Source organism: Drosophila gunungcola (genome assembly GCF_025200985.1).
Source record: "Drosophila gunungcola strain Sukarami chromosome 3L unlocalized genomic scaffold, Dgunungcola_SK_2 000031F, whole genome shotgun sequence".
Classification (NCBI taxonomy): Eukaryota; Metazoa; Arthropoda; class Insecta; order Diptera; family Drosophilidae; genus Drosophila; species Drosophila gunungcola.
The window spans coordinates 975,267-1,096,713 of NW_026453183.1; the positions used below are offsets into that span (position 1 = coordinate 975,267).

Below are 121,447 nucleotides of genomic sequence, written 5' to 3' on the forward strand. Positions count from 1 at the left end.
AAATCAATTCAGATTGATTGCAATATACTTGAAAAATTTTCTATTTGTAAAAATTTGGGTTTATATGCGTATGTTTAAAAACATTGAATCCATGATGATTTTTAGCTCAATTGACCACCCAGAGAAAAAAATGATCTAAAAAGTGAGAAAATTACAAAAACTTTTAGGAAACATGACATAAAAAGGGCGCTAAGAAACATTTCAACCAGATATGACCATAAGCTAAAGAAAAAAAGCCTATATTTTAAGTTATTGACAGTCTAAAACTTATTTCGATTCCAGGAAACTTTATTGTAATGGGATTTTGACCTAACTTCTTATTTGTCATATATCTTACAGTATAACATTTAAGCGAAATTAAACTTAATATAATTCCCTAACTTATTAACTGTATAACAATAAGCAACTAATTCATACATTGTATTTATCACCAATAATATTTTATCAAAATGCTTTACAGAAATGGTTTAAAAGCAGCTAGAAATTTTAAGAAAAAACAGACTTCTTTTAATAAGGCTATTGTCCATAAAAAATAGTCCACCCTTAAAAGTAGATAAATAGTCCATATTTTGAGAGTCGTAGGTAATGCGATACCTAAAGCTGATATTGTAGTCCATATTTAATTTTTGAGGCAATGCTAGCCTAAAAAAAGTCTACTATTTCTCTGGGTGTTTGATTGTTCCTATGGCAGCTATATGATATCGTTATTATTAAACCATTCCTATATCCAAGAAATTTATAAACAAAATTGGTAATTAGAGAAGTGTGGTATTAATGTAACCCACTTTGATCAGCTTTCAATTGTAAATTATTCAAAACGTCCGACTGTACTCTTCACATTTTTTATTACGAATGCCCGAACATGGGCATTTTATGTTTATTGCCCTTGAGATTTCTTAACTTTTAATTTTTTTTGCCTAAATGTTTTCGAAAGTTATTAAGGAACGAAAACGGCTACTTTTCTCAGTTTGGAGATGTTAACGCCAACACCAATTTGGTGGGGAAAATGTTATGTATTAAAAATGGTTTCAGGTCAAAGGAAGAAACCTTTGTAAAACCGAACATGGGCATTTTATGTTTATTGCCCTTGAGATTTCTTAACTTTTAATTTTTTTGCCTTAATGTTTTCGAAAGTTATTAAGGAACGAAAACGGCTACTTTTCTCAGTTTGGAGAAGTTAACGCCAAAACCAATTTGGTGGGGAAAATGTTATGTATTAAAAATGGTTTCAGGTCAAAGGAAGAAACCTTTGTAAACCCTTGCAGAGGGTATTATTATTTCAGTCAGATGTTTGCAACGCATAGAAGGAGACGTTTCCGACCCTTCAAAGTATATATATTCTTGATCAGCATCCCTAGGAGAGTCGATCTAGCCATGTCCGTCTGTCCGTCTGTCCTTCTGTCCGTCTGTTCGTCCGTCTGTCCGTCAGTTTGTACTTATACTAGTCTCTCAGTTTTAAAGCTATCTGCATGAAACTTTCCCAAAAGTTGTCTTTCGTTGCAGGTAGTATATAAGTCGAAACGAGCCGGATCGGACGACTATAGCATATAGCTTCCATAGGAACAGTCAGTAAAAAAATGAAAAAAAATTGATAGCTTTGCTGTTTTTAAAAATTTTTTTTTTTTAATTCTTCGACATATAGAAATGAATTTAAATTTGCAACATAATCGGACGACTATAACATAAAGCTCCCATAGGACAACAAAAATACTAAAAAAAACTTTTTTTTAATTTCACTTTTTTTATAATTTTTTTAGAAATTCTTTTTGACTAATTAATAATTTGACAGTTCAGAATTGCGCTTTTTATTATTACTATTTATTAAAATCGGATAGCGATATAATATAATTGATATTGAGATGCAAATCATCATAGCTTCAATGTTTTTAAACATATGTATACCCAAGCCAATCATAATTTTAATGTTTTCAAGAATATCTAATTTTTGCAATAGCTGCAAGGATATATGAACTTCAGGTTACCGAAGTTTGCTTCCTTTCTCGTTTTTAAATTTTTTTGGTTACTATGTTTTAATAATTTAGAACGATAATTGAGCTGAGAATCATCATAAACACAGAAAACAAAATACCTTTAGGCATTTTCAATGTTTTCAATGTTTTTAGATATATGATTTAATCGTATTGTGATGATGAGCACCGGATAATGTGCGCTAGGAGACTGCTATACAGCCGCAATAGTGAGAATCAGCAAAGAACAGTCCGATCTTGAAAAAAAATAAAGCGATCAAAAGGTATCGCTTTTACTTGAGTTTGTGCAAACTAAGATTTTTAGAAAGTCAATTGGTTCAGGAGAAATGGGGTTAAAGTACGAAACAAAATTGTTTGAATATTGGAGTTATTGAGGGCGGTGCACCGGTGGAGCAAAAAGTCCCACTTTTTTGGGTGGTTATATTCTGGTCTAAATACGCTTCCAACGACACCTCAGTCATCTTATTCGAATCCGTTAAAAGGATATTCAATAATCAAGATATAGACTACATTTTTAATATGAAAACTCTTGTCTTTGTTTGTTTGAATAGATGGTTTAGGTCCCAAAATCAATTTCCAATTTTTCTTGACTGTAGCAATAATGGATAAACTTGTATTTTGTTTTCTCTTTTTATATATAATTTTCCATTTCGTTGTTTTGTTAATATTTTTGCACATTCTCATTAAAAATATTCGATATTATAGTTCTGCATTAAATAAATATTGTTAAAACTTAACCAAAGGCGTTTTTTGCATGAAAAGTAAAAAATATGTTTTGTTTTCAAGCTTCTTGACATACTATATTCATTATAAGGTCGAAAACGCTTCCTTCTACCTGATATATACTTCTTAACGAAAACAACATACTAGTAACGGGTAAAAAAGCATGTATGAACATGCGATTAATTTGCGCCTGGCCATGGCTAGTATTACCATGATGCTTGCCTGAAGTTGCAAGAACTATGATGACGTAATAAAGGTACAGATCCTTGTCAACAGGCGACACTGCTGTTAAGCTTCCTTCAGTTCCTATGGCAAGGGTGCTGCAGCAACTGGAGGTGCCTACGGCTCGTTCACCTTCACTCCTGACGAGCCTTTTGATGCCGGTGGACTGCTCTCTTAATAAATGAAAATGTTTTTAATTAACATGCTTCAATATGTCGAGTGGCACACACAGCCAGTCACACCACACTCCGAAAAAACAACCCCTGGTCGATCTGTGTCCCAATCCTACACGCCTCCGCTTTCACCCTCTCTTCTTTTCTTGAGTTCCATTGAAATTTGCATAGCAAGTGGGCGAGGAGGCGCTCCAACTGTATTGTTATTTTCGTTTTCGAGCACGGGCTAAATTTCAATATAATATTTAAAGTACATTTATATGCTATAAAGCCTGCGATCACATCATCTGCCTTTCTCACCTGCAGCTTAGCAAGTTTATGCTTTCCTTTTAAATTTTGTTGCAGTGTTTTGCTGTAAGTTCTGTCTTTTGTTCAATTTGTATAGAATCACTCAAAAACACATTGGCGATAATGAACAGCAAGTGCCCGAGTCACCCAGTGGCTGAATTTCTATTTATAGCACAGAGCATGTGCTTTGTGTTGCTAGTTTAGCCACCATAAAATATCCATCCCATATTGTCTAGTGGTTAGGATACCCGGCTCTCACCCGGGAGGCCCGGGTTCAATTCCCGGTATGGGAAATCGATAAAATTTTTTTTTTTTTAGAGCTACTGGATTGGGGAAGGCTTTTTAAGAGTATCAGGAGAAAAACATCTCTCAGCGGTGGTGGCATCCTCATTGTAGCTGCATAATTAAGTTTTCGGCCCATTTCCGACCAGCGTCGACCATTGCTTTGATATCATATATATGATATATATATCATACATGCATCAATGTCCGTCTCGTCTATTATCCGAGTTTCCATATTCATCTGCCGCTTGACGATTTGTCCGTACAAAAGCCCGGTTTCCTGTCTGGGAGCTTTTGCCGGTTTTTGTCATCTGATGAATGATTTCCCGATTGAGCTTCATCAAGAACTCTAGGTGGCCAACGGCAATGGGAATCGCAGATGATATAAGCAGGGAGAACTGTTGTTGTTGACAGGCTCTGCCGCTGCCATCGATCGCTTTGGATGCATTACAGAGCGCCCGCCCTGAAGTGCACTCGGAGTGCATTCATTAATCAATGTTAATTGTGAGCCTGGAGAAAAGTTTTCGGATGCCTTGTCGACGCAGCTACGTCTATTTCCCCATTAGGCCTCAGTTCTCCGACTGGACCACCCTTTGTGCACAGACCGCAAACTGCAGCACCGAAATGGCCATTCATTTGCAATTTTAATCGAGGGGGGACGTGGCAGGCAATATTATTTAAAAATGCACAACTCTCTTGTTGCGGATATTGCACCTGACTGTGCACGCAGGATGTATGCATGCTGCATGCATGTCCAGGACGTGCATCCCAAATTGGAAATCGTCTGTGTGCGGTTGAATTGCTGAAAACACATCGAACAACGGCCATCCACCAGCCACCAGTCACCAGCCATCCCAAAGCCACCACATCCACATCCACATCCACATCCGCTTGAAGATGGCTAGTCGGGGGCAGCTGACAAGGGGCTTCCAACTTCATTAGACGTTTTCCCGAACCCAGGCCTTGTCCAGGGGTCCAGGAAAGGGAGAAGTGTCCGTTCCTCCGGGGAGCATATGCCTGGCCTCGGGAGGAGTGCTCGTCGGCAGATCACTTGGGTGCATTCAAGGCTGAGACTTTGGTCCTGGACCAGGCCTCGGTCTGTTACACCCGCTTGTTTCGGCAATCCAAAGGGCTGCGGAGCATGATGATTGGGTGGGTTTTTATGTCCATGCACATTTGCATTTTTTATATTTACTCTATATATGCAGAAGTGGGGATGTGTGTGCACACCGACATGCATTGCGTCTCTCTCTCTCACTCGCTTTAGACGCAGCCATCTTGCTGCCTTTGTCCCGCCGAGAAAATCGATAGCAACAACATTTTAAATGCACTTTACTGTTTCCATTGTTTTTGTTTGTTTTCTCTCCTGCATCCAGCCTGCTGTAATATGTAAACCCAACTACGAATGCATGCATGAGGGGCAGAGACGTTTAACGCCCTCCAAGCAGCAGCACCGAGACACATGTTTTTGAAGTAGTCTAATTCACAAGCGCTGTTTTTTATTTTTTTTAATCTAATAGAAATCTGAGTAAATACGGTTTTAGTTTTATTAAAATCGCACGACTATATCGTATAGCTCGAATAGGAATAATCAAAAAATATATGACAAAAATTATAATTTCGATGTTGTTCAAGTGATTTGAAAGTACTTTTATTGAAATGGTATGTTATTTCATGCGCGCAGTGGTTTATAATTGCAAACTGGTTGTATGCTTTCGTATTTTAAACTAAATTTTAATGATTTAATTACTATCTTCTTGAAAAAAATTACATTTTGTTTAGCGAGAGTTGGGTAGCGTAACATTAGGCTACGCTCGTAATTGTCAAATGTCAAACTTAAACAAACATACACATGTTTGCCTTGCCATCTTTTTATATTTCTGCCTGATTCTAAGAAATCGTTTAGACTTATACAACAAATAAAATAAAAAAAAAAATTAATAAAGTTTAGCGGCGTGGGATTTGAATTCACGATTCCAGATTACTAGTTAAGCACTCTACGCCCTGGGCTATTTGGTTAAAGTCTATCTCGTTGTCAAATTGTGAGTTTACCAGTTTTGTAGAATGGGATACGTTGGGGGAGTCCTACGGATAAAAGCTACTAATATGAGACCAATCACAATGACCTCAATGGTCGAATAGTATCCTCTTAAAGGTGGACCAAAGCTATAGGACTCAGTTCAAAACGGAATCAAGTGAAGTGCGACTTGGCTGACCTTGAATATGATCTGCACCCAGAAAAAAGTAGAACGAATAATTTTAGCACGAACGTTCTTGAAAATCGGCCGAATAATTCTTAAAATTTTTAGGACGAACGTGTACAGAATAAGTACGGGTCATACTTGATAATAATATTTTAAAATGTTTTTTTAACACATAGAGAAAACGATATTGTTCCCTTTATCCCTGCTTATAGTGTTTGTAAATAATATCAGAATTATTAAAAACAGTAAACTCTTTTAAAAACTATTAATTTAACAAAAAAACAAGAACTATTAATTTAAAACAATAACATTTCGTTCTTAAAATGATTGACCTAGGGGGTAAGTGTCTTGGAACATCAAACATTGGGTAAGAACCCGAGCTCAAATCCCAGACAAAGTTATAAAATTTTTTTTTTTTTGGTTTTTATGTTTTTTTTTGACCTCAAAAGTATAGCTTATAAAAGCTATTTGATTGCAAACAATTTCTTCGAATTCTTATGCGGGCGTAGTACACAGTAAATTGTGATGTCAGTGTGGAGAAAGACATTTTTTAAAAAAATTAAGTTAAGAAACTTTCATACTTGCATTAAGAATTTTTCGTACTCAAACCAATATCTTTCGCACTTTATTCAAGCACTTTTGAGTACTAGGACTGATGACGTTCAATCTCAAATGTAGAACTTCGGGATTGAATAATTCGTACTTGAATATAGCCTTTCGTTCTTGAATCAAAAAATTCAAATTTACCCTACTTTTGGCATCGTTTGTTCTTGATTTGACATCAAAATTCTGGATTTTTTCTATGAGTGTGGGCGTTGGCAATTACTACAGCGACGCTTTCACTGTGTACCAGCCTCCTCCCACTGAGCTTTATTTCAAATGTGACAGCCAGCGACACCATGTGCCCGATCTGCAAATTATGGGATGTTTCCTTATACTACCGGAGATCAGTCTTTTGCATTTTGGTAAAACATAGCTGCAACCTCATGAAGTATACAACGCGCTGAACGGACGTTGTTGGTCATCTCTCTAAAACTACATCAGACAGGCGCTCAAGTACCGAAATAACATTTTGATTGGTACTTTTTAAATATTTTAATGTCATTTCATGCACGTAACTCAGCTCACCTAGGGTCGAACTTTTCGGAGGAACGATTTGGTATCTGGGAAAGACCCGGGAAGACAGGTGTATTACACTGTCTAGATTTGACTTTGGGAAAGCGGAGACCGAAAGCGGTCGATATATATTAAATATTTTCTTTTTTGATAAAAATAAATTTTTTAAACTTTTTATACCCTTTTAAAGAATATTATAATCTCAGTCAGAAGTTTGCAACGCAATGAAGGAGGCATCTTCGACCCCATAATGTGTATATATTATTGATCTGCAATACTAGGAGAGTCGATTAAGCCAAGTCAACTTTTATAAAAGTAGTCTTCCATGTAATTGTACATAAGCCGGAACGAGCCGGATCGTACGACTATAGCATATAGTTCCCATGTCGTGTCGTCGAATGGCACCCATTGTGCTTGAGATGCTCCGTTCACAAGATACTCAAAAAATTCTTTTTTTTATACCCTTGCAGAGGGTATTATAATTTCAGTCAGAAGTTTGCTTCGCAGTGAAGGAGACATCTCCGACCCTATAAAGTATATATATTCTTGATCAGCATCACTAGGCGAGTCGATCTAGCCATGTCCGTCTGTCCGTCCGTTTCTACGCAAACTAGTCTCTCAGTTTTAAAGCTATCTGCATGAAACTTTCCCAAAAGTTGTCTTTCTATTGCAGGTAGTATATAAGTCGGAACGAGCCGGATCGGACGACTATAGCATAAAGCTCCCATAGGAACAATCGAAAAAATAATTTAAAAAAAATTATAACTTTGCTGTTTTTTTTTAGTTCTTCGACATATAGTAATGGTTAAATATTTCAGAATTACGGTTTAAATTTCATTAAAATCGGACGACTATATCATATAGCTCCCATAGGAACAATCGGAAAAATAAATGAAAAAAATAATAACTTTTCTGTTTTTTAATTTTTTGTTTAGTTCTTCGACATATAGCAATGTTTAATTATTTCAGAATTATGGTATAAATTTTATCAAAATCGGACGTCTATAGCATATAGCTCCCATAGAAATAATAAAAATATATAAAATAACTACCTAATAATTGAGCTGCAAATCATCATAGTTTCAATGTTTTTCAGCACATACTCAAGTAAATCATAATTTAAATTCGGCAAGAATTAAATATTTTTGAAAACATTAAAATTATGATTTACTTGCGTATATTTTGAAAAACATTTATTATTAGATAGTTATTTATATATTTTTATTATTTCTATGTGAGCTATATGATATGGTCGTCCGATTTTGATGAAATTTAAACCGTAATTCTGAAATTAGTAACCATTACTATACATATGTCGAAGAACTAATAGAAAAATTTAAAAACACCAAGGTTGTAATTTTTTTTTTTATTTATTTTTATGATTGTTCCTATGGGAGCTATATGCTATAGTCGTCCGATTTTGATGAAATTTAAACCGTAATTCTGAAATATTTACCCATTACTATATTTCGAAGAACTAAAAAAAAGTTTAAAAAAACAGAAAAGTTATAAAGTTATTTATATGCTATAGCCGTCCGATCCGGCTCGTTCCGACTTAAATACTACCTGCAAAAGAAAGACAACTTTTGGGAAAGTTTCATGCAGATAGCCTTAAAACTGAGAGACTAGTTTGCGTAGAAACGGACGGACAGACGGACATGGCTAGATCGACTCGCCTAGTGATGCTGATCAAGAATATATATTCTTTATAGGGTCAGAGATGTCTCCTTCACTGCGTTGCAAACTTCTGACTGAAATTATAATACCCTCTGCAAGGGTATAATTATAAGCTTAATTCTGAGTTCTAAACAATGCCTTAGAGAACAAAAAAAAAATTAAATTAGAAAAGTTACGATTTTTATCACTTGTTGTTTAATATACCGATTTTTTTTCAGTTTCAGATTTTACTTTGAAAAGATTGACACGGATTTGAATTTCCCAGACCTGTTCCAATTTTCACTTCCGAATTATTTGCCCGGAGTCTAAGTTCCCTCCGTAAATTCTATATTAACTTCCGCAAAAAACGCACGGAAACTTTTCGGCAAGCATTTGTCTGACGGATTCAGATCCTCAAGAACAGAAATTAATAATTTTAAAATACTTTGCGATAACTTAAAGTGCAAATGAAATGTTTACCTTATTCTTTGATGTCTTAAGAACATAACAGATTTGGTTAATAGAAACATATTTGACTTTTTAAAAATTATTTTGTGATGGCACAAAACCTATTGGAGTTTTGCAAATCCGCCGCCCCTGTTCTAGTTTCCGAACGAATTTGATAGAAACAAAGCAAAGATTGTCATGGTACGAAAAAAATTTATTATTATTATTTTTAGCAAGCGATTTTCGGTTTGTTTTTATTTGGTTAGAAGTGTAAACTATCTAAGTTTAGTTTAAAAGTGTATTTGTTCTTATTACCCTTTCATTTAATGTATTTAATGTGCAAAGCGTGTTGTGATGGGACCTTTTTTCATCGTCTTTGGCAACTTTGGTCCCGAACACTACTTGTGATAAGTTTGCAACACAGGTGCCAAGCAGCTGATTCACGAACATAATTTTAAATGCAAAATGTACGACCCGGTTGCCAGGAAACGAAGGACTGCCGCAAGCTGGGTAACCTGGGCAATTCAGGGATGCCCAAAGTAGGGTTCAATTTTCCCAATAAGGAAAAGAAATAGATCTTTGTCAATCCGGTAAGATTGCTAGAATCTGCAAAACTCTCACTTATTAAAGTAATTTCGAAATAATAGTTACTTACTGGCGATCTGGCAAAAAAAAAATGTTAACATTGCATCTTTAATTTCGTTTATTGCTTTTAATGTCCAACAGTTGTCTTCTCAACTCGTTATTTGCAAAAGTTGCAAATACATTGTTAAAATCAAATCAACAATCTTTAATTTCCACACAAGTTGTTAAACACTTTTGTTGGTCAGTTTCCATCACTGCCTTTAAAATAAGTAGAATTTGCTGTTTTTGGCTACCAATGATTTTACTGATTTTTTAAAATTAAATGTGATGTGAATGCACAAAGATTAGAGAAGCAGCGGGCCAAATTGTAATCAGAGATATGCCTGGAAAACTTAGGAAAATCAGAGGCTTTTGCTTAGAGCAGAAGGGGCAGTCAGCTGTTTTATTTCCCCCTAAATAGTAATTTCCCTAGGAAATTTGCTAGCAAGCAAGGGAACTTTGATTATGTTAAAGGAAAATTCACTTCCGAGTGAAAGCTAGAACTGGCCTGATAGACAATTTTAAACATTATTTTTAAGAATCTATATATCTAAACTATATATCAGTTTTGACCCTCACCATTTGCAAAAGAAAAACAAGAATAGAAGCAAACTTCGGCAAGCCGAAGATTATATACCCTTGCAGCTATTGCAAAAATTAAATATTCTTGAGAACATTTAAATTATCATTTACTTGCGTATATGTTTAAAAACATTGAAGATATGATGATTTGCAGCTTAATTATTAGATAGTTCCTATGGCAGCTATATGATATTGTTTTTCGATTTAAATAAAATTAAAATCGTTATTCTGAACTGTCAAATTATTAATAAGTCAAAAATAATTTAAACAAGAAGGAAAGCAAACTTCGGCAAGCCGAAGTTCATATACCCTTGCAGCTATTGCATTAATTAAATACTTTTGAAAACATTTAAATTATGATTTACTTGAGTATGTGCAAAAAAAAAAACATTGAAACTATGATGATTTGCAGCTCAATTATTAGATAGTTATTTTTATATATTTTTATTATTTCTATGGGAGCTATATGCTATAGACGTCCGATTTTGATAAAATTTATACCATAATTCTGAAATAATTAAACATTGCTATATGTCGAAGAACTAAACAAAAAATTAAAAAACAGAAAAGTTATAATTTTTTTTCATTTATTTTTCCGATTGTTCCTATGGGAGCTATATGCTATAGTCGTCCGATCCGGCTCGTTCCGACTTATATACTACCTGCAATAGAAAGACAACTTTTGGGAAAGTTTCATGCAGATAGCTTTAAAACTGAGAGACTAGTTTGCATATAAACGGACGGACAGACGGACAGACGGACGGACAGACGGAAGGACAGACGGACATGGCTAGATCGACTCTACTAGTGATGCTGATCAAGAATATATATACTTTATAGGGTCGGAAACGTCTCCTTCACTGCGTTGCAAACTTCTGACTGAAATTATAATACCCTCTGCAAGGGTATAATAACGTTTTTTTTTTGGGGAAAAAAAATGTGAAGTAGCCGTTTTAAATATTTCAAGTTCAATTTATACAAATTACTAATTTTTGTTAATTTGATTTTGGTTTATTTTTAAAACGGCTGCTATAATAACATTCATAGCGTGATTTTAGATACCTAGATTCATTGACAATATTTCTTAGAATTGTCTTTCAGTTTATCTTTTAATAAATCTAAAGATATTGAATAATAATAACAATAATAATTACGACCAATTTTAAGGGCTTGTAGCCCTATATTTCACAACAAAAACCAATATTTTTTCTATTGCAAATGGAGAGGGTCAAACGTTATTTTAGACACATAGTTTTTGGTGATATTGATAGGAAATGACTTAAGATTACGTTCTGCCCATACGATTTTTGGCCGTCGAACCGATCTACTCTAATGTAGAATTTATAGTATTTATTTGTTTATTATATTTCAGAAAATCATTATTTTTAAACGCAAAAAAGTATCGTTTAGATATATGATTATTTCGTGAGTAATATTATTTTGCTAAATATATTACTCAAAGCCCGATTGCAGCCGTTTTGTCCGAATTATGACAAGATTGTAATATGTACTTGTGAGATGAACCTCGTAGCACCTATGTATGATAAAACAAGATACATCGCTATAGTCGAGTTCTTATACTATTAGATACCCGTTACTCAGCTAACAAATTTCATTCTAAATCCCAGCGGCGAAATGGTGAATAGGGACTGGTGAAAAAATGCATTACTTTTAGCTCAAAAGTTGTAATCGATGCGACTTCGTTGTTTCGTTATAGTTTAAGGAGCTGAAAAATAAATAGGTTGTAGTAGAAATATTATTTTTATTTTTTTTCTTAGCCTACATCATTACAACTCAGTATATGTTTTTTGAAAAAATTATTTTCTAAAAAAAATTATTTTCTTGTGACTTATTTTAAGCAAGGGCGTTTCGGTGTGTTTTTACATGGCTAGAAGTGTAAACTATCTAAACTTAGTTTAAAAGTATTTTTTTGTTCTTATTACCCTTTAATTTAATGAACTTATTGTGCAAAACATGTTGTGTTGGGACCTTTTCCATCGTCTTTGGAAACTGTGGTCCCGAAAACTACATGTGAAAAGTTTGCAGCACTGATGCCAAGCAGCTGATTCACACGAGTTGTTCACCACTTTTGCTGGTCAGTTTCCATCACTGCCTTTAAAATAAGTAGAATTTGTTATTTTTGTCTACCAATGAATTTTGACTGATTTTAGACAACAAATGTGTGCACTAATAATGCACAAAGATTAGGAACAGCAGCGGGCCAAATGTTGATAAAAGATGTGCCTGGAAAACTTAGGCAAATCATAGGCTTTTGTTAAGAGCATTAGCAACAGTCAGCTCTTTATTTCCCCCCAAAAAGTAATTTCCCTAGGAAATTTGCTAGCAAGCAAGGGAACTTTGATTATATTAAAGGGAAATTCACTTCCGAGTGAAAACTGGAACGGGCCTGTTATATATTCATTATCATGATCAATAGCCCAGTCGATCTAGCCATATCCGACTATATGTCCGTCTGTATGAACGTCGAGATAAGGGAAACTATAAAAGCTAGAGATTAAAGTATTTCATAAGCAGAGGCAAATTTATTTTAAAACGGATTCACGCCCACTCTAACGCCCACAACTTTCGAAATCAGACTAAGACATGCTAGACAGTGGTTTTTAGGCTCTCTGTGTGTGTTTCGGCCATTACTATCGGTAGACATGGAAGACAATTTTCAAAATCGAGCTGTTATTTTCGAAGTTATCATATTGTTTTGTTTTGTTATAATGGTGCCAGCTATAACCCGATTGTTATCTGAGCGAGCTTTTTTTGTTAGCCTGACTATAGTGTTTGTTTTTTACTGTGTTTGAATGCCTTATGACAATTATAAAATGTATAGAATATAACAAAAGTAGTTTTGCTTTCTTGGCAACACAATAACTTCCCATAACTGAACACTCCTAGGCATAATTTCCTGTCATCAGCACTTTTAATGCATGTGATGTTTCTTAACTATAGTTCAGCCAGACAGAAGAACAGTAAATTTGGCGGGTTATTCAGTCGTCGATAATCCAATTATGGGGTCACATTATCCATTAGCTATCAGGCCCTGTTCATCGAAAGGCAGTGCAATTGCAGCCAATTTGTTTCGCTGCAAGGCTCCAGATACAGCGATGGGCATGACATAGGTGCTGCCGACTAACGGACAATTAATTGAATATAACATTCAATTATTTTTTGAAAAAGGATTAAAACGACAAACAAAGATCTGGTCCGGTCGAGCTAAGGGTGCGGGTCTGCTGGTGGCAGTAAACCGCACTGGATAAACACCGGAGTCCATGTACTACATAGCTGAGTGCATGTACCTATGTATGTACGGGTCCTGCATATGCTCCATGCTCCGCCATGTCCACGACTGTACCTTCCACTCTGGCGCTGCCCTGTCCTGTACATGACGCACTTTAAGCCTACAGCCATGACCCCAACCGCTTCTAGACCGCCGCCCCAGTGGATGACTCTGTCGCTTTCGCTCTTGCACTACCGCTCAATGAGGGGAGGTCGCATGGAGCATTAATGAAAATTTCGTACGTCGAATTCGCATCATTAAAAAACGAAGACCCAAAATTCACATATGTGAAACTCGTGGGCATTTTTTAAGGGTTGCAAGTGGTTTGTTAAATAAAAACATTTGGAATTGCTGTATAAAAATCAATTTGGTTGTCTGTTTTTTTTTCGCTGGGAGTAGCAACAATGCGTGTACATAAAGGGCAGCAAATAGCAGGGAGTGTGTAAAATGTGATGCATGCCATGTAAAATGTATTTTTGTTGCGTTATTTCGGGTGGAGAAGCGACGAAAAAACAGGCAGAAACAAAAAAATTAATGTCAGAAGTGGGATTCGAACCCACGCCTACAGAGTAGACTGCGACCTGAACGCAGCGCCTTAGACCACTCGGCCATCCTGACTCTCCTGACTCGATCATTTATCTTTTTGTGAGGGAACTTGTTATGTTATAAATGTACCTGCGCTAACAAAGATTAGATATCTTGTTTAAGATACCGGATATTCAGTTTGTTTTTGAAAAATATTAAATACACGCTGCAATCTCAATAATATCAGTTGAAAATAGAAAAAATTTTCAAAAATTTTTTTTTATATTGCAGTTAAACATGGAAGGGATTCTAGTCAGAAACAATGAACAATGGACGGTACTCGAGTGCAGCCAATCAGCCAATCTCTTTTCGCATTTAGTCAATAACACTGATTTACAAATTTAAATCGACAAAATCATCCATAGATCAAACCTTGATTTTGCGGTTCAAATGGACTCCCCTGATTCAGAAAATGGCACTCAATATATTTTCTATTGCACCATTTGTTTTTAAAGTGTAAATAACGTTTTTCATCTGTATTTATGCCTATTTTATTTGTTATCTCCAATTCTGCCTAACCAATTTTGTCCATCGATAGCTTGCTTTACTAGAAATATAACATTCTTTAACTTTCCCAAGCTTGTAAAACGGTTCATTATATTCTTGATCAGCTTCACTAGGCGAGTCGATCTAGCCATGTCCGTCTGTCCTTCTGTCCGTCTGTCCGTCCTTCTGTCCGTCCTTTTGTACAGAAACTAGTCTCTCAGTTTTAAAGCTATCTGCATGAAACTTTCCCAAAAGTTGTCTTTCTATTGCTATGATGATTTGCAGCTCAATTATTATATAGTTATTTTATATATTTTTTATTATTTCTATGGGGGCTATATGATATAGTCGTCCGATTTTGATGAAATTTAAACCGTAATTCAGAAATATTTAACCATTAGTATTTGTCGAAGAACTAAAAAGAAAATTTAAAAACAGCAAAGTTATAATTTTTTTTAATTTATTTTTCGATTGTTCCTTTGGGAGCTATATGCTATAGTCGTCCGATTTGGCTCGTTCCGACTTATGTACCACCTGCAATAGAAAGACAGCTTTTAAGAAAGTTTCGTGCTAATAGCATTAAAACTGAGAGTTTGCGTAGAAACGGACGGACAGATGGACATGGCTAGATCGACTCTCCTGTTTATGCTGATCAAGAATATATATATATATATAGGGTCGGAAATGTCTCCTTCACTGTATTGCAAACTGCTGACTGAAATTAAAATGCCCTCCGCATGGGTATAAAAACAGACATGAAAACAGAAGGAAAACGGTATTTACACTTTTAAAAAAATTAAAAAATTTTGAGTGCCATTTTCTGAATCAAGCAGTCCATCTGCACCGGAAAATCAAGGTTTGACTTCTGGAGGATTTTATCGATTTATATTTGTAAACCAATGTAAGACGATAGTGTGGAACCTTGAGGTCTCTGAATTGCAAATATTATTAAGGACATTTAATTAATTATTGTGCTCGCCCTGATTGGATGAAGATTAAATTATGTATTGTGGCATAAAATGGCTGGAAATGGTAAAACTGCAACACTTTAGCAACAGCAACAGCAACATTCAATTATTGCGTAGACACGTAGCCCAATCCATAAGCACTGGCGATTTATGTACTACCAGATTGTGGGCAATGTGTGAATTTATGGTCATGGTCCATCGGGTATTGCGTGGATCTTTGTTCCTTTCTAGGATCCCGTAGATGAGGTCACTACTAATTTCCCTTTTCAACGAGAGTACATAAGTATGTACATGTGCATACGCACTAGCAGCTCATTTCCAGCCATTTATTCAACTCCCAATTTGGACAGGCTGTGGAGTGGTTTTAAGCTACGCAAAATGACAATAAAATCGCATAAAAGGCTACAAAAAATAAAAGTGTTGAACACGCAGAATACAACAAGCTCGAAAATAATGCGTTGCTGCCAATGGGCGGTTGTAGATGGTCCGCCCCTTGGGAGGAGGGGGTTGCATTTTGGTTGGTCGGCGGGTCTGAATGAAAGCAGCTGAAAAAACAGGTAAAAATAATAGTAAATTGTATTATAATTTCTTTTTTACGATAGACTGGACGGGATGCACCTGCATGTCACCTACATGTATTCTGTGAATCAAGATCGTTCGATTAAAAACGGAGAGGTACGTAGATCATATTAAGCAAAGCTTCATCCAATCCAATTTTCAGTTCTGTAAAAAGTTCTTACAAACATTTTTAGCTTTTTGACATACATTAAATTATTTTTTCTTAACCAATTATAGTAAACTTAGATAAATGGTGGACTAGTTCCTAGGCTATGCATGCCGTAATACATTCAGAATGGAATAAAATTTATTTTTGAGGTATTTCAGGTAAGTTCATATACCCTTGCAGCTATTGTAAAAATAAAATATTCTTGAATATAATAAAATTATGATTTACTTGCGTACATGTTTAAAAACATTGAATTTATGATGATTTGCGGCTCAATTATTCGATAGTTCTTATGGCAGCTTGTGAAATCGATTTTGAATTTTAATAAAATTAAAAGCGAAATTCTGAACTGCCAAATTATTAATAAGTCAAACAGAATTTAATAAAAAAAAAATGACGTTAAAAAAAATAAATTAATATTTTTATTGTTCCCATGGCTGACTATTTTTCTACTTTCTAGGCCATTTTTATACCCTTGCAGAGGGTATTTTAATTTCAGTCAAAAGTTTGCAACGCAGTGAAGAAGACATAAAGTACCCTATAAAGTATATTTATTCTTGATCAGCATCACTAGCAGAGTCGATCTAGCCATGTCCGTCCGTCTGTCCATCCGTTCCTACGCAAACTAGTCTCTCAGTTATAAAGCTATCCGCATGAAACTTTCTTAAAAGTTGTCTTTCTATTGCAGGTAGTATATGAGTCGGATCGAGCCGGATCGGACGACTATAGCATACCATAGGAACAATCGAACAATTCGGCAAGCCGAAGTTCATATACCCTTGCAGCTATTGCATTAATTAAATACTTTTGAAAACATTTAAATTATGATTTACTTGAGTATGTGCTGAAAAACATTGAAACTATGATGATTTGCAGCTCAATTATTAGATAGTTATTTTATATATTTTTATTATTTCTATGGGAGCTATATGCTATAGATGTCCGATTTTGATAAAATTATACCATAATTCTGAAATAATTAAACATTGCTATATGTCGAAGAACTAAACAAAAAATTAAAAAACAGAAAAGTTAACATTTTTTTTATTTATTTTTATGATTGTTCCTATGGGAGCTATAAGCTATAGTCGTCCGATTTAGATGAAATTAAAACCGTAATTCTGAAATATTTAACCAATTCTATATCTCGAAGAACTAAAAAAAAATTAAAAAACACCAAAGTTATAATTTTTTTTTTTGTTTATTTTTCCGATTGTTCCTATGGAGCTATATGCTATAGTCGTCCGATCCGGCTCGATCCGACTTATATACTACCTGCAATAGAAAGACAACTTTTGGGAAAGTTTCATGCAGATAGCTTTAAAACTGAGAGACTAGTTTGCGTAGAAACGGACGGACAGACGGCAGACAGACGGACAGACGGACATGGCGATTGTCCTATGGGAGCTATATGCTATAGTCGTCCGATCCGGCTCGATCCGACTTATATACTACCTGCAATAGAAAGACAACTTTGGGAAAGTTTCATGCAGATAGCTTTAAAACTGAGAGACTAGTTTGCGTAGAAACGGACGGACAGACGGCAGACAGACGGACAGACGGACATGGCTAGATCGACTCTCCTAGTGATGCTGATGAAGAATCTATATACTTTATAGGGTCGGAGATGTCTCCTTCACTGCGTTGCAAACTTCTGACTGAAATTATAATACCCTCTGCAAGGGTATAAAATAAATAACTTTGGTGTTTTTTAATTTTTTTGTTAGTTCTTCGAGACTGTAGTAATGGTTAAGTATTCCAGAATTTTGGTTTAAATTTCATCAAAATCGGACGACTATAGCATATAGCTCCCATAGGAACAATCGAAAAAAAAATAAAAAATTATAACTTTGCTGTTTTAAAATTTTTTTTTTAGTTCTTCGACATATAGTAATTCTGAACTGTCAAATTATTAATTAATCAAAAAGAATTTCTAAAAAAAATTACAAAATGACAAAAAAGTTTATACTATTGGAGAGGTTTTTTAAATTCAGCCAGAAGTTTGCAACGCAGTGAAGGAGACATTTCCAAACATTTCATGTATATTTGTTCTTGATCAGTATCACGAGAGACAATGTGTCCATGTCCGTCTGTCCGCCTGTCCGCCTGTCCGCTTGTCCGTCCGTTTCTACGCAACTAGTCTCTCAGTTATAAAGCTATTTGTATGAAACTTAAAAAAAAATGTTGTTGTAGTCTATAATTTGGAACGAACCGGATCGGACAACAATATAATATAGCTCTCATAGGAACAATCGGTTAATAATTTATAACTTTGCTGTTTTTTTAATTTTTTGTAGTTCTTATTATTATTTAAGAATTACGGTTTAAATTTGACTAAATATACTTCAGCGCCAATACTCACATTAGTACACCAAGGCCGCAGTCGATGAGTAAAGTTCTGGCCCAGCAAAAACTGTGAATGATTGTCGGGTAGAGAAAAAATATTAAATGCACTTTTTGTGTGTGAACGCATCAAAAAACATTAAAAAAAAAAAAAAAAACCGTGTGGCGAATGAAACGGCAGGCGGAGCCGCAGTGGGAGATCCGCATCCCGAATGCCATGGACAATGGACAATGGACAATGGACAATGGACGGGCCACTTTGTGGGCTGGAGGCAGGCACAGGGTCTGGGGATGCAATAATAATAATGCGCTGCTGCTGCTGCCTGCTGCTGCTGTCGCAGTCGACGCAGGCTGCTGTTGCTGCTGATTATGTTGATGGCGATGCGCAAACATCAAATAATCGAATAAATTAAAATGTGAAGGGAGAGAGAGAGAGAGAGAGAGAAATACACCAAACCCAATAGACACCCACTGGGCGATGGCAAAAGTGCAGCGAGGTGGTCGAAATTCGCAATAATAGGACTGCTAATTAGTGACGTGCGTGGCGTGGCCCAATCCCCAGCCCCGACCCACATTTGTGGCTGGGCGCTGACTGCGTCGGCAGTGAGCGGCACTTGTAATGAGTTTTTTCTGGCTGCAGTGCGTCGGGCCGGGGCAAAATCAGTTTCGAAAATGCTTTGTCAACAGCAACACACATTCAAAATTTTCGGTTTAGTCGCATAAGTTTTATTTTGCCTGATTTAGTACAACATTACAACTTTGGCACGCCACTTGATTCTGTGTTGGAAAATTCTCCTGATTTTCTATTGAAAGGGAAAGTCCCCTTAACATGAGTGAGTGCACCGACTCCCGTGAGAGTGTGTTTCTATCTGCGCGCCAGTGCTTTTCCAGTCTAAATCTAAGCGCATCCTGTGTCCAGCCCCAAAAAGGCCAAGTAAATGCCTCGGCCCCTGCCAAACGGGGGTGTGTGTTTTGATTTAAATTATGCAAATACTACCCCTATTACGGCCCTAAGCCGCAGAGAGTTTCCTTTCACCGCCCACCGCCCACCGCCCTCCCTATTGCTCTATTACGCTGGCGTCGGCGTTTTCGCTGTTGTTGTTGCGGCTGGTGCTTGCGGTTTTGTTTTTGACGCTAGTTAGCTGCGCTGGCCGATGCATCTGATTAACAAAATTAGTTTAGAAAACTCCGCTCTCGCGTTCGAAACAAACAAAAATTGGTTCGCTTTTTTCGACAAAATAAATAAAATGATTGCAAATTCTTCTGAATCGTAATGCTCTACAGAGGTGTGGTTTGCCTTTTCTTCGGATTACTAAACGTGAAATAGGATAACTAACAGTCATGGTATGCCAAAAAAAAAAATCTTTAAACGAAAGACATTTAAATTATTTTCGAAAATAATATTTTACGCTGTGTTGGTAAGGAACCCTCTTCATTGCTCATGTGAAGAAATAACTAGCTCACAATCCAGTCAATATCAAAAATATCCTTGATAGGCAGTTGAAATGGTGAAATTATCTTTAAACAGCGGCTCGATGAAATTCCTTGCAGCATCGCCTGAAAGTCTTCGGTTCTCTTTAATTTTCATTAGAGATGTGTGCGTGGTCGCCTGTGTTTCCCGACCTCGACGATGCTTTTTTTTTTTAACACTTTTGTGATCTATTTTCTAGCTGTGGCATCGGGCATCGTTTCTGTGTCGCGAAGAGGCGACTCCCGACGCGACGAAGATTGTTGAATGAAAGTCAAAGTAAAAACGGCCAAACGGCAAAACGGCAAAACAACAAAAATCTAAACAAAATACAGAACGCCGCACGAAGCAAAATGAATGGAGGGGGGAGGGCGAAGGGCGAAGGGGAGACGGGGAGACGGCGACTAGAAAGCGCGCCAGAGAGCGCCAAACTTTGATAAGGCCAAAGCACAACAGAACGGATGGCGAGTGGGTGCAACCGGGGGCTTGTCGCCGGGAAAAACAAACAAGAAGCGCGTTCAGTTCGGCTTTCCGCTGCAAAAGGGGCCAAAGGGGCAAAGGGAACACACGTCGAAGAGGAATGCAGTGCGGGGGTGGGCTGATTGCAATGGGTGGCAGTGGGCAGTGGGCGGTGGGCGGTGGGCGGTGGGCCATTGACGGCGGTAGGTAGGGGTGTGTGTGCAGGGCCTGCTCAGGTGCGTTGCCGGGTTGAATGCACGCCGTGCCAGAGCGAGACAGCGAGATTGCTGCTGCATTCTTACGCCGGCTCTCACTGCGCATGCGGGAAAATTTCTCATGGGAAGTACGCGTGATGGGGACTGGAAAGGGGCTGGTGGGGGATCGTATGTAGTGCAAGAGGGTGTGGTGTGGGTGGCCGAGTGGTCGGTAGCCTGGGACAGGTGCCATTTATTTATTTATTTCGATTCATTTCCGCTTTTGTGTGAGACTAAATGAAAACTCATTTCCCTTTGATGTGCGCTCTTGCTCCTCTCACACTTCTTTCGGACTCGAGCAGAGCGAGATAGCCATAGCCAGCCGACACGGAGAGAGCGGGATGGAGCTGTGGTCGCAATTCCTTTCGCTCTCTCTGTTTTTGGGTGCTGCTGCGCGATAATGAAAAAGTGTAATGCACCAAAAAGTGACATAAGGCTGTAAATTAAGCAACAACAACAACGACAACAACGGGATTTAAACTCTGCCCTGTACATATGTGCCGCGAAATACTTGCATACATAAAAATGTGTACGGTACATAGGTGCGGAAATATATGTGCATATAATCGGTTATTTACAGTTATCTGCATATCCTGAACGAGAGCCAGCACTGCCACTTCCACTTCCACTGCCACTGCCACTCCCCCAACCCAGGGATGATGGAAGGGTGGTATTGGTATTGGTAAGCTGCTGCTGCTGGTGCTGTTGATGGCATTGTGGCGCTGGAATTTGTCCTGGGGCAACCAACGTACATATGTATGTGTGTACATATGAAGGCCCCGCGAGGCCTTTTTGGGTCCTGGTCAACTTCTTTATGTTTCCCATCAAATTAAAAGCCTTTTTACTAAAATTACGAAAATGGTAATCACCTGTCTATATGGCTCGTGTGGGGTATGCATCTGGATTCTGTTCAATTTCGCTTCTGGCTAATCGATGCTCTCTGCCAGGAGACATGGGATGTATCATCTGTAGGTAAAATATTTTGAAATTTCATTAGGCTTTCTTGTCGAACCTGAAAAGGTTATTATAGTTACTTATAACGAGATTTGACGATCGCCACTTCAACCTCCACAATAACCGAAATTACATTTTTGGATTTCTGGAGACTAATGGTTTAGCTTTACATGTTTTTCAACTAAAAGAAACTGACAAAAAAATGTCAAACCTCTTAAAATATTATACATTTTAAAAACCATCATGTATAAAAACGATCTGTACGATTTTATAGGTTTAAATTAAATTCGACTTTTCAAAAGACTTGCAAATAAAAAATTATAGCAATATTAGTCGATCGTATCATATTGTCAATTTTGCAGCTTTATAAGTATTGCAATCGCTCGGTACGTTTTGTCACAATGTGAACTGCCGTTTACAGTGATAGCTTTGTTGTTTTTTAATATAATCGATATCCTCAAAGTAAAACTTTATTTTACCAAAGTAGCCTTCCTCTATCGTTCAAAATAACTTAAAACTAACTATAAAACTTTCTTCCTCAGATAAATGTCTTATATTTTAAATTGAATTAATTAATTTAGATAAATTATATTTTAAATTTGTAAATCATTTTCTATACACTTTTTGTTATTGATTAAGACTAGAAATCCTCTAAAAGCAGTTGTAAGTATCTTGTTTGTGTTTTCACTGCAAAAATATTTCAGGAAACGAAAAAAATGTATTTATTTTGGTATACATTAAAGTACCCTCCATTGAGTCTCATCGTTTCAGCAAGTTCTAGATATAAACATATGTGTACAAATTTAGCACATTTTCCTATTATTTTGCCTTTCGGTGTGTATTGCTCTTTTAAGAGTTAAAACATTTAGTTCGCCACCTTAGTTATGTGTCGATCATGAATGTTACAAATTTGTTTACTTTAAACATATAAAAACAAGTAGTTGAAATACCCACTAAATGTAAAATTGGAAAAGAACAACACATTTAGTTGACTAGTGCTAAAAAAAACTTTACTTGCGTTTAATTTAATTTAGAAAAAGTCAAGACAAGGAAGCACCCCCTTCGTGAACTTAAAGTTGTTGCCAATTTAAGTTTGTATGTACATAGTTCCTAATTCAGATGAAGGCCATCAGGGAAACCCCACAGTTTGTTCTGCCTGCCAAATTCATCTTTACTACGTTCCATTTATCTTGTTGCTCTTTTTGTTGACTTGGAGCATATGCTTCATCGGAGCGGACCGGCTGAAATTTACATAGCCAAAGTCGACAAAGTCGACAAAGTCGCAAAAAGCAACAACGTCCGAAACCGGCTTGCCAGCTCACACACGAGCCAAACTCACCCACATATGCAAGCTACACACAAATAACAGCGCCAACAACAAGAACAGCCGAATACAACAGAAACCGGCTTTTTGTGTGACCTAATATTTGAGTTAACTACTTTGGCAAAAAGGCGAACAGAATTCGCACTGGGGAGTCAAAAAGACCGCTTTTCGCTCGCGATAAGATTAGAGCATATCAGAGCGGAGTAGAGCGGAGTAGAGCGGAAAGGGCCCTTATCAGCAGGTACGGTCCCAGAAACAGAGAGCATTCTCCGTGGCAGTACGTGCACCATTGGTTTTGGCCATTTCCACGAGAAAGCAAACAAAAACAAAGTGGTTTAGAAGGGCGCCCTTACATTGCCCCTGTCCCGATGCCAAACCCTGGGGGAGACATGCTTAGGCTAAAAAACAAAATGTCACTTGAGGGAGCAACAACTATTTGAAGATTGTTCTTTATTTGGATTATGTATACGCCGTGTGTGACTGGACGGCGGTGAGTGGTGAGAGGTGGGGGGTAGGTCGAAATCGGTATGTGAATGTGAATGTGAATGTGAATGTGAATGTGAATGTGAATGTGAATGCGAATGCGAATCTCAACTAAATCGGAGGGAGAGTGGAAGCTTTTGGCGTTCTCTCGCAGTCGACTTTTTGCACCGGCAAAAAAACTAAGCAGCCGGCAAATGTTTTTGTGCTCACCCTCACCTCCACCGCCCCGCCCCCATTCCAGCCCCATTGCCGATTCGGGTTCGGATTCTCACTCTCTCCGCACTTGACGGGCCCTCTCAGCGGAGTGCTCTAGTGTTTTACATTGTTGTCGTTCGTATTGGCGCCAAACGAGAGTGTCTTTGTCTATTGTTGGTTGTGCCGTGCGGCGTTGCCACTCTTCACGCTTAGACGGCGCCGTTGCCTCGATTGGCGAAGGAGACTCTAGGCCCAGAATCAAGACGAAGGCGATGGCATATCCAGGCCCAACAGCGCTTACCTGCCCCCGATCCTACTTAACTTGCTACTGCAATCGATCAACCCCCACCCCCTCTCGTGTACCCCGCACCTTACACCACGAACTGCACGTATCCATTGCAACCCAGCCAGTCCTCGTGGTCGTCGAACTTCCCGTCTTTCTCTGAGTCCACTACCAACTGCACTCCCGCCCTTAGAGCCAACTCAAAGTTGCCCTGCTGTTGTAGGTGCTGCAGGTCCAAAAGGATCTTCCCAGTCGCTTACTTTATCGAGATCGTCCTCCCTTAACACATCTTAACGCTCAAACCCACCCAACAAAGTATTTTGGGATGTGCGGCTGGAAGAGGTTTTGTCGCTGGCTGGGAGATCAACCCTATCTTGGCTTACATGGTCATCTTTCTGGGTCGGATTCCTTACTGGGAAGCGGTCTGAAGATGGGAGTTCCGCTTAATCAGGAAGGTGAGGTCCCTTTGTTTGACCATTAGCAGCAGCTGCCCCATCCTGATCAGAAAATAGTCTCAGCAGTGCTTGCGTTTATTCGGTAAAATTTGACTTTCAAGCACGTCAAGTTGTCAAGCAAATGTCTAATTCAAATAGTTTACTTGCGTCAAACAAATAGTTTAGAACACATCACAATGAGTAAATCGCAATCCGAAATTTCTGGCCTCAAGCTAAAGGGCTGCCAGCAGAAAGGTCGACTGCCCAAGAAACCAGCAGACGGCGACAATCAGAATGGGGATGCTGATTTAAGCCTTTGTGGGAAGCCCAGCTTCCTTGTCTGCAATGGAAAGAAGTCTCCCGATCTGACCGAGGTCGACAGCTCGACCGGCCTCGGACACGCCCACAGCTCAGCCCTTCAGCAGACCGCTTTGAAAGTGCAAGAAATTGTGAAGCACCAACAGCACATCATCAAAATAGTGGACAGCGTGAACGAGAGTTTTGCAGGGCAGAAGGATTCCCGCGGGAAGGACGATGTCGAAAGCTAGTAGACGACCAAACGTCCTGTTCTTGTCGAAAATTCGAAGTTAGCTTAAATTGATCAGAGTAACATACTAGTAGACATTTGCCATTGCAAATGCTGTTGCTGCATTTGTTGTTTTGCTGCTATTCAATTTGCTTTATCATTTTGTTTTTAATAAATATTTATAAGTGAGCACTTTTGTTTTTCTACTGATAGTAGCGGATAGGACGGAGCCCCCCGTAGTCCAAACGCAACAACAACGGCGGCTGATTAAGCCCACGAAGCCGTAGGAGATAAGTTTATATATAGAATTTGGCATATGTTTTCAATGAGTAGTAGAATCAGCCGCGGGAAAACAGTCTAGCTTCCATAATATATTCGGTTTATATATGAATGTAAAATTGTCAAAGAAACTAAACTATTTTTACATGAATTTTAAACTATCAAGTACTACAAATTTATTAATAAGATAAGTATTAAATAACAGCACGAAAGTATAAAAATAAAACATGTGGTTTAAATACAAAGTCTTAGACCACAGCATAGACTCTTTGGTATAGAAATGAAACTAAAACGTATAGTTGTTTTTTTTAGAATTGACATAATACTTATACTTTATACTGATTTTTAAGACACACTTATTAAAACGAAACTTTCAGCTTTTTTTTTGGGAGCACCAGTGTCCTAAATATGTTCTGTGAAGAGTCAAACATTTCGCAAACTCAGTTTTCCAACCTTTGCGTAATTTAAAGTAGGTTTATAATTTTATATTTCTATCGAAATTAAACGGAAAATTTTCAAAAATGTTGTTTGGCATAAACAAAAAAAGTCTTACTCTCCATAGCTCAAATTTTATACTGGTTTATGGTATTTGGATTTATGGATGTTTGAGTGCAGTTGATTAGTTCAAATGTTTGCTAGTATCGCTTTAAATGCAGGACTTAAATTTTGGCGCGTCAAAACCCTGCCTCTGCTCCCGACCCACGGCGAATACGACTGATTTACCCACTTCTAAGCTCGGCCAGTTTCAAAATCGTAACACTTTCACGCGCTGCCGCCAAAAGTAACCACAACGCCAGACGGCAAGCCGCGGGGAAGGCGTAGAACTAACCCCTTTTGGTGACCAGACACAGCCCCTCCCCCTCAACCTCCCCCGCCCATGGCCGGCTTAGCCCTTAGCACGGGCAACGAAAACGGCCAGCGAAATTTCAGCTGCAACGGCACGCGACGCAAGGCCGCAGTAGCAGCGACGCGTGCGTCGACCGCGGGAATCATGCGAGTCGCGCGACACGCACACATTGCGTCCAGATGCACACGGACGAGAGTATCTGTGTGCACAGATGTAGATACAGCAGAAGCACATCCATATCCACACACGCCTCCACCGTCAAGTTGCTTTTTGCGAACTTTTTGCCGACGCTTTTTGTTGCTTTGCTTTTGATTTTCTGGTGCTGTGCCCTGTCCCCCTCACGCTGACTCGCTCTCAGTGCCATTGCTCTCTGTCCATCTCGCACACACACACGGGCAGAGTCTTGTGCTTGAGCAGCGCTCTTCTCTCGCAGCACTTGTCTCTCTCGCGTAGCGACTCTCTGGCGGCGGGACGGGGCGTGGGGCCAAATTCTCGTCGTCTTTTTGGGGCTCTATTCGTTAAATTTTCGCTTCGTTTTTGTTGTCTGAGCGCGAGTGTCCGTAAAAAGCTTTGTCCGCCAACTGCCACACACCCCCCACTACCCCGCCCACGCCCACTTAAGAAGGTTTATTTCGTTTCTTTTCGGCTCTCTCAACTCTCACGGCTCCTGCTGCGGTCGACGTCGACGCTGGCAGCGACCGCGACTGCGACTTCGGCTAGGCCGTCGACGCTTTCATGGGTTCTTGAGCGTATGCAAAAGATTTTTGCACATATTCATCTTTTTGGCCGTTTTCGGTGCGTTTCGCGGAGCTCGCTGGCTCTTGGAGTGTTCGCGCGATTTTCCAGCCATTTCGCGCGCCCAAAGAAAACGTAGTTCCGGGTTTCTGTTCTGGTTCGGAGGCTACGACCTAATCTTTTGGGTTCTGGAATTATACGTCAGCTTTTCAAAGTGTTTTTTCCTATTTTTTGGACCTGAATTGGACTTAGTTTGGCAGCTTTTATTACTCGAATTAACTGTTTCATTAGCAATAGAGTTTTGAAATAAAATATTGTGCTCATGGTTCGAGTTGGGGAAGTATGACTGTACATTCTTTTCGGGAGAAAAAGTGATTTCAACTTTGCCCACCTTGTGATTTCGAGAAACAATTCCCATCTAAAGTTAATAAATTAAATAATGTTTAAACCAAGTGAATATCGAAAATACTGAAGTTCTACTAACCAGACGTTTTCAGAATCGTGAAAAGCACTTGGATAACTTGCTATTAGCTGGGCAAATTCGTTGCCAGTATGGACTCGTTAGTTTGCCCAGCCCAAAAGCAGAGCTATTGACTCTCCCCGATGCGGTTCAACGATTTCTGTTCAACTATTCGCAACTTTTGTGTTTTAGTTTTTGGCCGGTGGAAGCGGCGGTGCTGACAGTTGATTAACCTACCCGTAGTGTTCCATGGCAAAAAATAGGCAAGCCGTTTTATCTGGGGGCATAATTCTGCCCCACAAAGTGCAGTCACCGCCGTTCAACTTTTATTTAGCTGGCGTTGCTGCTGCTTTTTCGACTGCTTTGTCTGCATTAGATCGTATCGCAGTTGCCTTTTTTGCTTAGTTTGAATAGGTTTCGCTTTGTTTTTGGCGCCTACCACCCACGATGACCCACCCTTGCGGGGCCAATGCTATCGAAGACTTCCCTCTATCATCTGGCGGCGTTTTGAACTTGAAAATTGTGTTGTTCGCTTAGTTTCCCATATTTTCAGCTTTCCGGCTTTGTCCTTGCGCCCTCTCACTCTCTTTCTCTCTTGTCTCTCTTTGAGGTCCTCTCCGATGTTTAGACAATGCGTGCCCCTATACAAAACACTGCTGTCTAGGGTTAGGAATAGAGGAGAAAAGGGGGTGGGGGTGTTATTGGCTTGTGGGTGCAGATGTGTCTGCGGTTGTTTGTTTCGGTGTCTGCCGGTGAAGTTGTGTGTGTGTGTGCGCGAGTGTGAGTGTGTGAGTGTGAGTGTGAATGCCATGTGTTGGTTTTATTAGGCAACAGGATGCGGGATATCTAAAGATGAACAGGCCAGAACCAAGAACCACGATGAACTAAGTTTTCTTTGGCTATATTATTATCTAACTCAATTTGTTTTATTAAATGCCGCCGGCAGTTTTCGGATTAAACATTTAAAGATTCTAAAAAGCAATAGCAGCCGAAAACTGCTGGTAGGCCTTACTTAAAAAGCCACTAATCAGGCATCTTCTTCTTTTGCAGGTGCTTTTTGACTGTTTGGAACATTTTTAAACATTACGTTAACACGTTGTTGATACTTACTGAAATATTGTTTTGTTTAATCAAATAATAATATAATCACTATAATACTGTCAGTATAATACCAAACGAAAGGGAACAAAGATCCAAATATAATACAAATGTAATAACATAAAATGCGACAACGATAATAACTTATTTGCCATCTGTTAACTTTTTATTTCAAACCTTCTTATTAATGATTTGAATATAATTTGACGCAACCAATTTAACGACAACAAAAATTTATAACATCAACTACTACAACAACAACAACAACAACAAATGAAAATAGTACAACAAATTAAAGTTAACTTTCAGTTGAATGAAAAAACAAAAAGTGATTTTTAGTTAGTTTCTCAAAATTTAACAAACAAAATTCACAACAAAATTTGGAATACAACTACAAGCACCGCAACAACAAATACAACAATAACAGCAACAATTACAACCACTGCAACAAACAACCAACCGATAAAAACTACAAAATCAAACAAATTAAAAGAACAACAAATAACAAGAGTAAAAGCAATAATATAAAAAGAATCGTAACCATAATTAAGAGAATCATTAAATAAACTAAACCGAGAAATAATTGAAAGCGCAACAAATAAGAAATAACACAACCAAAAGGAAACGCCCAACAAACCAGCAAACCAAATTAAAGCAAACAAACTTAAATAGCCACACGAAATAGCAACAGCAACAGCAACAGCAACAGAACAAAACAAGCGTAAATAGAAACCGAAGCCAATCGAAACAGAATCAGAACAAGAAATAGCCTTAAAACCCGCCTCCAAGCCCAACTTAATAGCAGACTTCAAGAGATATTAACCCGTAACTGAAACCGATAACAGAAGAACAAACAGAAAATAGAGCAACGAAACAGAAAATGCAACACCAGAAGTGAAAACTAAAATTCAAAACCAAAAGCCAAGAGCCAAACAAACAAAAAAAGAATACAAAAACGGAAATAGCCAAAATTTGTTAAATTTATTTTGTGTGTTTTAAACGGAAAAAAAGCAAAACTGCAAAGAAAAAAAAAACGAACGGAAATAATTAAAAACATTTGTCGTTTTAAAAATTGAACTCTTGTGTTGAGGTTTACATATTCGCCTTAGTCCTTAAATTTTGCGTTCGTCAAAAAGCGGTCGAGAAAATGTTCTGAAAAAGTCTTGAATGAATAGAGCTGAGAAACACTTTATAAACTTTGAGAGGTGAAGCAATCGAAATAAAGAAGAAGCGGCAATAAACCATTTCAGCGGCAAACTGAAAAAAAAAAAAAAACAGTTTTGTGCCAAAGTTCACAAAACTACATTTGTGTATGTGTGTGCGGAACGTGTCAGTGCTAGAAGTTAACGTTACACCGAGAAGGAGATTAATCGGATGGAAGAACATCACTATATCAATTAATATCTATATACAAATTATCTAAAATTGTTCATATCGTGGCAAAAGCTATATATGATATAAAAGCATGTAAAATCAGTTTTCGAAAACATTTCGTACTTACCAAAAATTAACCTAACATTAGTAGTGAGAAAAAAGATAAACAAAAACCAAAACAAAATAAAATTCCATTCAGATAGAAGGAAAGTCTAGGCTAAAAATCAAATGATATTACTATTAACGATAACCCAAGATTTTGAGGATCTTAAAAGTATAAAGAAGTCAAAAGGAGACGCCGTTTTTCTGGTATAAGTCAATCCCCCAAACACCCGTCAGCATCGTAGCAAAATAAATTCTTTCGAGGGAGTCATCTTTGCATGTCAATTTGGTAAGAACAAAATTTGGATACTATTTACATACTCGTCAATCTAAGTATTATTATTATTGCTATGATCATTCATCGTTTATATACTCATAAGGGTGTACATTTTTATAATACTTATGGAAACGTTAAAGTACGTTATATTTCTAGTAAAATAAGATATTAATGACCGAAATCGGTTAAGCAGAACTGAGGTAAATAAATAAAACAGGGAAAAATGTAATAATACACTTTAAAACAAGAAAGGAAGCAAACTTCGGCCAGCCGAAGTTCATATACCCTTGCAGCTATTGCAAAAATAACATATTCTTGAAAACATTAATATTATGGGTGACTTTTCCGATTTTAATAAAATTAAAAGCGTAATTTTGAACTGTCAAATTATTAATTAATCAAAAAGAATTTATAAAAAAAAATTTCAAAATAAAAAAATTAAATTAAACAAATTTTTTTTAAATATTTTTATTGTTCCCATGGGAGCTTTATGATATAGTCGTCCGATTTTTATGAATTTTAAACCATAATTCTGAAATATTTAACCATTTCTAATTGTCGAAGAACTAAAAAAAAAATATTAAAAAACAGAAAAGTTAAAATTTTTTCCAGGTATTTTTTCGATTGTTCCTATGGGAGCTATATGCTATAGTCGTCTGATTTTGATGAAATTTAAACCGTAATTCTGAAATATTTAACCATTACTATATGTCGAAGAACTTAAAAAAAAAATTGAAAAACAGTAAAGTTATAATTTTTTATCATTTATTTTTCCGATTGTTCCTATGGGAGCTATATGTTATAGTCGTCCGATCCGGCTCGTTCCTACTTATATACTATATAATAGAATGACAACTTTTAGGAAAGCTTTATGCAGATAGCTTTAAAACTGAGAGACTAGTTTGCATAGAAACGGACAGACGGACGGACAAACGGACATGGCTAGATCGACTCGCCTAGTGATGCTGATCAAGAATATATATACTTTATAGGGTCGGAGATGTCTCCTTCACTGCGTTGCAAACTTCTGACTGAAATTATAATACCCTCTGCAAGGGTATAATGTATGGTTTATTTATTAATGTCATTTTCTGAATCTGGAAATCTTATAACACCGAAAAATTAAGTTTTGATCTATGGAGGACTTTGTGAATATAAATTTGTTACATAAAACAGTTCGGCGAGTCAAAGTTTACATACGCTTGCAGCTTTTAAAAAAATTTGAAGTGACGTTGTTTCGATTTCTATGCGTATTTGCCTAATATCAATGAAGCAATATCGATTTTCTGTTGAATTTTTCGATCGTTGCTAGTCCGATTTTAATAAAATTACAATCTTTGTTGAAAACTGAAAAACAGCGAATTAATAACATTTATACCCGTTACTCGTAGAGTAGAGAAAAACACAGAAAATAATTTTTTCGCTTTATCTTAAATGTGGAACATTAACGAAGTCAAAAAGCTATTAACTCAACTATGCGCCGGTTAATCTATTTTATGTGTTCTATTTGTAGTAAAATAAGCTATCGATAAGCCAAATCGGTTAGGCAGAACTTAGATAAAAATCAAATAGTCTATTTAATATATGAAAAACGTTTTTTACACTTTAAAAAAAATGTGTGTCATACAAAATATGTTGAGTGTCATTTTCTGAATCAAGGGTTTGATCAAGACTTGATCTCTGGAGGATTTTGTCGATTTAAATTTGTAAGCCAAATATTTCGAATGCTTTAATGTTTTTAAAGAAAGTTTTTTGAGAATATTACATTTTTACAATAGCTGCAAGGATTTGTAGGTTTCTTGTTATAGTCAGAAGTTCGAAACACTGTAAAGTTGAAATTTCCGGCCAAAAGTATACATCTTCTTTTTCAGCATCACTAGAAGAGTTGATCTGGACATGACCATCTGTCCGTAAATCTGTCCGTTCCTAAGCCAACTAGTCTCACAGTTTTTAGGCTATCTGCATGAAACTTTCAAAAAATTTGTCTTTTAGCAGGTAGTATATAAGTCGGAATACGCCGAATCAGATCACTAAATCATTTAGCCACATTTTATAACTTTGCTGTTTCTACATTTTTTGTTAGTTTGTCTCTCAGTTTTAAAGCTATCTGCATGAAACTTTCCCAAAAGTTGTCTTTCTATTGCAGGTAGTATATAAGTCGGAGCCGGATCGGACAACTATAGCATATAGCTCCCATAGGAACAATCGGAAAAATAAAGGAAAAAAATTATAACTTTGCTGTATCTTAATTTTTTTTAGTTCTCCGACATATAGTAATGATTAAATATTTCACAATTACGGTTTAATTTTCATCAAAATCGGACGACTATATCATATAGCCCTCATAGAAACAATAATAATAATAACATATAAAAACATTTTGTTTAAAAATGAAACTTTTCTATTTTGTAATTATACCCTTGCAGAGGGTATTATAATTTCAGTCAGAAGTTTGCAACGCAGTAAAGGAGACACATCCGACCCTATAAAGTATATAAATACTTGATCATATAGCTCCCATAGGAACAATCGGAATAATAAATGAAAAAAATTATAACTTTGCTGTTTTTTAATTTTTTGATTAGTTCTACGACATTTAAAAATGGTTAAATATTTCAGAATTACGGTTTAAATTTTATCAAAATCGGACGACTATAGCATATAGCTCCCATAGGAACAATCGGAAAACTAAATGAAAAAAAATATAACTTTGCCGTAATTTAATTTTTTTTTAAGTTCTTCGACATAAAGCAATGGTTAAATATTTCAGAATTATGGTTTAAATTTCATCAAAATCGGACTACTATATCATATAGCTCCCTTGGAAACAATAAAAATATTTAAACATTTTTTTTTTTAATTAAACTTTTTTATTTTGTAAATTTTTTTTAGAAATTCTTTTTAATTAATTAATAATTTGACTGTTCAAAACTACGCTTTTAGTTTTGTTAAAATCGGAAAACGATATCATGTAGCTGTCATAGGCTTGCCGAAGTTTGCATCCTTTCTTGTTATTTTTTCTTTTGTTCTAATGAAAAAAAAACCGTAGTTCTAAAATAGTAAACCATTAAGAAGTGTCAATATGGCGGCAGACTTCTATACGTGATAAACCAATCGAAAGGGATCTCATACCAAGATTTTTAAAAAATGTTTTGGTTCAGGAGAAAGGGCGGTGACATACTAAAATATTTTTAATTTGAGCTTTTGTAAACGGTTAAGTATAATGCTTAACTTGTTTAGCCTAGTTTCATTTAATAGAAAGAACGCGTCGAAAGACACCGAACTTTTCAGGATCTGATGCTCCTTTCAAAAGTTATATCTGATGCTCCTTTCAAAAGTTATATACGTTTTTTGTATGTTTTAAAATAAACATTTTTGAGCCTTTGTTTGGTTGGTTTCAAAAAATTCTAAAGGGTTATATTAGGATCCTCAAATAATTTTTGATATGTTCGCCAAGTCGTTAGAAAAAAATTTGATTTACGATATTTTAAAAAAATAGATGCTTTGGTGAGCTTTTAAAACGCCAGTAATGATTTCTTTTTATTCTCGAGTCCCTATTGCTTTTCAGATTACGCAACTTTTGATGTATAACAAATTTTTCTTTAATAAACTCGCGTTGGGGAGTTGTTCTGCGTGTTAAAATTATACCCATTTCAGATCTTTATAATTAACATTTTATGCTAATTGGAATGAGAAAAAATCTATGCAAGGTCAATTTTAATTTTTTAATTTTTATTGGTGCTTTTTCCGATTTTAATCAAATTTAAGCCATAATACTAAAATAATAAACATTTTTTAATTTTTCAAATAAAAAAAAATTTTAATTTTAATTTTAAAATAAAAACGGGAAATTACTTATTAAAAAAGTGAAAATAACTAACATTCCTTTAAGCGTACCGACAGCTATAAATACCCATTTTGATAGGGACAATTAATTAAAAAAAATGTTAGTTCAAAGGGAAAATTTTTAAAATAGGTAACAAGTTAAAAATGCAAAAATAAATTTGAAAAGTAATTTAAAAACATCATACTTATACCTAAAACTAAAAAAAAAAAAGTTTTTTACGTAACCATACATTTTGTATTAATATTTCACATTTATATTGAACTACATATTAGGGACTGTAAAATTTAAATATTGTCAAAAATGAACTGCTTCGTAGACTAATAAACTGCTTTAATGATTGTTAAATGATCCCAGTTTGGTTGCTTGATACTGCTTGCTGCTCAGATTATTGTCACCCGCAACGGTAACTTTACCTTTGTTACCTAACAAACTAAATAAATAAAAATAAGTTAATTTTGTTGGTGAAATAAATCGTCACAAAATTTGATATCAGATTTTTGGAGTTGAAGGTGCGATCGTCACTTTATTCTTACCTCGTCAAGATTTGCTTTTGTTTGATTTATAAAATTTAAACAGAACAGAAACCCAAAACATGTACTGTATGAATGTCCATTTGTTCACAGGACGCATATAACAGCCCCTCAGGGTCCCAATTGCGCAAATGTGTAGGTGTCCCCATATACTTTCATATGTACGCGAAGTGTATGTATTGTGTGCCCATGTACTCATCTACATGCAAATTTCACTTACGCGCAAAAAATTAATTATTGAAAAAATGCGCGATGGACACCCAAGGACCGCGAGCAACAACTCCAACTGCCACCCATCCTCGCTGTCCATTAAAAGCCGGCGGGGTGGTGGTGGTTGGTTGGCCATCGACAATCGAAATACAAAAGTCGAAGGGATGAGCGCCCGCAGCAGCAGCAAACAAAAAACGAGCCATTACACATATTTTAAATGAATTGAAATAAAATTCGTATATAAAAATGCTTGTAAGAGTGTGTATGTGGCCAGCAAAGTACAGTTGACTCCACACATTTTTAACAGAAATGGCAGGCAAGCAGTATTCGCTGCGAACGCGGCAGCGGTACAGGCAGAAACAGAGGCAGAAACAGAGGCAGAGGCAGAGTCAGAGGCGTGGGCAGTGTGTGCAACGGGGGGTGGGATGTGATGTGGATGTGGATGTGGATGTGGATGTGGAGTCACCAAAAGGGGTTGACTGTCCGAACGGTCAGTTGCCGAGTGTCCTTCCACACGAGTGTGTGCGACAGGGACGGAGACTGTCTGCCCGCCCCAATCCCAGGCCACCTATCTACGCCCCCTTCCAGCAAGTAGCTGCAGTCCTTACTGTGCTGAAACTGACGATGCGTCGCCGAAAAGAGCGCAATTATATTTTCGCTCTCTATCTCTGGGAATCCGCATTTGGTGCTGTATATGCTGCTGTACATGCAAGCCTTGTCATTAATGATAAGTTTAATTTACATTCGCCGACCTTCTTTCTCCCCTTTTTTTTTTTTTTTTTTTTTTAATTTGGGGCTGCCCTTGCAGTTAGCAACAGTGGAAGCCACAAAAGCACCCACCGAAAACGAACCACCCACACCCACACCCACACTTACCCATCGAACCCGCTGAACCGCGCGCAAATTGCATTTTTCGGTTGCGTTCTTTTCCATGCCATTTCACTTCATTTTATTGCAAGTGCTGCGTTTATTTTTTGTGTCTCTGCGCGTTTTTTGTCTTGTCATTGAATGTAGTTTTTAGAGTCTAGAGCAAACGTGACATGTCATTAAAGGGGGGAGTGGGCGGGCTAGTTTTTGTTTATAACATCATAATTAATTGTAAGCTGGGGTTCTTTTTGTGCTGCCGAAGGTTTCTTTTGCCGCCTGAAACAAGGTGATTACAAGTCTTGCTTAATCTACAATTTATCCCCTCAACCTATTCAAGAGCTCTATTCATAAATATTCTAAGCAAACATTCCGAATGACACATCCACGTGCATCCTCTTCAGCTGCAACAGCAAGTGAAAGTCGTGAAAGGCAGCAACTAGAACGGCAATCATAGGGGCGCATTGCAAGGGTGAGGATGCCAGATGATGAGACTACCATGCTTGGAGTGGATGGTCGGGTGGCTCTCCACCCAATTCGAATCGGGCTTTGTGGCCTTGGGTGGGTGACTAATAGTGCTAGGGTGCCCATATAGATGCCTAGAAAGAAGCTTGGATAAGCTAGAAGGCAGGATAAAAAGAAGCACTTCACTCGAGGCAACTAGATCGGAAGTCAGGTTACATTAGATATGATATCTTGTATAAGTACAAATAAAGAATGTCAATATGCTGGCCGAAAGGCTTTTGCTGTCGTCAAAAGTCAGCGAAATGAGTTTTACACATAGGACTGGAGGGCAAAAGGAGTTGCAGAGTAGTGGCCTTTTTTCCTAACTGCATTCGTAATTAGCGGAAAGTTAGGAAGGGTATCATGGAAAGGACTAGACATAAAAGAGTATAATCTGTACAATGATTAAACCCAATTCCAATCTTCCCGAAATCATTCAACCACTGCCTCGTGCACACTCACAGGTGCCTCAAAATAGGATGGAAAAACTTAATTCTTGTCTGTCTTATTGTATTTAAAGTAACCGACACACAATATGGCGGGGTCGAGGGTTGGCAATGCATGTCAACAGCCTATTGGGATGCACCATGGGGCGTATGCGTAACATTTTTACATACGTCCGTACCACGATCGCTTCTCGTTTTCCCCTGAGAGGGGAAGTGGGGAACGGAATTGGTATTTAAATTGGGGTTGCCCGGCTGTACTGCGTATAACTGGGTGCGAAATGGGGGCTGCCATTATTTACATTGCGTTGTTGTCGTTGGTGGCAAGTTTGGAGTTGAATTTCAAGGCTTATAATGGATAAGAACATAGGAATTAATAAGGCCATTAAAATACTAGTAATGCACATTGACATCAGCTCAGAGCTTAATAACTTTTAACCAAAAACTAAACTAAAACGCACTTTGAGCCCCAACAATGGGCAGTAACCATATGCAAAAAGTCCAACAATTTATGCATAATCATATTCCTCTGTCGCGGAAAAAATTAAACAAAAACATGAACTTAGCACTTGCACGGGCGTTCTGATGTCAACTTCCCACTGGCTCTGCATCCTTTTAGAACACTCTCGTATTTTTAACGTTCCTTTAGCCAAAGCCAGAAATTGCTAGTGCTCGCAAAAGTACGCTTTTTGTATGACCGACCAAAAAAAAAATGAAAACAGCATAAAAACGCTCGGGGTATGCGGCGTTGCTGCAACGACAATGCAGCCAGCCTCAGCTAACCCGACCCTAGTCCTCGTAAAAAATGCTGACTTCCGACGAGCGGGGCGTTTCGAGGCGTTGGCAAGGCAGTCTAAAATTCGATACCTGCAACTGCATTTAAATGCAGTACTAACTTTGTTAGCAGCCCACTCCGCGTAATGCTCTTTCTCTCCTTTGTTGCCACAAATTTGCCTCATTGTTGATGGCTATGCAGTCTTGGTGGGGTATCAAAAATTTGGTATAATTTAAATAAGCTTGTTGAATTGTTGGTGACTAGAATGTGGAACAACTTAGATTTCACCCGCACCGAGCGGTGGCTCGTTCCGCATGCGGGTGAAATTCTCAACTGTATGGCTCAGCTCAAATTGTTTCCATTTTAACTATCTTTTGTCTGGCTGCTGTCTGCAAAAACTTTTCTGCTCATAAAAACTTGTTCCCTCCAAGCGGCGGAAAATTAAGCGAAGGGAAGCCTTTAACGTTGTATCTCACAGTTTTCACTTTCGAGCTAGGCAAGCAAAGCAGAAAACCCGATGGAGTTTATTAAGCCAGGCCAAAGTGTTTTCAAACGGCAGAGACGAGAAATAAATACAACACAAATATTTTTGGTTTAAAGAGTCTTTTACTTAGCCGGCTATGTGCAAATAATAGTGGTCCAGACCAAGTCTAACCCTCCACTGTTGGTTATTCTGCAAGCTGCTTTAATTGGAATTTGACACACTCCCCGAAGTGAACCTGAAAAGTTGCCAGACGTCAAATTTCGCATGATTCAAGCCCAGTTGATCTTGCCACTTCAGCACAGAAAACTATGTCAAAACTCATTTAGTTCTTGATGAAATTTTCGGCACAACAACAGAACATGTTTTTGCTTCGGGAGAAGAAAAAACACCACAAGGGTGGAAATGGTGTACATGCTATTAAATAATACACTCTGAATAATTAAATTTTCCTTCAGAATAGCAACATCTGCAACATTATTCAACAAAAAATGTCTTAAGTTTTTCTTTAAAGTTAAAAAACATGATCCCTACTTTGTCCAGAGCGGTATTTTCAAATACATTGCATGTTATTTCCGGTGATGCATACGTACGTACTTAGGTCGGGTGCGACCCTTGGTCCCACCTAATCCTATTACTTACTAAAATGCCATTAAACGTTAAGACCCATGAGTTGGCTGAGACTGATGGAGAGGTGAGCAGGAGGCGGCCAGAGAAGACCAGACGTGCCATCGTTTGTGCGTTGAGCGGCTTTTGTTGGGTGCGTGCGGATTTTCACACTTTACGCATGGACGGATCCACTGGCCGTCAAACAACAAGGTTGCCTGGGGTGGAAAAGAGTTACGCAGGGCATTTATTGGCACCTGCCCAACTGTACTTGGGCGGTTGACTCGGCCCTCTTCTTAAATACTTGCGGCACCTAAGCTGTTGGCCATTTGCTGTTTCCCGGGACTCGAACATATTTCGCTAAATTGCATTTTTGCAGTCATTTGAGCTAATTACATTAGACTCATTTGACACGTTGCTTTAGGTCGAGACTGACAAAGGGTAGGGGAGATGCATAGGTACAAAGATAAACCACCCATGCAAATCATCAATTACTCGGACCTTATCACAAGCAAATTCCCTTATCAGAAAACTAATCGACAACGAACATGTGTCGAAGCCTGACCAAAATCAATAAAACAGCTCTCTGTATTTTTTGTTATGCCCCTCAGTTGTCCTTTTGCAGACTCAATTTCATGCATATGGACGTCAAAATGTTTGCGAATTCCCCAGCGCTCTCTCCACCATTTCAGTTTATCAAGTCGTAAAGGTAAACAAAATCAAATCGATAGGTTACTGAACCAAGAGCATGGTGCAAAAACAACCTACAAATACAGACCCACAAGCGAATTCACTGGCAAAACAGCTGAATGCATTAGTAAACATCTCACAGGAACCACAAGCAGATGAAGAGTAGCAGGAATCTTGGCAACAATGCAAAAAAAAATGCTAAATATAAACTGCAAACTGCACGGCATATGCAAAAAAAAGGGGGAGGGAAATGGAGCGGGCAAAGAAAAGGTAGAACTTATCTCTGAGAGATAGAAATATATCTCCGAAAGCACCAAATGTCGTTTATTCTTGGCCATCTTCGCTTCGACGTCTTGTTGGGCTTGATCTTGCTCTGTTTTGAAATGGCATTTACATTTTTTTTTGTTAAGAAGCGTATAAAATAACTTGTAATTTTTTGAGATTTTTTCGTTTTTGCAGCAGAGCAGAAACCTTAACATAAAGCAAAACCTAATCAAAGTAAACAACCAGCAAAAACGGCACAAAAGACACGATGTCAGCAACGAATATGTACACTTGTATCGAGGGGAGGAGTTTTTGTATATCTGCTCCGCTTGTTTCTGTTGTTTATAAAAAAAAAGAGCGCTGTTTATTTATACAATAATGCATACACATCATACAACAATTTACTTTATATTTATATTCGTTGCCGCTCCTCTGTCTCCCTTCAGCACATGTCACTCGCAGTAGCTGGAAAAGCGCTTTCAGCCCGCAAAGTAGCAAAATCAAATGAACATTTGCAAATTTTGTGCCACGAGTACGACGGTTGAGTGCCAAATTATAATTGCCTTAACGGCTTTTGTATTTGGTCAGCAGGTGCAAAGGTTGAGCTGATAAAGCGATTATTTTAAACCTGTGCTTAATATAATAACGAAAAACCATAACCTTAACTATCAGAAACCATTTACTCTGCCAACCAATTTTAAAATAAACATGCGTTCAACAGACAACTTTATTGGGCTTATAGGGTTATTGCATGCGGCAACTGTAGTCCAGCACTAACGTAACTGACATCAATCAAAATCAAATTTCTTAACCAAACTAAAACAAGAAAGACATTGAAGCTATGATGATTTGCAGCTCAATTATTTGATAGTTTCCATGGCAGCTATATGATATCGTTTTCCGATTTAAATAAAATCAAAAGCGTATTTCTGAACTGTCAAATTATTAATACAACAATAACTACAATTTTTTCTTTTTCTCTAGGAAGCAAAAGTATAAACAACCAAATTTATCTATTTGTTTTTTGAATGAAATGGGATGGAAAGTTTCAAGGCATGGAGCCGTATGGTAAATAGCAGAGATAAATGACAACTATGGTTAAAACTTATTGGCTAGTTTCTAAATGCTTTAAAAAATCAAATTTGATCTGCGTACACATCAAAAAAAGGCTAAGAAAGTTTCAAGTCTAAAAATTGAGCTCGCAAACGGTATAAAAAAATACACTATATTTAACACTACGAGCATAATCGGCATAGAACCTTAGTATAACAGATATATGGCAGTTTTGAAATATAGTCAACCAATTTTCGTGAAAATCGATATATACGATAAAAATATAATTAAAAGAAAAAGCAGGACATTATACTCAAACGTCAAAGGGACAATTGCCAATGTTGAAGTCTTTTGCCTTAAAACGGACATACGGACAAACTATAAACTGATATATACGTTATGAAACTCGAGAGACAATAACGCACTTTAACATCGTAATGTAAAATTTTATCACGAAATATTATTATAACTGACAGACTTTAAATAAATATCCAAAAAACAGTACTTCATATTACACTGGCTTAGAAATTTAAATCGATGAAGTTCTTCAGATGATTCAAAAAATGGCACTCAAAAAATGTAAAAAGTGTAAAAAAGGATAAATAACGTTTTTCACCTGATTTCATGCCCATTTTATTTTTTATCTCCAGTTTGCTGAACTGATTTCGGTCTTCGTTAGCCTGATTTACTAGAAATAGATCTTTCTTAATCTTTCCCATACATGCTATGAAGATATGTTTCCTTATATAGATGCTGGAGCTAATCAAAGTTTGAACAAATTTCCAAACGTTTGTTTGTTTGGATAAGGTGAAGAAACCTCCAAACGATTTTTAAGTCAAAAGAAGTCAAATATGGAACAATTGGGCAAATAAATATTTCGGAATTAGTTAAAAGTTGATTAACAAAATACTGTAGGTTTCTAAACAGACTCAAGTCCTTCGAATTAATTTTTCATGAGTTTTAAAAATAAAATTTATTGACCTGTTACATATTTACATTATAACTTTTCTATAATTTGAAAAAAATTAACTTGAACAATGGTGCACAACTAGAAGTTAGTTGTAATTAACCGTACTCAAAAATATTCAAAACCAACAAGTTTTTAATTTAAGAACCATTTTATGTATAGGTACAAAAAAATCACGTATACGAAAACTGAGCCAATACCACAAAAAGGCATTAACTATGACATGGAAATGGCTACAGCCTGGAAATGCCTTGAAAATATCTATAACAGTATATTTTTGATTATTAAAGACCAATACACAAAATAAGCATAGCCTTTAGTATAATTGGTTTAATCCTAGTTCTTCTGCTCTGTAAACATTTTTTTTCGTATTTGTAAAAAGATTTTTGGCTTTTACTATATTAAGGCATCTATTACCTAACTATTCTTGCAACAATTAAGCCTATGCTCTGAAAATTGTTTATTTGAGGATATTTCAAATGCTAATGGTCACGCATCGTACTAATTTAGATTTTTATATCCAATCTATTACTGCAATGTGTAAAACTAAATATGAGTTATCAAAATTTTATTCAGTTTCGGTTTTTTTTTCATTTATTTTACTTTTCTGAAAAATTATGACATAACCGTCATAGTTTAGAATTATAAAACTTTGAGATTTTTTTAATTTTATTGATTTAATCGCCTTCACTAATATTATTTTGAACAGTCGATTTTAGTCCTAATTTCAGATAATGGATGATTTCCATAAAATAAACTGCAAAATGATACGGATTTCTTTTGTTTTCAACTATATATAATCTAATCTATAAAAATTGCTCATCATGGCTAAATTTGGACAAGAGATATAACACTTACTGTTGTTAATAAAATATGTATAATATCTGGAACATATTTGTCATAGCGAATATTTAATTTTAGCAATAGCTGCAAGGGTATATAAGGTAATAATTTTGTTTAACGGGATGTCATAGAAATCTCCGACGAATTAAGTTTTCTAAGATTTTAGAAAGCAATTTTTCAAGCCAACTAAAGTTAATTTTGAATCGTTTAGCCTTTTCTTACACAGAGTTTTGAGTTCTGCTTGAATTTTAGTACAAATAATTTTTTGAGACCACTTATAGAGATTTAAAGTTAGAATTTAAGTTAGAGAATGTTCAAAAACGATTATACGGTTGAAAAATCAAAATTGAACTTCACCTCCTATTGGAGTCGATGCGGCATTTTTTAACTGCCACTAGTGGGACACTATGTTTATTAGCCAAGTGGGCGCTTAGCTTAAAGGAAAGGAGAAAAAGATTAGACTCGAAATTAAAGGGGGGCAGTGAAGTGCGGCAGGGGAAAAGGACGTGGGACAGCGACGTCTGCGTCAGCTGCAGCCGTACTGCGACGCGGCGTCGCTGCTCCCACATTAGAAAATTGACAACAGAGCTGGAGAGCGAGCTTTGAGGGAGACTGCACTAACACTAAGGAGATTGGGTAAGACACACAATGTACGTACCCATACTCACGCAGGCTCCCCCGCCGGCAAAAAGTGGAAAAAATTCGCGAATATTTTGCTAAAAAAGCTTAGAGAGACTCTCTCGCTCCCGCTCTCTGAGATGGAGACTCTCCCTTTCTCTCACCGTTGGCGACTCCGAAGCTAAATATTGGCGCGCTCATGCACACCCATGCACTGAACACCACAAACCGAGCACTATCACAGGCAGAGGGACGGAAAAAGAGAAAGAGGCAAGACGGGGACGGACACACAACCAGACAGAGAAACTGTTCAGACGACGAACCATCGCTGAGAGGCGAGTTGAGTCGCGTTGAGTCTCGTTTCGGGTTCGGACTCAGATTCGCGTTGGCTTCGCATTCGGTTTGTTATTTTTTGGCATTTTGTTCGATTTTTCGTGCCGACATCTAATAAAAAAGCTGTACATCGCGAACGTACATGTGCGGAGAGCGCTACCGTCGAGAACTTGTGAGGCAGCCATCAAAAATAACTAAAAATGTAGTCGGCGAGCGACACAAACCGAAATAAAACGCAAAAGTGCACCGAAAACAATCGCCAGGCGGGCAAAGTGTTGAATAAACAACGCATAATTAACCTGGCTGCCACACATCGCGTCGTATACGCAACGTCGCCCCAGCGGATAGAGGAAGCAGCCGTTAGAAGAGCAACGGCACGAGCAGAAAAGTAAAAATAATAAAAGCGCCTAATAAAAAGTGGGCATGTCCTTTGGAATTACAGCAAATAACACTTGGCTGAATCAGTAGCAGTTTCGCGATCGTCTGCAGTTTACTTTTTGCTACATTGCAACCGCATCAGCGTATCTGTGTGTATCTGCCACGCCGCTGCATTGGTAGAGGTATTTTTGCGAATTTCGGCTCGTCTCGGGGGTGTCTGTGTGAGCACGTGCATCTGTGTGCGCTGACAACTGCGCCTGTGTTCGCGGCCCATTGCAATTGCAATTTTTCGCCCCTACCTCCTACCTCCTACCTCCTCCAGCTGCCCCGTTCCGAGCTTCGACAAGTCGTGCCATTGCCTGCCGCAATCAGCATTTTGAGGTTAGTGTCTTTATACCCTGTATACATACTAGCACAGCCGTTTGGTCCCACACACACACACACACACCACAGTCACAGTATGTCAAACACCCATGAAGAGGAACTGGATGGTTTTTTGGGGGCTTTTAGCCATAGATACGAATTCAGATACAGATTTATTGGCTCGCTAAGCAGCTAAATTGGGATAGAATGTGTTCCCGATATGAGTTGCGAGCCCCCTAGAATCTGACGCATTCAAATGTATAGTATGTACTTGTTTATGGACGAAGAGTTCAACAAAACACTTTCTGATAAGGCTGCATTTGGAAAAGGCCCCAAAGAGATGCATAGGTTGCGAAAATTTATTGGAAACCAACTAAAAGTATATACATATGTATGTAGATATGTATACACAACTAAAAATGTTTGCGCGTAAATCAAGTTGACAAATGCAAAGGAGATTTGCAAGGGGCAGGGGGGTAATGGTGGGGGGCAAAGTAGGGGGGTGCTGGAAGGGGCGGAACACACAAAACGGCACTAATGAGCAGAGAAGCTCAAAGCAGAAGGCGAAAACTAAAGCGCGAGCAACAACAAAAATTGCCACAAATCATTTGCAATTTTTATTTGCTTTTTTGCTCTCCGATTTTTTGCGAAATTCTCCCTGGGGCTGAATTCATTTATATTTTTGGTGTCTGGGTTGAGTTGGTGGTGGGGGAGGGGGAGGTGGATGGGGATGGGGAGCGCGGGAGCTGAAAGAGTATGACATATGTGTGTGTGCGTAGTCACGTTGGTGTGCGAATGTCAGGCCATAAGGGAATATGATGAATTATAAGCAAAAACGCTTTTCGCACAAAAAACTAAAATCTACAAAATGTTCAGCAACAAAACAAGGAAAATCACTTAATTGTGTGTGCGTGTGTGTCTGTCGTATTTGTCTTTTCGTTTTTTTTTTTTTTTTAACAGATACATCTCCGACTCCTAATGCATGTGTGGCGTGCTGTGGAACGTTCATCTGCCGTCAAGCGACGAGTTCGTTGCCGGATAAAATGTTGGTTGTCACACAGCTGGGCTCACATTTGGGCGCCAGTTACGAAGATTTGTTAAAAGCAAGTTAACGCCGAGCGAAACTTCAAATACCCTTTTTTAAGGCTAAGGAGACAATAACAATGTTAACCAAATTGGCACTCTTATCGGAATTCCTGTATTCAATTATTTTGGACGGCCCAAAAAATTCAAGCTAAGCAGATAACCCAAGGCAGCTAAGTTTTTTCCGAAACGCTCTCTGAAAACAAATAAATAGAGGAAAAAAGCCCATTCGGCTGTTTTTGTGAGTCATTTATTGCTTTAATTTTCATTTTGTTTTTATTTACCCTCACATCTCTATACCTGTCGCTGTAGTTTGTGCACTCCCTCTCTCTCTCTCTGTCCCTAGTGCGCTCTCTCCCACAGTTCTCCTCCCCCTTTCCGACATGCTGGAGCTCTCTTTGCTGTGTGTGTGTGTGTGAGAGTGTTTCGCTAGCAGAGCTTTTGCACATTGAATTAGATAGCTGCACAAATTACGCTAAAATGTTTTGCCGCTCATTTTTTGTGTCTGTTGGTGCAGCAACAAGCACAAAAACTTTTGACAATTTGTGTATTTTGGTGTTTTTTGTTTATTGCCTTAACCTTGAAGTCTGTTCTATTCTGCGATTTGAGTTAAGGCTGCAAAAGTTAGGTCCCTTTAACAAGTATGTACATATGTATGTATGTATATGGAAGGCAGTCTCAGTTGCGTTAATGTGTTTTATTGGCGGGCAAAATCAATTTGATTTTTCTTGCAGGGGTATTATAATTTCAGTCAAAAGCTTCAAATTTAGTAAAAGAGACATTTGCCCATTTTATGAAGTAATTAAACATTAAATGTCTAAATAATACTTTTCCAAAAGTCTTCCTTACATATAATATACATAATATATAATTCAGAATATATAGTCGTATTTTATGATATACAACAATACATTTATGTATGTTGCTATGATAAGGTATCTTTTCTTTGCAATCATCATTTGGAAAATTTGCTTTGAAAGGTTTTAAATAAAACGCAATTAAAGTACAGGTACATCTTATATTCTTGAAAACTACACCAGACATCGTAAAATTGCACAAATTCTCAATTACTTTCAAAAACATAAAGCAAACAAAAAATTTTGGTTTTTCTTGTTTTATGTTTTCTTTTAAATATGGTTATTGTATATTTATTATATCAGTTATAAGGAACTTTTAAAGACCTATTGAGCTCTTAATTATAAAAACAACATTTTGTTAATGGTATATTAATATTATGTACTAATTTGTTTTTGAGAATATTAACTTGTGCTTATCTGAGGTCAGGATCCAGGTTATTCTCGGAGAAGGCTGAATTATATCCTTACACAAAATCCGTTAGGCAGTATCTTAGTAGCGATCTAGTGGGTACGTGAACAATGAGTGTGTAGCCAAGCCAAACGAGATTCGTTCGCAACGGATAATCTGGGCGGGCGATTGCGGGACTCCACCTACTTCACACCTGACGGCCTAGGCGCAAGACAAGACACACGCTGCACCAGAAGATACAGGTTACATGACACCAGATACTCGTACTGTGCACATGCAGCAGACACGAGCGCGAAAACTGAAAGCTTCGCTATTGGCAATGAGCTACGGCATCATTGGCTACCTCGCTGTTGGAAGCCATTCGAATAGAAACAGAAACTGAAATATCATTCTCCCTTTTAAACGGACCACAACTTGTGGGTGGGGCAGCGATTTCAGTTAGAGGCGGGCGAGTTAACAACTTTCACTGCCAACGGAGCGTGAGCCAGAAATTGGCGACTCAATTTTGCTGGCGATAAACCGTCGAAAAAGCGAGTTTACAAATTCATGCGGTCGAACTTTTTAACCGTGAACTCTCCTAACTTGCAGTCTTCCCAAGCCGATCTAGGTTTATTATCCACATGAAGTATATATGGTTAATTCTCCAGAAAGGTCAACCGCAGCCAAAAAATTCTGAGTTTAAAAATGGGAATTCTTTTCACATTTTTTTTAAGTTTGTCTCGTGCGACAAAAAAATCAACATTTTTTAGATTGCTATTTTTTTACCTTTTTTTATATTTTTTTTTCAATGTAGATTAAAGATTGCTATTTTTTTACCTTTTTTTATATTTTTTTTTCAATGTAGATTAAAGAGGACAGTAAAGCCAAAATAACATAAATGGAGTTGCAATTTTTTTAATGTCATCTAAAAAATTGAAAGTTTGTTATTAAAAATAATTGAAATACAAATAATTAACAAAAATAATTGAAATACATTATATGCACATCTAATTACGAAAAGTAAAAAAAAACAAAAGAAGTATGATGGAAGAAAATGCCGCGTGCAGCATGTCGAGTGCAACAATGATTAAAATTCCAGTAAATAAAATTACCTAATATTTTAAGGTCAAACTAAAATCATTATTAAGAACGATAAATTTAATTAATTAAATCAGTACTTGAGCTGGTTTTCGAAAATTGGAACGCTATAATAATAAGCAACTGATGTGAAAATTCATCAAAACGGGTATAATTTTTTAAACATTTTTCTTTGTTGGGTCAAAATAATGAAGATAAATTGTCAAATTCATTAAAATTAGTTAATTAACAACATAAATCTTCATTAATACGGGTATCAGTTTTATAAATTTTTTCCTTAAGCTCAAAATTCGAAAAAAATAATTGTCAGCTTGTCAAAATCATTAAAATTAGTTAACTAACAAAATTAACTTTGAAACATTTCGAGTTTATAAATCCCTTTGCAATAATTTAATAAGATAGGGTGTCGGTGCGTGACATGTCGAACGTGACTATTCTACCATCGCTACCATAAAAATATAGTAATACAATTTCAGAAAATTAAAAAAATAGTTTTTTTTATCTGGATATTGTGCGTATATTTCGACTCGGCTTAGATAATTTTTTAATAACATTTTAATTTTCAAATTAGTCCTATTTTACAAAGTCGTTCGATCTCGGCGGTTCCGACTACAACAAAAAGTTTTGTTAAATTAACTGTTTAAAAAAACGTTCTCTGCCTAACCATAATAGGTTATTTCCCAGATAATAATAATGTTCCTATCAAATAGTTTATCATACGCACTGATTTTTTTTTTTGAAAAAAATATATTTCATATTAATAATACGTGTCAAATGAGTAAATTTATGGAAACACACAGTTTTTGTAGAGCACGTATTGCACAAACAAAAGCATGAACAACCTTAAATTTAATAGTTAAAGACAAAAACCAAAACAATTTTTTCATTTCTATTTTAATGATAACATAATTAAAAGTTAAAATATTGTTGCTGTTAATCTTAACAAAGTCTTCGAAAGAAAAGAAAAATTAAAATACATGAAAAATGGTTTAAAAGTAATATTAAATTTGTGTACAAACTTTACTAAAGAAACAAAATCAAAACATAAAAAATTAAATAACTAAATAAAGTATCTAATTTTATAACCATATAAATGGAAATTAATTAATAAGTAAATTTACATTTTTTTTAGTTTACCTAAATTTCCTGCAATAGCTGAAGCTTATGTTGAATTGGACACGCTTAGCGCTCCAGATGAAAACCAAATGTATAATAGGAATCCTATAGAAATATTGTACAACTCCTTGAACTTTGATAACTAAAATAATTTATTTTAAAACCCAAAAAGGAGTTGTGAACGCAATTCACCCTGTACTATACCAATAGTAGAGGGTGATAGCCCTTTTGGAAGATCGGCGGAGGGGGCAAACCAACAAAACAACAACGCGCCGCGTCTACAGATAGTGTGACGCGGAATTGAAATCGAAGGCGACCCTGCGACGACAACGAACGCATAAATTGCAAATGCTGTTGCTCTGCCAATGGAGCGCAATAATTCACAAATAGCAACGGCAACGGCAACGGCGGCGACAACGTATGTATATGTACATACATATGTATGTACATACTTCGACTGCATTTGACACGAAGTGCAATCGCTGGAGAACGCAGCACGACTGCATCTGCGTCTCCTTTCCTCTGCGCAGTCGAGTTTCTCCCAGTTTGCGTTCATTTGCGGGTTCAAGGTAGTTTGGATATCTTTGCCCCGTCAGCACTCGATTCCCGATGGCCGATTTGCCATTTTTACAGGGTATTTTGTACCTGAAGTTTATGCAAAATATGCATTCCATTACTGCTGAACTTTGGTTTCAGAGAGATCAGTTAAGAATTTTGGGAGCTCTTCTAGAACAATACGAATGAGCTGGCCTTAGTAAATATGGAAATATTTCGCATCAGTTTCGTACTGCAACCTCACTTCAATAAAAGTGTATTTTTCTCGGTTCATTTGTGCCCTTATTATACAAGATCATTTTATGATTTAACTAAACAAAATGTACGAGCCATTCTTTATGGATTGTAAACAAAAGACACATTTTCAAGCAGCAACAGGTTTTCAGTTGTAGTACTCTTGAATCTCTCTATTGAGTTGACTGTTTCTGTAATCAATACTGGATCAATTTTAATACAGCGTTTAATTCAAAAAAAGGGAACGCTAGTGGGAAATGGTAAGCTTTCCTTCTTTATATTGCCAGGATCAGTCAAAAGCTAACACATAGTGCCCCCTGCTAGTGAATGCCTGAATAGGTAGCCTGTCCATGTCTGTGTGGAGCGAGGCGCACGCTCTCTGAGACCTTGATCCCGCATTAAAAAGTTGGCACGTCGTCGTCATCGTCGTAAAACAAAAAATAACACAGCACAAAGATAAAACCAAACCGAAACCGAAACCGAAACCAAAAAAGAAAAGCAAGAGATCCGGGGAGACAAGTGAGTCAAGACAGGCCGGCAAGGCATGGCAACAAAGGAGTAGGAGGTAACATGTGGACAGCCGCTTTGTGGGTCGCCAGGCGGTGAGGGAGGAGAGGGGGTCGGAGGGGGGAGAGGGAGGAACGCGCCTGCCTGGCATGCGGTGTCCATTTTTGCGCCACTCCTCCCAATCAGCCGCTGATGATCTTCATTGTTTTTAATTTGCCAGGCATTTCTGCTAACGTCTCCGGTTTTTAACTTTTTTTTTCGAAGGTTTGCAGTGAATTTAAGATGTGGATGCGTTTTGCATGCCAACCCAATATCACAGTCTACATTATAGCTGATTTCTAATGGCAGTTCAGTGTCTGATTAGGAGCCTTAACTGAACTTATCGCTGCATAATCCTTCACTAATTTAATTTAATTTAATTTATTTGTTTTCTTTCAGATGAACCAAATGAAATCGCATCAATTAAAACATCTTTGAAACCCATTTTAAACCAACAAAAAAAGTATAAAATTTAATTTCAACTAAAAAAGAAAAACGTAACAAGTTTCGGGCAAAAACGGAACTACAAAAAAAAGTTTTTAAACCAAAATAAATAAATGAGGCACTTAAGAAGAAAGGAATTTAAAATTTGATCAATATGAAGAGAAACAAATAACCAGCAGAAACCACAGTGGCGATTAGCCCAGCACAGCTAAGAAAGTCAAAGGAACCCGCGAAAATGTGCACCAGAAGTCAGTAGAGCAGGCACTTCGACCAAATCGAAAGCGACGACGTAAGCGAGTTACAGGCAAAGTTAAGTGCTACCCCAACCACAAACCAAAACAACAGCCAGTACCTACAAGGAACCAATTGAGCAGCGCATCCGAAGCAATGGCCATTAACTTTTCGGCCTCCTTTGCGGCCTGCATAGCAGCCGGACTGAAGGTGCCGCGCCAGATCATGTACTGCATCACCCAGGACACGGGCCAGCCGTACGTGCTCTACAAGGACTCGCAGGACGCGGATCGCAACCCCGGTGCCATTGGCGCCAGTCCCGCCCAGTGGGGCGGCGACATGTACCCCAACATCCAGCAGCAGGCCCAGCAGCACCTCACCGCCCAGCAGCAGCAGCAACAGCAGCAGCAGAACGCGGCCCAGGCGGCTGCCCAGGCGGCAGCTGTGGCGGCGGCAGCGGGACAACCGCAGAGTCCTCCGGGCGGCGGTCAGGAGCCGCGGGACAACGGCAGCGGCGACGGCCGGCAGCAGCAGGTGTCGCCCTCGTCGAGTCCGTATCCATCCGTATCGGTGCAGCAACAGCAGCACAGCAGCAGCAGCAGCAGCAGCAGCGGGCGAACGGGGCCGGCGACGAGGATCCCATGAGTCAGGTAAGCCCTGAGGTGGAGATTGGTGGAAACCCCAGACCAAACTAAATGCATGCCTTCTGTTACAGCTGGCCAACCAGCAGAACTCCGCGCCCAACCAAAACCAAAGCAGCAATGACCCCCAGCACTCGGGCTCCAATGCGGGCGAGCCGGGCAATCCGCACGTTCAGCAGAACGGTGGACCCCAACCAGATCCCGGCAACGGGTTCCAGACGCCGGACTACTACGCCCCCCGCCATGCGGCACCGCAAGGAGGCATGCTGGCGCCGCCCGGCTTCCCGCCGCTCCACTACCTCAACAAGGGTGTGCTGCCCATGGAGCAGTCCGGCGGAGGCGGAGGCGGAGGAGGTGGCGGCGGCGGCGGCGGCGGCGGCGGAGGAGGCGAGGCGTACGCATTGCCCGAACTGCTGCCCGCCCAGCAGAATGGCCAGCAGAACGCCGGACCGGCGAACGCCAATGCCACTGAAGGCGGTGCGGGGGCCAACGGCGGCGGAGGAGCGGGCGGTGCGTCGGGGGCGGGTGTGGGTCCTGTGGGCGTGGCGAGCGGCGGGAGGACGGGCAACGGTCCGGGACGCCCGCACAAGAACAAGCCGCACAGCGACCTGCGGCTGTTCAAGTGCCTCACCTGCGGCAAGGACTTCAAGCAGAAGAGCACGTTGCTGCAACACGACCGCATCCACACGGACGCTCGCCCCTTCCCGTGCTCCGAGTGCGGCAAGCGCTTCCGCCAGCAGTCGCACCTCACGCAGCACCTGCGCATCCACGCCAACGAAAAGCCCTTCACGTGCCCGTACTGCTCGCGCAGCTTCCGACAGCGCGCCATTCTCAACCAGCACATACGCATCCATTCGGGTGAGAAGCCCTTCGCCTGCCCCGAGTGCGGCAAGCACTTTCGCCAGAAGGCCATCCTCAATCAGCATGTGCGCACCCACCAAGGCGAGCGACAGATACAGATAACTTACTTACCGATGCAGAAGCAGATACAGATTCGAACAGGGGGTCAGATAGGGATAGGTTTAGTGCTGGGAGAGGCCCCGTTTAGGTGCAGCCAGCCGATCCACAGGCGCTGCTTGTCTCGTTCCTTTTGGAAACCGATCTCCCTGCTAAATTTATTACGCTCTTTTGGCCCTATATCGAAATTGCCCCTACTGCTGTGCAGATTTGGCTCGTTCCCCTTGCTGATGACGAAAACAGAAGGCGAACCGAAGCTAACTCTCGAAGAAACTTTGCTTAAATTTACAATTCAGCTGGGTTCTCACCTTCCCATCGTCTCAGCAAGTTGGCAGACCGAAAAAAAAAAAGAAAACCCTTTCGTCCCTAGATAAGCAGAAAGCTAGGCAGTTCTTTCGAAGATTTGTATCTCGGCTGCGCGCCAAGTTTAAGCGCTGCTAACAGTGGCCCTCTCTCGCTTGACTACTTCCATGTGACACTGCGGATCAACACGTCCCCACAACACAGACGTCTCGCCACACCTCATCTTCAAGAACGGGCCGCACCCGACCCTGTGGCCCTCGGACGTGCCCTTTCCCGGCGAGGACAACGACACCAAGGGGGACATTGCCGGCACGGGCGGCGGCTACCACGACGAGGACTCGCAGGGAACGCCGGACGGCAGCGGCGGCATGCACTACCCATCGTACTTCAAGGACGGCAAGGGTGAGTACTAGGGGACGGTGTGGTCGGAGGCAGCTACCTTCTAATCAGATCCTCGCACAGGCCAAAAGATTCTGCCCGAGGTGTTGCAGCACATCGGCGTGAGGCCGGCGAACATGCCGCTCTACGTGCGGTGCCCCATCTGCGACAAGGAGTTCAAGCAGAAGACGACTCTGCTGCAGCACGGCTGCATCCACATCGAGTCGCGGCCGTATCCCTGCCCGGAGTGCGGCAAGCGATTCCGCCAGCAGTCGCACCTCACGCAGCACCTGCGCATCCACACCAACGAGAAGCCCTTCGGCTGCATGTACTGCCCGCGCTTCTTCCGCCAGCGGACCATCCTCAACCAGCACTTGCGCATCCACACCGGCGAGAAGCCGTACAAGTGCGGCCAGTGCGGCAAGGACTTCCGGCAGAAGGCCATCCTGGACCAGCACACGCGCACCCACCAGGTAGTTGTAGCCTGGCCTCAACCCGCCTTGGCCCGATTTTTCAGTTTCATCTAGCGTTTATATGTAGCTGCAATCAGGCAGAGAAAGCCAATCAGAAGTCAAGTTACCCAGAACTAAACTAAACTTGCTTTACCCATATCATCTCGTTAAGAGCTCTGCGATAGCTGATACCATTTTAAATGTAAAACTAAAGCAAATCCAATAGCCAATTAGCTCTTTAACCTCTGTTAATCCTAACACTTCATTGAAAAGTCGTCCTTTAGTATCCTAGTTCGGCCAGTGTCCTAATCCATGAATTATTATCTCACCACGCAGGGAGATCGCCCCTTCTGCTGTCCGATGCCGAACTGCCGTCGCCGATTCGCCACAGAGAACGAGGTCACTAAGCACATTGACAACCACATGAACCCCAACACCACCAAGGTGCGCCGTCAGCAGCAGCAGCAACACCAGCAGCAGCAGCAGCAGCAGCAACAGCAGCAGCAGCAACAGCAGCAACAGCAACAGCAGAACAACAACACCGTCGCCCAGGTGGCTTCGGTGGCCAATCACCTGATGAACGACGCCAAGAACCTGGCGGCCCAGCAGTTCCTCAACAACAACAACCCGTCGACGGTGGACAACAAGGCCAACATCCTCCCGGTGCGCAGTATAGCGTCCAATGCGGCGGCCGCCGCCGTCGTCCAGCAGTCGGTTGTGAAGAACGAGCTCTACTTCCCCCAGTGCTACGGACCGCCGTTCCAGCATCCCTTCCAGACGCAGCAGCAGCAGGCCCAGCAGCCCAGCGTGGCCCACGGCGGTCCCACTCCGCCGGTGACCGTGACGGTGGCCAACTCGGTGGCCTCCGGCGTGGTGGTGCAGCAGAACGCCTCCGCCTCCGTGGTGGCCCAGTGACATCCCACCACTGGAGCAACCGGGGCACAGCAACAGCAGCAACAGCAGCAGCAGCAGCCGTCAGCGGCGCAGCAGCAACACCACCCGCCGCCGCCTCCACCGCCCACGTCGTCCGCCCATCACATTGCAGCCGCGGCTGCTGCTGCTGCTGTCACCGCGGCCACGCCCTCATCCGCCCACGCCTCGCCAGTGGCGGCGCCGCAGACTGTGACGCTGTCGATCACGCTGCCGCCGCCGCCGCCGGCCACCCACACTGTCCATCCGGGTCATCCGGGTCATCCGGGACATCCGGGACATCCGGGGCATCCGGGCGTGGCGAACGGAGCTGCGCCTCCGCCGCCACCAACTCTGTCACACGCTATTCCCATTCATCCACACATACACTCGATATTCGGATCTCTATGATGTCATCAGTAGGAGAGACAGGAGCAGGAGCAGGAGCAGAAGCAGGAGGCAGGAACTCAAAGTTGAGAGGACAACACACACTATTCACCATATTGATAGGTTCGATTAGTTCTTTAGTATTAGATGCAAACAAATTCTCCTAGTTTTTAAAACTAAACTTGAGACCACAAAACACAGTTTTGGTAATGGCAAACAAACGAACGAACCGAGAGGCGCTGAGCAGAGGAGTCGCAACCACGCAAACAGGACGATTACTAGTCTTTTTAAGAAAGGACTCTAAACTCCTTTGATACAAACCATAAACATGAAATGCAAATGGTCAATGTTTAAGAGAAGCAAATAGCGGAAAGAGAGAGCCAAAACACAGCGTTATACGATTCCTTTTTGATAATTTGTTTAAGCACCCCAAACACTTTAAATTCAAAGACTACAAATACATCAAATATTTATATACACACAAACACACGGACACGCAAGGAAAGCATAGTTCGTCCGTCTTGATTTTTGATACAATCAGACCTAAAACAACTAGGATTCTCATAGAAAGTGCGTATCGATATGTGACGTGATAGATAGGGCAGCTAAAATCTGTTTGGGCGAAGGATAAAAGGGCCGAAAACATAAAGGGGAAACGCAGACGTTGGCGCTGAGCAAATTGTTTTTTGAAGCAGCATCTAAGTTTTAGTTCTGTTTTGGAGTTTTTGTTTAATGAATACGGTTGATTGGCTTTGCTGGGTAACTAGCTTGGCTAAGCCAAGGGGACTTGCCGTGCCCACCAAACTTTTATTATTATTATAAATTTATTTTTTCATTTCAATTGATATGTGATTTTTTAAAGTTTATAAAATAATACTGGAATGCAATTTAAAGATACGAAAAATCAACAATAAGTTATAAAACCATAAGTACTTTAAACTAGGATTCATTTGTTGTCTTCCCCAACTAATTATGTGTAATTTATGTTGAGTTTTTATTTAGTAATTAGGCATACGTTTTAACCCAAATATGTCCACACAATTGCATACACACACACACACAAGGCAGACACAAGAAATGATCTGTAACATCATGTTTATATAGCAGGCAATTCAAATGTGACTCTTCAGGTGCCATACAAATGAACAATAGTCAAAAGATAAAGGATAAAGGATAAAGGATAAACACGTATCAATCGTTCAACTTATACTCAATCTGATCCACATCCACCATATAGAGAACCCCCGACCCCAAATACGTTCTTCCCCTGCCAACTGTGTGGATATAACCAACAAACTTAGTTTCTTATCAAATTTTCCAATGTACCGTCAAAGCATTTATGATTGTTATTAATATTTTAGCATATGTTTCCTACATATTTATATGTAAAAGTATACATATTTTGTGTATGTATATGTAAAGAAAAATCGCGAAAGAGCAAAAATTAACATTAGTTTAGCGGTTTCACTTTATCAAGTATCTACTCATTATTTAAAAGAACGTAGTAATTAGTCAATTAAGTTTCTATTGGAATCAAAGCAAGTGCTCCGAATACTATTTGTTTTCACTGTTTTAAACTTAATCATTATCAATTATGTTTGGATATATTATTTAATTATCTCAATAAAACAATTATATATTTTATCTGATATTTAGTTTGTATTGCTTTTTTTTTCCATATATCTATTAATTTGATCCTTACCAAAAGCCTTTTAAATTCCCTTATACACAAAACTACGACTATTTCGGCTTGGGCAGGCGTCTGGTTTTTGTGATGTGAGTGTCGCTGGCAAAAGTTTTGGCAACAACGGCTTATTCAAAATTGTACATAACACGTTTCGGCATAAACTAAATGTAAATTTACCAGCAAAAGTTTTATAAATAGTTTGAAAAAATTGTTTGACATTGTAAAATATTTAATATCACCTACGGTTACGGTTAATTTAGTCAAAATTTTAAAATCACTTTTTAGGCACATTAAAATTTCACAACTCAATGATTATTGATAGAGGAAAAAACGCTCTGTCACAAAGGCAACCAACATCCAAAAATTAATATGGTAACCAATGTGGTGGCTTTTATTGGAATTAGACCAACTGGACTTAATCGGAATGATCAGCATGATTTGCTATAAAACACAAAGAATAACACTAAGCTGTAGCAAACCTTTAGGCCTTTTAGACAAAATTTTATTAATCCTTTCGGCTTTAACAAATCGAAAATATATAATCGATATGAACAAACGACGAAAACACACGAACCTTTTGGCTTTAAATCAAAATTATTTTTAGTTTTAGTTAAAAAACAAATGGAAAAGTTTATGAGAACGATTATATCAAAGTAAGTTATGGCAAATTATGCTATAATTCCAATAAAAGCAAAATTTAGACTGAATGTCACTGTGATAAATGCAAATTAAAAACAAAACAACCTTAACATAAAACTTTTGTACATTTTAGGCATTAATACAAAATTTAAAGCATACACTTAATCAAAAACAAAATCATAAATTTAGGCGCAACAAAATCTAGCATAAAGACAGAAACTAAGAACAAAATTTTTAAACGCTCCGAAATCATTTTGCAGACCAACCCAGGAGAACTTAAGTTCTTCTACGATGCTCTGTAATTTGCTATTATTTAACAATTACTTATTATTTCATATAATTTATGTTTAATTTCCGTTTTCAGTTTCTTGATGTATTATTTGATTGATATCCTAGTTGCTAACGAAATTTCGTAGCAACGACGTGTTTAGAGAAAGCTGCAATATGGGGTACACCAGCTGCTTCCGTGGAATTCAGCCTTTGGTATTCTTCCAAAGGGCATCAGTAAGTGAAGACCAAAGACCACACCGGCCGAGACACAAATAAAAACTACATTCAAATGTACATTGAGGATGTAACAGTTAACGCATGAGTTGACAGTAAGCCTAGATAGATAAAGGGGCTATAACATGACAAACCGAACAGAACAGAATAGACCAGACCGGAAACGAAACGAAACGAAACGAAACGAAACATACCATTATAGAACCCTGACAGACAGTCGATGGAGGTAAAAAGTGCAGATAGATAACGATGAGATGAAGAACTGCTGAAGAAGAAATAGGAAAAACAGAAACAGAAACAAAGTTACAAGCATACCTAACAAAAAACAATAGCCCAATTTAAATAACCAAGAGTACAAATACAAGTAATTTTTATAGCAGAAATTTTAATTGCAGTATCAAAGAGCCATAATAAGTAAACATAAGTAAAATGTAACCATAAAGCAATCCAAGAAACACAAAACACACAAAGAAAACAAAGGCATGGAAATATTTTAAACTTGGCCCATCAAAATCGACAAAGAAAAACCAAACTGAGAGAAGTAAATTAATCTGGAATCTGCATTTCAATGAGAAATCGTGACACCCTGAAAATCCAAAAATGAAAAACAAAAGTAAAAAGATAAAATAAAATCCTTTCTTCTTAAAAATTAATAACGAAAAATTATAAAACATATAAAAGTAAAACATAATAAATAGAAAAACGTATAAACAATTAATCAGAATAATGTTTGAGAATAATACAAAAATGATCATTTATCCGGCTTACACTTCAGACCCAGATACAGTTCAATCCCAGAGACAAAGCAAAATTCATAGAAAATGCCTACAACAAACATACAAACTACAAACGAAAAATATAAAGTTGGGGATGGGGGCAGTGTACTCTGTGAGAAAACTACCATCCCACAATTTTCAGAAGCGAATGCATAATAATTGAATACAGCCGCTTTCTGCAATAGTGATAATAGTTTTTAAGTCAGCCACCAAGCATCAAAGCAACCAACAAAGAAAATATAATTCAAGAATCAGCAAAGAAAATGAGTATATTAAAAAAATAGATAATACACATTGAAATAGCAACGGTAAGCACTTATTTTACAAAAAATGAGGAATGACAATGACACTGATAATTCTAAATATAATTGATTATAATAATATTTATAATGATATAAAAGCCCATTGAACAGCTGTTTGGTTTAAATAGAAATTGAGATCAGCACGAAGTTTACTGATTAGATTCGAATTCCAATGAGATTTTTAGTTAAATTACCAAATATCCAAAAGGGAAGCGATTACCAAAGAATGAAATTGATTAATAAAAACTCAAAAAACTTAATAAAGCGAAACAAATACAAAGGCAAAACCAGAAATAAAAATAAAAAGCTATGAAATTTAGCGTATAGCATATGAAAAACCCTAAACTCTTATATTATATGTATGGTGTATTATATTTTTTAACCTATTTAAGGCGTACTCTCTATATATACGATATATCTACTTATATTTGACGTAACCTAAAAAAGTGTGTAACAGCAGTTAGCTGCGTAAATAGATGGAATTACAGACTTTTAATTATATTGAATGCCAGATTGATAAAATTCATCCACAGCCTGTTCTTAGTTAAAAAGAATACAGAATGAGAAATTAAATAAAATGAAGAAATCCAAAGCAACAATAGCCTCGTTAGTTGTTAATTAAGCTTATATGGCGATATTGAAACAAACTCTAAACTCAAATTATTGCAAAAACCCGAACGAACAAGGCATAGATACTATCCTGGGCCAATTCCTTCGTTTTGGAACAAAAGCCGTTAACGGTTTCAAAAATAACTTTCGTATTTTTATTATTAGTCCATATTAAGATGTGTGATTATTCTATATCGAATTTGAATGCTTTACCGTCAGACTAGAATTCAGTGCGACACCCCGCTAAAATAAAAAATCTTTAATATTTTTATAAAGGTTAAAGGGGACAAGTTCTTAGTTTTTCAAGTACACTTTCAATACAAGGCCCCAGCATTATTCTATGCCCTTACGTATGTTCACTATTTGCAATAGACACAATGTGCCCATAGAACAAGTAATTTATTACAGACAGATATCAAATGATTTATTTATATTATATACGAATTGTTGTTTTTGCAACAAGAACGAACCACAAACAAAATGAAATAGTACCGAAAATATTTTACAGAGTTTTACAAGTTACCGACAAACAAGAAAACAATACAGCTCTCAAAATGTCAGTAAAAAAAAATAGCAGCAGTACTAAAATAAATCAATCAGACAGCTTACAACTGAGAAAAACAGCAAAAAAAATAGTAAAAGTCGACAAGGATCGACGAAAACCCTGAAAAAAACAAACTAAAACGGAGAACATATAGTTACATTTAATTAACATACATAAAATTATATTCCATTAAGTGTTAAGTAAAGTATGCAAATGAAAAAAAAAATGGTAAAAACTTGCGCTTGTCAAGTAAAAGCAGATACTCAAAAGAAGAAATCATCAGAAGCGATGATAATGATAAGTTAAAACACTCGAAAGATCACCAGATTAGAGAACGAACCGAACACAATTTGTTATGTTAACATTTCTTTAATATATACTTTTGTAATTATTATGAACAATTGACAGGGACTACCATTTAATAACTACCATAGAAATAATAACTGAGCAGAGTCAATAGAAACAAATTTTATTTATGCAAGTATCAGCGTCGGCTCCGGAAGTGAGCAGGAACGCACTTATTATTAATTGTAACTCACATCTAACTGTACATAAGCAATCACAAACTGCAACTGCAAACGCAATAGTACCAAAGTAAGTAAATCAATTATTTCACTTATTTTGCTAACGAATAGCTAATGCAACAAGAAAAAAGGAGACCAGAGATCAACAGTTTCTCATCTGTTCAAGCGGATAAAAAAAAGGCACCAACGAGTTTCGAGAATTTTTGCTATGAGTAAATCAGCTGAACGCAACATATCCATGTAGAAACATGACCCCTGCTTCATGGCCGATTACGTTTCGACATACCCAGTATAAATTAAAATTATTTTTTATCAGAAAGTGAGAATTTAATTGAAGACTAACAGATTTTTGGTTTGTTGAGCAGACGTTTTAATCAAAACCATCGAACAAAATCAAAACCCAAACCAAAATAGAATCAAACAAAGCAATAGTGATACTATACTGCCAGGATCAGGACACGTACCTGCCCCTGCCAGCCAATAGCCAATAGCCAATAGCCTAATAAAAAATAACAATAAACCGAACAAATCTTTTAATTTACAACATATACAACAAATGCAACAAATGCAACGGATACCGCAGCAGCAGCAACCATAGTACAATAAAGATACATTTTTCTTATTGACCGACTTTTATACAACAGACAACAACAACAAAACCCAATTGAGCAACTAATAGGCAAGCAGCAGCAGATGATGTTAAGAACTGATGATGAGAAGCATAGCAAGATTTAAAGCAGATTGAACCTAATCAAAAAGCGGATACCGAAATAACGACAGAGGCGATCTTAAGTATACAACAAACATAAAGCAAGAGCAAGCAAACTACCTATATACATATATTTTTTAAAGAGGCAAACGCAAAACCAAGAGCGGAAGTAACAATAGCTACAAATTGTTAAGCATTTTTATATTTGAATTTGTATCATTTTGAATCGATTTAATGTAAAAAGAAAGTTATACATATAAAACTAAAAACCTATGCAGTGAAAATCAAAGCAAAAGAACGTAAAACTTTTTTATATTACAAGAGACAAACAAGAATAACAAAAATCTCACTTTCCTGGTAAAAATTGAATTAATTGGTACAAACATAATAATAGTAACAGATTGCACCCAAACAATAAAACAGGCTTACCAACATCAACAACAACACATGTTGTTATTTTTTATTTTATTCTATATCAGTATTAATTTTTAATCTAAACCAATCTTAATTTAATAGTCGAGTTTAGATTTACACTCACAACAACAATTACCGGAACGAACCATCAACAATGTTTGAAAAATACATCAACCACTGGCAATTCGTAGAATATTTTGACTATAAAATACATCGTTGTTTCGGCTGAATCAAAAACGAGGTTCGAAATACCATTTAATAATTTGCATAAAATATGAGGTTCTCTAAACTATTCAGAAATCATATTTACATTAAAATATAGAGGGAAAACTTTTAAAAGAACATTACAAACTTTACGAAGTAAATGTTTGGTGACAAAAACTCGCACTGCAGCGAAATCAAGAAACTTTAGATATCAAAATCTGAATAAAAAATGGTGACTTAACCAATGGCATTGAATGAAAAAAACTAGACAAACATCTTAAAGAAAAATTGAACACATACCTTCTCGGCCAATTCCAAAGTGAAGTTCTCGGACAAAACAACCAATCTCGGTCATTTCAAAATTGATTGCACAAAACAAGGTATACTTCAGTCATGGCAACTACTTAAAGGCAATTCACGTTTAATTACAATTTTCGGAGCAACCAAAAACAAAATTTAAATTTAAGCCAAATGTATAAGCATCATTTTTTACATAAAAATTAAGTAATAATTAAAATAAATACTTAAGGTATTCAATGTAAGAAACAAAATCAAGTCAAACACGAAAAACGTTTAACCACTTTGAATATGAACAAAAAGTGAAACTTTAGGAAGAAAAAGCGAAGTGAATAAACAAATTTCACCATCAAGGAAAAGAGAATTGCTAGTCCCGAAATAAACTACCAAAAATTCAAAATTGTAATTGTTATAAGGAAATTAAAGCACTATATATGCGAACATATATCCAGAAAATTCTTAACACCAGCCAAACTAAAGGTAAACCATAATATCACACTCACCCACACCCCCCACAAAACCCATGAAACGGGCAACTACCAAAGTACACACTACATTCTCCACCACACACTCAGCCCCACACAACTTCCATTGGTTTAGATTTTAAGCATCATTTTTAACGTAATCGTCAGCCAAAAGGAAAAAAATACGAAAACACAAAAAGAAACCTATCATGGCAGTCCAAAATTAATCCAAAAAAGAATAAATAAGATTTTAAGGCAAGCAAATATTACCGAGTCAAAAATAAAATATTTAAGCAAGTAAACTTATGCAAACTCTTGCGTCGTCTAGTTTAATGTCGTAACATTTTACTTTTTGTAATAATTAATTAATATTTAAAGATATATTCTGTAACAAAGCAACAGCAAAGGTAAACTCACATGAACATCTATCGACCTACAAATTTCCAAAAGAAAATAGAAACCCACTAAAAAAAGCTCACCAAAACGAAAAAGCCAATGCTACGGCATGTGCAACAAAAAAAAAACAATTCTGGCATCCAAAATATAGAACTACTTAAAATACGAACCCATATGATTATACAAGAAAATGATTTAAAATAAATTGAATCTTGTAATATAAACGATCGAGTTTCTTTTAAGTACACATTAATTTCTTTTACTAGCACGCCAAATCGAATTTGACGACACCGTCGTAGTCTGGGCCATATTCGAAGATGGGCTTACTTTTCCATGGGCGGTTGAAGCAGGCCGAATAGGTTGTCTGCATATTGCTGATTTCGCCTAGAAGTTTATCGCACTTGAACCGCATGGGATAGTTGTGAGTCCTCGTAAGATTTCCGAAGGCCTGCAGTCTGTCTACCTCCGTTGGGCGCTTTGGAGGACCGCTCTTGTCACTCTCCATATTGGCTTGCACAATACGAAGTCGAGGCAGCTCCTGGAACTCAAGGGTGTTGCTTGAAGTAAAGTTTCGATTCAGTAATTCGTGATCTACAAGGTTCAAGCACGACCGTGTGTTTCTCATAAAGTTATCGTAAGCCAGCTTGCGCTGCATTACGAAAAAGGGTACCGTTTCGGCCTGAACAAAAGGTGCCTCCGTGTACGTGTCCTGGGTGAGTGATCGATGGCGCTCGCAGCCACTAACCCGGAGTCCTGGCAGGATGGCGTTGCTTTGCTCCTCAACGGCGTAACGACGCTCAGCCCAGTTGCCAATCAGCACCTCCTTGCTGTATGGCGGCGAGGCCATGTCGTCCGCCAAAGACTTTTGACTTCTCCCATGCATCCTCGCGAACGTGGACAATTTATTTGGCAATAACCGAAAAACTGATCAAATTATAACTTAATTTGTAATGGTAACACAACGATAGAATGACAAACAAGTGCTTGCCTCCTTACTAAACACAAGTGATACACACTTTCCTTGTTATAAATGATTTTATTTTACTACGAATTTCGTGTTATCGACAGTATTTTGCATTTAGTCTTTTAAGTCGTCATGAATATTGCAATTGAGAAAAATAAACCTATCCCGCTCCCTCTTTCTAGTAGCTTCATCCGCGACAGTCCATTCACCGATCTTAACGTTTTCGGTCTTGGTCCTAGTTTTAGCATCGAATTCGCCTCTGTAGCTAGTTAGGCCTCTAGGTGGACGTTCGTTTGCCAACTTACAGCGCAACTTATTACTGCGGACTAGGCTGCAGTTGCCATAGCTGTCCAGACTATCAGGCCTCGTTGGCGTAAAGTGTGACTGACCAGCTTCCTCCATTTTCAAGCACTCCTCCAGACGCATCTTCGGGAAGAGGTGGAACATGAGGGTATTCATGGTGGTGTAGTTGTTTTTGTACTGGTCCTCATCGGATAGCTTTAGACCAGCGCTCTGCGAGACCTTGTTACCATACATCCGGTTCCTGAGGACCAAGTGATCGTGCACAGATTGGTTGTAGTTGAAAGGGGTGTACGATGCTTGGCTGCAAGTCTGGTGCTGCTCGCACCCTGTTTCGGTCGTCAGCCCTGGTAATATTGTGCTACCATTATGTACTGGGCCTTGGAAGCGATTGTTATACCAGTTGCCAATCAACACGTTGCTGCTATACAACAGGACCTTTTCATTGGCATATAAGCGCCGCTCATCCTTCAAGTCATCATCCATAGCCGATGCGAGTATGAGGAAAAGTACAGTTAAAATATAACAACTTTTTCGTACAGTGTAAAGTAATATTATTTTTAAGCAACTATGGGACAGGTGCTTAGTTGAAGCAAAATGCTCAGGCAAATTCTAAGGCCTAGTACTCAGATCAACGAAATACTTTCGTCAGCTAGGGAGAGAGCGAAAGGAAAAAGGCTGGCGCACACTTTTCGTCTGGGTATTATTTGGCCCCGTACTCAGATCAACAAAAAAATACCATAGAAATTACACAGTGATTTCAGATATTTGGGATGAACTCTGGGTAACGTTTGTAAGAACCTGGCGAAAAGAATACAAAAATTTAATTTTTTGAGGTTGAGTTGGAGACCATATTTTTTCTGAGATCATAAAATGTACAAAAAACCTCAAAAAACTTAAAAAATCGTCTGCAATATGATGTTGCTTTGGTTGAATAAGTCCCAAAATATAACTAAAATCATTTATAAAGATTGTAATGCATAATGTATGGAAGCTGGCGGTAAAAAATTTAATTGTTTGAATTGAATGATTATTAGAAATCCGATCCGCTCATGTAACTCACGAAATGAATAGTATAACTCGCCTGGAATGTCAAAATAGAAAAACTGTGTACTGAAGAGAGTTTGGCCAAAGGGGTCAGTTATAGATCTGTGCCCCCGAAATTTATTCTTCGTAATAAGATGAAAAATAATTGAAAACAAGAAAGGAAGCAAACTTTGGCAAGCCGAATATTTGCAAAAATTAAATATTTTGAAAACATTACATTTGTGATTTACTTGCGTTTATGCTGAAAAACATTGAAGCTATGATGATTTGCAGCTCTATTATGCGATAGATCCTATGGCAGTTATATGATATCGTTTTCCGATTTTATTGAAATTAAAAGCGTAATTCTAAACTGTCAAATTATTAATAAGTCAAAAAGAAATTTTTTAAAAAATTACAAAATAGAACAGTTACATTTAAAAAAAAAATGTTTATATATTTTTATTGATTCCATGGGAGCTCTATGATATAGTCCGATTTTGATCAATTTAAACCGTTATTTTGAAATATTTTATCATTACTATATGTCGAATAATTACAAAAAAAAATGTAAAACAGCAAAGTTATAATTTTTTTTATTTATTTCTCCGATTGTTCCTATGGGAGCTATATGATATAGTCGTTCGATTTTGATGAAATTGAAACCGTAATTCTGAAATATTTAACCATTACTATATGTCGAAAAACAAAAAAAAATAAATTAAAAAACAGCAAAGTTATAATTTTTTTTTTATTTTTTTTTTCGATTGTTCTTTTGGGAGCTCGTTCCGAGTTATGTACTACCTGCAATAGAAAGACAGCTTTTGGGAAACTTTCATGCAGATAGCTTTAAAACTGAGGGACTAATTTGCGTAGAAACGGACGGACATGCCTAGATCGACTCTCCTAGTGGTGCTGATCAAGAATATATATACTTTATAGGGTCGGAAAGGTCTCCTTCACTGCGTTGAAAACTTCTGACTGAAATTATAATACCGTCTGCTAGGGTATAATGAAAATGATCTAGAGAATTCGCGGCTTGTGATTCGACTTAACAGAAAGGGGACAATTCCAACCGTATGAAGTCGGACGGACTTTGACGGTATGCGATAGTTAGCCGATGTTTCTGCGGTGCAACCCTCTTTTCATGCAGTCCATCCCTGAACAAACCGTTGAGATTTTTAAAAAAAGGGAAACTTCATTTCCACAGAGCACATTCCGATTATAGCTGATTTACACAGCTGTGGCTTGTCAAAATATAAACAAAGTCAACAGGTCAATCAACTTTGTTTATGTTTTGATGAGCCACAGCTGTTAAGATCAGCTATAACCGGGAGTTGACATGCTAAACGAAGCCACGCCCACTCTAACGCCCACATATCGCGAAACCACTCTGAGACATGTCAGGGCTAAGTGATATCTGTTATAGACACAAAAATTTCAAAATCGAGCTATAATATTAGATTTTATTGGCATCAGAATGCAGCGGTGAATGTGAGTGAATGCTAATAAATGCGCACACCAAATTCGTGTGTGTAACTTGCACGGGGAAACTTGTCAATGTGTGTGTGTAGACAGCGGTTTTATACTGTTCGTGTGCGCTTTGCTGCTGCTCTACATAAGATAATGTCGCTGTAGCGGGGGTGGGATGATGCTCGCTCTTTGGTTGTCAATGTCAATGCAGTTCGTTAGATCGCGCCAGCTATAACCCGATTGTTTTCTGGGGGAAATTTATTTAGAATTTTGTTAGCTGAGGATCTGCAAGCCAAATCGCAAACTTCTAGCTTTTATAGTTTTCGAGATCTCGACGTTCATACAGACGGACAAACGGACATTGCTAGATCGACTCGGCTAATGATTCTGATCCATAATATACAAATATACTTTATAGGGTCGGAAACGTTTTCTTCTTCCACCTGTTGCAATATACCCTTTTACTCTAGGAGTAACGGGTATAAAAAGTTAAAAATAAGGAACAAGTATTGAGCACCGAGAACTCGTCCTTAAACACTTTAAAAGTGGAAAAATTCAGCGTGTCGTTGCTGAAATGGTATCCCTCAGCCCCAGTACCGTACAATACATCCTCCAACGGTTTGTTCTAGAAAACAGGATTGAAGATAAAGGCCGAAATACTCCAAATAAAATTTTCACCGAACATGAAGAGCGTCGTAGTGTTCGCAAAATTAAGGAAAACCCAAAGCTATCGGCCCAAAAATCGTTGCTCAGGTCGAGGAAGATGTGGGCCAAAAGTGTAGTGCTGATGCAGTGCGCCGTGTGTTGCATGATCGCAACTTTAATGGCCGAATTTCACGGAATAAGCCATTTATCAGCAACAAAAATATAGCTGCTCGCCTTAAATTTACAAGGGAGCATATACATTGTCCGATTTCGTTTTGGAATGACTTATTTTTTGCAGGCTAGTCAAAATTTAATCTTTTTGGTTCAAATGGATGACAATTTGTTTGGCGGCGACCTTATACGGAGCTTGAAAATAAACACCATAGTCAAGCATGGAATGGGTCATGTTAAGTTTTGGTCCTTATGTCAGCCTCTGGCGTGGGCAACCTCGTTTTTATTGACGGGATCTTGATGCTAGAATGTATCTCAAACTTAAAAAAAAAAATCTGCTTCAAAGTGCTGAAAAACTGGGCATTCGAGATCGTTTTCGATTCTACCAAGACAACGATCCGAAGCATTCGGCAGGCATTGTGAAGTCCTGGCTCGTCTGGAACTGCCCTTATGTCGTCATAACACCAACACAGTCTCCAGACGTGAATGTCATCGAAAATTTATGGAAAATATTGAACTTGGCATTTTGAAAAAGACAAATTTCGAATAAAAACGATTTGAAGAATGCTCTAATAGAAGAATGGCAAAAAAATACCAGTAGAAACGACCGAAAAATTAGTCGCGTTTATGGAAAATCGTCTAAAAGCTGTCCAGAAGCAGAAAGGAAGGCACACAAAATATTAGAAATTTGTTTAAGAATAATAAGTTTATCCAAATGAAGTGCACGAAATAAGCTGCGGGCCACTGTATATATGTATAATATACTTCCCTCTGCAAGGGAATTAAAAGGAAATAAATAATTATATGCGAAAGATTAATTAAAATTCCCAGTAGCTAGACAGCTCTTCCCAATTCGATGAAAATTAAGATATCCACAAAGAATATACTACATAAAGTTTATTATATTTAGTAAATATTTGTTTCGCGATATTCCACAGATAAATATTAAATATATTAGTATTGTTACCATTGCATAATTAATTTAATATTTAAGATTTAGCCCCAATATTATTCGATGAACGAATTATTTTATTTACGATGTTGTTGATGACACTGTCAACGTAATGTTAAGAGATGGCTTTAATTAAACACAACGATGAAAGTTCAATTCATATTATTTCTAGTTCTGAGGGGTATTTCCGAAATATGCATGTTTGCGTAATGCTTGGTATTTATCTAGATATACATATATTCTTAAAGCTTACATTTAATAGCACAGATAGTAATAGTTTATTTTTTTACGTTTATGAAAGGAATATTTATTTATTTATATTTGTATGTTTGCCATCAGCTTGTACATTTCGTTTAACCAAACTCCGTAGAAATTATAACTTAGTACATGTTAAAACTAGGCACCATAATTTTTGGAGCTACAATATTTGCCAGCATTGTAAGACATTTACACTTATAAAATGAGACTTGCATACTTTTTATAGACGGTTAAAGTATATTTTTGTGAATAAGAGTTCTTTTAATATCATAATCATATAAATTATTGTATTACTTACACAAAACTTTAAATAGTTATGTTTAAATTCCATAAATTAATTTATACCTGTTTTGACTAATATATTAATATTATTTGGTGCAATTTATTTATTATATTAGTTTTTGTCATTAAATACGCTTATTTTTCTAATTATTGTTACCATTGTGGATGAGATGTAAGTGAATGTGTGTGGGAATTTGTCGTGTATATATTGTATTGTGTACTTGTAGTATGCCTTGATGCGTGGGTTATTATAATGAGCCTTTGATTGCTTGCTCTGTTGAACGAGCTTTTTTAAATATATATTTTTTTATGTTCGGTTTTTGAGTTTTTTCTTTTTTTTTTCTTTTTTTTTTGCCTTGATATATGAGAATGCGTCTCTGTCGAGCTTGGACTGATGTGCGATTAAATAAAAAAATTTCTTGATTGGTCCATTAGATGCCTTTAGCAGCGCGAACAAAAATTAATTTCCGCCAAATAAAAATTTCTTTACAATTGGTGACCCAGAAATAAGTTTTGTTGATCGAAACCAAACCATCGAAAATGTGATATGCTCTTAGTGCATCAGTATAATCTTTTCTATGGGTATAAGACTTCTGAGTTGCTATGATATGAATCAAATGACAATGATATTTAGTGAGTTCAATAATTTAGCTGAGATAACTCTCGGTATTCTATTGAATTTATTTAATATTCCTTTCAATTAATTGACTATTAAGATTCATATTTTTGATTTTTAACTTTGAATCCTTTTTTTTTAAGAAAACTAACCAAATTCGCTTGATTTCTTTTGTATGTTGATTACATCTGTGTTCAATCTAAGCAAGTATCTGAATTTGTTGTGAATACATGTTGAGCTAATTTTAAAAAGATCAATTACTGCACATTCCAGTAATCTGGTGCTGTTTGTCTGGTACAAATTTTCATTTGGTTTGGTGCATTATTCTGTTTTGATAGATATTAAGTCCTAGGCAAAAACACAAAAACTCTTAACGCATCGAAGCTTTTTTAATATAAAAATATGCATAAAATGAAAGAATTTTTCTGTTTTTAAAAATAATTATCGATTTTTACTCTCCATTTATGTTTTTATGGACATGATTTTCTCAAAATGTATATTTTAACTAACGCGCTAGAGTTTTGATTTGCGTAATTTTACACAAATGTACTCCTTGCTTTTCAAATACCGAATAAATTAACGATCAATTTTACCAAAAAAAAACCATGTTTTACTTCACTACGCCTTGCTTTGCCTTGTCCTTGCCATGCCTTTGTTGACTCTTATCCATTTTATTTTCATTTATGTTTGCTGAGACCTGGTTGAAACTGCATTTGACTGTTGAACCAAATCGCATTCACGAAAACGATCACTTGATTTATAATCTGGCTGATTCGCTGCGGGGAAAAAGAGGTAAGATCTAAGATAATCAGAAATTGAATTTTCAACTTGTTGGTTTACAAATTCTTTAGATTAAATTTTATTTTTAAAAATTAAAATATTTGGCTCCACAAGCTGATGTGCAAATCAACATAAATTTTGCATTTGTGGGATGATCGGTTTATGTGCTTAAAATAATATCACATTAAACTGTTTTTTCCGACATTTTTATAGAATATTAAACACTTTGAATTGCCTAAATTTGTGTGATGAGCATTAAAAACTAGAGCAGAACTTAAAAAATAAAATGGAAATACAAAGTACATATAAAGGTTGCCTTGCAGCCAATTGGAGAATTTAAATTATATGTATGCGCACTTGACGCTGAGATATCAATAGTTTTTGAAACTTTTTTTTTAAATAGAAAAGCATCTGCAAGAAAGTTGTACATAGCGAACAATAAAAGAAAAGTTCTACAGACAATTGACTACTTACATAATAAACTCAATACAGTACATTAAAATGAAACACAATTCCTTGCAATTTATAAAACAATGCATTAATTACAGAGAGCAAAAAACAAACCTGGAAGCTTACGTCAAATCTAAAGAAATCGCAAACTGGTTAAGACCCCACATTGTCGGTTCAATTTTGGCTAACTTGTCGAGTCAAATGTAAAAGTAAACACACACATCGCTGCTGCCTTGCTCCTTTTCGGCTCTTGCTCTCTTCTGGCAACATTTTGCCGCGCTCCTCGCTTGTTTTGGCATAGTTTTGCTTTTTTTTGTGGTTTTTTTTTTGTTAAGGTTTTTAATTTACTCGGCTTTGGGGTGCAAGTCTTCTCTAGCGCTTGCGTTTTGTCATACAAAGTCCAGATCAGAGCGGGTGCTGTACACCTTGCGCTCCATGGTGCGCTCAAACCATTTCTTTATCTCGGAGACAACCAGCACTGAGGACGTAAGGGAGACCAGAAAGAATATGTCGTAAGGCGTCAGGGCTTCCGTCTGGAAAACCATCTGCAGAGGCGGAAAGTAGACGACCAGCATTTGGCCAATGATCGAAAAGGCGACAGCCAGCAGGAACATGCGGTTGGTGGTGAGTCCAATGGTGAACACGCTTTTCGTCTGCGAGCGACAAGACAGCGCATTGAACATGTCGAAGAACACGAAGCAAGTGAAGGTCATGGTCGTGTCTCGCTTGGTCTTGCCCAGCGTCCCGTCGGCCATCTCGCGCTGGAATACCCACAGCGTGCCCAGCACTATTATGCTTGCACTGAGCAGTACGTTTACCACCACAGACTTGGTGATCATCGGCTGCTTAACGTTGCGTGGCTTCTGCTTGAGCACGTCGTGGTCCACGGGCTCCACGCCCAGCGACTGTGCAGGCGGCCCGTCCATTATAATGTTGATCCATAGAATCTGCATGGCGTTAAGCGGGTTGGCAATGTCCATCAATGTGGCCAGGGCTATGAGGGCCAGCGCGGCTATTGAAGTGCTGAGCTGAAAGCGCACGAAGTTTCGGATGTTATAGAATATGCCCTTGCCTTCCTCGATGGCAGCGCTGCAAACAAAGAAAGTTAATTTCAGGTCCACTGCTATCTGACCACTGAGTCTACTCACATGATAGTGTGGAAATCGTCGTTGACCAGGATCATGTCAGCAGCCTCCTTGCACACATCCGTACCGTTTTTGCCCATCGCAATGCCGATGTCCGCCTTCTTCAGCGCCACTCCGTCGTTGACCCCGTCGCCAGTCATACCGACTATGTTACCTGTGCGCTGCAGCGACTTGACTATCTCCAGCTTGTGGCGTGGCGATACGCGGTAGAAAACGCTTACGTTGTTGGCCACCTTGTCCAGTTGGTGCTCGTTCATTTGATCGATTTCCTGACCGGATAGCGTCTGGTGGTGGATAGTATCGATGCCAATGAGATTCGCTGGAAGTACCAAGAAATAAATTCGTAAAAAGACGGATAAACACTACAGATTTCCTGGAGTATTAAACGGGAACAATTTCAGAGAAAAAGGGGAGATGGGAGGGGTGGTAGCAAATTACTAACAAACTTCTTTGGTTCTTGAGTCCACTCCTAATACCTTGTAATGCGCCCTCACCTGGCAGCGTCGCCTCTTTGTTGTGGGTAGGCAGTCAAGTAAATCGTCTTTCACTGCATTTTCCAAGCAATTGACGCTGAACTACACCAAGCAACAGGCGAGTGGAGCTGCCTGGCAAGGGCAAGGGCTGGAGATCCAGGCCAGGCGCCACGTGTGTGCCGGCACAGCTTGAAGTCATCGACTTGGCACTTAATCCCCAAAGAAAATGCAAAAACAGTTGTTAATTTGTTGGGTGTGCTGGCAAGGAGTGGTTCGTTTCACGGAAATTCAATTGAAACCCAAGCAATAAAGTTGAAAAACTTCCAAAAGAATGGATCCCCGCCCGCATCCCCATTTCCTGCCACCTTTCATTCTGTACTCGAGCGCATTTATGAAGTGCGCACAATGGGCGGCAGCAGCTGAGGCAGACAGGAACAACAACTTTAGCGCAAAGAGAACTTTTGCGAAAGTCGCGGCGCCATTTTCATTATGGCGCCCGCGTATTTGTCCTATCCCCAGTACTCGTCCTGTTCGTTCAAAATTTAAGCCAGAGTGCACTGAAGTAAATAATAACAAATTGCAACAAAAGCAACCGGTCGGGACGAATGGAAAGATGCGAGGCGAAGTGAGCAAAAGAAAGGCGTAATTAAAACGCATTCAGCGACTCCAATCCCTACTCGCTTGGTTCTCAGACAATTAAAAGCAGCCCGACATCAAACAGCTGCAGGAAATTACAGAGAAGGCCAGCTCCAGTGTCGCTTTCCCAACCATTTTTATCCTTTTGGGGTCTCTACGGGAACGTTTCAGTTGGCTGTTGTCGTCCGGTCTCCTTAAATACCCAAGCCATCGCGCAGCCGGCAGCCGGAAGGTCGCATTGGTTCCTATTTGAGCCAACGCAGACTTCAATGTGAGCCACTGCCTAGGCCAAGCCACAGTTTGCCCACTATATGTTTTGCTTGTAACTTAGAATCTTAACAAATTTTTATTTTCAATCAAATTTGGTTCGATCCAAAATTGACAAATTTAATTTTTATAATAAAATAATTTCTATTTTAATTTTATATCATTTATTTTTTACCCGATTCTTCCTATTTGAGTGATTTGTAGAAACGGACAGACAGACATGGTTGCACCGACTCTCCTAGTGATGATAATCAAGAATTTGTATTTACTTTCGGAAATGTCTTGTGTGCTGCACATTTTTATACCCTTGCAGAGGGTATTATAATTTCAGTCAGAAGTTTGCAACGCAGTGAAGGAGACATCTCCGACCCTATAAAGTATATATATTCTTGATCAGCATCACTAGGCGAGTTGATCTAGCCATGTCCGTCTGTCCGTCTGTCCGTCTGTCCGTCTGTCCGTCCGTTTATATGCAAACTAGTCTCTCAGTTTTAAAGCTATCTGCATGAAACTTTCCCAAAAGTTGTCTTTCTATTGCAGGTAGTATATAAGTCGGAACGAGCCGGATCGGACGACTATAGCATATAGCTCCCATAGGAACAATCGGAAAAATAAATGAAAAAAAATTATAACTTTGCTGTTTTTTAATTTTTTTTTTAGTTCTTCGACATTTAGTAATGGTTTAATATTTCAGAATTATGGTTTAAATTTTATCAAAATCGGACGACTATAGTATATAGCTCCCATAGGAACAATCGGAAAAATAAATGAAAAAAATTATAACTTTGCTGTTTTTTAATTTTTTGTTTAGTTCTTCGGCATTTAGTAATGGTTTAATATTTCAGAATATCGGTTTAAATTTCATCAAAATCGGACGACTATAGCATATAGCTCCCATAGGAACAATCATAAAAATAAATAAAAAAAATTATAACTTTGGTTTATTTTAATTTTTTTTTTAGTGCTTCGAGATATAGTATTGGTTAAATATTGCAGAATTACGGTTTAAATTTCATCAAAATCGGACGACTATAGCATTTAGCTCCCATAGGAACAATCGTATAGCTGCCATAGGAACTATCGAATAATTAAGCTGAACATCATCATAGCTTCAATGTTTTTAAACATACACGCAAGTAAATCATAATTTTAACGTTTTCAAGAGTATTTAGTTTTTGAAATAGCTGCAAGGGTATATGAACTTCGGCATGCCGAAGTTTGCTTCCTTTCTTGTCTAACTATAATTTTAATATTTCCAGCAAGGGTTTAAAAATATAGTCTTTAATCGTTCATTTTTTTTTTATAAAAAATAAATCTAAAACATTTTAGTAGTTTTCGTCAAAAAAAATTTTAAAAAGTAAACTATTTTTTTTGCGTTGCAAATCAGCAGATTCCTAAGAGTTAGGAAAACGGCTTTAAGCATCTTGGACTCAAAAATACTTTTATTCAGTAATTTTGACACCGGAAGTAAAAAGACTAATATTTATTAGTACAGGTGTATATAATAGGATAAAATGAATACGCATATTTTTTAACGTTATCATCCACCTTTCTGGATGAACAGCGACAGTATTCAGATCACTCTGTTACTAAACAATTCAAATGATGACGATTTTTTCTTGATTTAAACGTTATAAACAATTCATCTTGTATAATAAAATAAAGTCCGCAGTCACGTATACCCGTTACCAGTTATCATCAAACTAAAAAAATTTAAAAAACAATAATAGTGTTTATTTACAACCAATTCATTATATTTCGGCATGCTTTCTTGTTTTTTACACTTAATAGGCAGACAAAAGTTATATTTCCAGAGAAATTTAAATTTTAGCCCAAAAGGCCGAAAATGTTTCTATCAATTGAGAAAAAGTTAAGAGAAGAGGCATAAACTTAAAATGTTGTCACAAAGTGCAGCATAACCACAAGCCGAAAGCGGATTAGGCAGAGTCTTGGTGCGGATAAGGCAAAATCTTGGTGCACCCGCAAGCATTATTTGGCTTTCGGTTCTAAAAAGTTTATGAAAATGTCAAGAGCATAAAACGGTGCGACTGCCATTTTGTTCACCCCCTGGGTAACCCACGCAGAAAATCTGTGTGTAAGAAGGTGCAGTGTAAAATACAAAGTCAAAACCAACTTCAAATTGTGAGCAAACAAAGTAGACAACAAACGTCGCCGATGAACGCAAGGTCTCATTTGGTAATATAAGGGGTCACAAGCCCGTTAAAACAGTTTTCTCTGCGGTTAAAATAAATTCGTACTGGAAGTCGTATTAGCCTTCCGCCCCTATAGTTAAGCGTGTTCATATACTTCACGGTTTCACTCGACTGACTACTGACTACTGACTTTCTTCTCCCCTTAACTTGCTTCGACTCAGGGCAAATAGCATGATTATTTCCGGAAGGGATCCACAAGCAATCAACATGCAGGATTATTGTGCCGATTGCAGAGTGCATCCCATATGCACTTTGAAGTCACTTCGCTAATTTGAAGTGTGTTACGGTGGGGAAATTATAAGTGATTAAACCCTGCATTCGTTGACTTAGAAATAGAAAAGGGAATTGTTAAACAGCATTTTTTTGTTGAAGCTTTACAGTCTAAGAATATGGATTAAGAAACCCAGTTCTTAAGGACCGAGAAAAATGAATAGCTTACAAAATCATGTCAGCTGTTAGCGTCTTCACTGTGTCCACAAAAATTAATCAAATATTTTCAAAACAAACCATTAAATTAAAATAAAAAGGTTTAAATAAAGACAAAAGTAGATACGGATGGAGTACGATAAGTGCTTATCGAAACTTGTAAAATCCTGTTTTTCGCTGATTTGGTAAGTGGTAAAATTAAGCGGTAATGGGAACACAATCACTTTAATATTTAACTTATATTAAATACTTTTAAATATTTTAAAATCAATTATTTTCTTTGCTGGCGCAATTGAATCCGCCAGCCATTTGCTTGACTGAAAGCTTCCGTGAGGTTACGAATAAAAAAATATCAACACCGGGAGTTGAACTCATATATTTTTCTCCCATAATTTACAAGATTTTCAAAAAGTATAAATCGTGGCTTCAAAAATAATATATAGTATAGTCCATTGCCCGGCGAAATTTGACAATTTTTTAAATTCTCCACTTTAGGTTAAAAAATTAGAAAAAAAATTACCTTTTTATCTAAAGAAATAGAAGCAAAAAATCTAATTTGTTGATTAATTTTTAATTTGATTTTAAATTAATTCTTTAAAATAGGAAAACAAAATTTTGCTCCTAGCTTACCAAATATTTGAGAAATATTAGTTTGAACTCGCCTATTCAGCACGTTTTTCTACCTTTCTTCAAATTCGGAAAAAATTTTCCGACATAGATCATAATTTGGATTTTTCAAAAACTGGATCAAAAGTTTTGCAAAATTAACCACCACGAAAGTAAGATTCATAAGTACCCTTTTGTTCCTTCACTGCGTTACAAACTATTGTCTTAGTTTAGTTTATAATAAGGAAAACTCGAAATTTTACGAAATTAAATTAAAAAAATAGTAAAAATTAAAAAAAAAATCGCTTAATAAAATTGGTCTAAAAAATGTTGACTTAAAACGTACGCTTAAAACCGGCGGCTTAAAAAATGGTTAAGCGAAAAACGCCAATTAACTAAGAAAAATAAGATTTATGAAAAGTTTCAAGTCATTATGTCTTCATTTACCAGTCAATCGAAAATCATGAAAATTTAAAGTCGGGTTTAAAACATAACAAACAACAAATTAAGACAACGACAAAACAGGGGAGGTACAGTGATTAAATTTTAATCTGTGTAAGGGTGAAGTGAAAATTAAAATATTTTTAATTAAATTGCAGAGGTAGAGTCAAATGTATTGAAGTTTTTTCTAACGGGCAATCGACCAAGCCTACTTCATTGTCAATGCAGATGATGAGTTTCTGTCTGCTGCAGATGAGCAAATGATGAGCTCGGTGTAGAATGTAGATGATGCTGGGTCGGTTTGTGATAACAATGTATGTTAAGGATGCGGAGAGATGAGGGTCGCAGTTAATTATTTCTGACTGCTGACAACGATGTCGATGCTCTCTCCCCTGTTTTGGCCTTTTTTCTGCTTTTCAGCATGTTCGATGTGGACACCCTGTTTCAATAAAAGAAACCAGCTACCTGAGATTGGCTTCCCTTCTCAGCTTTCCACTTCCGACGGACTCCTTTGTGCTGTTGCGCGCTGTCTTTTCCAATTTGGCGAGCAACCTTGTATATGTCTGCTTTCTGTTCAGCAAATCCATTTTTTCTGAGATTCTTGAATTCCCAACTAGTTGTGTATTTATGCATGTTCATTTGAGGTCATAGGACTGTTTTTAAATAGGCAAGTTCGTTCTGAATTTACACTGGCAAGACTTGATTTAAGAACAAATTTTAGAGCTCTACTTACACCAGCAAAAACAAGGAAAACTTCTAAGTCTGGAAAACTTCAAACTTTGGCCACTTGCCTATGGTTAATATTTTTTATGGATACTACAATACTTGGCTGGCTGGTAGACATTCCATTGTTTGGGCCAATTTCTAAGCAGAACTTTTTACTCACTCACATGTTCTAGTAAAAATTCGGAATTCAAGTGTCCTCTGTATAGCACTCGTTTCATCTCGTCAAACATAAATTGTGGCTTGTTAAGGGGGCATGGTGGCAGCCAAGAGCGAGCCTTGCCACTTTTAATTATGCGGCCTAGACAAATTTATTTAAATAGTTGTAGGCGACTTAGTAGCAGTTAGTTAGCAGCCAAAAATTCTTTGTTTGTCTGCCCAACAAAAATGCAGCTTAAAGGCTTAATAATTGAGTTTTGACTCCACATAATCGTCGAGATAAGCAGCAGAGAAGCGGCAATTTTTAAATAGACAAGGCTACAGTTAGGACTAATTAAGGAATGATTATTTTGCCGGGCTAGGGAGAATGTTTATCAATCAACCATCCGGTTTCTCGTCCTCAGGGTAAGCTTAAATTAGGCTTTTTTACTGAGAAATCGTAAAGAGTTTGGCGGAAAAACAAGTTTTACTCTAAGAAAGCAAAAGAACGGGACCAAGAGATTTGAGTCGGCTAAAGCGACTGAATGGAAATACAATCTCGGATGTGATTGAATCAAGCGAAACAGGATCCTTCGATTACTCACCGATGGCCAAGGCCGTTTCCTGGGCATCTCCAGTCACCATCTTGACCCGCACTCCGCTCTGCATCAGCATCTCGATGGACTCCCGCACAAGGGGCCTCGGTGGGTCAGTGATGCCGACCAGGCCGCAGTATATCAGGTCTTGCATGGACCGGCCCTTGGCCAGCGCCAGCACTCGGAGGCCCTTGCGACCGATCTCGTACGCCTCAGCTAGGAACTCGGCCTCGTTCTGCTTTGTTAGTGGTACCGCCTGGGTGCCGAACTGGTATTTAGTGCACTGCGGTAGCAGCGTCTCCAGCGCCCCCTTGGCGAAGAAAATCTCCTCTTTGTTGTTAGTTGTACTTGTGAATGCACTTGACAGCCATCATCTTCTGCTCCGAGCTGAAGGGGTACTCCTGGATGCGAACATAGTTCTCGGCTGTGGCGTACATGCCGTTCTTCATGGCCACCGCCACGAGAGCTCCCTCGGTGGGCTGGCCTAGCAGCGTGCCGTTTTGGATGTAAGCATTGTTACAGACCGCCCCGATCTCCAGGAGGTTCGTAATGTTGGCCTTGGCCATCTCTACGTTGTTGCAGTTCCGGATGTGGATCTCCCCCTGGTCATTGTACCCGGCGCCAGTTACATCTGCCATGTATCCGTCGGACGTTATGATGATCGTTGCCGTCATCTCATTCTTGGTCAGAGTGCCCGTCTTGTCGGAGCAGATGACGTTCACGCAGCCCAGGGTCTCAACGGTTGGCAGCTTTTTCACGATAGAGTTCCGCTTAGCCATCCGCATCACCCCAAGGGCTAGAGTGACTGTTACCACGATGGGCAGGCCCTCGGGAATGGCCGCCACAGCAAGTGAGACGCTGATGTTGAACATCTCGGATAGAGGCTTGCCCTGTAGCCAACCCAACAGCATGATGACGCCAATAATCAAAAAGGAGTAGAAGCTCAACTGGGCCCCAAGGATGTCCATCGACTTCTGCAGCGGAGTCTTTGGAGCCTCCTCCGCCTGCATCATCTTGAAGACCTCGCCGAACTCGCTGCGCTCTCCAGTGCTGACAACGATGCCCTTGCCGTTGCCACACCGCACCAGTGTGCCCATGAAAGCAATGTTCTTCATGTTGCTGTGATCCTTGACGTTAGAATTGTTCAGCAGGACATCAGTGATCTTGCGTGCCGGCTCTGTCTCGCCAGTGAAGCTGCTCTCGTCAATAGCCAAGTCCACTGCCTCGAAGAGGCGAACGTCAGCGGGCACCCGGTCGCCCACGTTGAGGTGCACGATGTCCCCGGGAACCAGTTCGCGTGCCAGGAAGGTGTCTAAACGGCCTTCGCGCAGGCAGTGGCACTCGGGTGGCACGAGCTTCTTCAATTCCTCCAGGCTTTTCTCCGAGCGGTACTCCTGGATGAAGGCCACCGTGACCACGATCAGGATGGCGATGGTTATGCTCACTGCGTCGTCAAACTGCTTCATGATTACGGACACCAGAGCTGACCCAAGGAGCAGTAGAATGAGTGGGTTCTTAAACTGCTCAATGTACTTCTTCCAGGTGGGCTCCTCCGCGACGAGCAGCAGCTCATTGTGCCCAATGATCTTGGCACGGTACTTAGCCTCTGTCCATTTGAGACCAGTCCGCACGTCGACTTGCAGTCGTCCTGCGACCTCGGAGGCGCTGTGAGTCGATGATTCCGAGGTCGATAACAACATTTCGGGTGTGAGGGTTAACCCCGTCTGCAAAGAGAAATAAAACAGTCAAATACTTTTGAAATCTTTGTAATGGATCGGTAATTGACTTGAGTTTAAGAGCTTATAATAATAACGTTTCGGAACTGAGGGTAAGGATCTTCTGGGAAGATAGTAACATTTTGAAATCTTATATGTGGAGCATGCACACACGCCTCCAAGCTCAAACCGAACTTAGTTCAAAAAACTCCTAAGCTCGATGTCTCCACAAACAAACAAATTCAAACGCTAACAACATGCCCTTTCTTCACCAAAGTATCGCTCATTTTCTATACTCGACAAGTTTGAAAGACTACCCGCTGAGACTCCCAGCCAGTTACATATGTCCATTTTTTCGTTTAAGTTATCTACTCTCCTTTCATAGTAAATAAGCATTGTCTTAAAGCTTATTGAGAGGTTTTTTTTCTTATTTCGTGTGGTTTTTCGAGGTTTAAATGTGGAATATATTGTACACGTTATACATTGGCATTTTAAGTATCTTGTTGTTAAGTCATACAAATATATTGGCACATAGGTGGATTGCGCCCAATTTAGAAGGCATCACAAGGTAATCACAAAGTCCATTTTTTTAAGCATCTGATAGTGAAAAATTTGATGTTTGCCTAAAAAGGATGTTCACCGACTCCAAGAATGGCATTCGTGGAAAATTCGATTTAAAGTAATTCTTAGCCGTAAATCGAACATAAACAAGAAGGAAAGCAAACTTCGGCAAGCCGAAGTTCATATACCCTTGTAGCTATTGCATTAATTAAATACTTTTGAAAACATTTAAATTATGATTTACTTGAGTATGTGCTGAAAAACATTGAAACTATGATGATTTGCAGCTCAATTATTAGATAGTTATTTTATATATTTTTATTATTTCTATGGGAGCTATATGCTATAGATGTCCGATTTTGATAAAATTTATACCATAATTCTGAAATAATTAAACATTGCTATATGTCGAAGAACTAAACAAAAAATTAAAAAACAGAAAAGTTATAATTTTTTTCATTTATTTTTCCGATTGTTCCTATGGGAGCTATATGCTATAGTCGTCCGATCCGGCTCGTTCCGACTTATATACTACCTGCAATAGAAAGACAACTTTTGGGAAAGTTTCATGCAGATAGCTTTAAAACTGAGAGACTAGTTTGCATATAAACGGACGGACAGACGGACGGACAGACGGACATGGCTAGATCGACTCTCCTAGTGATGCTGATCAAGAATATATATACTTTATAGGGTCGGACACGTCTCCTTCACTGCGTTGCAAACTTCTGACTGAAATTATAATACCCTCTGCAAGGGTATAAATATAAGTTAAAATTTCGAATCATTAATTTTTTATAGCATTCCAATTATTTCTATGGGAGGTAATCATATAGCCCGATTTTAATAATATTTCAATTTCGAAAAACTATGGTAAAACAAAAAATTAAAATCTGCAAAGTTACAATTTATTTTCCTTTTTTCCCCGATTGTTCCTATGCTATAGTCTTCCCATCCGGTTCCGACTTATATAGTACCTGCAACAGAAAGACTACCTTTGGGAAAGTTTCATGGGGATAGCTTAAAAAATGAGGGACTAGTTTGCGTAGAAGCGGGCGGACGGACGGACAGACAGACTGACGGATGGACAGACGGGCATGGCTAGATCGACTCTCCTAGTGATGCTGATCAAGAATCTATATACTTTGTAGGGTCGGAAACGTCTGTTTCACTGCGTTTAAAACTGACTAAAATTATAATACCCTCTGCAAGGGTATAATAGGTTTTAAATGTCCAGTTCATTCAGTTAAAGTTTTATCTTGGCCAACAACCTAAAAATGTCTAGCACGCCTGGGAGCTTGCTCCACTCAATGAGCTGAGCTGTTAAAAGGAATCATCAATCTTCTAACTCCGAGCTAGTTGTATAACTCAGTTTCTGTTATGCATTTTCAGCATGAAAATTTATCATTAGGATAAGACGGGAAAAAACACGAAAAGTGGTTTGACCAATAGGTAGTCATTTTAAAACTATCGTCGCCGAGCAAACCTCCAAAATAACATTTATTTATGGGAGAAGTTCTTTCTCTGCCTCCACTAAACTAACATTTTCCTACTCCCCACACCTGAAGGGCCCATTCTGTGCAAACATTTTTTGTTTTTTGTTTGTTTGTGCCCCCATCATATTATTCACACCACACCCCAGGAAGTAATATTCTCTTTTTTGGCTTGTGTGTTAAAATGCAGAACAAAAAACTAGCGCACAGATGTCGCTTGCTGAAGTGCAAATAGTGAGGCTTTGTTGCATTGAGAATTGTGCACTTGACGGTTCTTGGGAAAACATTCTAAAATATAGTTGTGAAACGTGATTGTTATATAAGAGTATGTGCTTCGACGATCGAAAGTTGCTTTAAAATTATAATGGAAAACAGGCGTACATCTCTAAAATGTTGCACTAGCGACTCCCACGTCAGCTATTAGTGATTTACGGCTGCCGAGAGTACCAGGCAGTCCCTTCCCGGAAAACCGGATAGACTCCATTTGATAGAAGGGGGGACTAAATATTATATAAGCCATACCTAACTAATTTGCAACCAAGTCTTGGGCCATTAATTTCAACAAGTCGGCTTAGATTAGCAATGCAAGGGTTTAACCAGAACTTCAAGTACCACAACTACGAGAGGCTAGCAAAAAGTACTCCTGAATCTGGTATTTACAATACGTATAACACTCTGTACCTGTTCCTCAATGAAAATACTAATGGCGCGCCTAGCTCTGAGCATCTTTCAGGGCTTCTGGAAGAAGAGGAACTCATCAATATTAGCAAAAGTTTCTGTGGACTGTGGACTGTGGACAGATAAACGACGATCGGTGAACATTTACTTAAAAATAACCACAACCACCAACCCAAACATACGTGCCCACAAAGGTATGTGTGTATGGGCATAAACATACAAGTTAGAGGGGACCACTTACGTCAGAGGCATTGATGACTATCATTTTGGTGGAACAGAAACGACAACAATTCTTATCATTAGCGCGAGAGTGGATATTTTCCGACCTTCTCGCGACTCCACATTCGAGGGTGCACGCCAATCGGTTCTGGGACTGGGTTAGTGCTTGATTTATCCGTTTGGTCACGCACGAGATGGGAGCATGAATATTAAAGTTTGTCTGCCGCAAATATCTCTCCGCACATGGTGGGTTCCGGAAAAACTGCTTGTGAGATCGCCCAGTTTTATATTTTATTCGGAATTTGCAGGGTTTGTTATTTTTGTTGAGACAGCATTGAGACGTGCAGTGGGAAAGATATCTCTCGGTAAATCTGAATCGAAAATCGCAGTCAGAAGAGTAGGTTATTGACAGCCCTCGAAGATCCCGCAAGACATCAACCAGCTATACAGGAGATAACACCAGACCAAATACTAATTAAACAGTGGATAATGGTTAGCACTAGCTGTTGTTTCTCATGGTGCTTTACTTTGAAAAAAATATGGTGTCCATAAGTTGCCATTAATGTTTTTGTTAAACAAAAGCTCAAACGATTGTTATTGCTTTTCTAATATGTTTTTGTTTTCAGTTTGCTTAAATTGTATCTTATTGCTGTATAATTTCTTTGGAATAACTCATTATATTTTGAAGGCCCTAACGACACCTTCTTTTCAATTTTTTTAAAGGTCAAATAAGATAACATAACTTTTACCGTCTTTAGTGGTAGGTTACTTATTTGAAAATCAAAAATGTTACACAGTGTTAATTGCCTTACATATGTATGCAGATATAATAAAAGACTGAAATTGCTCGGATTTTTTATTTTATTGAGAGGTATTTTGTAATTTTTATACCCTTGCAGTCAGAAATTTGCAGCGAAGTGAAGGGGACATTTGAAACTTTTTAAAAATATGTCTTCCTAATGCCGGAAGCATTTAAGTCGGAACGAATCGGATCAGACGACTAAATAATAAATCTCCCAAAGGCTCAATCACAAAAAAGAAAATATAAAAAAATTATAACTTTTGTTTTTTATTTTATTGTTAGTTCTTCGATTTATAGTAAAAGTTTATTATTTATCGGACGATATTAACAAAAAGCTACTTTGGGAACAATAATTATCAAATAGCTACTTTGGGAACAATCGGAATATTACAAAAAATAAATTAAACAAATTTTAGATTCTCTAATTTTCAAGTTTATTGTTATTACTTTTGTATATAGTAATGGTTTACTAATTTTTAGTCGGAAGACGATATCATATAACTGCCATAGGAACGATCGAACAATTTAGCTGAAAACCATCTTAGCATCAATGTTTTTAAACAAATAATAATTTTAAGCATATAATTCGAAATTTATATGTTTTAAAAAATATATAAACTTCGGCTTGCCAAAATGTGCTTCCTTTCTTGTTTTTCAGTTATTTTTTTGTTCAGTTGGGTATGTTGTTTAAGCCTTTTGTTTTCCGAGTTTTTTGATATATTTATTTATTTAGTTGTATAGTGCACTTCTCGACCCATCCTTAAATATATATCCCAATAATAGGTACTTTTTTGCTATACATACCTTAAATAATTAAAACAGGACCTTTTTTGAAGCAAACTGATTTTAAGTCGAAATTTTATCAAACATTTTAAACGAAATCGGTTAATCAGAACTGAAGATAACGAATAAAATTGGCATAAAAACAGGTAAAACCTTATTAATAATAAAAAAATGGATAACAACATATATAAACATATATTAAATCGGTGGAGCTTCATTTTTTCGGCATTATTATCGGTTTGAACCGTATAGTAATATACACGAAAAACCGGAAATTTAAGCTTTGTCGTTTTTAAACATGTAAGCACAAACTACGAGGTAGAGTATTTTCACCGATTTTAGAAACACGAATTTAAATTTGTTCAAAAACCTGTTAACTGCCAACCTTTCTTGGTTTTTTTTTTAATAATACGAAGATGTTAATTCCAAGATATGGCCATTTTAAAAAATTTCAAAATTTGAGCTCTATTATAGTTGCTGTACAATTAATATAGATATAGACATGGCTTTAAAAAGCTGTAACAATAATCTGGGGACAGTAGCCGAGATGTGAAAAGTTTTTAGCTATATATTGTTCTGTTTCAATAAAAACTATAGTTTTCATCATTATTCCGGCTCTCTATAGAATAACGTTTGTAAAATATTTCTCCCTAGCAATTGCAAATAGTAAAATCTACAAAGAATTGATTGTATTTCCAGACCTGAGTTTTGGTTGTTACATTTTGGTTCTTCAAGTGAAAATGAAAAATCACATTTTAATGCTCAGTGCTTAGAGCATCCAAATAATCAAACTTAAATCCATTTATTGTTGTTAGGGTCGTAGTAATGTAATTATTAAAAAAGGCGACACAGTTTTGTTTTTTTTGGCATTTCTTTTTAAGCGCGTACACTAAATTAAAACCCAAAAATATCCTAGAAAATTAACCATTTTTAACATTGAGTTTTAAATTTTTGTGTTAACCAATATCCACTGTAAAATTGTAAATTCTTCTAGTGGAAGCGGGAAGCAGAAGAATGATACATACATATGTATGAACATACATACATACATATGTATGTACAAACGCCGCTTGACAAACAATTCTTGAGAATTGTGGGCCAGTTTCTCCAGCTTGTAGAAAATCGATAACGTGGCCTAGATGCTTTGTTACTTTGCTGAATTTACTACGGGCCAAGTCGGTGCTTTCAGATTCGATGTTTTAGCACTGAACACATTCACTGGTACCCGAGATCTGGAGTCGCACGTTAATTTCTGATCGCTGCTTTGGAAGTTTGGAATACGACTAAACAAGCAGTTATCGGCCAGGTAGTCAGGCAATTGAATTAATTGAAATGTAAAGCGGGAGTTGAGGTGGGAGCATCGCGACAAAAAAAAAACACAACAACAGAGACGGGACAGGTGAAAGAAGGCGGCAGATAAAATGAAAAACAGGCGACAATCACGGCACAACAACAACAACAGCGACGAAAACAATTCACGCGAATGTTGAAGAGGGACGCAGACACTAACAGCGGACGCGGGCAGTGCAGTCGCCGTTTTCTTGTAACTCACGCGTCAGCTGGCAGGGGGCGGGAGGCGTTCTAAATAACTGTGTCACATGAAACACAGACTGTTTTAATTCACAAAAAGGTTTCGCTTTGTTTCACTTATTTGTTTCCCGATATTGAGACACGCGCAGGCCAAGAAAAATGACGAATGCGATCGAGCGACGTGTACAGATTGAGAGAGAGAGAGAGAGAGGAAGCGCGGAGCGAGAGGGCACTACTAACAGCACGGACGGTGCTGTTGGGGCGCAAAATCCGATTTTTCGAGAGAGGGAGAGCGGTTCTCAATGCCGCAGAAATTCCAATTAGACTTCATCCCATGCTCTGTTATTGGTAGAATTATTTATTTGTGTGGGTCAAGTTCAGATTGGAGTTGCGCTCGTGTCGTGTTTTCTGACTCGAATCAAAATACTCACTATAATTATTTAACCGACGCAGACGTTATTATATTTTTTTTTATAAATTCATGGGAATATGTAAGGCTAGAGTGGTTTATTTAAGTTAGAGTGGCAAAAAAAAATTTAAACACACTAAATAAATCATTTCATATTGCATTTTTTGTTTAGAATTATTTTACCTTCATAAATATCTACATATGTACATCTAGTACAAAAGTCTAAACATTCAATATACGCATAAAAAATCGTTTTTTTTTTCAAATTTCTGGATTAGAATACCCCCTTATTGCAGACTTGTTTTATCTGGAGCCTTCCCAATGTATTCATTTCGCCAGAACATCCTTCAGACCAAGCCGAAATTGTACATTGTTATATACTTACATATATGAAAAAAATGTTAACTTCATATTTTTTAATTTTTTTTTGTTTAAAATAACGCTTTTAGTTTTATTGAAATCGGAAAACGATATCATATAGGGACCATAGGAACGATCAAAAAATTGAGCTGAAATCATCATTGGTTCGATGTTTGCTTTTTTTTTTTTTTAATGTATTTCCCAAACTTTGAAAAAATATAAAATAGTTTTGAAGATAAAAGAGTTATCCTGCATTTAAATTGTTTTGATAGTTCAGATGTTGAGGTTGTTAAAGTTTTGGAACGATCAAAAAATTGGGCTGAAATCATCATAGGTTCGATGTTTGCTTTTTTTTTCTTGTTTAAAAAAATTTATTTCCCAAACTTTTTGAAAAAATATAAAATAGTTTTGAAGATAAAAGAGTTATCCTGCATTTAAATTATTTTGTTTTTTTTTCAGATGTTTTGATTAGTGTTCGGTTGAATTAGGCTGTGAGCCAATGCATAATTCGTTCTCATCGCGATGCTTGCCCCATGCTAATGCGAGTTTGAAAGGATTTTTAAATTTAATCCATATGTTAAATATGTTCTTTGTAAATTAATATTTACAAAACATGTAACATTTTGCATCTTAAAACTTGATTCAATTGCTAAGTTAAAATATTCAAGTTATCTGAATTGAAAATATAAAACAAAATTGGTTGAAACAGGAACTGAATTTGATCGGTAATGTGTTGCAAGTGTTCGACATGCGCCGATCTATAGCTCAGTTGATAATGCTGATCGGGGACCTTGAGATGTTTGCAGTGGGATGGTGTGCGCTTATTGGCGATTTTGCTTACAATTGTTTCGCCACTGCTAATTACTCAATTACATGGGGCCGCTATCTGTAGCGATCTTTATTTTTGGAAAAGCCTGTCCATTGTGTCGCCGCTGCCCTTCCAATTTTCTTATGCAAATTTTCTACACTGGCCAGCGTGTGAGATTTCCTGATCGCTCTGCCATTAGCACCATTCACAATGTTTGGGAATCTCCCACTGCACTAACGACCATAAATAATCGCTTCGCACTTTTAGATACCTCTGCTCCGCGTGACTTGTTATAAATTGCATAAGCAGTTAAGCAGTAAGCAAGGACAATCTGGTGATGTGTACGATTTTCCCAACTGATCATTAACAAATTTATTTTTTGTTTAAACCAGTTATCTTAAGAGGTTGGTCAAAGTAATCGTTATAAAGTATATACATATGCATATTCTTGATCACTAGAAAAGTTGATATTTTCATGTCTTCTACGCAACCTATTTTCTCAGTTAGAATGTGCATAGAATTAGCAGTAAATTAATTATAAATTAGTTATCCGTAAATTATTCGTGCAAAAACAAAAATTTAAGCCCAATTTTTTTCAAAGTTATCCAACGTTTTGCTTTCTTGATAACCTTTACAAAATCCTTTTCACTAGAAATTTCATTTAAATACATTTATACACAACACATAATTTAAACTACATAGTTATTTAACCGTTTCTAATGCTCTACTTAGGTCAGCAAACACAAATACTACTTAATATATTCTCCTCAACTATAATTAATGCAACTGTTTACAACTCTATTTTTATACCCTTGCAGAGGGTGTAATAATTTCAGTAAGAAGATTTCAACGCAGTGAAGGAGACGATTCCGACCCTATAAAGTATATATATTGAATTGTATTGATCAGCATCACTAGGAGAGTCGATCTAGCCATGTCCGTCTGTCTGTCCGTCTGTCCGTCCGTTTCTACGCAAACTAGTCCCTCAGATTTAAAGCTATCTGCATGAAACTTTACCAAAAGTTGTCTTTCTATTGCAGGTAGTATATAAGTCGGAACGAGCCGGATCGGACGACTATAGCATATACATAGCTCCCATAGGAAGCAGAATAAATAAAAAAAGTTATCTTTGCTGTTTTTAAATTTTTTTTTAGTTCTTCAAGATATTGTAATGGTTAAATATTTTAAAATAACTGTTTAAATGTCATCAAAATCGGACGACTATAGCATATAGCTCCTATAGAAACAATCGGAAAAATAAATGAAAAAATAACTTTGTTGTTTTTTTATTTTTTTTTTTAGTTCTTCGACATATAGTAATGGTTAAATGTTTCAGAATTACGGTTTAAATGTTTAGAAATTTTTTTTCATTGTTAAATTATTTGACAGTTCAGAATTACGCTTTTAGTTTTATTAAAATCGGAAAACGATATCATATAGCTGCCATAAGATCTCAAATAATTGAGCTGCAAATGATCATAGCTTCAATGCTTTTAAACATACAAGCAAGTAAATCATAATTTTAATGTCTTCAAGATTATTTAATTTTTGCGATGGCCGCAAGGGTATATGAACTTCGGCTTGCCGAAGTTTGCTTCCTTTCTTGTTTTTTTTTTAAATCTAATTGTAGTCCTAATTCTTACTTAAATAGATTTTTTCTTGTAAGTTTGTCACTGATAAAAAAATATAAAATGCATCGATCATCACAAAAAAAATCTGGTTATGTATCATACTACATCGACGTTTCTTCCAGTTCTACTGCTCACGTCGCGCACAATTCCCGCGAAATCTACAACTAAAAAAAACATTGTCTACCGTGGCTGGGTGCATATTTTAATTTTGGGGGTTTAATAAATTTTTTCCGTTCCGTTTTATACACATTATTGGAAAGGATACTAGCTAGCTTAACACCTAAGTAAATTACAATTATTTAAGAATCAAGATAAGGTAAAAGGTGCAAAAAATTACAAAAAACTTTTTACCTTTTTTACCCGTTACTCGTAGAGTAAAAGGGTATCTTGTAATCTTTTGAAAAGTGTGTAAAAGTTTAAAAAGGACATATATTCTTGATTAAGATGACTAGCCGAGTCGATCTAGTCATATCCTGGCGAAAAGTTTGACATTACTTTTGTGATGAATCTTAGCCAGTTTATACCTGTTATATTTCAAATAACTTATACCTTAACCCAACCTAGAGGTCTTTCCACCATTTTTGGCATATAATTTGGCGGGAAGCAAAGTTTACTAATGACGGCTCCTTGACAGCCAACAACAATGGCGGCAACAAGAAGCCTCTTGGGTACACACTGCGGTTTTTGGGGCAGTTAGCACTCGCTCGAGTTCTTTATTAATTTACGTTGCTTACTTTGTAGGACACAAACACAAGGAGGGGGGAGGGCTTGGTCTATTGGCGGGGCAGAGTTTTTTTGGGGAATAAGTTTTTACCTCCTTTTAAAACATAGTTGTTACAATTTTCGGCATCAATTACATTGCGATCGGTGAGGCAAAGGTACGAGCACGGCGTAATAGAAAATAACGTTACTTTTGCTTTGAGACAAGCAAGAAGTTAATAAAACTAAATTTAATGAATTTCTAATTGATGCCAGCTTTCACGAACTTCGCATTTTGATAGCCTTCTAGATTTCCTGCCTGGTTACTATCCATGTGGCTTACATTTGTGGTTTTTTGAACTTTTTGGCATAAAAGTCATGAAAACGGCAAAGCCCAAAACCAGAACTTCATTCAGGCTTACCACAAAGGGAATTCAGGATTTAAGCTGCCTCATTCGACCAATGGTGGGCCCTATTCCAAGTCCCCGCTTATAGCGTTTTGTCTACGCTCATCGTCTATCGGTAATTGACATGCATTTTCTAGTTCAATAATTGCAATCAAGCACCCTCAAATTAGAATTGTTTATCTTCTCCAATGCATGGCACTAAACTTGTCCATGAGCCTAGGCTGGCCGAAATCAGATGTGCAAACCCGGAAATGCCACTTTTGTTGACACTTTATCGACAGATGGACAATGATTGAAAGCTTTTAAACGGACCAGTTGTTTCGCAGAATCATTAAATTTGCAAGTTTGGTGCAGTTGGAAAGGTTTGAGTCCTTCAATTTGGTTTTCCTATGAAAGAACCCATTTGTAGATGGGTTTTAGTCACTGAAACTAACTACCAAATTCCCATTTTCCAAGTGAATAAAGCTTACTCCAGGCTATTAATAATCTTTTTTGTTACTATAAAGGAAAGCAATATTGACGCTCAAAATGCATATTCCAGAGGATCCGCCCTTTCCGATTGCTTAAAAATCGAGTTTGTTAAGGTTTAACACCATATTTGTCAATTTTAAACTTTTTTGTTAAGCTTTATCGATAGTTTATACTCCTCACAATATCAAGTGAAAGAGGCAAAAACGTAAATTGAATAGCGTTATTCCTATGAACGACAGCTAGCAGGTATAAACCGTTTTTCCGTTTACAGATCGACAAAATAAAACTGAGTTCTCTTGAATATGTTTACTATACCTACGTCATTTTTGATTGGTTACAAATTGTAAATTTGGCATTACTCGCAGAAATAAGTGCGGGCATTTTATAGTATGATTACCGACCACTGCTTTAAGCTATAGTGACTCGTTGTAAAAAAATTGTGCTCGTTTAACTATAGGGATATTGTCTGAGCTTTGACATTTAAAACATTTTAAACATTAGGACTCAGTCGCATTACTAATTGATACATATTTTTTTACCTGATGTTGTATTACACATGTTGGCAAGTATGTGCAATTTAAAAATGTGAAAAAGTAAGGCAATGGAACGGTTTTTTAAGAAAGTTTAACTGAGAAAGTTTATCAACTGTGAAATTTCAGCATAAGAAATATTTTTAAAGAGGCAGTATTTTCCCAGTACAATTTTGTTAGACTGACTTTAAATATCTGACCACTAGAAGTCACGCATTTATCATTCCAATGGCATAGCTCAGCTGGCTAGACGCCACGATGAAAAGTAGAAAATGGGGTTGTGGGCGTTTCAGAGCCACGTTACATGAAACTGTTGGCCAAAACTGTGCGTTACTTAACGGCCAAAAGCAGGGCTCTCCGGGCGTAAAAAATGGTTAGCAAGTGCACCCATTTTTCTTGGTCTCCGTGCCCGAGGGCTTGGGTCACTGGTTAGTTTGCATAGCAAATGTCTCATGAAAAAACTAATTCCGCAGAGAAGGAAAATTCTAACGAGCTCGCCGGAAGTGCACGAAAAAAGCAAAGTGTACAGAAACGACAAGCTCAAGTGACGGCAGAGAAGGAGTGAATAAGGAGAGATGATCAACATTTCGAGGACTCGAAAACTTTATTCGGCATTCAATACTCGAACAGGAGGTGCCAGCACGAGCGCTAATGATGAGCAAATGGACTATGTAGTCTCGTTAAAGATGTGATGCGATGACTCTGCAATTGAGAAATTCCATAAATTTTGACAGGGGCCAGGATATGAAAGCTCCACCAAACTTTCCAAAGAGAGAGGTTGAGTTTCGTTTAATGACATGAAGTAACGCATCGAGTCAAGTGGATTCGATCCGCGAAGTCATTGCAAGCGAAAAAGACTTGACGTTATACATTAATTGTTGAAGTAAGTCGAGCCTCGCTCAAGTGCATATGGGAGGCGTTCCCTCGACTCCAAACTGCCATCTTACTGGCATAGTTTACGGCATGTAAGCTGCTTACCCAATGGCTTCGTCCGGGCACATGATTTAGGTTGCAGGTCCTACGATGGCGACCCAACATTTTATGCGTCATTAAGTGCAGCTCAACGGCAAGTGGTTAAAGCTAACCAACTTTTAACTTTTGGTCGAATGGACCCGCTGCTCCAGACGCGAATCAATCTCAATCTTGAGAACCGAACCCAGCGGAGCCAAGCCAAACAATTGCGGCGAATTGTATTTGCAATCCAATCTGGGTAACGTCGATTGCCAATTTTCCTGGCACCCTCGCTAGATCCCTTTTCCCAGCGTGCACGAAAGCTTCTTAATGGAGCCCTTAAAAATATGCAGGCCGTCACTTTTGGCCCCGAAACAGAAATCCTATTAAAAGCGGAGGTAGGAAAGCGATTCGAAAGGTTGACGGGAAGTCAGGGAAGGAATGTGAAGTGGGCGGAAGTTATTGCCCTGCGCCTTTGCATCTTTTAGGTTGCATTGTGAGTTTAAGAAAACCTCTACCCTTAGCTAATTCCCTTGCATATCTTCAAAAAGGGGCACGCATAGCTTCCATGAGGAGCAGCCCAACTAATTCGAAGCGAATGAAATACGTTTATTCGTTATGGAAAAGAATAAATCTCGAATGTCCCAAATATTTAACACACGCGATGTTCTCCTACTCCTTGCACGACTGAGTATGTCTACAGAAATAACAAAACATGCAAGCTTCTACAGAAGATACTTTTGATAAGACGAATAGGGTGGTAGGGATATTATTATAGTTTACAACGCCTGCAGTAGGATGCCAGCTTGGGGAGAATTTTCCACTTTGACACTCGAGAGCCGCAGGGAGATAAAAAATAGACAGACGAAGAGGTTGAGTTGGGAGTGAAGGAGGTCTCATCTTGTCCTATAGACGCAATTTCGAAATGCACAGACGGCGGTTCACAACGACAAGGACAGACGTCGCATACAAATGGGTGTTGGATTCATTCCTCCCACAGGACCACCTCACAGGACCATTCACCATCTAACTGGTAATGGACCAGCTCAAAGAAGTTGGGTCGACTAAAATCGAACTTTCGAAATTTGAAAAGTGAAATCGTTTGCCCATTTTTTGCCCACTTTTGCCCACCAATTCGTTTTTTTGCCCACCTCCAGTTTTGAAAATATGGGAACTTTGAAAATTTTCGAAGATTTTCGAAAACATAAAAGTTGACTTTTTAAAAATTTTTTTTTATCGCAAAAGAATCGTTTGCCCACGTTTGTCCACCTTTTACAATTTTGAAAAAGTAAAAACTTTAGAAAATGTACAACTTTTAAGTTTTCATAATTTTTACCCACTTAAACGATTCTCTTGCGACTAAAAAAAAAAATTTTAAAAAGTCAACTTTTATGTTTTCGAAAATCTTCGTAAATTTTCGAACTTCCCATACTTTCAAAACTGGAGGTGGGCAAAAACAACTAATTGGTGGGCAAAAGTGGGCAAAAAATGGGCAAACGACTCCGCTTTTCAAATTTCGAAAATTCGATTTTAGTCGACCCAACTTCTTTGAGCTTAATGGACCCTCATCAGCGTTTCATATAAACAAGAACTCTAGAACAGAGTTATTCTAGTGCTACTGAATATATGGTGTCATTTTAAGCGAAAACTTTTTAGTTTGACAATTTCTTAGTTTTGTCGGTACACAAAAATAACAATAATCATGATTTTATGCGCCCTGAGTTCCATAATAGGAAAGTGTATAGGGCGTGTGTTGTCTTACAGCGCGACCACTTAAATATTTGATAAATAGGATTGGAAACAGCTGCCGATGCAAGTCTGTCACGCCCATCACTACCTTCTCTATGGTTCTTTGTGTTTTTGTTAGAGTGTGCATCGGGGAGGAGGAATTATGCAAATTGTCATTTCAATATCACAGCGTTGAAAACAAAGCCAAGTTGAGTGATAAAATGGCGAGCAAACGGTGGAGTAGTTATCTAGCATTCCTTGTCTGATGGTTTTGTATGTTGCAAGCTTCATTGGTTGCACAGCTCCGAGCAGCAATGGTTGCAATGGGAGTTGTTGCATTTCATTGTTTTTTTTACTAAGAATATATAAAAATAGAATATATAAAAATTCTCGGTGCAATCTTTGCCGCCCAAAAGTTAAAACTCATTAACGCACTGTGTGTTGATAAGCATTCGGGTTTTAAAGGATGTTCAAAAGTTTTAGTTCTTCTAATACTAATAACGTATTGAAGGTACAGAAAAATTTTGTGAAAGCTTTTTGGTTTCTTAAATAAGCTTAGGTAAACGATATTTTAGTTGCATTCCTGTATAAACAAAGTAAACGTCCCGTTTTTAAATAAAAAAAGAAATCGAGTGATAAAAAAAAGGTTGGATAGTTAAGAACAAGCAAAAGTTCAAAAATACAGAAAGTTTATATTTTGTAATATAATAAAAAAGTTATTCAAAATGTACAAATTATTTAAGAAAAGTGCCTCAAAGAATGTAAGCTGTGTGTTATCTTACTGCATTTAAAAATTATTCTATCGATATAAAACTGACAGCACTGAATGCAAAATAGAAACTCGTCGGTTAGGAAATAAAACTAAATTTCGGCTTTATATTATGTAGCATTGGAATTATACTGATAATGTGGAATCTGCCTATTATAGTTTAATGTTAACACAACGTTTATGAAATGTTTAATATGTGTTTTTTTGCTAAATTTAAATAACAATTAAATTGTGAATTCCTTTTCGCTTTTAAACAGTACTCGCAAAGGAAATTTATGCGCGGCGGGCGCTGATAATTTACATATTATTGACTGGCAAATTGCAATTTTCTGGTATGAGTAATGGAATTTCTGGTATGTTAGGGTGCAACCGAATTAATATGTGTGCCGACTCAAAGGACACTTTTCCCACTACAGTTAACGGACAGGTCACTCTCACAAGCCAAGCCCTCCAACCTCGATATGGGTCTACTATGCTATGATTAGCTTCGATTTTCTCTTTTTAGAATTGCCTTTTTGCGTTGCTGATAATTTACGTGTAAACCATACAGGTATACAAACTTTGAAGTGGTGTCTGGGCTTTTCCTTTTACCAACCAAAATGATTTTGAATAATATTTTTGTTCTTACAAGTACCTTTCTGTTAAATCGTATCAGGAGATCACAGTTTATATTTTCCTTTACATAATGGGATTCTTAATTCTAACTTTGAATTCTGTAAGTTTTTTTTAGCATACCGATATATGTATGTGTATATTTACATATATTTTTTAATAAGGGTCGGAAAAGATTCGTCTTTAAATTTTGTGGCTTTTTGTGCTTTTTACCAGTAACCTGTATGTTTTTAAAGGAATAAATGTTTGTTAACTAGAAAAAAAAACTGTTGCTCGATCACACAATATAGAATTTACGGGTCGTGTAAACAACAAAGCATGCCGATTGATGCTTTTTTAAAATGCACAGCCTCAATGCATGAAACGATAATCTAATATTTGTCGCCGTTCGCCGGTAACTAATTTATTTGGTTTAAAAAAGTGAATTATCCCAATCGTTTGCACTTTCTTCCTTGCAATCGATTGTGTTAATATTGGTAGCGGGACACGCTGGTGGCCAATTTAATTACAATTTCCAATTAGCTAAATCAACACCGGGAACAGGTAAAAGCAGGCAAGCGCCGAGGGACGTTTGTTTTAATTGTATTTACAGCACTAAAGTGAGAATGATCATGTTTAGCAACTCAACAAATCAACCAGAACGGGAAAAAAAAGGTTGGATGTCGTTACAGAAATATAGGATTATAGAATATTCAATTCAAGCTTGTAAAAAGCTGAAACACAAACAACATTACAACTTAATACTCAGTTATATGGCGGTTAGTTTATTTCCGACTTTCATTTTGAGTATTTATCAGAATCTTTAATTCAATAATATTTATGTGCGTTTTCACCGACCACATTTGCATATTGTTTATGCTGAATTGCTTCAGAAATGTTAAATTCAGAAAACGTGAATAAACGTCAATAAATAATCAACGCCAAAAAATATATATAAACTTGCAAAGCTTATTAAATTTATGGGCATTTTGTCAGCCAGCGTCCGCATAATGAGTTGGGCAAAACAGAAGAGCGGGAAAATTATTTGTGTTGATGATTCCAATTGTCAGCTATTAATTCAAAGTCAACGTTGAGTGTCCATTCATCTATAGCAAAGCTTGGTTTAATGAGAGGAATATGATAAGTTGAGCTCCAAGTATCAAATGTAAGATTCAGGTCACCGACTTGCAGGTAGAGACAAAGTTGAAAAATCAATTTTTTCCTTTCACAGACTTCCACTAGGAGATAGAGCACCCACAATGCACCCAGTTGCACAAAAAATTGAATGAGACTCGGGCAGGGGTCTGCTCGTTTGCTGTAATTTCTAGCCACTTACATCATCTGGAACAAGTTTGCAACTCTATAAAGTTCGTTTCCACGTCTTAGCCGGGCCATTCATCTAACATCCAAAGCAACGAAGCCGTTAAGTGCCCTCCCAGCATACCACCCATACCAAGGAAAGAGTCCACCAAGTCGGAAAAGCCGCAAAAAGTAATATTCCAGAAAGAAAAGCGCAATCAGCTGATGAAGGAAAAGAAAGAGAAACAGATTTATAGCCAAGCACCAAAATGGGCGTAGTAAAACAAAAGCCTCGCCCGGCTGAACTCAAACCAATCTGTGAAGGGTGGGCACGTAAGTATGAAAGGTGAAGTTCTGAACTCAGGCAGTCAGATATCAGCTAACGAAGCGAATTTACATCAATCCTTCCCAGAGCTGCTTATTCCGCCTAACGACTTCTAGTCTAATTTTATTTCTATTCCATTTCGGTCCTTCACCTCATTAGCACGCAATTGATGAGAGCGAGAAGCACTTAGTGGAAAAATGAAATCTAGAAACGATCATTTTAAGGGGCTAACACAATATTAACTACAAAAAGAAAATTTGGTATTGGAATGGTGACTAACACGCGGCTTTTTCGTCTTTTGTCTCCATTTTGCTTGCAAGTTCAAGTCCGACGACACCAAAGATTAAATTGGTTATTCTTTTTGTCTGACAAACGTTCATCGGGAGTTCATCCCTGACGTCTGGCAACACTCCTAGTATTTTTTCCATCGATCTGAGTACCATCGTGCAAAAAGGCACTGTCGTAAAGTGTTTGCCGGTTATTTGCCTCTCGCTTTCTCTCATAGGCGGCGAACGGTTTTCGTCGATCTGAGTACTAGGCTTTAAAAAAAATCCCAAAAATGGCCTAATTTTTCGTGAGTAATGGGGCCTTGAAGAAGAAAGATCCTGGTAAGTAGAATTTTTGTGATAAAAGAAATTTTAATTTTGCTTGTTAATAAGTTTGCTGGGAGCATAGTGCCGGTAGACAGTGAGTAAAGCCGAATTTTATGCGTAATTCATTTCTTATTTAAATTGTCAGAACCAAAAAGGGAGTCGTATTGAACCACCGTTAAGAATTCGCAATCTACATTTTTGATTTAAGTTTTTTATTAAAAAGATTTTGTTGTGATCTTATTGTATGAATTTCTTATTGTATGAATTTCTTGCCTAGCCTCCAGCTGAAATGGCCGTTATTGAAAATTTCGAGTATAAAACTTATGCTTGCACTGTGTGTGTTATTTTACGAACCCTGATATTAACTTATAGTAATAATTTTTTTGGCTAAAATTTGGGACACAGCGCGGTCGTCTACCAATGAGTAGGAAATTAATCAAAAAGAACCAAAACTATTTATATATAATACTCCCTATATTAGAAATTGTAAATTGTAAAATTATTTTACTCCAAAACAGGGGAGTAGGCTATTGTTTTATAAAATTTATTGGCCTTCTGGGCCACCGAAGACTCGACTAAATATGAAATTTGAATGTGGCTTTTTAGATAAGTTGTATGGAAAAGGTTGATGACCCACCTTTAAAAAGAATTCGTTAACCTAATTTGATACACTACCAACACAACACAAGTCCAATATAATTGTAAAATTAATCAATTATAAAGCGTTTTGAAAAGCCTTTTTTTGCCCACACAGCTTAGAGTACGCATCACCATTACTGAAGGACGACACGTCTGTGTATTTAAAAAAAATTGCTAAACCCAAATTATGCACAGACACGACCCAAGACAGGGCCGAAAGAGATGAACAAAGTACCTTTGCCAGATCACATCACAGTAGTCGAAGTAAACAGAAGCCTAACCTTCTATGGCCTCTCACCTGTTCGACTAAGTCCTCATCTGTTTCGATTCTATCTTTTTTGACTGCTGCACTGCCCGGCCTGACATCCTGTTTGACGTTCCGCTGCTCCTTGACGTTGCCGATACTCCTCCGTAGCTTGGACTTGCTTCCGACGCCCCTGATCTTAGGATGGCGATTGCGAAGGCCACTTGAAGTCGCTGGGCTTTCTGCCAGGGGGCTCAACGGCACCGTGGAGCCGGCAGCTGCCGGAGGGACCCGACGCTTCGTCGTCAAAGGCTTTAAACTCTGGGGCATTTGGGCGAATTTATACTGAAGTAAGACTCAATGAAGCTGAGGCTGCCGCCTCGTGCAGAGCACTGAACTTAAGCCTTCCCATCCCCCACATTCCCGTCAATGTCCTACGCATGCTGCCCTGCTGATAATATCCATTAAATCACCCATGGGCGGTAAGTAATCTGATTAACGGCCAGAGGCAGGGTCAGCGAGTGGGAAAACTTAAGTGATGCCATATGGACAAATTTTGTATTCCATCGAAAAACATCCTCTGTCTGAACTGCCACTTACAGGACTTCGGCTTCCATAGTTGTGGAACCCGACAGTAAGAAACAACAGCAAGGACCAAACTTAACACTTTGTTGCAAATGCAATTTCAAATGTGTTTCACCGAAATGTAGAGGCATTTCAATTTTAAAAGAATTCTTTTCAGGGGGCCGAGGAAGGTAAATTGGTGCAATGACCAGTGTGAGAACTGCGTTGGTTGGCTGCAAAACCACAGCGCATTGGGTTTTCAGCCTGACCAGAGGTGGGGAGCACAAAACATTACCTGAATTTGAGGTGACAAACAATATTGGACTTTAAACTCCCATACTTCTACATGCGATTTCACAGATGCTTTTGAGTATTTAATACCCTTGCAATAGATATTCTAATTTTGGACAGAAAGTTGTCAAATTGCCTTCTCCGTCACTGTATTCATTCTTGATTAGCGTTCATCGCGCAAAATGTCTTACACCAAGAACGGATAGAACTACCATATTCTTTTAACCACTCTCCATCTTTTTCTCCGTTAATAGAATTTAAAAAAAAATGGTTTTTATTAGCTTTTATAGAAACAATCAATTCGTATATAGGATTGCAGGGTATAAAAACCTTCCAAAAATATCATATTCAGAACCATACATTCAAGTTTCACATTCTATGAAAGCTTTGCGGAAAAAGTTTTAGCTGCCAGCTCAGAAAAGAGTCGGGAGGAGCAAAACAAAGCACAATCATAAACAGACAACTCTCTTTTACAGGGACTGCCAATGAAAACTTTTTTAATTTGGATTTATAAACCTAAGTAACGTTGGCAATTGCCGCACAAAGCCTGAGGTGTTTAAATAGTAGCGGCGGGTGCAGGTCCGAGCAGTTAGAGATAGCCAGGGTCAGTAAAAAGTGAACCTGAAAATCCAACCGAAGTGCAGTGCATCTGATTTTGGCTTTTGGGTTTTTAAGCAGCTGCTGCCATGTGCCCGAGTGCACTGCTAGCGCTCAAAGCCAGCTCCTGGACGCACAACTCTCTTGCAAAAATGTTTCCAAATATTCTGTTGGACTTTCCCTGCGCTTTCCTGAGACTCCCACTTTCTCGAGCCTCCCACACAGGACTAACTGAATTTGTATATGCAATCCAGACATTAGCACAGCTTATACTTCCGCCGCACGACCTCCCATCACTTGCATACAAAAATTGCCAAAAACTGCAAGCTCAAAGTGGAATTTTGCTTCTTGCACTGGGGCGTGGGTAGGTGCGCTGTGTATAGCTATATATATATATGTATCTGGCAGATACGAGCCACAGTTATTTTTATAAACTTCTGGCTTCTGCTTCGTCCTTTTGCGTACTGCCCGTTTATCTGGCTAAGGACCCGGGACAGACAATGTAGTATTGGCCAGTCAAATAAAATTCGTGTCATTCCGCCTTACATTCACTGCACACAAATTTGTTCGTGAATGGAAACTGGAGTTTGAAATGGTGCATACTTTTCGGCTTGGTGGAACACAGCCAGCAATCTGTCGTTGCTGAATCTTTTTAGTTAGATTGCAGAGATTATGCAGAAAATTAGACTATTGAAAATAAAATATATTAGGCGTATTTTTGCCCGAACTATGTGAGGCAGACAATTGCGAATATATATTGTGGATCAGGACAGATATGTGTACTAGATAAGTATTTTTTAAGGAATCGCTTAATATGAGGAAATTTTGACATGAATTGACATTTTTTTTCGGAAATACTTTTAGATTTCCGCTTGATTTTCTCTGACTGTCACCAAAAGCAGCGAATCTGAAGTCTGAAGTATTCGTGTGCTGGTAGCTCTTGATAAGCATGCCAAACATGCTGTTGACACAGACAGGACCAAATAGCGACCGCACATATCAAACAATCTCGCAGTGGGGGCCTTTAAGCTGCTGCGGCAGGCAAAAAATTATGAAGAGTGGATGCGAGGGGCAGTACCATTACCCACCCTTCCGAAATAATGTTTCGTTACTCATCTCGCTCGTGTCCTTTTATCGGGGGCCATTTTAATTGTTTTTACAAGGGCTAATCCCCCTTTCTACGCCCTTAAATCCCCAATTGCTTTGCACTCAGAATAAAATTTGCGTTTTGATTAGACTAGAAAGGTTTTTTTATTTTATCTATTTGACCTATGTGTTGTTTATACTTTAACAGCAAAATATTCATAGTAGTGATATAAATGATGACGAAATCAGTTAAAGCAAGAATGGAAATAAAATTCGGTAAGCCGAAATTCATATTCATAAACAACAAAATCGTCTATAAAACGATTTATGTGTATATGTTTAAAATCAAAAAAGCTATTTCGATTTACCGTAGAATTTTTCAATTTAATAGTGTTTCGTTATTTACGTTTTTATAAAATTAAAACAGTAATTTTAAAACAGTAAACCATTATACCTAGGAGTATATAAACTTAAAAGCAATGAAGTTTTGGTTTCAAGTTCCGATCTGGCCTGCTCCGACTTATGTATATACAAGATGCAATAGAAATACGAATTTTTTGATTTTTTATTCAAATAGCTTAATAGCTTAGCTGAGAGTCTAGATTGCGTAGAAACGGACTAAGGGACAGACGGAAATGGCTAGATCCACTCTGGTACTGATACTGGTCATAATATTATGGTTGCAAAATTTTAATTGATATTAGAATACCCTCTGCATGCAATAAAAACATCCCTTTCTTGGCTTGAGTAGAGTTCTCCCACCAGACTGCCGACCACAGATATTTCGAGCCCTATGATCTTCCTGGCATTGAGGGAACGTGATCCAAACAAATTTTAAAAAATTATTAAATATTAAAATGAGCGATGAGGCTCATTTCCACCTCAGCGTACGTGAACAAGTCTAACTTCCGCACCTGGGGCACCAAAAGCCCACAAGTGATGCACCATGAGCCATTACACCCGTTCAAAGTGACTGCATGGTGCGCTGCTCACGCTGGAGGTGTCATCGGGCCGTGTTAGCCGAGTTTTTTCTGCCGCAATTGGACGAATTAGGACTGGAGTACATGTTGTTCCAACAGGACGAAGCAACGGCACAAACTGCGCGAGCCACAACCGAAGTTCTTGCTCTGGCCCGCAAGATTGCCCGATTTAACCGTTCCAGGCTTTTATCCAGACCCTGAAAGCCCTCAAGGACATCTTGCGACACAAGTGAGAGAATCTGAAGATGTCATATAAAAAGCCCGAATTACAATTATTGTCCATGCTACCAACCCAAATTGCATATCTACTATATTGTGTACCGTGGAATAAAATTAATTAATCGTTTAAAGAATTCATGTATGATCTCAATTGAATAAAAATAAACAGTCCGTCCATTAATGAAGAATTGTTGTTATCTACTTTAGAGATTGCTTAGCATTTAAGGAATTCGTTGTTTGATTCGATAGGGATACGTTACATTTTAGTTTACACAACTCTTTCATAGATCATTTTCTCGGAGTGTTAAACCATTTTTTCCTAAAAAAAAAAGGTATGGAACGTTGACTGCAGCTTCTTCCAGCTCTTGATGATTTTGTAGTGGTTAGTGTTCTTGGGGGTGGTGGTTATAACTTCACGTAGCACAAGTTGCAATCATTATCATCCCATTCCATTTACCTCCGCTGGTTTCGGTCGTCTTATCATCATACTCGTAAACTCCTGCGCTTTGTGGTCATGTTCATTCTGCACGTTTTATACACGTTTTTTTGGGTCTGCTTGTGCAACATGCTTTTCAATTTCTTTTACATCCACTTCTCAAAGGAAGTACAAGCACTGGGCCCTCACAGTTTGTGAAGCAAGGGTCTAACATTATAATTCAACTAGGGTAATGAACGGAAAGGGCGGATCGGTCGACTATATCATATAGCAACGCAGTAAAGAAGACCATAAAAACAATGGAAATGTTAAAAAAAAATTTCTTTTTTCTTTTTCTGTCCCTCCGTCTGTCCGTACGTCTGTCCGTCCGTTTCTACGCAAAATAGTCTCTCAGTTTTAAAGCTATCTGCATAAAACTTTTCCAAAAGCTGTCTTTCTATTGCAGATATTACATAAGTCGGAACGAGCCGTATCGGACGACTATAGCATATAGCTCCTATGGGAACAATCGGAAAAAATTAATGAAAAAAAATTTAAGTTTGCTGTTTTTTGATTTTTTTTTAGTTCTTCGACATATATATTTTATCAAATTTATTTTGTAAATTTGGTTTTTAATTCTTTTTGACTTGTTAATAATTTTACAGTTCAGAATTACGCTTTTAATTTTATTAAATGTCATAACGCTGCCATATGAACTATCAATTAATTGAGCTGCAAATGTTTTTAAACATATTCGCAAGTAAATCATAATTTAAATGTTTTCAAGAATATTTAATTTTTCCAATAGCTGCAAGGGTATACGTACTTCGACTTGACGAATTTTTTTTAAGTTTTTTTAAGTTTTTTTTTTCATATTTTACATTTACCGTTTTTGTTTAGCTTTTTTATAAAAATTAAGCATTTTTTGCGAGAGGCTGAATAGGTCAAGAGTGTTTTACGGTTTGAACGGACACAAAAGAAGAAAATAAGGGCTATAAGAATTAATCAATTAATTAATTCAATATATAGCCCCTGCATGTGCTTGAGCTTTTACCGGGATATGAAGTAGGATGAGAGGTTGCCGGGACTCACGAAAAGTACAATCACAGACAGTCCTACAATGAGATGAAAGGCTGTTCGTGAACCTTTCTGTCAGCGGTCAATATTTCCATTCATAAAGCGACCACAAAGAAAAACAGAAAGGACCACCTTTCCAACTTTCTATTTTGGGACACACACGTACGATTTCTATACGATTTCTTTTTCTAGGAGAAAAAGAAGACTGATATTTCCTTCAACTGCTCGATGTAACTCCTCAAAAAATCAAGGAAATTCAATTTGTTGAAGTGGCGCATCTGTGTCATTTCAGACATGAAACCCTCGACCTTTTCCATCGAATCGCAAGAAATGCGTAAGGTGTTCCGCGTGTTCCGTAGTGAATATGCAAAAGATTTCAACAATTACATTACGCTCCAATAGAATTTGCTAAACATGCGGATAAACGGCAATTCGTGGACGAAAAAATACAGCTTTTGGAAGTTTGAAAATGTGTTCAAAATGAACACATTGGCATTGCTACTGCTAATCAGTCGTAATATATATAAAATTATGTTCTGCTCGTTTTATTTTGAATTTCTTTAAAGAGTTATGATTGGATTTCCAGCTCGCAGTCGACTTGGTAAAACGCCGGGAAGCGGTTCCCAGATTGGAACTGACCCAGCTGTGAGTCTGACAGTATCCGTCACTACACCAAGTCAGTCGAATTTGAATGCCAAATTATTTTTTCCCTCCATTCTGTGTTCCATGTGCGTCACTAGCGTAAGAAAGACACTTGCACCTGCGAGGGGGAGGTGTGCCTGTCAATGCTAAACTTGTTAATATGATATGTAAGTAAAGCGACAGCTGTTACCTGTATCAAGCACGAGCGCTTTCTGTAGAAAAATATATCCTGGACTCATTTGGAAAGGGTATTAAAACGAAACCGTTTTTCATGTAACCAATATATTATCATTTTAAATAAGTTAGATATGGAATGCCTAAGGTTGTATATGAAGCAAACGACCAATATAATATAACCGGAACGAAAGCAAACTTCGAGAAGCCAAAGTTTAAACAATCCTGTAGCTTTAACAAAAATCTAGTTCTATACAACGATTACATACCAATTTGTATAGCGACTAAATAATATAATATAATATTTTATATAGCTGCTACAGAAAAATGTGTCTACAGGCTGTGTTTTAAAAAGTTCGGCTGTTGGCTTTTATGCCCTTGCAGTTACTCTTATTGGACCTTTTCGAGACCCATAAAGTATCTATATTCCAAATCTGCATCACTAGGAAAGTCTGTCCGTCCTTCTGCCCGTCCGTACGTCTGTCTGTCCGCCCTTCCGTCCGGTCGTCCGTTTCTACGCAAACTAAACTCTCAGTTTTAAAGCTATCTGCAGAAACTTTTCCAAAAGTTGTCTTCCTTAGTCCAAAGTGATCAAGTGAAAATATGAAAAAAATGTGTAAACACATTTAAGATGTGTGTTTAAAGGTCTAATCAAACTGAAATAAAATCAATATTTCTAATCAGTACTACTTTTTCTGAATTAAATAAGTTATAATCGTGTTTAAGATTTTAAAACCAGATTGCGAACTTCATCCCAAATTATAACTCGTCTATAATTGGGTTGAAAGAGATTCCTGTGGCAGACCCGGTAAATTGTTGAGTTTTGGCTCGAAACTTAGCTCATTGTGATTCAGTGTGAGTTCATAAAATTATTCCCCTACTGCATGGCTTCCCTCTGAGGAACGACAATGCATAATAATGCAGTTTATGTTTTATGATTATAATAAATACTGTTAAATACTGCCAGTCATTTGCCAGCTTCCATTTATGCAGGTAGTGTGGGCATACCATTTGCTGTACAAGCGGATAGGACGATACATATTCTTGGCCATGCAATAAATCCATTTGTACCACTGGATTTAATGCTCAAATTTGCCTGTCACAAAAGCAGCCATAGTGAAAGTCAGCGTCAAAAAAAGAAACATGCAATATGCATATGCTAAGTCGTTAGCAACGCCTATGCTGTACTCCAAAGGACTCCGCACCGGAAAAACATGCACGTATTGTTGTTATTCGATTCCCGAGACATGCTGATTTTCAAATAACTGTTGGGAAATACCTTAAACATGTATATCTTTGTGCATTTCATAGTAGGTCTAGGATGTTTTTGTAAAATGTGTCAAAAAAACCTGAACCTCGAATTTGATATTTTAAAGGAAATTATCTAGCAAGACAGAAAAAAACTGTGCTTGTTTTATAATATCTATTATGTATACAACTTGGCTTCTTTAGTCAAACAATCAACCAAATATTGAAAATAGTTTGCTTTTTATGGAAGATGACAACCTTAAGGAGAAATTTGAGGTAGGCGATATACAATAGAAAATTGCAAATTTTGTAATAGTTTAAGTTACTATAGAATGCCAACGTAGAATATAACTCCGCCTTGTTGTCTTTTGAATTTTGCGGATATGTATAAAGCGCTACAGAGCTCGTATACTATACATCAAAGGACAGGAGGAAACATGAAGTTCTCTACCGTTGAAATTCGCGCAATTTTACAGTTTTCCCTCGTTAAAGGCAAATCCGGTAGAGAAACGTTCTATTAGATTAATGGTGTTTTGGGGGATGTTACTCTATCACTTCGAACTGCGGTTGAATGGTTTCGACGATTCAGAGCCGGGCTCTCAGTTTTAAAGCTATCTAAATAAAACTTTACCAACTTTGTCCTTCTGTGGCAGGTAGTAGATATATAAAACGAACGAGTCGAATCGGACTTAATCATATTGCTCTCATAGAACAATCGGAAAAAAGGAAACAATTTATAACTTGCTATTTTTTATTTTGTTTTAGTTCTTTGAGAAAGTCATGGTTTATCATTTCAGAAAAAATTAAAAAAAATTACCTTTTCTTTTTTTTATTGATTTGTTAATGGTTTGATAATCAGAATAACCCTTTTATTTTAAACTTTGGCTTGCCGAAGTAACTTCCTTTCTTCTTTAACCATTAAACACCATTAAAGTCTTTAGAATATGACGTCACAGCTGAAAACTCTGATTTCACAAAAATTTAAAATTCAAGTGCATCTAAAAATATATATCTTCAATGGAACCAATTTTCATTTCTCTTGCAATCTTGTGGATAATTAAAAAAAAAAATTTAATATTTTAAAGTTTGTAATCAAGGCAAATTTAGTTTTAAATTTAAAAAATCTTTATGCCGAAATACACGTTTGAAATCAAACTATTAAAATTGTACGCGCTTTTATTTATTTTCCTAGGTTTCTCTCTAGGTTATCGGAATCCTAGCACAACTAAAAAGAAACTTTATGCATAGGACTTGGACTCGAAATGGGACTTAGCACAAACTACATGCCGTATACGTGTTGTAAAAGAAGCAAACTTCAAGTGAATAAATCTAGGTCAGATTGCAGTGACCTGAGCTCCAACGAGCAACCCATAATGAGGAGCATGAAATGCCCAAGAAATGAGTCTTTCAAAAGTAACATGTAAGGTATGCCGTCAGTAGTAGCAGAAATAGAACGGTTTAAGGTTAACACTCTAGGGGAAATCGTTCCCCAAGTTAAAGCTGTCTTTTTTGGGTAACCAACTTAAATATTCATTCATTTCATATTAAAAGTGTATACACTTTTTTTAAAACAATTTTGTTTAGTATATGTCAGTGCAAAGAATAAGTGCACTTGTGCTCGCACAATCAAGTAAATTAAAGTCATTACCAGACGTTTTTACCTATGTAAAGAAAACTAAAGAGCGAAAACAGTATGACACAGCTTTCATCCATCATAATACAACAAAGTTCAATATTATTTTAAAACGACCTGCTCACGACAAGAATGGAAGCAAACTTCAGCAAGCTTCTTGCAGCTATTGCACAAATGAAATATTCTTTAAAACATTTAAATTTTGAATTATATTCATATAGGTTTAAAAAAGTGATGTCTACCCAAAAACAATAACATGTTAACTTGCATTTGTGTGCGTAAGAGAAATGCTATGCCGAAGCCAAACCTTTTACAGTGTCGTAGTCGCGACAGAGAGCCGGCAGAGCAACTCGCTGACTCGCGAGTCGTCCGCGTGGACAACACTGGTTTAAAAACATTGAAGCTATGATGATTTTCACCACAATTATTGGTGCGTCCGTAAGGCTGACATATAATAGAGTTTTCAGATTTGAGTAAAATTAAATGCGTAAATCTGAACCGTAAACCCATTATTATGCCCAGCAGAATTAAAAAAAGTAATGCTAAAATTGTTACTCAATCTATATTTTATTTTAATATTCCGATTGTTTCCATAGGAGCTATATTATAAAGTCGTACGATATTAATCAAACTGTAATTCTGACATAATAAACCATTACTATATATCGAAAAACTAAAAAAAAATTAAGAAACAGCAAAGTTCTAAATTTTTTTCATTTAAAACTGACAGACGTGACTAGATCGACTCTTCTAGTGATGCTGATCAAGAATATATAAACTTTATAGGGTCGGAAGTGTCTTTTTCACTACGCTGCAAACTTCTGACTGAAATTATAATACACTGCAGAGTGGTATAAAAAGTATGGTAAATATCTTAAATAAAAGCTAGAGAAATTTTGTATACCCTTACAGAGAGTAATATATTTCAGTCAGTAGTTTGAAACGCAGTAATATAATTATTACATTTGTGTATTTTCCACGTGAAAAGCTTTCGCAAAATTGGCGGGTTTTTAAAAGCAATCTTATATAATTTGTCTCTCGGCTGAAAAAATGCTATACAAATAAGCTTTTTATTTTCTTGTTCACTATCTCTATTCACAGGAGGAGCCGCTATAAACGTCATTTAATGTCGATAGTATGGTGTGACTTAATAGTGTGCAGGCTTTTAGGACCATATTTTAATACTTTGGAATACAGCTGTATTATACTGCTAACATGCAATATTAAAGATGTATTTAGTTTCCATTTCCATAAGATATAGAATTTTCTTCATATTGGTAACAATGTCTAGTATTCGACTGACATAATTATGTGAGAAGAAGTGCAGGTACGTATTCTAACTATTTGCTCTTGAAACGTGTCAAAAATACAATACTGATTTTGGGAAGCCGATGTTTATATACTCTCGATTTACCGTTAAATATTCGTTAGATAAAGCCGTTAGCGGTAAAATATGTAACAGGTAATCGTATGTAACAGGTAACGGGATTCGTTCCGGAAACTAAAAAAGCTAGAGATTTGAAATGCAGATTCCTTTCATTTTTGCACAGTGCAAGTTTATTGCAAAACTAAACTTCAATTGTTTTTTGGGGGAATATTTAGTTTATAGTTTATTGGCTGAGTAACGGGTATCTAATAGTCGGGGAAATCAACTATACCGTTCATTTTAGTTTTTTTTTGTAATTGTCCCCGTAATTCCTCCTGAATCAATTGATTTTCTAAAATTCTCAGTATTACACATTGTTAAAACAATTCCTTTTCATCGGTGCATAACATTTTATGGTACATCCTGCAACATATTTTTAATATCCATGTTTTTTTTTTCTCCTAACAAAAGACCCTTATGGTTAAGATGAAGTTAAAATTCAGTTCAATTTAAAAAAAAAAAGGTTATTAACTTTTTTTATGACAGTTATATTTTTGGCAAAGGTGTATTATAATATTTGTATTGATTAAAAACGACACAGTAAATTAACAAGAACAGAAAATGTTTTGTATTTCAAGCCGACAATCAATATCCCTCTGGCTAATGTCGCGTGTCGAAACAACTAAAAATTCAATTTTAACGCCTCTGCAAGATGCACAACACACAGAATAAGTTCCAATGAGATTGACAAGCTCGACAATGCTTTTCCACCCAGGCAGAAATTGTAACAACAATTCAATCGCGGCCATCAAGAGGGGGTGCGGAACTTATACCTGACGACCAAGTCGTAGTACATCGCGTCACAATTAACTATGTTATTTTGTATGTATGTTGTATTGTCGATAAGGGGGCAGGATTATGATCAGTGTAGGGAAAGGTACTAGTTTATTGGTAAGGTAAAGTAAAAAGTATTTGTGAAAATAAGTACGTCGGTAAGGTAAAAGGTTTGCAATTTTTCAAGTATCTTTTTACGGTAAAATGTACACAAAAGGTAAAAAAAATTAATTAAATACAATTTTTTTAAATCATTTTTTTAATACAATTTTTTTTAATTAATCATTTTGAGGTCAATTTGTTCTTCACGAAGTTGCAGTTGAATTATGATGTTTTATTTACGCTTTGGCAATTAAGTCTGGTTGAAGATGCATGTAAAAATAAATAAAAATTGAATTTTTTGGTATCAAACTAATTTAAAAACAAAAATAAATAAAACAAGAGAGAAGGCTATAGTCGAGTTTCCCGACTATTTGATACCCGTCGCTCAGCCAATAAACTTCAAATTAAGTATTCCCCCTACAAAACAATCGAAGTTAAGGTGGCGCCATCTGTCGAACTCCAAAGACAAAACTAGAAGCTAAGTGCGAGCAGCACCCCCACCTCCCGCTAACAGTTATTTTGTTTTGTGGCTCTACTGCAGCGATTACCGGAAAGCAGCGGCCGAGCAGCGGCAGAGCGGCGGCAGGATCTAACAAATATCAGAGTGACGAGAGAGACGTGTTTACTAGTTCACGATTTGTGGGCGTTAAAGTGGGCGTGGCTCCGTTTTGAAATAAACTTGCGCTGGGTAGGAAATAATAGAATTTGCATGCCAAAACCCAAATCTCTAGCTTTTATAGTTTCTGAGATCTCGATCGACCCGGCTATTGATCCTGATCAACGAAAACAATATACCCTTTTAATCTACGAGTAACGGGTATATATTTCCGTACCCAAACACCTAACACGGCATGTTCTTAAGATAAATACAAATCTTTACCTTGTAAGGTAAAAAGCAGCCTTCCATGTTTTACCTAGACTAGGTATAAGGTACCAAAAATTATTCCCAGGTACGTACCTAGGTACATCACAACACTGGTAGAGATTGACACGGGTCTGACGTGTTATTGATTGAAAAGAGCGTGGGTACTGCAGTAGCCCCTTGGAGCGCCAGCTCACCTCCTCCAGTTAATGCCCAGTGGCCACATCAAGATTAATTATTAACAAGTTGCTGAGGCGGAACTGAGGACATTTCGATTGATTTTCCAGGGTAGTTTCGGGCTTTCTAGGACACTGGCCTACTTGAAACGTAATCTAGCGAGAGAAAATTGATGTCATGGCCATATCAAGAACTTTTTGCTTATGCTTATTCTCGTCCTTTCCTTATCTCCCGAAAGCGTGAACGACTGTGTCAACACAAATTCCATTAATATGGGACCAAATTACCATTAGAGAACACTTCCGCTGAACAAATCCGTGATGTCTCTGCCCGCCCACCTGCGTGCCGTTCCCACTTCGCCGATTAAAAGTCAACAGGGATTGTATGGGGAAACCCCGCACAAGCGGCCACGGGGGTTGCCACAAATTGCAGAATACTTCTTTGTCGCTTATCGATTTTTTCGCTCCTTCGTCTGGTGCCCACCCGCCCCCTTGATTTCCTTTGTTGTGCTTTGGACTTCGCAGAGTGTTTTTCGGCCCAGGACTCACCACCAGCCACAAGTTGCAGACGCCGAATAAGCCCCAATTCCCGCAAAGGTATTCGAAATATCTTCAAAGTCTTACCCCAGATCCGCCTCTGGAAGGAACTCACCTCGATAACGCTGTCGCTGCCCAGGCCGCAGATCTTGCTGCTGACCAGTATCTGCTGCTGCTGTTGCTGCTGCTGCTGCTGCTGCTCCAGCTGATGCTTCCGCTGCCTGCGCTGATGCCTACGGGCCGCCACTGCCTCCGCCGCGGTGGGAGCTAGTCGAAGGCCTCCCCCGCCGGGGGCGATGATTACGTCGTCGTCGTCGTAGTCCTCGTCCAGGCCCAGAGCCGGGGGCACGTTCACACTGAGCGCGGCCACATCCGCGTCCGCGTCCGCAAGCGCGTCTAGTTCTGCGTCTATGTCAGCCGCCGTGTCCGGCAGCAAGTCCAAATCGCTGTGGAAACTCAAATCGAGGTCTTGGGGCAACTTGACGTACTTATTGTGGTTTTTCATTGTTGCTGCCTGTCATGAGTCATGAGGCCGAGGCCGCGCGGTGATTACGGGGACGAGAGGCCGCAAACCAAAACAAAAATAATCACACGGGCACAATCGATTTTTCCGCGTCAACAACGGCCCGAACGGTAGCACATAGTTAAGCTTTCGAATCGGAATGCGCGTTTGATTGCGTCCAACACCTTCGCAGGCTGCCTTTAGTGTGGCCACGCTTGGACCGACGCAATTGGCCTTCACCGAAAATGTACTAAATTGGTATCCTTAAAAATAACAGCCGCTTCGGTGACTGCCTGTTACGAATATTTTACTGTAAAAGATTATTTTACTGCAATGTATTTTTACGTTATTCAGCATCTTTCCACCTTATACTATCTGCTATAGCTGCCCATTCACACAGGCACACGCTGTTACCAAAGCCTACGAGAATTAAACAAACCTACAAAGCCTAGTACTTAAAACGACGAACAGTTACGCCAGCGTAAAGTTTATTCTTTTAAGAGTGACCAAAGTTTTTTTCTTACGGTCTTACTGTCAGTCAGCTGGGCTTGTCGACAAATGCAAAACAATTCGAATTTAACCCGCCAGCTTGCAGCTATATATAATAAAAAAAAAAACAAAAATTGCGTATAAATGGATCGGGAATATTTTGTAGTCAACATTGTATTACATTTTGCTGAGTTCTTTGGTTTTTCCGTCCATTTTTTGATCCGACAAATAATATGCTCTGCTAACTTAAACCTCAAAAAATTAAATTATTTATTCTTAACGCCGGGGCCTGGTGTTCGTTCACCCAGAGAAATCTGGCAACGTTTTGCAATTTTCTGGTATTATTTTTCGTCGATCTGAGTACCGGAGTGAATAAAGGCACGCCAGTTATTTGCCTCTTGCTAGTACTAGGCGTAAGCCTGGGGATGAACTCTCGATGAATGTTTGTCAGGTGTAGTGTGATTTGAACTTGCAAGCGAAATTGAGGGAAAAACAACAAAAATTCCAAATTCCAATTCCAAATCCAAATTTAACTCTAGCGTCGTTTATATTCAACGTCTTCGATTTTGCTTTCTCAAATTAATTTGTTTGTCAACAAGCCCAGCTGATTGACAGACAGTATGACCAAAGCACACCAACTCAGGTGAACTCTGATAACTTTGGTCTCACTAGAAAGAATCAAGTTTTTTCGTTGGCAAAACTGTTCGTCGATCTGAGTACTAGGCTTGATGGAAAATACAATTTTGCTCATTCATTGCAGATGACTACGAAACGGAATGAAAAAGAGACGCTTAAATGTATACGAATATAAACAAAACAATTAGGTTTGAATTTAACGTTAAAAAGGCAGTGTCGCCGTGTACTTATTACCAAAAAAATCTCAAGCAGTATCCCTATAGTTGTCTCTGTCTCTGAGCTTTAATGAATCCGTCAATGAATGAGGCGAATAACGTAATGTCATACCCGTATAAAGACTTATTTTTGAATTCTCCACTTATTTTTCATGTGTTGGGCAGGAAATCGCTAAAAGTAGGTAAACTTTTCACGGCTATAACTTCTAAACTAGTAAAACTAGTAAAGTTATATATGTCATCAAATAAGTACTGTCAAATTAATTTAAAAATTATTAAATTTATATAGATATTTTTTTTACTTTTTTGTAATATATTTAAAAAAGGAAAAACCGATTTTTGTTTTACGTATTACGTATATAGCCCTGGAAATTTCTCACCTGTTATCATTTTCTGCATAAATGTTTTTGGAAAGTTTTTAGCGCTGCCCTGGCAAGAATTTCCTCCTAAAATTATGATGATGCAATCAACTTGGTGAGGAAAATTTTATAAATAAAATGGTTTCAGATTAAAGGAAGAAATTGTCACTAATTGTTTGTGAGCTATGAGCTATTTTTTTTTAAATTAAATTTAAAACTAATCTTAATTTAAGAAAACTAACACGACATCAGATACTAAACAAAAAAAGTGCTCAATATGTAAGCTGGTATCTTTAAAAAAACGAAGTTTTAAGGAATTGAATGTTCTATTGGCAGCCTTGCCACTTTTTCGATAAGTTTTATATCCTTACAAATGGCATTATAATTTTAGTCAGATGGACACGTTCCATCACTAGGAGAGTCGATCTCTCGTTTCAACGCAACTATCCTATCAGTTTTAAAGCTATAAGAAAAAGCCGAATTCGACGACTAAATCATACAGCTAACATGGGAACAATCGGGAAAATATATTAAAAATTATAACTTCGCTGTTTTTTGTGGTTTGTGGTTTATGGGTGCTTGTTAAATATAAAATCAAAACATTCGAAATATTATTGTTTTAAAAACATTTAATTTTTGGAATAGATACAGGGGTATAGCAACAAGTTTTTTGTTGTAAAAATAATACCTATTTTGGAACTTTGACTAAATTTCAAACAACATCCTTTTATATCAAACAAAAACAGCTCTTAGCAAGGTAGAAAAGTCGCGACAATCGCACCTTCAAGTTTTAAAATATTTGATCTCAAATGTTGTGACGAAAAATTAATAAGCATTCGACTAAACAAATACACTTTTTTAATGTTCCCGTCCGGCACGCTGAGATAAAATTGTCTGTGTAGGCAAAATACCTGGATGAAGCCGTCCGAATTTAATCAAATTTAAGACGTATTTCTTAAATAATCAACCATTACTTTTTATCGGAAAAATAAGAAAAAAATAAAAAAAATATTTTGATCTTCTATGGGAGCTATATGTTATAGTCGTCCGACCCTGCTCGTTCCGACTTATAGTATATGCATCAAGAAAACAACTTAGCTTTAATGTCATATAGCTGCCATACGATAGATCGAATTTAAATGTTTAGATTTAGAAATTTTAAAAAATATTTAATTTATGCAATAGCTGCAAGGGAATTTTAGCTTCGGCTTGCTGCCTCCTTTTTGTTTTTTTCTTGTTTTTTTTAATACCATATTTATTTGTGGTATTTATTGACATTCCAAACGGAGTTTGTTGGACTTACACCCAACTAAAATCGCTCGCTCATCCGAGCACTTATCATAATATAGGACAAGTATTGCATCTTTCACTCTGCTAGAGCTTGAGGAAACTTTAGCAAAAAAAGTTTAGGTAGAATTGGAAACATTCGAGAGCAGTTGAAGTTTTCTTTCTATCAACTGATGAATGGACGCTGCAATTGTGTGTTACTAAATCTATATCAGCAGCTGGAAAATCTATATCTCATGATGGTCGATCCTTGAAGACATTGATTTGGACGACCCACAATTCTTTACATATATTTTGATCTGTACGCTGGAGTTTTTTTGATTTTCTCATTGCACACTGGGCCAGAAATGTAATTTTTTGGCATTTCTTTCCCTGTACAGCTAAGCTGAAATATAACCGTTAATCTTTTTAAAAGATCGATTATTTTAACAAACTAAAAATAACATTTTTAAGATTTTTAAAAGATATAGATAAGCCAATTTCGGAAAATATTTCTAATTTTTTCATATTTTATATAGACTAGCATAGAAAACAACAAAGGAAGCAAAACTTCGGCAAGCCGAAGTTCATATACCCTTGCAGCTATAGCAAAAAATAAATATTCTTGAAAACATTAAAAATATGATTTCCTTGCTTATATGTTTATAAACATTGAAGCTATGATGGTTTTCAGCTCTAATATGTGAGCGTTTCTAAGGCAGCTATATGATAGCGTTTTTCGATGCTTATAATTAAAAGCGAAATTCTGAACTGTCAAATTATTAATATGTCAAAAAAAATTTTTGGAAAAAACTTACAAATTAGAAAAGTTACACTTTTATTAAATTTATTTTTTTTACATATTTTTATTTTTCCCATGGGATTTTTATTTTATAGTCGTCCGATTTTTATGAAATTTAAAACGTAATTCTGAAATATTTAACCATTACTAAATTTCAAATAATTAGCCATATGCTATAGTCGTCCGATCTGGCTCGTTCCTACTTATAAACTAAATAATAGAAAGACAACTTTTGGGAAAGTTTCATGCACATAGTTTTAAAACTGAGAAACTAGTTTGCGTAGAAACGGACGGACAGACGAACATGGATAGATCGACTTCTCCTAGTGATGCTGATCAAGAATATATACTGTATGGGGTCGGAAATGACTACATCACTGCGTTGCAAAATTCTGACTGAATTATAATACTCTCTGCAAGGGTATTTAATGTAGGGAACGGATTCAATATATTTTAACATACATTTAAGTATAAAACACTCAATTAAAAAAAAAAATTAAAACCACTAAAAAAAATGAAGTGCTGTTAAATTGATAAACTTTTAAAAATTCCATCTTTTGGTGCCCGAGTTGTCAATATTAGTAAAAATAATCGACCCAACCAAATTGTATATACTTTTTATGTTTTTTCTTTGCAGCTGCACTATAAAAAGGTTAAAAAATTATTTATTTTTTAAATATTTAAAATGACGTCACGTTTGTGTTTAGTTCTCGTATGAGAAGATATAAGGGATGCAGCTTGCTTTTGGGGTGCATCTTGCTATAGACTTCTATAACTGTCTCTCCTTTAAATTAAGTTCTTAATTGAAACCGCGATTCTCTAAAATTAAAGCAAAACAGCGCGAAATCGGCGGGTGATTTTGGTAGTTAATTAACTAAAGAACTTATTTTAAAAGAAATCACTTTATTTCCGGTGGGTACGGTGGGTATTCGACGCAACTAACGCTAAATTGTCTATATTTTTTGTTTGCACGCTGCAAGGCAATGCACTTCTTTATTTAGGAAACTTAATTATTTTTCTCCAGCAGATTGGTTACCGATTTCACAAAAAAATAACGGTCAACATCAGCGTTATTCTACCACAAAAGTCCTTGAACTTTGAATCATCTTGATCTGATGATCACTTTACTTTTAAGTAAGACATGATTTCCCATCTCTTGTTCTAAAACCTGGCCTCATTTTGACACCTCATGGCTTGTGCCGCTTCAAACAGCTCCGTAATAATTCAGTTATGGGAATTTCTATATGGTTCGTCAGCTGGTGTCCGGATGCAACTGGTAATAGTGATTCCAATAATGATGTATGAGAGTATTAGGTGGCCTGATAACCAGCAGCCTTTTTAAATAAACGGCAAGAGAGTCTTTTTGATACGGACCTGAACCTTTTTCTATGAGACTTACTCAGTTTGAATTCTTCACTTTTTCGACATTTCACATCTTTCTAATCCAATCACGATCTTTTTGAAATGCGCCAAGCCAGCAAAATTAAACCATTAAACAACCAATCTACATGTACAAATTAAATATTTTGTTATAAGAACTGGTTTTGTTCATATCCTTTATTCGAAAGCAGTTTAATCATTAATGTTGTGTTTAGTCCCTTTATAGCTAATATCATTTATGATTTAATCCACACTATTATTTAATCTTGCAACTGCATCGTAAAAACTCAAATTTTTTTGAAAAGTATCTTTTAACCACCAAAGTGTCCTTTTCTACTTTTCCTACTTGTTGTTCTGTAGGTTTTCTTAATTGTACAAAAATGTTAATGCTCAGGGACTGATAATTTGCGGATATAATGTTACTGATACAGAAAAGCCTCGAGAAAGAATCATTATGTAATCCGTCGGATTATATTCGGTTGTAATCGTAAAGAAATATCAAAAAGATTTCATTTAGCTATAAAATTGTATACATAAATATAAATACTGGTCACGTACGAACATCGCGTACTCAAGCAGATTTGTCAAATGGTTTTGGTCATAATTATGATATCATAAATTATCCCAAAAATGCCACGTTAATAGCTAAAAAGTTGCATTAGCTGTTAGCCATATAAGGCTTTAAGTACATTGGTTCGTTGTTTCCACCCTTCTACTCGTCTAGTTAAATAAATAAAGTTACTGCCAACGTTTCGGAGCTTCTCTTCAAAAGACCCGCCGCGACCCATCAGTGGAAATACGGGACAGGAACAAAAAGAAATGGCGATTAAGTGAAAATAAAATTATTGACACAATTTAGCTTCAAAAGCTTTTCTTTCGCAGCAAGGGGCTAATCAGGGCTTGGGGCTTGTTTGACCCTCTGTACTCATCTTCTCATTAACTTAGACTTAAATATCCCCGGTCTTACGGCTCTAGTGAAAAAATAATCATGGCAAGCGCTTAAGCGTAGCTTAGTCTACCCTCTACATAGTGGTTACTGCGACTATTGTTGCTGCTCTTGCAGCTGCTGTAGCAGTTGTTGCTTTGTCTCCGCCTTTACGGTCTTGTAGCGGTCCTTCTCCTCCGTGTTCTCTGCGGCTCACACTCGAAGGATGCCAACGAAAGAGTGTTCTCATTGAGCACTGCGCTGTGTTGAAGATAGGCTATGATGTTGGGCAGCTTCTCGAAAGGACAGTTCACTTTTTTCCACTCGTTAAACTCCATCACTTGTTTGGCCAGTTGGGAGCACTTCTCGAAGTTGATATGATTGTTTGGCAGTCTGTTTAAGAAGTCGGCAATTAGTGGTCTTACGTGAGAGACTACCACAACACTTACCGATTTGAACAGCCCTCGTTCAGAAAGTACAAGTCCTTAACAAATAAACTAAAGAATGGAATGATTATGCGTTCTCGTTCCTCAGTAGCGCCCTCCGAGCGCCACATCGCAGCTTTGAGCGTGGAGCGATAGCTGTTAAAGTTCGATGTTGGATCCATTTGATGTTCCAGCACGGAGAACTTGGCCGATTGCACTTTGGCCCACTGAATTCAAAATTATTAGAGGCCAAATATAGTGAATACACCCCCAAACTTACCGTCTTCTTAAGTCTGCCTATGGGCGCCAGGTTTAGACCAGCTATAATGGCCATCAGACTATTAAAGTTGCCAATGTTGAAGCACTCGCGGGCTGTCTCAATCCAATACTCTATAATACGCACACGCTGCTTTTTCTTAGGGTACTGTGAGGGACAATAATAAAATGTATTTTAACATATTAAATGTTTGCTTATAGTCTAAAAGATTGTTCACTGTTTACCCACCTTGACAATCTCGCTGGCCGTCAAATAACTGAGGCGATTGAACCATTGCACATAAGACTCCAAGTTCCGTGTCTTTTTCATGTCGTTCAACGAACCACCACCGCCTCCAATGCATTTTCCTTTGCTGCCCTCCTTGCTCCCATCCTTGGCCTTCTGCTGGTAATCCTTTGTGAAGGCTTGGACAAACTCCTCCGGCCCAATGTGCGACAAGCGCTCCAGCTCGATGGCAGTCAGCTGGTGTGCCAAGTCGGCACAGCTTGGACACATGTCCATAATGCCGAACACTTCGTCCGGCTGTGGAGTTGTGGAGATCGAGTTGGAGGTGGAGGCAGAGGAGGTGTGGCCACTTGAGGAGGAATTAGAGGTGCCGCTGGTTGATCCGCCGCCACTGGCACCGTTGGCATGGGAAGAGGTGCCCAAAAAGGTCTGAAAGGCATTGTGCAAGTGATGATGATGTCCGTGGTGGTGGTGCTGCTGCTGCTGCTGACTCTGTGCCTCCTCCGAGGTTAGCGTCTGCAGAAACTCCTCGTACTGCTCTAGTGACGTTAGCCGGGAAACTAGTAGCTGCAGTATACGCGATACCTGCTTGCCCAGCGAATTGTCGATATATACGCACTTCCTCGCCAAAATGCGAACCTGTTGCATTAGCCGCTCATCTCTGAAGTCGTACGGAAAGATCTCGATCCATTCCGAAAGCAGCCTTATGCAGTACTGGGCAGAGCGCTGAGTGCTCGTCCGCTGCTGGGGTCGCGGCTCCAGCTCCGAACTGGAAGCTGCAACAGCCGCCGCGGATCCCTTCCGCTGCGTCAGCGGCGAAGCGGAATTGATGCTAAGCAGCATGGGTCGGCCAGGCACCTGTCCGGCATCGTCCACCACGTCTCCGCCGGCGCTCACATCCTGCTGCTGTTGTTCCCAAGTCTGAGAGATCTGCGCCAAAAGTTCGTGGGGGCGCACAAAAGCCGGGCGCTAAGGAGGAACTGCGAAACAAATCCGTCATCCGGGTAGTATTCGTGGGTAGGGACCATGTGGACAATGAGTGATTGCAGCGGACCCGAGTGTAGCCGCCCATCGCAGTACACCAGGTGGCCGTCCTTAGCCTCTTTGCTTAAGGCCGGCTTTGGGGCGCAGCATAGCTTAGCGGCTTCTCGGGCGACTTTTCCGGCAGCGCGATGCGACGAAGGGCGGTAAGTGACTCGTGGGCGGTACATGCGCTATTGCTCCTCTGCGTCTTCAGGTCCGGCAGTGTTTTATGTGTAATTGACGTGGTCGTGGCACCTGATCCACCAGCCCCAGAGGCCGCTCCGACAGCCCGCTCCTGGCCCTTGAGATTAAGGTTTATGTTTGCGCTGCCGGTGCTACCGCTGCGGCCGTTGCTGGCACTGGTGAGTCCGCCGTTGCTCGACGACATCTTAACGCAGTCCAATCCTAGGCTAGCGCATCTAAGCCAACGATCTCGTTATGCCCGAAATGCATGGGGAGTCAAGCGGAGAGCTGCTGAAATGGGAGTGCAACCAAAGATTAATGTCCTTCTGTTCTTAATATCAAGCCTATCTTAACTGAGAAGCAACTGATACCTGTTAGTTTTTGGAGAAATAAATATAGTTAGTGTATAAAAGTTTATTGAATGTGACAATAGTGTGCTCAAATTAAATCATTCTTTAAACTTTAAGCTCGTTTCAGGTCCTGCTCATATTAGAAAATTATAAACTGAAAGGGTCATAGTCTAACTAACATGGTTTGGCTATTATAGTTATAATAGGACACTTCCATTGTGGTCAGAAGTGGTGGAGACGTAAAGGAATGAAAAGGAGGATTGTGATTGGTGGTTTCTTGTTTCTCTTTAAAGGTTAAATCCATACGGTTTTGTGGTAAAGTAATAATTCTTGGCTTGACTTAGTAATCGTTTAAGATCATCCTTAGCACGAGCCAAGTCCAGGATCCCGGATTTTAAAAGGGCATGAAGTGAATTGTATTGGTCGATTTGACTTGACCAACAGGATAAGGACCCAGCAGACAAATAGTTTGGGGCGACGTCAATGTTTTTAGGAGAACTCAGTTGTTCGTTGGAGTAACAACCTCTTAAATGAAAGTCTTGCGAGACTGCGTTTGGGAAAATTTGTAGACTTATTTTCTAAATGAAAACGACAAAACCCTCCAGAGATGAATGTTGTGGGTTTCCCTGCAGCTAATTAGCAGAACACCTCCACTAAACTTTATCTTTTTCATAATATTTTTCACTAGGAATTTGCCGTTAATATCCGTAAATTATTCGTGAAAGAATCCAATTCTTATAATTATTTTTTAAACAGACTAGAACAGCGGGTCTGATTTAAAAAAAATATAAAAACAGGGGCGAAAACTTTATTTATATTATGTGGTTTATTCTATTCCTACCAATAATTAAAAATATTCCGTTTCAAGCAGTCTGTATAAGAACAAAGATCAAAGCATACTGACATGAAGGGAATTATAATACCTGATATGAAAAAAGAACCCAAGAACCACTCACGATAAGCGTAATTAGTTATTAGTAACAAGTTAGCAGAATATCTAACAAATTTTTAAAATTAAGGGCATTTTATTTTTTACGATTTATGTGACGATAATTAACGGCAAACTATGGATAAAAAAGTTTAAATTTTAAAAGTTTTA

At 37.9% G+C, this 121,447-nt stretch overlaps 6 protein-coding genes and 2 non-coding genes across 11 annotated transcripts; 3 read left to right on the plus strand and 5 right to left on the minus strand.

Moving 5' to 3' along the window:
* The first annotated feature begins 3,615 nt into the window (after positions 1-3,615).
* Positions 3,616-3,687, plus strand: Trnae-cuc (transfer RNA glutamic acid (anticodon CUC)). The gene has a single exon. It is a non-coding gene; the product is annotated as a tRNA-Glu (tRNA).
* A 10,442-nt stretch (positions 3,688-14,129) lies between these two features.
* On the minus strand, positions 14,130-14,212 carry Trnal-cag (transfer RNA leucine (anticodon CAG)). Its single transcript has one exon. It is a non-coding gene; the product is annotated as a tRNA-Leu (tRNA).
* A 10,467-nt stretch (positions 14,213-24,679) lies between these two features.
* LOC128260238 (uncharacterized) lies at positions 24,680-25,226 on the plus strand. The gene has a single exon (XM_052993064.1). The coding sequence runs from the start codon at positions 24,755-24,757 to the stop codon at positions 25,103-25,105; it is 351 nt and encodes a 116-aa protein (XP_052849024.1). The 5' UTR covers positions 24,680-24,754; the 3' UTR covers positions 25,106-25,226.
* A 17,990-nt stretch (positions 25,227-43,216) lies between these two features.
* Positions 43,217-54,398, plus strand: LOC128260224 (zinc finger protein 497). Of its 3 annotated transcripts, XM_052993038.1 has the most exons (7): positions 43,217-44,042; positions 50,301-51,146; positions 51,179-51,226; positions 51,292-52,075; positions 52,682-52,879; positions 52,940-53,328; positions 53,644-54,398. In XM_052993038.1, exons 2-7 carry the CDS (start codon positions 50,733-50,735, stop codon positions 54,220-54,222), a joined length of 2,412 nt encoding a protein of 803 aa, XP_052848998.1. In that variant the 5' UTR covers positions 43,217-44,042; positions 50,301-50,732; the 3' UTR covers positions 54,223-54,398. The 3 variants fall into 3 exon arrangements, with proteins under 3 accessions (XP_052848998.1, XP_052848995.1, XP_052848997.1); XM_052993035.1 differs by lacking the exon at positions 43,217-44,042 and having other exon boundaries at positions 51,092-51,226; positions 51,292-52,159; XM_052993037.1 differs by lacking the exon at positions 43,217-44,042 and having other exon boundaries at positions 51,092-51,226; positions 52,940-53,331.
* An 8,447-nt stretch (positions 54,399-62,845) lies between these two features.
* On the minus strand, positions 62,846-63,682 carry LOC128260231 (uncharacterized). Of its 2 annotated transcripts, XM_052993050.1 has the most exons (2): positions 63,418-63,682; positions 62,846-63,210 (listed from the first exon to the last, which is right to left on the minus strand). In XM_052993050.1, exons 1-2 carry the CDS (start codon positions 63,553-63,555, stop codon positions 62,935-62,937), a joined length of 414 nt encoding a protein of 137 aa, XP_052849010.1. In that variant the 5' UTR covers positions 63,556-63,682; the 3' UTR covers positions 62,846-62,934. The 2 variants fall into 2 exon arrangements, with proteins under 2 accessions (XP_052849010.1, XP_052849009.1); XM_052993049.1 differs by having other exon boundaries at positions 62,846-63,682.
* Positions 63,683-63,750: 68 nt separating this feature from the next.
* On the minus strand, positions 63,751-64,422 carry LOC128260261 (uncharacterized). The gene has a single exon (XM_052993082.1). It carries the CDS (start codon positions 64,420-64,422, stop codon positions 63,751-63,753), a length of 672 nt encoding a protein of 223 aa, XP_052849042.1.
* A 3,700-nt stretch (positions 64,423-68,122) lies between these two features.
* Positions 68,123-112,075, minus strand: LOC128260222 (calcium-transporting ATPase type 2C member 1-like). The gene is given in 5 exon segments (XM_052993031.1): positions 68,123-71,678; positions 71,738-72,053; positions 78,263-78,593; positions 78,595-79,977; positions 111,407-112,075. Coding segments are annotated over 5 exon segments (3,120 nt in total). The 5' UTR covers positions 111,797-112,075; the 3' UTR covers positions 68,123-70,978.
* A 5,709-nt stretch (positions 112,076-117,784) lies between these two features.
* Positions 117,785-120,278, minus strand: LOC128260262 (ras-GEF domain-containing family member 1B-like). The gene is given in 7 exon segments (XM_052993083.1): positions 117,785-118,074; positions 118,077-118,258; positions 118,315-118,517; positions 118,571-118,714; positions 118,796-119,754; positions 119,757-119,906; positions 119,909-120,278. Coding segments are annotated over 7 exon segments (2,025 nt in total). The 5' UTR covers positions 120,204-120,278; the 3' UTR covers positions 117,785-117,982.
* Between the last annotated feature and the right edge of the window lie 1,169 nt (positions 120,279-121,447).

Coding starts and splice junctions, on each gene's coding strand:
- LOC128260231 (XM_052993049.1), bottom strand. CDS start 63,555: ATGCATGGGAGAAGTCAAAAGTCTTTGGCGGACGACATGGCCTCGCCG.
- LOC128260261 (XM_052993082.1), bottom strand. CDS start 64,422: ATGGATGATGACTTGAAGGATGAGCGGCGCTTATATGCCAATGAAAAG.
- LOC128260224 (XM_052993038.1), top strand. CDS start 50,733: ATGGCCATTAACTTTTCGGCCTCCTTTGCGGCCTGCATAGCAGCCGGA. Junction 51,227..51,291: donor ACGAGGATCCCATGAGTCAG/GTAAGCCCTGAG, acceptor CTTCTGTTACAG/CTGGCCAACCAGCAGAACTC. Junction 53,329..53,643: donor AGCACACGCGCACCCACCAG/GTAGTTGTAGCC, acceptor CTCACCACGCAG/GGAGATCGCCCCTTCTGCTG.
- LOC128260238 (XM_052993064.1), top strand. CDS start 24,755: ATGAGTAAATCGCAATCCGAAATTTCTGGCCTCAAGCTAAAGGGCTGC.